General features: G+C 37.0%; 1 protein-coding gene across 1 annotated transcript; it reads right to left on the bottom strand.

Moving 5' to 3' along the window:
- Nucleotides 1–40,843: 40,843 nt before the first annotated feature.
- Nucleotides 40,844–116,572, bottom strand: CDH12 (cadherin 12). The gene is made up of 11 exons (XM_053466514.1): nt 116,286–116,572; nt 88,860–89,154; nt 59,299–59,418; nt 58,789–58,956; nt 54,837–55,024; nt 53,330–53,583; nt 52,611–52,747; nt 48,245–48,366; nt 47,282–47,399; nt 43,499–43,750; nt 40,844–42,077 (listed from the first exon to the last, which is right to left on the bottom strand). The coding sequence occupies exons 1-11, from the start codon at nt 116,520–116,522 to the stop codon at nt 41,581–41,583; spliced, it is 2,388 nt and encodes a 795-aa protein (XP_053322489.1). The 5' UTR covers nt 116,523–116,572; the 3' UTR covers nt 40,844–41,580.
- Nucleotides 116,573–144,179: the final 27,607 nt, after the last annotated feature.

The raw sequence follows: 144,179 nt of genomic DNA, 5'->3' as shown, positions 1-144,179 counted from the left end.
CTAGTTTGTTAAAAGGCACATTAACGGACGTAAAGATAAATGATGACACATAATAGCATGTCCCTCAGTTAATCAGCACATTGTGATGATTTCCTGTTGCATCATTAACGAGAAAACATCTCAGTACAAAACACTGTGTAAGAAATAGACAAAGTGAGCATAATTAAAATGAGAAAAAGAACAATTTAACATTCAGGCAGCCATTTATTGTGGTACAGTAGGTAAGACAAATCATTGATTTAGCAATATATGCATTAAATTCAATCCTCAGCTGAATAATGAGAGTTATTTTATTGGGCTTCTCCCAGGGGAAGATTCATTAGGGCCTGTTAAGTCATTGAAAGTAAAGTGTTTTTGGTCGAAGCAATATTGGCTGTTGTCGTTTCTGACATAACACTGATAAACCGCCTAATCATATTGAAAAATAAAATATATTTTTTTCTGTAGACAATAATACATAACACTTAACTAATCTGGTTTCAGCAGTATAAAGCAATGCCTAAATGAAATCATGGGCAGTACAAGTTAGAATAAATCATATTTAATTACAGATATTTATTTAAATTTAGAAAGGCAAATTAAATTCCATGCATATAAAATGCATACTACAAAAAAGACTAACTTTGCTAATGTTCTATAAGAGATTAACCTTTGAGTGCCAGTGGTCTGGCCACATTTTTTCTCCCCTGGGAAAGCCAGGACATTTTCACCAATTTCTGCATCCATTCATTTAACCTCGATTCCCCTGAAAGGTTTTTGCTTTACCCATGGAACGCTATATATTCAGTTCCGCTTTTTTCATTGGTAGCTGACTTGAGGTGAATTTTGCATTATGGGACATGATATGAAGCCAAAAATATACATATTTTCACATTATATCACCTTATAAAACAATCCATATGCCTGATACAATCAATATGCCAATATGCCTATTTTGTAGAACCGAGTATTTGGACAGTTGTATAAGCAAACAACAACATCATTCTTACTACTACTGGAAGGCCGGAATATGACAGGAAGGAATTATTTAATAAGGCCCATAGTCCCTTTCTCTTGTATCAGAGTCTAATAGATGACTTTACAGCTAACTTGTAAGAAAACAGACAATAATTTCAAAGGAATGTCTGTTTGTTTATTTGTGCCATCAATATATGTGACTGATCTCCCCAATAACAAAGACCAACAGGGAATGTGGGGCATACAATTGTGTGAACCAAGCAAAGCAGGCCCATATTGGCCATCTGGCACACCCACGAAATGCCCAGTGGGCCTCTGGCCAACAGTGCTACACACTCACCCGAAGAGCCACTCGGGTGCTGCAGCATGCAGCCAGCAGCTGAAGCATAAAAACATAGTTTGCAGCTCCATGTGTCCAGCTTCCGGGTGCACTAAGGTCATCAGGTGGCCACTTGCCTTAAAATGCCAGGGCTACCCTATCATTGGCAGTCTGGCCCTGAAGCAAAAGGCTTTTATAGGTTTAGAGTATATAAATATAATATAAAAATTATATTTATATGTTTGTAGCACTGCCTACAAAATGACAGGAAATAAATGTAGAAATTGTCAGTTTCAAAGATGTTAAAACAAGATGCAAAACATTGTACAGAAGCAAATACTACACAGACTTTATAAAAAAACAAAAAACAAAACTATACTATACTGGGAGTGCCAAAAAGTAATAAAATACCAATTTCACTGTGTTGATTGTTGAGATCAAAGTTTAAGACAATATATAAGTACAATAATCAGTAGGTGGCGGCAAATGACACACAACAAAAGGCACAATAGAAAATTGGGTTATTCATATCTTATCAATAAAATAAACTATATAGAAAATTCATTCTGTGTTCACAGCAACCCAGGAAAAAATATCTGAACCAACACACAATAATTCAGAAGAAATAGAGAATGGCAGGGGTTTATATAAGGAAAACCTGTAAAGTGATTGCACACTGGGAATATCTGTGCTAGTACTCATAAAACACAAAGAACTTAAATGGCCTTAAAGGTGGCTTTTCTGAAGTTAAAAATACCTAGTTCAGGGTTACAGATTATGCAGTGTCCACATTTTTGTTTTGGAGTCCGTTAGTTGTGTTAACACTCATTACAGTACACAAAAAAGCAACAGACTTAACTTAAAAATCTTAATCAATATTAACATACCTGGGAACTTCTGGAAGAGTGTCTTCACTAGGGGCCAAGCTAGCCCCCAAACAGACTTTAAGTGGGAGCAGAATGGGAGAAAATAGAAATGCAGTTCCACTTATATTATAATTATAATATACAGTGGGGAAAAAAAGTATTTAGTCAGCCACCAATTGTGCAAGTTCTTCCACTTACAAAGATGAGAGAGGCCTGTAATTTTCACCATAGGTACACTTCAACTATGAGAGACAACAAAGTCCATAAATCACATTGTCTGATTTTGAAAGAATTTATTTGCAAATTATGGTGGAAATTAAGTATTTGGTCAATAACAAAAGTTCATATCAATACTTTGTTATATACCCTTTGTTGGCAATGACAGAGGTCAAACGTTTTCTGTAAGTCTTCACAAGGTTTTCACACACTGTTGCTGGTATTTTGGACCATTCCTCCATGCAGATCTCCTCTAGAGCAGTGATGTTTTGGGGCTGTCGCTGGGCAACACGGACTTTCAACTCCCTCTAAAGGTTTTCTATGGGGTTGAGATCTGGAGACTGGCTAGGCCACTCCATGACCTTGAAATGCTTCTTACAAAGCCACTCCTTCGTTGCCCGGGTGGTGTGTTTGGGATCATTGTCATGCTGAAAGACCGAGCCACGTTTCATCTTCAATGCACTTGCTGATGGAAAGAGGTTTTCACTCAAAATCTCACGATACATGGCCCCATTCATTCTTTCCTTTACACGGATCAGTTGTCCTGGTCCCTTTGCAGAAAAACAGCCCCAAAGCATGATGTTTCCACCCCCATGCTTCACCGTAGGTATGGTGTTCTTTCGATGCAACTCAGCATTCTTTCTCCTCCAAACACGACAAGTTGAGTTTCTACCAAAAAGTCCTACCTTGGTTTCATCTGACCATATAACATTCGCCCAATCCTCTTCTGGATCATCCAAATGCTCTCTAGCAAACTTCAGACGGGCCCGGACATGTACTGGCTTAAGCAGGGGGACACATCTGGCACTGCATGATTTGAGTCCCTGGCAGCGTAGTGTGTTACTGATGGTAGCCTTTGTTACTTTGGTCCCAGCTCTCTGCAGGTCATTCACTAGGTCCCCCCGTGTGGTTCTGGGATTTTTGCTCACCGTTCTTGTGATCATTTTGACACCACGGGTGAGATCTTGCGTGGAGCCCCAGATCGAGGGAGATTATCAGTGGTCCTGTATGTCTTCCATTTTCGAATAATTGCTCCCACAGCTGATTCCTTCACACCAAGCTGCTTGTCTATTGCAGATTCAGTCTTCCCAGCCTGGTGCAGGTCTACAATTTTGTTCCTGGTGTCCTTCGACAGCTCTTTGGTCTTGGCCATAGTGGGGTTTGGAGTGTGACTGTTTGAGGTTGTGGACAGGTGTCTTTTATACTGATAAGTTCAAACAGGTGCCATTAATACAGGTAACGAGTGGAGGACAGAGGAGACTCTTTAAGAAGATGTTACAGGTCTGTGACAGCCAGATATCATGCTTGTTTGTAGGTGACCAAATACTTATTTTACCGAGGAATTTACCAATGAATTCATTAGAAATCCTACAATGTGATTTCCTGTATTCTTTCCCTCCATTCTGTCTCTCATAGTTGAAGTGGGAGAACTTGCACAATTGGTGGCTGACTAAATACTTTTTTTTAAGTAAATGTCCTCCTGGTCTGGCGAATTGAAGGGCCAGTCTCAAAGAATTTATTTGTAAGGTTCAGTTTTTTGGTTTTTATTTCCTTTGCTCTGACAGGTTTTACTGAGATGTTATTCCAAGGTGTACCACCCTTCTTATAAATAATATTGTCATGAAATACTCAGGAGAGCGACACAAACAGATCAGGGAATATTTCCTGCATAGGGATTTCCTACTTTGGGACAAAACATGATATTAGCAATTAATCCTAGAGCCCGTTAAAAGGTATTTAACATCACGGAAATAAATCCATGCATGTTTGACATTGTTAGAACTTGCCGCTATGTTCCATACATACGAAGAGCCCTTTGGAAGTTTAATGGAACTCACTATAAACGATAATGTTACAGGAATACATATAGTTTTTTTTCTCCATGTTATTTTCTTTAAGATGAATTTTGATATATGAATGTTTAGAATGTATGACGGTTGCTTATTAGAGTAAACATATTAAAAAAAAACAAGAAAACATAGTAGTCCGAATATGTGTATCAATACTGATCTTTACTTTAATATAGACGCTTGTGATTTATGACTATTGCTTTATGGCGAATGTCAGGATTTGGCTTAAATAATTTGCCTAGAAGAGTCCTCGACTTCCATATAAAGGCCATACCCCCTAAAACATGGACCATAATGCATTAATAAAATAATACATAAAATAAGAGGACATTTCCTTTTTAGGTTGTGCGCTCCCCCTCTGTATATTGATTTTTACTATGCAAGATGGCCAGACCAACGATTAGCAGAGCAGAAATTAGCATTCTAATAGTTCACATCATTAACTCTCTAATTCATTGTTGGACACACACAGTATATATAAGCTCCAACTCCCCTTTCTCCGCCTCATTAATACTACAACACCCTTTTATCCAACCTCTTTCTTCTTTTAGAGAAGAACACTAAACAATTGTTAAAATGGCATGCATGAAGCACAGTTGAAATGGCTCACAGAGCACACAATTTCAGCTTCCCTTGAAATCAGGAAATTATACAAAAGACTGAACAATGAACATGTTATCTACACTTACAAATTACTGACCAAATGCAAGGATGTGCTGTTCCACCAATAAATGTCATATGATAGATGCTGTGGCATGTTACGGAAATAAAGAATGATTTTTCCTGAACAAGCCCTTTCCGATGTAAAATATTAATTAGAACTAATTATTTTGTTGTTTATAACCAGTATTGATTTAAAGGTAAGACAAAGCTCACTAGAATATTAAGTAGATATGACGGAATGTTTGATAGACATATAGAAACATTTTCTACATAGAATTTTAGAATTTGACGGCACATAAGAACCATGCAACCCATCTAGTCTGCCCATTTTTCCAGACGTAGAGACTGAAGCCTTAATCGGTTCTTGGTCTAGTCTTCGATTTCTAACACAGCAATGAAATCTGCTATACAACAGGCAAGATTTACACAGCGATCTGAGACAGGTATATGGCCACAGATAAAAAGCTTTATTATTCCCAGGTAAAAGAACAGCATATACCAGATTCAAAGGTGTTATTACTATTTGAATGTTATATGGGTGCATGGATCAGACACAAAAAACAGTATTATATTTATGAAAAGGTTATCTGATTGGTCTCGTGACAGGGTGAGTTGCAGAGGGGCTCATGGACCAGGGATTTGGGATTTTTACATTCCTTTGGATTAATTCTGGGGTTTTGTAGCCATTTAATTGAGAATAAATCCCATTGGTTAGTGGTGTTACAGGGAGCCTGACTGTCCCCCTGGACCTGCTGCCTTAGGCCTGGACCTAGTCGGCCTAGTATACACTAGTATATATACACTAGTATATATATATATATATATATATATATATATATATATATATATACACACACACACACACTCACTGGCCACTTTATTAGGTACACCTGTTCAATTGTTTGTTAACTCAAATAGCTAAGGGAAAAACTTAGTCTGGTCTGATGAGTCTCGATTCCAACTGCGACATTCAGATGGCAGGGTCAGACTTTGGTGTAAACAACATGAAAGCATGGATCCGGCCTGCCTTGTATCAATGGTTCAGGCTGGTGGTGGTGTAATGGTGTGGGGGACATTTTCTTGGCACACTTTGGGCCCCTTAGTACCAATTGAGCATCCTTTAAACGCGACAGCCTACCTGGGTATTGTTGCTGAATATGTCCATCCCTTTAAGACCACAGTGTACCCATCTTCTGATGGCTACTTCCAGCAGGATAATGCACCATGTCACAAAGCTCTCATCATCTCAAACTTGTTTCTTGAACATGACAATAAGTTCACTGTACTCCGATGGCCTCCAAACTCACCAGAACTCAATCCAATAGAGCACCTTTGGGATGTGGTGGAACGGGAGATGTGCAGCCAACAAATCTGCAGCAACTGCGTGATGCCATCATGTCCATATGGACCCAAATCTCTGAGGAATGTTTCCAGCACCTTGTAGAAAGTATGCCCCAAAGAATGAAGGCAGTTCTGAAGGCAAAAGGGGGTCCAACCCGGTACTAGCAAGGTGTGCCTGATAAAGTGGCCAGTGTATGTATGTGTGTATATATATATATATATATATTACAGTATTATGTTTACAAATACTTTGACATACTGTCCCTCTTTCTTGCTCAATGGTTGCAAGTGGATGTATCTATATTCTGCCAGATTTTTTTTTAAGAATTTCAAATTTCGTTATTAATGGTACATGATAGACCTTGTGGCAAACAACTTATTTTCACCTATAAACCTATTCTCTTTGCCTGTACTGTTCATTTTTAAACTAGCATGTGCGCATATTGGTTATCATTAATCTGGACATATTTAATATTTTAAGATTTTTATCTGGAAATTGATCCCAGTCAGTAGTTGCCAGAAAAGTTATTCAGCACAAAAAAACGCAAAGGTTTAAAATGCAGATAGTTATCTTGACTTATGTTAAAGTACATTGACATACAAGTAGAACATGTCCAATAAATTGGGTTTATAATACCTAATCCATCTATAAAGAGTAATCTACTACTCCTGGGTTGAGTATATTTCCCACTGATGTCGTTTCTAACCTAATTCATTTTTCAGCACAATCTTTAAATAACTGCATACTTCAAACCTGATAGAATGGTACACTATCTTCTTTATGATACCCAGAAATCAAGCCTTACGAATTACAGAGGAGTTCATATGAAGGTCACTGGCAATGCCATTTTAAGCTCTCCTCCACATACTAAATAAAATGTGTTTCACCTGCATCTGAAGAGCATAATTAAAGGCAATTTTTGTGAGTAGAAATGCACATCTAATGGCAATGAAGGGTATATGAATTAAATTTGCCTGATGAGCTGAAAAACGCAGTGACAGAATCTTCCGTCAGCATCTTAAGTTTACTGCCCTGTTTTTAATTTAAACATGTTATGCACGGTCAGAAAAAAACAACTATAATTTCCCTTTTGCAAGATTTATAGCTTATAAATCGTTTTGGGGGATTAAACTAGGTGATTTAAAAGAGTTGAAAAATTAGCAGCTCTGTGCGTTTTTATCAAATCCTTTCAAATACTAACATCAAACATCATGTTTTTAATTCAGTCTGCTGAGAAAGTGTTCAAATAAGAAAATCAGCATAACTCAACATTCACAGGCATGGTATGATTTATTATGTAAACTAGAGATTTTGTTGTAGGTTCACTAGTATATCATTTTAAACAAAACCCAGCCCACACAATAAGATGATACAAACTACCTGCCTTCTGACTGATGGACCTACAAACGCCATCACAACAAGGTAATTTAATGGGCATTTAGCTTGCAAGATATTCATCAATATTTCCCGGCACACAAACATGGACAGTAAGTGAGGACCACAAACAACAGAACATGAGGGAGCTGTCAGCTGGGTGTATGTGACTGTGTGTTTGTGTGTGTGCGCGCAAGAGTGTGCGTGTTTGTGAATATGACTATATGTATGTGACTGTGTGTATGTATCAGTGTGTGCATTTACGTGACTGTGTGTATATGACTGTGTGTATTGATTACAATAAATTAATTGCTCTTGTCATTATCATTGTTTGGCTAATATATATATATATATATATATATATATATATATGTATATATATATAAGGCGATTAATGGATGAAGATCCTTTATTATTATTATATTCTGAATCTGGCTGATTATTTAAAAAAATAATTGTTTTGAAGTGTTGTTATAGCTCCAATAGACCAGGGCAGTATACGCGCTATATTAATTTTCAATTCAAAACATGTAAACATCTTACATATTACAAAGCAACAGATCACACCCTGCAAATACTATTTAAAAGTATTCAAGAGGATTGGCTATGTATGCCTCTGTTGCTTATATTGTTGCTATCTTCATGTTGCCATGGTTACCACGATCATATGATATTACATACCGTATTTGCTCGATTATAAGACGACCCCGATTATAAGACGACCCCCCAAAATCAAAATATTAATTTAGGAAAAAAACAAAAAGCCTGAATATAAGACGACCCTATAGGAAAAAAAGTTTTACCAGTAAATATTAATTCATGTAAATATATTTTTTAAATTTCCTTTTATTTGCCAACCTGCCCCCCCCCAGTTATGCCACTCTGCCCCCAGAAATGCTTTATACCCCCCCTATTTGCCACTCTGCCCCATGATATGCCTTATACCCCTATATGCCACTCTGGCATATAGGGGGTTAAAAGGCATATCATGGGGCTGAGTGGCATATAGGGGGTTAAAATGCATTTCTGGAGGTATATATGCATATCATGGGGCTGAGTGGCATATAGGGGGTTAAATGCATTTCTGGAGGTCCAGAAATGCATTTTAACCCCCTATATGCCACTCAGCCCCATGATATGCCTTTTAACCCAGCATGTACTGGCTGCCTTGGCTTGATAGGAGTGTGATTGCTGCTAACAGCAATCACACTCCTATCAAGCCAAGGCAGCCAGTACATGCTGGAACCTGGGGATGATAGTAGTGGGATTACAGCCTCCCTATGCCATGCTACAACCCCCACCCCCCTTACACATCCATGCTATCACACACAAACACACATTCACAAACATTTAAATACTCATTCATTCCATTAATCACACATACTTCACACATTAATCACACATACTTACCCAAAAACCCTCCCCCACCCCCTTACCTGAACTGCAGATCTCTCACTCGAAGACTTCTGCAGGGGACCGGCTGTACCAGCAACTTCTCTGGCCCCGCCCCCAGAGGAGGGAGGGGGAGATAGAGTTCTGTGAGGAAGCTACAAGCTTCCTGTCCTCCTGCTTCTAACAGAAGAGACGCTGCTCGCGACCGGTAAGCAGCATGGCCCCAGCCATTTTTTTGGGGTCTGATTAGAAGACGACCCCGATTATAAGACGAGGGGTATTTTTCAGAGCATTTGCTCTGGAAAAAACCTCGTCTTATAATCGAGCAAATACGGTATTTCTTGCTTTTTTGAATTGTTGCAACTTGTACATGGTTGATATTTAAGTCTGGAGTGTTTTTGCTATATTTTGCATATGTTTATATGTGTTTTTGATACACTTTGGGCTCTAACCCTGCCACACACATAGGGCTCTTCTCCATAGCACTGTGACGTCATGACATATGACTGTTTGGTTGCAAATATGGCACTGGCAAGCTGTTTGAGGCAAATACGGAATAGACAAGCTGTTTGGCGGCTAACATGGCACAGCCCAGCTGTTTGTTGGCTAGGTTTAACGGTAGGCTGCTTCCCCTGGGGCCTGGCCATCTAATTGGGGGCCACTTGACAATTTTCACAGTCCCTACTCCCTAGTTACACCACTGTGTTAAATTTTACAAATTAATGAAAATTATTGTTGAACAGTTCATGGATATGAAGGAGGGCATGCTAAGGGAAGGGTATTAAGATGATGGGTTGATAAAGGTTGCTCATAGAGATAACGAGAAGTTGTGTTAAGGAGCATGAAAAAGGTGGGGGTTATAAGAGTTGATAATGGTAGGGGATGAAAATAATGGTGGGCACAAATATGATTATTGAGTATGAATATGGTGCTTGGGGGATAATGATTGTGGTTGGGTATTGGAATTAATTAGGATATTGGGGGTATCATGATGGTCAGGGACAGCTGAACACTACCACGTACATACAGCCATACACTTAAACATCTGTACACACACATTGACTCTTACTGATAATCCACAAAGCTCACGCACGTGCCCCCCCAGCCTTCCTCTTATATTTTCAGCTCTAAATTTGTAGGAGAGCTACAAATTTATTTGCAATGTTTATTACCTACTGTGAAAGTAATATCTCTGTTTTAAAAAAGTTTGTTTTCAGTTATCTATTTAAATACATCTGAAAACAGTTCATTTCATACTTTAGATATTTGTTTCGCTATATACCGTATTTGCTCGATTATAAGACGACCCTGATTATAAGACGACCCCCCAAAATCTGAATATTAACTTAGGAAAAAAAGAAAAATCCTGAATATAAGACGACCCTAAAGGAAAAAAGTTTTACCAGTAAATGTTAATTCATGTAAACTATTTTTTTTAATAAAAGCTATGATTGAGAAAATATTTTTTTTTTGTTTTTATTTCTTGTATTTTCCAACCTGTCCCCCAGTTACGCACATCTGCCCCCAGGCTTGCCACACCAATATGGCACTGTGGCCCATGATATGCCTTTTAACCCTCTATATGCCACTGTGCCCCATGGTATGCCTTTTGACCCCCTATGTGCCACTCTGCCTCCAGAAATGCCTTATACCCCTATATCCCATTCTGGCATTTAGGGGGTTAAAATGCATATTATGGGGCAGAGTGGCATATAGGGAGGTATAAGGCATTCCAGGAGGCAGAGTGGCATTAAGGGAGTTAAAAGGCATTATATAGAGCACTCTGCCTCCAGAAATGCCTTATACCCCTATATGCCACTCTGGCATTTAGGGGGTTAAAAGGCATATTATGGGGCAGAGTGGCATATAGGGAGGTATAAGGCATTTCAGGAGGCAGAGTGCACTATTAAATGCCCCCTTAACGCCACTCTGCCTCCTGAAATGCCTTATACCTCCCTATATGCCACTCTGCCCCATAATATGCCTTTTAACCCCCTAAGTGCCAGAGTGGCATATAGGGGTGTAAGGCATTCCAGAAATGCCCTACACACACACACACACACACACACACACACTTACTTACTTACTTACCGGTGCTTCCAATTTCCTGCTGTATTGCCGGGGCAGCGGGTTGACGTCTCATTCCGCGGCAGCCGGAAGGAGGTGGAGTTGGCAGCGGGGGTTTGTATGCGTCCGTCGCAAATACCTTCCCCGGCTGTCAGAGATCAGGAACTCTGGAACTCTGACAGTCGGGGAAGGTATTTGCGACGGACGCATACAAACCCCCGCTGCCAACTTCACCTCCGGAAGCACCGGTAAGTGTGTGTGTGTGTGGGGGGGGGGCGACGATAGGAGGATCCAGGTCCCCTGCAGCGGTGCGGGGGATCTGGATCTTAGTCTCCTAATCAGACCTCTATTTGAGGTCTGATTAGAAGACGACCCCGATTATAAGACGAGGGGTATTTTTCAGAGCATTTGCTCTGAAAAAAACCTCGTCTTATAATCGAGCAAATACGGTACTTATTATACCAGGGCTCTTTCAGTTGGTCCCAGCCCATTACATGAGGTCATGGTCCACATTAATATTAGGAAGTATGTGTTTTGATATGTATTTAATTTAAGACTAAATTAAATGTGTTTTTCAAATATACATTAAAATGCAGGGTTTGGTCCTATTCTTAACAAAAAATATTGGGGCAATAAGCCCAAATGTGCAGTGTGCCCAAAAGTAGCACCATGAAATATGGTGCTTGAATATAATTTTTTGCATGTCATAAGTTACTTTTAAAATGGAATATTAACTCAAGGCAGATTTCTAAATACTATATAATGATGTTATATGGCACCTCCAGAAGTCATATATTCAAAACTGCCTTGATATGTTTTAAACAAATTGGTTCTATCTTCTAATTGCCAAGTTTATGAAGTTACCAAAGAAAGATATTAGCACTAGTAATTAATTTTACTAAAGATAAATTAAGTATTGTTATGTTTATAAAATGGATAGTGCCTTCTTACTGAAGCAGCATATTGAAAACAAAAGACCACAAGTTTCTTTCTCTTTTCACCACCAGTTTTCCTTCTTTTAACTTTGATCTCCACTGCAGATGATCACAGACTGATCAGCAAGCAAGACCCCTTTGCCCTACTTTGCTAACCTCAGTATCTGTGATCAGCTTGCAGAGGGAGGCTCTTCAGAAGTCCAATGAGGGTCTGGATAGACCATATCTATGAACTCTTTTTCTTACATAATTGTTGCCGGCAGTAGTCTATCAGGTGCAGTTGCTCTTGTTGAAATCAGTGGGAGGACTTTCTGTTCATGCGCTAAACTGATTGGCACTAAGTATATAATGTGTCAGGAGATGTGTTCAGCCAAACATCTTTTACATGCCAAATATATTTGAAACAAGTAGCAGTCATTTCTACGTAAAACTAGTTCGCATATTTAACTATGATATGGAAATATTACTGGAAGGTTTATATAGTACTGAATGGGCTCATTAAAGAGGACACAGTTAATATGAGTGCAGTAAACAAAACTTGTTAATATGCGAGACCCTAGATTAGTTTCTACCCCTTGTTATGTAATATTTTGAAGTAAACTATAACAATTTAGCACAATTTCATTTAAGGTTTGGCTTAGTTTGCCTTTTGAGTTTTGACGGTTATAGCAACGTTGAAATAAAATTAATTAGGATAACCATCTGGTTGCCCCATGCTTGTTTAAATCCCCTTACTGAGTTCCTCTACCACTTCTGCTGGGAGACAGAGACTTATCTGACACCTTCTAAGTAAAGCAAAACTTTCTTACATTACATCTAAGCCTCTAATGTTTTAGTTTTACATCATTATATCTTGTTCTAACATTTCTCCTCCTTTCAAAAAAATGTCAATATGCATGCTCACATGCACTTATACATAGACATTCATGCTCACATACACTTATACATAGACATCCATGCTCCCATGCACTTCTACATACGCATTCATGCTCCCATGCACTTCTACATACGCATTCATGCTCCCATGCACTTCTACATACGCGTTCATGCTCCCATGCACTTCTACATACGCGTTCATGCTCCCATGCACTTCTACATACGCATTCATGCTCACATGCACTTTTACATACACATTCATGATTACATACACATTAATGCTCACATGCATACATACAAACACACATACCCCCCTCCCTCCTGCAACTCCTTACCTCTCCTGTGTGAGCAGCGTAGGTTTCACTGCATGTTCACGTGATGTAACGTAACGTGACCCTGCTGTGTTCTTTTCTCCTTGTGCCAGTTCAAAATTGTTGCAACCCCTGCGCAGTTTGGGCCGGTTTGAGGGAGATCCATGATCTCCCACTAACCAACCCTGCTCCTGCAGACTCCCGACCCTGGCAGGACCTCAGTCCATGCCCGATGGGTCAGTCCACCCCTGAGTGGTACTATAACTTTCAATATGACGGAACTATTTCTGTCAATAGAGACTGGTTAGTGTATGCTAATGGTTTTATCTGTTGTTGCTTTAGACAGTTCAAGTAGAAAGTTTTACTCTCTAAACACAGATGGACCAAAGTCCTTATTTAGTCAGCTAGAGCTGTATTCTCATTAACAGTATCTCCATTTATTTGTCATTATTCTAATTATTCATTGTTTAAATCTGTTCACACACACACACACACATATATATAAATATACATATATATACATATATATACACACACACACACAACAATGTATCGCCTCTTTTATTACCTGGGCAATGTTTTCTTTTGTGCGTGTTTAGTGATATATTTTGCATCCATAAGCTTGGCTTTGTATTTGCTTTTTCTTCAGTCTGAGTCTGCTTAGAGTTCCTAAATACTACCTTTATCTTCTACTATATGCACCACTTCTGTAGAGTACCACCGTGGTTTTCATTTTCTTTTAGTCTAACTATTAGGTTTGATGCAATGTTCTGCTGCCTTTATTAGAACATCTTGTCCCCTTACAAACCATCATGGATCTAGCTGCTGGACTTATAATACTTTGCTCCCATTGCTTTTCTAACACTTCTTCCCTCAATCTGTCAATCTCTTTACTGGCTGACTCTACACTTTAGGATGTCCTGACTATTACTTCCAAAGCTCTTCATAGCAGTTCCTCTACTTACATCACTTACCTAATCCAATTACACTGTTACCTGATCTCTTCTCTCATCGTCTGTCGTCTGCTCTTACTTCCAATTCTCATGTATGCCTACAAGGTTTCTCAAGAACTGCCCAAATCCTTTGAAATACCCTCTCTAAGTTATCCAGCTCTCTCTGTGCATTTGGTCCTTCTAAAAAATCGATCAAGACCCACTACTTTAAGAAATGACAGGTTAACTCCCTTCCTCCCAACTACCTCAACCTTCCTAATCCTTTTTCCACAATTGGACTGTATTTATGTCCAGCATATACTTTCTGTGTTACATACCCTACTCATTCTAGATCATCATCTTATTTGAGCAGGTCCCTCATTACCTTGTGTTTCTGTAACTATTTGTCATGTCTTGTTTACCCATTGTACAGTGCTGTGAAATATGAGGGCACATTATAAATCAATAAATATTAATAATAGTTCAATTTCTACTAGACTCCATCTAAAAAAGTCAAGACCATCACTCACCTTCACGAGAATCTTGTCATTTGAGAAAAAATTGCTAATTTCTAAAATCTAAAACGCTGAGTGTGGTACAACTCAATTTCTGTCCATATATTAAGCCACTTTGATTGATAATCACGGGAACCAAACACTCCCCTAACTGTGACATCCAAAATCAAGTTTAGTGAAAACTAAATCTAATTAAACATTTTTGTTGGTTTCTCTACCAAACACTTAATCTAAATAAACACCACTTTTTTGTTGGTTTCTCTACCATTTGACATAATCCCTATAATTAATTTAGGATGTCTCTACTTCTGGCTGACCCAGCTACTTGAAGCAGCCAATTAGCGGCAAAAATCAATGGGAGCCCTAACTACTCATTAAAACAGAAGAAAGAAGAACAAAAAGAGGCAAGACAAGAAGCAAAGTTGCAGAAAAGGAGACAGAACACGGAAGCAGTTGACAGAGAAGGTAGGGGGCATTGAGAGGAACCATGAAAGAGTGTGAAAGAGTGCGTGTGAGTCAGATGCAAATAAAAATTTGGTGCTCTATGCTTCATTTTCATTAGTTTTATTGGGGCTCTTCTCATTTTCAGACATCCGTATAAATTATGAAACTGGCAATTTTTTAAAAAATTAAAATTGGTATGAATCTGAATGCACAAGTCTACTATACACATATCCTGTAAGCCAAATGGCTGGGAGGGTAGAGAAGGAGGCAAATGCATATGGGAAATTCTGTACAATCTCCATGAATTTGCACTAGGGAAATTAAAATGAAAAGGTACCCCTTAGCATAAAAGTGCAAAGTATCCCTTTAAACAAACTGAACCGAGACATTGATATGTATCTAGTGAAATATGATTGCACTGAATAAATATTTTGTGTTATATGAATTAGCTATGGCTTTTGAGCATTAAAGGCTTTTACACGTGGGATGAAAATTCATCTTGCAAACAATTGATTTATTGAATGGTTAGTCTTTGAATTTCATGAGGCATTTTATTTATGAAGAAGAAAGATTAAAACAAATTAATAAGGCTATATATTCTTTAAAAGGTCAAATTACTGAGGGAATTTAAGGGGTTGAGCCTAATAAAATTAATGACATGAATATAAATTAAATACATTTAAGACCTAGGGAAATCAAAGTAATTTAGATTTGATTTTTATTATATTTATTTTACAGATAAGAAAATGACCACTAAATCAAAATAAAATTACTAGGTAAGGTAAATCATTTGGACAAAAATAACTTGACTCAATTATAAGTAAAAAAAAAATATTATGGTTCTGAAAATAGAAAACTAGGCAAATGTCAGGGAATGTCTAATTCTAATCCGGAGATTATGTTTGAGTTTACAACTAATCAACATATTTCCTGCTTCAGAAAGATTGAAATCATGATTTCAATTTCCAATATGTAAATCCAAATTTGTATAAATAGATTTCAAATTTCAAATAGAGGCGGGATGGATAATGATCATAATCATTTGGTCATTATTTAGCTAAGAACAAAAAAGTAAACCTGATTTTATTTTTATAGTGCCAACAAATTAAGCAACACTTCTTAAAAACTGATAAATTAGGTAGAGAGGGACCCACTCACAAGCTTGGAATCTAGAGCAGAAACATAAGGTATGGAGGAGTTAAATTAGTGGCAGGTAAGTTATAGTTAATGAGATGGCATGCTTTGAAGAAGTGGGTTTTGAGATTTTTCATAAATGTTGGGGGGGTTGAAAGGTGGAGATTTGGTGGAAGTAGGTTCCAGATGTACAGGGCATCACAAGTGAAGTTGGTACGGGGCATCACAAGTAAAGTCTTGTAGATGGGAAAAGGAAGAGTGTGCCTTTGCCCATGGGAAGAACGTAGAGGTCTACTAGGGGAGTATTTAGTTATGAGGGGAGAAATGTATGGAGGAGCAATATTATGGAGGGCCTTATATGTTAGTACAAGGATTTTAAATTTAATTCTTTAGGTAATATGGAGCCAGTGGAGGGCTTCATAGTGGGGAAGCAAGAAGAAGAGTGTTCTGTAAGGAAGATAAGCTTAGCAGCACCATTTTGGATATATTCCAGAGGAGAGAGTCGAGACAAAGGAGTGTTGCAGTAGTCAAAATGAGAAATGATAAAGGAATGAACCAGAGTTTTTTTTTTTTTCAGCAGGCAAGCAATACGGGACATGAGAGAAGGAGGGAGATCAGGAGAAGACATGTAGATTTCAGTATCATCTGCATATAGATGATACTTGAAGCCACACTTGAAGCCTCTGTGTACCACACAGAGGAAGCAGAAAAGCAGCAGGGTCACATTACGTAACAATTTAGGTCACTTGACCCTGGTGCATTCCTGCTTCCCCTGGGCTGAAAATCTGCAGGTGAGGAGCGAGTGAGAGTATGAATGAGTATGTCAGAATAAGTGAGTGAATATGTATGTGTGAATGAGGTAATAAATGAGTATGTGTGAATGAGTACAATATGTGTAGATATTAGACTTGTGCATTCGTATTCGGGTGATTCGCAGCATCACAGGGGTTAACGGAAGCGGGAATCTGTAGGTTCGCCGTCGGGGGTGAAAAGGCCTTTTTAACTCCTGGCGGTGAACCTACGGATTTCCACTCCCGTTAACCCCTGCGATGCTGCGTAGATAACGGGAGCGGGAATTCGTAGGTTCACCATCAGGAGTTAAACTTGGAGCGGGGAGACAGGCTATGTTCCCCGTCAGGAGTTAAAGGGCAGTGCAAGTCGCCTGCAGGGCAATTGGTTGATGCCAGAGGAGGCCCCTGCAGGCGACCAATAGGCTCACTCACACGGTACTTTTTAACTCCTGGCGGTGCAACTTGGCCTGGGGAGACCATGGTCTCCCTGCTGCAACAGTTAAAAGTCTGTGCAAGCGACTTTATTGGTCGTTCGTACGGACTTGGAGCGGGGAGTAGTCTCTCCCGGCCAAGTTACGGCATCAGGATTTTAAAAGTCTGTACGAGCAACTCTATTGGTCACCAGCAGGGGGCTCGTCTGCCATCAACCAATGAAGTACAGGTGTACTTTATTGGTTGATGGCAGAGGAGGCCCCTGCAGATGACCAATCGAGTTGCTCGTACGGACATTTAAAACCCTGGCGCCAAAGCTGCTGCGTAGTCCGTACCGCGTTTACCCCGTATTAACACCTTCTAAAAACAACGGTCAAAAAATAAAGAAAAAAACAAACATGAAGAATGTACACGAATATTCGCCCAAACCGAACACAGGAACGGGCGAATATTCATGGAATACAAAGGTCCCCCAACCTTCACAGTAAGATACTTATAAAACATTTAGTATATAACATACTAATATGCATACTCAGTAATACCTCTGTAAAGCCATGAGCAATATTTGACTTTAACATTGGAGTTAAAGTAAATATAATGTTAGAATGTATTACATTACATTATACCATCCTAACATAGTAATTTAGGTTGAAGAAAAAGACAGCAGTGAACACACAAGACGGTGGTTTCCAAAGCGGGGGCGGACAGATGGAGCCTTGCAGGATTTTAGGTCATAAGACATTTAGTTATAGGACATATGATCATAACACATTTTCTCATAATACATATGATCATAGGACATATGGTCATAAGACTTTTGGTTTAGGACATTTGATCATAGGACAACTGGGTGACTTTTTTCATCATAAGAGGAGCACTGCCAAGACCAAATGTGCCATGACTAATAATCCTAGAATCCTTTTCTGAACAATGTCACACCCTCATTGTGACACTCCCTCTGATTTCCCATTAACATACTTTGGTGGGGAGAGAAATAGTAACCAACAACCTGAAGCTTGTAGAGCCAACTAAAACAGTAACTGAACTCTCTACAGTTTGGTTCTGCCAAGCATGTATGCTTAAAATAATAGTCCTACAAATAAGACAAATAAGCAATTGCTTGAAAGTATGTGAGCACATCTATTTGATTGTATGTTGCAACAGCTCTGATCTCTCGGTATGCAATAACATTTTTGAGCAGGTTGTTCAAGTGCAGAGACACCTTGAAGATACGCAGTTTTCTGCTTGATGCAGTCTTTTCTCAACCCATCTAGAAATCTCACATAGTTGGGTGACTACATTGAAACAAAGCTTGTGAACCATGATGCCAGCCTTCTACTAAATGTGTTGTGCATGCTAGCCTTTCTGCCACAGATTCACATTGATTCCAGATGTTAATATGAAGTAGTAGTGGACCATATTGGTTGTCTCTACCTTGTATGTAGGTGTGCTCATTATAGCTCAATAGTTCATCCATGTGTTCAACAGCAGGCTTGCTCTCTGCCAGAGTTTCAAAAGCAATTTGATCATAATTTACTAACCAATTGCAAATGGTAGCAAAAATATGTTAGCACTTAGAATGCACTTAGTGCAGTATGTAAACTTTCCTGCATTGAAAATGTATTTGACATTTATTTACAATATCTACTATCTATATTTAGAAGTGAAGTATTAACTATATTTACCTTTTTACATGTGTCAGAATGTTTTGTTATTTCTAGATGCAATAGAAGAATATGACATTTGTCAACCAAATTTCTCTTTACTGATTTGCTGCTACTGTTACACACAAGTTTTAGTCCTTCTAGTTCACAATAGAAAATCTGCCCCCTCTGCTAAAAATGAAAAATACTCAACTCTTCTCCCAGCTAGTTGGCTGCTGGTTATGTTACTTTTGCTCACCTGGGAATTATATGAGTTAGAGTAAATTTCAGTATTACACACACCAGGTTAGCAAGCTTTAACATTGTTCAGGTTAAATTTTCAACTCAAATTTTTTCAATTTTCAGAAACTGGGTCCATACAGATGACTGTAAGGACCCAGAGCGCCCAATGATGGTGATTTCAGGAGTCACTGTGCAAGAGTGGAGTTGGTCAGGGCCTGGTTCAGGGCAACTGCACTCTCCAGGGTGTTGAGCACCTAGCGTTGTGCGGCCACACACCAGGGCCCTGACACAGCAGCGGATGTTGTCCAGAACAAAACAAAGTGATATCCTGCAGGCACCCTGAAGCAGGCACAAGACATAGCTCTACAGAGAAATGTGCAGGATGCTGCAGGCTGGGAGTAGGGAAGATAAGCGGAGTAACAACAGAACATAGCAAGCAAGATGGACAGAACAAGGAACAGAGAGACCGAGCAAGAAACATAGCCAGACGAGACATACCTGGTACAGGGCACAACAAAGGACAGGGGACAAGGCAAGGAAAACAGGGGATGGAGTGAGAAGCCGAGATCCTCAGATGCTTCTCCTTTAAGCAAGGATAGGATATCTTAACTGGGACATGGAGAGAGGAAAGTGGAACCGAAATCCTCAGATGATTCAGGGAAAAGAGGGCAAAGGCACATAAAAGACAGACACACAAAAATACAGGACTAGCCTAGGACTATATGATAAGAATTGGAGATTTAGTCACATCGTATGGCCATAGTATGCTTAGCCCACCACTACACCAAAGTACTCCAATATTCGGTAGTTCCCAAAGCTAAACCCTGCCTACTGAATCAATAATAAGCTGAAACTAAACATTAAATCTATACACAGAACAGAGAAGAACATACCTTTAGACTGCAGACTGAGACAAACATTACAAACAGGTGGGGCACACCCTATAAACGAAACAGGAGCTGAAGCTAAGAGCAGGACTGGAATCAAAGAATCAGAAGTACAGGACAGAGCATAAGGAAATCCAGGAATGGATTACAGCAAAGGGGGAAAAGTAGTGAGACAGGGGAACAGTAGCCAGACAGGAGAACTGTAGCGAGACAGGGGAACCTAGAGACAAGCAGCTTCGCAGCGTGAATGGGGTATGACATCCACAGACTTATTTTGGTCATTCAGCAAAATGCAAAGTGAGTCAACAGAAGAAAAATCTAAATCAAATCTATTTCGTATGACGACCCTTTGCCATCAAAGCAGCATTCCTTCTTAGGCCAGAAAATGTGTAGACATATAGGGTATGAAATCAAAACCATTATTGGTTAGTGATCCTTTTATCCTTGAGTAGATTTCAGTTAACCAAATTACCGTTGATTCCAGAAAGATGGCCCATAACTCTTATGGAAGAGATTTTCACTGTGGCATTTAAAAATGCTGAATTTCAAATGTTTATTTTGGCTTTATATTCTCAGAGTGAAAAGGCTTTCTTGCAAGACCATCACCAATGTTTTATGACATTTTAAAGACACAGAATGGGGTTCAGTATTGACATCACTTGGTGGAACTCATAGAAGTGATTTTTTTAAGCCTGGTCTTTTTTTATTTTTATTGCTTTCATCTGCTTGGAGAATGCCTTGCTTACTTTTTTTTTTTTTGATTATACCATCAGTGGAAGCAGAAGTTGAATGCATTAAAGTCCTCCTAGTGCTGTAGTTGATGATGTGAAATGCAGTATTTATACCTAAGAAATATATAGGGTGTATTTTTTTATTATTTCAATTTTTATTTTTTGGAGAAATTAAAATTTTCAAAGAAATTATAAAAAAAATTGAAATTTAGGCACACATCTAGTATACATTTTTACTGATCACTTTTTGTCAAATATTAAACAGCACTGGCAGCACCGCTCTGTGAGTGTGCGTAGTCTTCCATTTTGTGGCTGAGCTGTTGTTGCTTCTAGATGCTTCCACCTTACAAAAATAGAACTTACAACGGACTGGGGAAGACCTAAACACAGTAATTAGGAGGGGTGTCCAAATACTTTTGGTCATATAGTGCATATGCAGTATAATTGTTTTATGTGATATAACAGTGACACCTAGCTGCCAAAGTATGTTTTGATTTTGATAATTTGTTAACTTTGATATAAAAACTGGAGCAGAAATGTAATTTGTCCCATAGAATACAAAATGCACATTAAAATAATTTTAAAAATTAAAATATATATAAGAAAGTTTATTGAAGTGAAACTATATAATGTGTTTTAGGGACACAAGTCGACTATATTTGAAAAATACATTCTTCTAACGTACATAGACTGGCAGCATTTCAAGCTAAGAAAAGCCCACTCCCTCGGGTATATTATATTATTTGGCATCGTAAGCAGAAAGAAAGAGGGTCTAGTTGGTATGAATGACTGGGCTGTTACATTTCCACAAAACTGGTTATGTGAGTATGTACCTAGTCAAGATTATAGCATATCCCGTCGTAATTATGGTGCAATCAATTTTCTGTTGTGCCTGTAAATAAATGTCTCAATGGTTTGTGAAACTGGGGTTTCCAACAGTAAACAAAGTTATACTTAGGTGTTTCTTTACTTGTTTTATGTAGTCTTTCGTCCGCTTCATGAGACAGTTGTTAAATTATTGGGCAGAGATGTGCACACCCCTGGAAATGGGATATACATGGATAAAAGTCACAGCTGAACAGCTTGCTTAAACTGAGAAATGCAAACAGAGCTTCTATTAGGCTAAGCTAATGAGCTAATCACTATGCTATCAGACCCTCACACTAAACATTATTGAACTGGATTCCCTTCTAATTACAGATGTAATGTGAAAACGGGCACGTGCTATAAGGAAAACTAGGCTTTGAGCAGCTGTAATATGAAAACGACTTTGTCAGACTTAACATAGCATAGAGACTGAACGTGAACATGAAGCATAAAAAATACAGATGTCCCACTTTCCTTACTGTTGCAAGTGATTTGGTGCCGGGCTAAATACCAGTTCTCTATTGGCGGGCATATACATATATATTTATATATACATAAACCTATTTAGCACAGCTATTACTTTATTATTAATATTATCTTTTATTGTTACCTCTCCTATAGAAGGGCCAGAATTCTCCTTGGAACCAATGATTTTTTATACCCTTAATACCATAGCTTTTCTGCCATATTTAACTATATGTTAGTTCAACCATGATTCCCCCTGTCCGTTCGTGATTTCCTCACCCAATTATTCATCATTTTTTTCAGGTCATTTAGAGCCTTCTTTTGAAACCATAGAAACACATAAAAGTAATAACTATGATTGCTATACTTTCTTTTGCAATTGTGCTTAGGATTTCTTCTACAGAGTAAATGCCACTGCAGAACTATAAATTAATTTATGTTCAGCAATATTCCCTAATTACAGCAAAATCCCACATGCTTGTTTCTTTCTTCAACCTCTGATCTTCCTATGATTTCCATAGCCCAGCATTGTTGATCAGAAAGCCGGGAGGGGGGTGGGGGGCAATAAGAGATAACATCATGGTCTTACGTCTTTCATTGCTCCCCTTAGGTCTCATCATCCCTCACAAGTCCTATTGGGGTGGGTGTCAGGATCGACATTTAGGATTCACACAATAACGGTTTAGCATTATTCCTGAACTGATAGCAGGAAACCAGCAATGGTTATTTCTGCTGAGAGCCCATGCTGTTTAATAAAGACTAGACTTATTATTTCCCCCTAAGTGACATCCTGTCACCTTTTTTGTGGACATACCAGTACATTTATAGAAACGGCAATGGGCTAAATTTATATCTTTTAGTATTGTTTTTATGACTCTTTTTTATGGTTATTTAGAAAAGCTAATGTGCTACACCCAGGTCTATTCACTAAACTGCTATTGCTGGCAACTTGCATGAGTTGGACAAAAGTTCAACTCACAAATTTTCTAAAGCTAACTCTCATTATCACTCAAATCTCAAATTAGCTGGTATTTCGTGCCACCGGACAGCCCCTCCGTGCCGCACAACACCGACCAGAAATACTTCAACGTGGCCCTCTGGAACTCTGAGTATGCCTGCAAAAACAGAGTCTTCTGCTGTATGGAAGTGTAGAAGTTCCATACAGTAATTTCTTAAAGGGACAGGCATCCCAGAAGTGCAGTTTTTGGATTGGCATTTTTTTTACCTTACTTTGGCTTGCTGCTGACCTCGTCTGACCATCTCCAGTTCTGACCTCAGCTTTCTTCTGACCTTGTCTGACTGTCTGCATTTCTATTCTCACACTGGGCCTTGTCGGTTCATCTCCACTCTGTTAGCAGAAGACCAATTCCCTCCATGCCTCTTGTTATCTGCACTTCACCCCCCTTCTGTGCCACTGCTAGTTTTCCTTTAGTAGTCTCTTGGACTTCACGTTCTATCTGTCTTGTTTTCTTTGCTTCCTCCGGATTCCAAAGAATAGTAGAGACTAATCTCCTTTTGTAGACCCTTACTGGCCTTACACTTCTGACTGCTACTATTCTTCTGACCAGGCCCTGCACTGTCCCTGCATTACATCACACACTGGAATATATATTTACCTACAGGATGAGCGTAACAACTACATTCCTAGTAACGAAAAACCTCAAAGGATTGTAGGAGATTTGCAAGCACCTCCCCTTCCCCAACTATGGTTGGAAAACAGATTTTGTTTTAAATGGGGCTGATTTAACTCAATGGGGAGATGCAATGCATTTTTGTCTTTACCTCACCTCCATCCCATATAGTAAGGATGAATGGAGCATGGGGAATTGGAATGGGATGCATTCTCCTCCAAAGGGTTTTGTAGACTTGTTAAGCCCCTCAGTGCGAGGAGAAGTGGGGAAAGGATGCTCCTCGTTCCATTTGGAATTGGATGAGGGTGAGGCATGGGTTAGGGTCTCCAATATCGTAATTTCATAATTTTCAACCCTCCATCCATTCAAGCAGGCGATAGTTGGGGGAGAGAGAGGGGTTACTTAGGGACTTTAGTCCTCCCATATTGATTTAATTACCCCATCCCCATAGCAAACATGGTGGGGAAAGATGGGAGAAATTGTTGCCTCCTAAAATTCACATTGTTTGTGTATTGGGTGGGAGGGTTACAAAAATTCTGAAAGTTTCAGACAAAAACATGCACATTCCCATTGAACGTGCTTGCTCTTGCAAGCAACTTACGTTTTAGCGGATCTACAAGTTGTTTTGCAAACGTAAGCATGCAAGGCATATAACTTCAGTTGAGTCTAGTCACTCCAGTTAACCATAGGATACAAGTTCTGTACATCTGAATCTAGACAAGAAAAGGGGGGGTTTTCTGACCACTTTGCTGGCCAAAAGTAAAACATGTTTCAGAATTTGGTACTAGCTTATTATCCAACTCCAAATATGAATATTTTTTAAGCAGGAATGTATGGCTTTACATTCCTATTACTTAATCATATAAGTTCTAAAAGTCTTTAAAAAAAAGAATAAATGAGTTACTGAAGCAATTGGTTATAGACATTATACATACTCTCTAATCACATTAATTATTCAAGCCACTTGAGATAAAAAAACATATTATGCCACTGATATTATAATTATAAGCTTGTTCTCTAATACAGGGCATTGAATTCTCCACAGGCTTAAATTTTGATAACACTTTTTTTTTTTATAAGCTCTGTCATGATTAAATCTAAAATTCAGATGTGCGTAATATTTTATTATAATTACATAAATAATTTAAATACAACTGATACCAAAATACGTTAATTATTCATGCATACTACTGCAAGGTGTCTAAAACATTTTAATTTAATTTACCTTAAAACCTTAGCTCAGCTGAGGTAATATCTACAAGAGTAATTACACACAGGAATACAATGCGGGAAACATTTTATGATAACCATACAATGTTCTCATTCTGAAATATACTAGTTTTATTTTGGGATGCCTTGTGGATGTTCAACTCGTGACGTGGGATCCATAATATCATATCCATAAATTAAAAGCTATGCAACTTGTGTATATGCATTCCATAGAAAATTAGCTGTTGGCAATACATCTTTCTAATTACAAATGTTATTCCCTATGACGGGAAACATAATATGCAGGGGTTTAAAAGTATTTAAAAGTGTTTAATTTTTATAAGCTTTTTTTTTTGTGTGTTTGGTACATGTATCTATGAATTGAACCTCAAGTCTTTAGTTAACGCACTTTTCAGGTCTAAGACAAAACCATATTGAATCCAACATGGAAAGCCACTTTTTATTTTTAGATAATGTCCCATTTCCAAATTTTAATAATGAAACATTCACCAACAACATGGTGAATTTCATATTTTGATATATATTTTTTTTTTTTTTATAATACCAACAATTTATCCAGCACCTCTTCCAATACATATATTCAAGACAAACTGTTACATTAAGAAAAGAGGACCCTGGTCACAATCTCACACGTCCCATAATGCATTAATGATGCCAGTCTCAAACTTGAATTGTTAGCTCAAGATGCAAGTTAAAACATGTTTCATGGTCTTTTTATGGATTCTTTAAGAAGACTGCATAGAGAGCTCTAGTGTTAGAGATTGTTTATTGAGATACAGATGCTCAGTGAAGATGTGATCACAAATATCTTAGAGTGAGGTAGTTACTTAAATCATGTGATGCAGAGGAAAGATGGCTCCCAAAACAAGTAGCACAACAGAATTATTTTTTAGATTAAAAGTTCACCCACAAAACGGATTATATATTTACCTATGAATGTTTTTGCAACTGATATCTATGGTATAAGTAGATATGGATTGGCAGCCAAGGCAAATTATCAGAATGATTATTTTTCCACAATCCTAAGGTAAAATGCTAAACCTAGCCAACCAAGAAGCATATTACTTATTTTTTGTTGGTCTGTAAATGAAACTACTAAAAAAAATGAAATCCCATATTGTACATAGAGAATCTACAGTATGGCTACCTCCAATGAGGCAATTTTACACTTATTGACAAGATACTTCAATATTTTTTTTAACATATTTGCTTCTAGTCACTAAGGAGTCAAGTGGTCGTTAAGGGTTAACTCGACTGACCAGACTCTACCACAGTCACATCCCCTTGCATGTTACCACCGGGGAAACAACTTGCAGCTTCACTGAGGTGTGAGTTGTTTGTGAGGACATGCAACCTTACTTTCTAAGAATTACAGGCGAAGGTGTGCAAGGAAAACATGAACTCCCATGTCCTTATGTGAAATTCACAAAATATGGGGTCTTATAAAGGTCACACATCATGGCAAGACTGAGCGCTGCACTAAGACACAATGTAGTGCAGCAGCAAGGTCTAACCCAGGCAGAAATTTCAAGGCAGACATGAGTTTCCAGATGTTCTGCCCATGCTGTTTTGAAGAAGAACAAATAAACGGGCAATTCTGAGGACCTTAGACACAGTCAGCCAAGGAAATTTAGTGAAGCAGATGAAAGACACATCATGCTTACTTTGCAATCGGAAGATGTCAGCTTTCGGCTGGCAAGAGGCACGCATTGCCTACCTGAATCAGAGTAGTATGAACCTCCAGGCAGCATGGAACACCAGGCCAGGAACAACAACCTGGGAGCTGTAGAGCAGGCGAATCAGGAACCAGATACGTAGTCTCAGAACAAGCCGGGGTCAGTAAGAGACAGAGGCGTGGTCGTAGCGCAAGCTGAGGTCAGCAACGGGTAAATGGGTTCTGGAAACTGAGACGTGGTCGTAGTACAAGCCAAGGTCAGCAACGGGTTAACGGGTTCTGGAGACTGAGACATGGTCATAGTACAAGCCGAGAACAGCAACAGGTTACTGGTACAGGAATGGGAACTGTTGCAGGACTCAGGGTAGGGAAAGGAGGAGCAGGAACAAACACACTTAGTTGCAGAGACAAGCTCTAAAGACAAGTAACCCAACTATTCATAAAACACAATAACTGGGATGCAGAAAAATGGAAGCAGGTGCTCTGGTCTGATGAGTCAAAATTTGAAATATTTGGCTATAGCAGAATGCAGTATGTTTGCCAAAGGACTGGAAGGCATTACCAGATTGAATGCTTGCAGGATGGTATAGGTTCCTTGCATGTTTGGGGCTGCATTTCTGCAAATTGTGTTGGAGACTTGATTAGAATAAATGGTCTCCTCAATGCTGAGAAGTACAGGCAGATACGTATCCATCTAGCAGTACCTCAGAGAGAGGCATCTAATTGGCCCCAAATGTAATCTGCAGCTTGACAATGACCGCAAACATACAACCAAAATCATTAAGAACGTTCTTCAGCGTAAATAAAAACGAGGAGTCTTGGAAGTGATGGTATAGCCCCCACAGAGCCCTCGTCTCAACATCAAGTCTGGAAATCTCTCGATTATGAAGGGAAGTAAGCATGATGTGTCTTTCATCTGCTGCACAAAGTTTTCATTGACCAACCACTGCGTCTACTGTCCTCAGCATTACCCGTTTCTTTGTGCTTCTTCAAAGGAGCTTGTACAGAACTTTTGGAAACTCCTGTCTGCCTTGATATTTGCTGGGACAGACCTTGCTGATGCAGTGTAACTACCGTGTGTCATGTTGCTGTGCTCAGATTTGTCATTGTGTATGACTTTTCACATTAAACTATCTTCAGCAACCTCACCTTATTAGTGATTTTGGCTGTTCCTCACCCATTTTTATTCCTCTTACATTTCTGTTTTTGTTTCAGTTAATGATTGTATTCTAACCTACATATTAATGTGATGATCATTAACACCTGTTTGGTATAACTGTTTAATCATCCACCTAAATATATGCCTACAAAATCCCTGACTTTGCACAAGTGCACCTTGAAGAACTTTTATATATATATTATTTTAAATATATATATATATATATATATATATATATATATATATATATATATATTGCGACAGGCCTCCCTTTTCCTTGGGATTTTTGTCAAGGATCTCGGTTGTTACCACAGTCTTCTAGGGTAAATGAAGCCCAGGATACATCCAGCTCAGTATCAATGTTTATTTTACAGGAAGAAACAGCAGCAGTTATAAGCAGCACAGGATTACAGTCTTTGCTTGAGCACTGACTTAGTATAAAAGAGCTTCAAACATTCACCTTCCAACAAGTCACAAGTTTCCATCAAAATGGCTTTTCAGAGAGAAACCACACTCCTCAGTTCCTCAGCTCTCCCAGCTGGAATAACAATGGCTTCTTCCTGAATCAGGCTCAGTTCCTTTTACCCTCTGCCTGCTAATTAATCAACCACAGGTGAGCTGCTACTTAGTCCACACCTGTGGAGCTCCTGTCCAGAATGCAGACTCTGGATTGGATCAATACAGCAATTAGTGCTGTTGGAGCACTGGCCCACCCTGCTCTTCCAGATGCTCCGCCCCAGGGACCCTTACCATGTTTTGCAAACTGCCAGTAATGCAGTTTGTAGTCAAACAACATCTTTCCCTGGGACTTCAATTTTACACATAAGGACACACAAAGTTAGCCAGAGTAGGGCGTATATACCGCCCATCCACTATTGTACCGGCCTTTCTGTCACATATCCTCCCCCCCAGCTCATTCCTACAGGGGTGAGCGACCATGGATATCAAGGAGTGTACCCTGGAGAGCCCGTCCGCATTTCCTTGTTTAAGACCTGCTCTGTGTTCCACAGTAAAATTGAAGGGTTGTAAACTGAGGAACCACCTGGTTACCCTTGCATTTGTTTCTTTATTTTGAGACATCCATGTTAGAGGAGCATGGTCGGTAATTAATCTAAATTTCCTCCCCAGAAGATAGTACCTAAGAGCCTCTAAAGCCCACTTAATCGCCAGACACTCCTTCTCTACTATGGAGTAATTCTTTTCTTGTGGGTTTAGTTTTCTGCTCAAATAAAAAACAGGATGTTCTTCACCTTGGTACTCTTGGGAAAGGACAGCCCCCAAGCCAACATCAGAAGCATCAGTTTGTACCATAAATTCTCTAGAAAAGTCTGGAGTTACCAAGACCGGCTGAGCACAGAGAGCTCCTTTTAAAGTATGAAAAGCTTGATCAGCTTCTGGAGACCACTTAACAGAAACCGGGGATCTTGCTTTTGTAAGGTCAGTTAAAGGGCCTGCAATAGTAGCAAAATCACGAATGAACCTTCTATAATAACTAGTTAACCCTAAAAATGCCCTCACTTGCTTTTTTGTGAGTGGTCGAGGCCAGTTTTGTATAGATTCCACTTTTGCCAACTGAGGCTTAACCAACCCTCTCCCTATCGAATAGCCCAAGTACTTTGCCTCTTCAAGGCCAATAGTGCACTTGGCAGGATTGGCAGTTAAGCCAGCAGAGCGAATAGAATTAAGTACAGCTTGAACTTTAGGGAGATGAGATTCCCAGTCTGTACTATGGATAACAACATCATCGAGGTATGCTGCAGCATAACGGACGTGAGGCCTTAGAATCTTATCCATCATCCTCTGAAAAGTGGCAGGGGCCCCATGTAACCCAAATGGTAATACAGTATATTGAAAAAGACCATTTGGTGTTGAAAAAGCAGTTTTTTCCTTTGCCTGTTCAGTGAGTGGGACCTGCCAGTATCCTTTTGTTAAATCTAGGGTCGTCAGGTAACGAGCCTTCCCCAGCCTTTCTATCAATTCATCAACGCGAGGCATCGGATATGTGTCAAATTTTGAAATGCAATTTAACTTACGATAATCATTACAGAATCTTATAGTGCCGTCAGGTTTTGGAACCAGCACAATAGGACTGTTCCATTCACTATGGGATTCTTCAATTACCCCCAGCTTTAACATTTTTTCCACCTCCAAGGTTATAGCTTTCCTCCGAGCTTCGGGAATTCTGTATGGTTTTAAGTTTACCTTTTTCCCGGGTTCTGTTATTACATTATGTTTGATGATACTAGTCCTTCCTGGGACTGCAGAGAAAATGTCCTTGTTTCTCCTGACAAAATCTCTGACTTCTTGTTTCTGATGCCCTGAGAGTGTTTCTGGAATATTTACCTCAGGATCAGGGATGGGAGGCTCTGGGGGCTTCAAAGCGGTTAAGACTTCCCTATCTTTCCAAGGTTTTAACAAATTGATATGATAGAGCTGCTCAGGTTTTCTCCTACCTGGCTGCCTTACTTTATAGTTAACCTCTCCCACCTTTTCAATGATCTCATAGGGGCCATGCCAAGTTGCAAGAAACTTATTCTCCACTGTAGGAACCAACACTAGTACTCTGTCCCCAGGTTGGAATACCCTGATCCTAGAATTACGATTATAGCAATTTTTCTGTGCTTCCTGAGCTTTCTGCATATGTTCTCTGACTACAGGCATGACGGCTGCCATTCGGTCCTGCATCTGTGCTATATGCTCAATCACACTTCGGTAAGGTGTGGTTTCCTGCTCCCATGTCTCTTTAGCTATGTCTAACAATCCACGAGGATGTCTCCCATATAATAACTCAAAGGGTGAGAAGCCAGTGGAGGATTGGGGAACTTCCCTAATGGAGAACATTAGGTATGGTAACAAAAAGTCCCAATTTTTGCCATCAGTGTCTACCACTTTCCGTAACATACTTTTTAGAGTTTTATTAAACCTCTCGACTAAACCGTCAGTCTGGGGATGGTAAACTGAGGTCCTAATATGCTTCACTTGAAGGAATTTGCACAACTCTTTCATGACTTTGGACATAAACGGGGTTCCTTGATCCATTAGTATCTCTTTAGGAATACCCACTCTACTAAACATTAACATGAGCTCTTTTGCTATATACTTTGCAGACATATTACGTAGGGGAACTGCTTCCGGATAACGAGTTGCATAGTCCATAACAACCAAAATATATTGGTGTCCCCTAGCTGATTTTACCAATGGCCCCACTAAGTCCATAGCAATCCTTTCAAAGGGTATGTCGATTATAGGTAGAGGTATCAGTGGGCTACGAAAAGCCTTGAAAGGGGCTCTGAGTTGGCACTCAGGACAAGAGGAACAATAGTTTGTTACTGCAGCAAATACCCCAGGCCAGTAAAATCGTCTAAGAATTCTCTCTCGTGTTTTTTCTACTCCCAGGTGTCCACCCAAAATGTGGCTATGTCCAAGACTAAGTACGATTTTTCAGAAAGCCTGGGGAACCAATAACTGTTTAGTGGTATCTACACCCTTTCTTTCTACTCTATATATCAGATCATTGATTACTTCAAAGTAGGGATTGGGCAATCTGTTTTCTGGCTGATTAACAACTCCATTTGTGACTTGAATATTATTTCTAGCAGCAACTAATGTAGGATCTTCCCATTGAGCACATTTAAAATTACCCGGACTGACCCCTAACTCTGGGAAATCATCCTCCTTCTCTGTGCTAGTACCAGCCTCCTCTCTGTTTCCAACAGTATTATCCCCTACTAACACAGGTAAAGGGTGGAAAGCTTTACATTTATTTTGTCTCATGTCATCCAGAGCGTCTTCCAAATCAACATCAGAAAAGGGAAACACAGACCCTTCACCAGTTTGACTGCTTCCTAATGAGGTATGGCCTGAGTTTTCTGTGGATCCCCACAGCTGGAGAAAGTTGGGGAAGTCTCGTCCAATCACCACATCATGTGCTAAACTGGGCATTACACCTACTCTATATTTTATATTACCATACTCAGTTTCAATTTGTACCTCAGCAGTGGGATATTCTCGCTTGTCACCGTGTACACAGATAATTCCCATTTTATGTACATGATCTGTTTCTACCTCAGGTATTATCGACTTGGCTACTAAAGTCACCATGCTCCCTGAATCTAGCAGTGCTCTAGACATTTTCCCATTTACATTCACATAACACCAATGAGAATTATCATTATTAGCAGAACCAACACATTGATAAAGAGAACATGGATTTTCCCCCATATTGCATTCCATACGTTCGTCGTTGAGTGGGCAGTCCTTGGCTGTATGACCAACCTCGTTACATTTATAACATTTGATAACATAGTCATATCCCCAATTAGTTCTTTTCCCAGGTTTGTTATGTCTGAACGCGGCTCGGACTCCTGGAATAACATCTCTGGTGTCTTGTGCATATACCTGCCGTTCTTCAGTACCCCTTAAATCATGAACAGTCTTACCAGCTTTCCCAGGATCTTGGATCTTCTGATTGCGGGATTGCTCAGTTGAAACAGGACGTGCAAGTTCTCCTGCAGCTACATACCTCTCCACCAAAGCAATTAATTGGTCTGCTGTCTGAGGGTCACTTTGACTAACCCATCTACGCAGAGTGGGAGGCAAGCCCCGCAAAAAACGGTCCATTACTAAGAGTTCCACAATGTGACTAGCTGAGTTGACCTCCGGCTGTAACCACTTCCTGGCCAGATGTATTAGGTCAAACATTTGGGATCTTGCAGCTTTGTCAGAGGAATATGACCATGAATGGAACCTTTGTGCACGTACTGCTGAGGTTACTCCAAGCCTTGCCAGGATTTCATCCTTCAACTTGCTGTAGTTACTGGCCTGTGCTGGCTCCAAGTCATAGTAGGCCTTCTGGGGTTCTCCACTCAGGAACGGTGCCAGTATGCTTGCCCACTCAGCTGCCGGCCATCCTTCTCTCGCTGCTGTGCGTTCAAAAGCCAGAAGATATGCCTCAGTGTCATCTACTGCAGTCATCTTTTGAAGATAGTGACTTGCCCGAATCACCTTGGGTCCTTGATAGGTCCCTTCAGAGTCCCAGTTCAGCTTTTCAGACAAAGCGTGAATCTCCTGCTGTAGCGCATGGGTAGCGGTTTGCTGTTCCTCACGGGTCACTCTGAATGCCTCAGCTTGTGTCATAACAATCTGCTGTACCAAGGTCTCAGTGCTTTCCTTCTGTGTTTTGGCCATTATCATAGCATTCTCTGCTTGAGCCAGCACCAGCTGCTGTAGGGCTGCACTATTTTCTGCAGCTCTCCTATTAGCTTCCTGCTGTGCAGAAGTAGACTGGATCAGTGCTTTAATAACTTCCTCCATGGTGAGCTGTAAATGGCTTCTACCCACAGACTTACGTGGATGCCCGCATTCTCCACCATATGCGACAGGCCTCCCTTTTCCTTGGGATTTTTGTCAAGGATCTCGGTTGTTACCACAGTCTTCTAGGGTAAATGAAGCCCAGGATACATCCAGCTCAGTATCAATGTTTATTTTACAGGAAGAAACAGCAGCAGTTATAAGCAGCACAGGATTACAGTCTTTGCTTGAGCACTGACTTAGTATAAAAGAGCTTCAAACATTCACCTGCCAACAAGTCACAAGTTTCCATCAAAATGGCTTTTCAGAGAGAAACCACACTCCTCAGTTCCTCAGCTCTCCCAGCTGGAATAACAATGGCTTCTTCCTGAATCAGGCTCAGTTCCTTTTACCCTCTGCCTGCTAATTAATCAACCACAGGTGAGCTGCTACTTAGTCCACACCTGTGGAGCTCCTGTCCAGAATGCAGACTCTGGATTGGATCAATACAGCAATTAGTGCTGTTGGAGCACTGGCCCACCCTGCTCTTCCAGATGCTCCGCCCCAGGGACCCTTACCATGTTTTGCAAACTGCCAGTAATGCAGTTTGTAGTCAAACAACATCTTTCCCTGGGACTTCAATTTTACACATAAGGACACAGAAAGTTAGCCAGAGTAGGGCGTATATACCGCCCATCCACTATTGTACCGGCCTTTCTGTCACAATATATATATATATATATATATATATATATATATATATATATATATATATATATATATATAATATATATATATTAACATGATGGTGGTATCCAGATCCTCAATGTTTCAGTCCATTTTAATAAAGAAAACCTTACCATAAACAAATGTGCACATTCATACCAACAGAACCACAAATAGAAAAGTGTTCCACCGATTGTGGAATATAGAATAGTCCAAATAGCTCCTTCCAAATGTGTTTCGCCGACTTGGCTTCTTCAGCACATAGCACGTGATTTTAGGTTCATTCACGTTTCTTTAAATAATAAAAAATAACCTATGGGAGACACTCACCCCTATCCCATTCCAGTAGCATGGAGGAGGTTAACATTAAAAAATTAAATACACTTAGGGGCCAACTTTGAGCAATCGTGTCTTTCATATATAAGTCCCCTAAATGCTTGCAGTAAAAAATGTTTAAAAGGAAATGTGTGTGGGGATATTGGTGGATGTAGAGTAATTGCCCACTTGGTTGTTTCTGTTCAGAGAGTACCAGTGCAATGAGATTACTAGGCTAATGCCTACATACAATTGTATATGTCTCTACTTCTTCATATTCCAAAAGACTAAACGATGTCATATAGCCATAGTATTTAATTGTCTGGAATGTAAATGCCATATTCAACTATTTTTCTAATTATTCCAATTTTATGCTTGTTCCATATAATTTTCCCCACAATAAGAAATAAATTCAAGAAGAGTATGTTAATCAGCCTCTTTTAATTAAACTTGAGACATAATGCAGACTAAAATTGAGCAGCAGAAATGGTGTGAAATTATAAAGCTCGTTAGAGTGATTACGAGGCTGTACTTGGTTAAAAATAAAATGTAAAAAAATGTTACTAATGCATTTGTGCTATTTTGCATTTAAAGAATTATCATTTATTAAAATCCTAAATAATAGTTGTCTTAAATACCACTGATGTGCAATCTACATATTGATGAAAAAGTCAAAATTAGTTTTTTAGTTCAGTAAAAAATAATATGAAAAATATTAGCAAGGCAAATACTGAAAAATAGGTATCTATAGCCTAGTAAGATGTATAATATATTTTTAGTCTTCTTTAATAGCTAAGATCTTCCAATCCCCTTATTCATTTTGAGGCCTTCGTTTGCACCTTTTCTAGTTCCATAATGTCAGTTTTAAGGACTGCAGGAGGCAAGATGCTATTCTACTCCTATAAATTAGTACGCTTTTATACATGCCAACATTCTATTGGCCTTTGCTTCTGTTGACTAGCATTGCACACTGTTGTAGTCTGTCATCTACAATTATTGATGTATTGTTATTAGCTTCCCCATAATGCATAACTTTACATTTATATGAATTGAACCTCACTCATCAAAATCATCCTGCAGAGAAGCAACATCAAGGTTAGACTGTATTATACTACCTAATTTTGTGTCATCTGCAAACATTGAGACATGATTCTCAATGCAATATGGGAGAGCATTAATAGACAAATGAAAAAGAAGATGACCCAGCACAGACCCTTGAGGTACTGACCTTAGCCAATTTCCAAACCAAATACATTTGCCCCTAAGCCTATTCCTGCCAATATGTATAGTAACCTTTTTTGTGAACCAGTATCAAATAGATCACATCTACTGCCACTCCAAGATCTACATTTTTACTAACTTCATAGAATGCAGTAGCTAACACTACATGCAAGCTGGGGTCCGGGCAAGTGTGTGTGTATTTGTACATGCGGGCCTGGGGGGCATGTGCTGAGGTCATGCCAACTGTCCCCTGATATTATTCCAATGTTCATCATTCCCTATACCAATTTTTGCAGTAGCTTTAGATTCATGATGCATTTAAGGCATAGGAAACGAAAAATTGAACTGCCAAAAAGTTGGCAAAAAACTGAAGAGACACAACCAATGGCGATTGGCGTCATGACGATACGGAATCACGCACAGGAAGAAGCAGGACATGGAATCACGTACAGGAAGAAGGAGGACCAATACACATATAAAAAGGGAATGGAAAAAACAACAAAGTACTTTTTTTAGCTCCTGAGGAAGCCAACAGAGGCGAAACGTGTCGAGGAAGGACTTTTATTATTTTTCTAGATGTTTTTAAATGTTTTAATATTATTATATTAGATAATTTTAGGGGCTAGTTCCCCCAATAAATTTGGTCTGTATCCATTGGGTTCTATTGGAGGAAGCTGCAGTACATCCTTGGAAACGCCATATCAGGAAGACAACTTCTGGACACAGAAGGGTTCCTATATCCCCTCCCTGAGCATCTTTTGCACATATATGGATGTGCATGGAATCTTGTGAGTACAATCCTTTTTATTCCATCTTATAAGTTCTTGATCAACAATATTACACCATTGGTTGTGTCTCTTCTGTTTTTAGCTACACAACACTTTAAGAAGCGCAAGAATATTTTCGGCACTATTGTGAGTGCAACTGACACCATATAGTTATTTTTTGTTTTTTGTAAACACGCTACACTATTATTGTCTGTTTTTTTTCCCCTTATCTTACATAAGCACTCCTAAAAGGAATCGTATTCGCATAAAATGACAGCATATTAAATTGTCACCATGTTTGTGTCAGAGACAGTTTCCCTCTCAAAGTGTTTTGGTGTACAGCCAGTTAATGTATATGGCGCTGTGGTTAATATTAACAATTACAATCAAGCGAAGATATTAACGTAAAGTTACAATCTACTCTATGTGTGAGTAGATAACCAGGGACAAGACTAGTGGCGTCAGAATGAGTGCAAACATAATGGAATTTGAAAAGGTCATAGAGTATCACAGTTGTTTGCAGTTGAATATATCGACATATAAGCTGTCGTCTAATATTGGTACGATGAGGTCTAATGTGGTATCTCCAAGCATTGAAAAATGTTGGACAACTTGTGTTCCTTTATCTGTGCTGGATATCCAGGTGCAGTCCCAGGCCAAATGGCACCACAGTTGTATGTTTTTACACAATTTAAGTTATAAACACATTTCTGCTTTGTCTTTTATCAAAATATTATAGTAGATTTTGGGCTGTACAGCACTATGATATCCCCATACACACCAAACACTTGCGTAAGGAGATGTTCCCCCAGTAAAGTGTCCCAGGGGCTGCCACCCCTGCTACACTCCTGACAGTGGCTGATTTTTTCCATCAGCCTCTTTGTTTAGATTGTCTCCTCAAATTGAATTGTTTTCTTCTTTATTAAAATGTAAATTTATTGAGTTTATCAGAGGACATGAGGTAGGATATTCTTTTATTAGTAATGTCCCAAACAACAAGATGTCATTTGGATGTAAGTAGTAGTTGAAAGGGACTCTTGGTAGGAATATATTAGACTTTGAGAGTTGATCAGCTACAGCATTATCTAGTAACTTAAAAGGAAAAAAAATAATAATTGAAGGTTATACTTAATTCGGCTTAACATTGTCTTTTAGATGAGAGCCGTATATAAGCGTATATTCATTTGTGTGTGTTGTAATATTATTTATAACAACAACATTTAATTTTCACTGTCGATGTGAACATCAAAGTTTACAGAATTTAATTCATCTGAATTTATTTCCCTTGACATTTGAGATAGCATGAACAAGTTCAGCTTGACAAATGTACTTTATAAAAACAATTTACAATGACTGTTGTATTTCTGTTTATGATCTGAATGTTAATAATCTACTTTAAGAGAAATACATTGATTTTTTTCCATTCCAACAAACATGTAAATGACACTTTTTCCAAGCCTTCAAACCAATGCAATTAGGATATAATGAGGCATATAATGTAATCAGACAAAGAGTTTGAAATAATACTTTCTATTTTGAGATGTTCCCAAATGAATTGCAAAATTCAATATAAAAACTACCAGAGCATGAAAATGGTTAGTATACTTTGTGAGCTCCATAATAGCTTTCCTACAGCTCCTCAAACCTGTGCATTGGGTATTACTTGGCCCCCTAGGACAATGATCTCACCAGCGATATCTTCATAACTGAAGTCTGTCTCTCGAGTCCCTAAATTATTGTCACATTAGGCCCTCTTACATCTCTGATGTGTTTGATGTCATAATTTAGATCAGGACTGCAAAATTATATTCCTGATGGGGTGCAAACAGGCCACACTTTTAGAAGACCCTAGCTTGAGCACAGGCATATTAATTAAAAACTAAAGTACTTGTTTTTAGGCAGGAATATCCATCATTCCTGACTTGTTAGCAACCCTCAAGGACAAGATTCTGTAACCCTATCTTAGATCATGGTCAAAGCTAAAGTATGTCGGATGACTCCATCTCTAAGTTCGTATAAACTAAGTTACTTAACATATGTTCTCATCCATGCTGCTGGTCATATCCCATTCTGCCGTATCTCCCAACTTCTTGCTAAAAAATGTAACAAAAAGTTCCCCTTGAAGTAAAGCTGACCAAAACTCGGATTGGACATGGATTGTGCAAATGTCTTATTTTATTTGCACATCTGTGTATATCTCTAGCTTCCTGGAACAAAACTTGAGAACTTATATAGTATTTATGTGATGCCTTTTATTAAGCCAACACAGAAACATGTGTAAAATTACACATGCTTTAGGGACCTCAGTAGTCTATTCTACATATTGGATTCCATCTTTTTTAACTATATCTTTTCTGGGCTAAAATGGCTATTTCCCTTTTTCTGTACATATCTCTATAGAATATATACAAAATCATAAATTACGGTACTTAGCTAATCAACCATACAAGTGACACTTGAATATTGTATTAGAGATATTCAAACTTAAACCAGACAGCCTGTGCGTGAGGAAATCTGATCTATTTCCAATGATAAAGTAGCCATTTTCTCAGAAACCAGCTATTAATCTTCAGTATTTTCAAATTCATGATGCATAAAACATAACATGCTACATTATTTCTTTACGGTTTGCTTACACTTTGCAAGTTTCCAAAGGCAATTTAGAAAATAGATTTTTTTTTTCTTCATGAAATATAAGGTGCTTCAGATGCAGTCATGTTTGTAGGATACCTTTCAAACGTCCTTCAAAAGGAATATATTTTTTTTGAAGGATGTCCTTTGGAAACCTACAGGTATGCATTCGATGATTGCATTTGCACACCTATTAGAAAACAACGATTTAAACTTAATTATATCTGGAAGGTGCCCCGCCACTTATTCACTTATCCACTTATTCATGACCTTAACTTTTCTGGGATGAAACAAACCTCACCAATGTGTAATTGCACTAAATAAAAACACCTTGGTAATAAGGTGGAAAATAATGGATAAGATACACGATGAGCGTGCATGCATTGCTAAAGTTTATTATTCGCCACGTCTTCATGCCATGTAGTAGTTTAGAGAAGAGATTGGTTATATTCAGTTGCAATAACCCTGTAAGACGAGTGCTTTTCCTTTATGTGATGTGTAATTCAAGAGTTAATATCGGTTGTCCCAGGTTGTTGTAGTAGGCAACACTTGTAGAACTTGCAATAATCTCACTCCATATAAAAAGATATACAATTCACTACAGGCTTGACGTTTCATTAAGCATTTTAACAAAAAACGAGATGCGTGTGACTTTAAAATTGATTACAACATTTAGCTTTTTAAACCACTTTCATTAATAAGTCTATTCACCCTCTAGCAATCAAATATGTTTAAATTACGGAGCACACAGCTCTCAAACATGAGTGGATCACTCACTAAAGTACCCTTACATTTTAAGAGAAATTTGTGTTTGCGTGTAACGTAGGAGAGATTTGTGTGCTAATTAGAAGTAAAAAAAAAACCTCAAAAGAAACCAGGGGGACCTATAAACTGTTAGTGGATTAAAACTCCAATATATATATATATATATATATATATATATATATATATATATATATATATATGTGTGTGTTTTCTCTGTGACCTGAGTTTAGAAGACATGTGATAATCCAACACAGATACTGTACATAACTTGTTAGTATAATAAAAATCATTCAGAGGACAATAACGTGCGCACCAAACATCTGGTTGAAATGTTTTATTTCCTGTAACATAAACAATGTGCTGTTAGTAAAATATTGTAAAACCGAAACGTCACCTGAAATCACCAAAGTATTGCAGCCAAGTGTTCGATTTCGTGGTCATGTTCGCATGCACATCCCCGCCAGTGCTTGAATCTCAGAATTACATAACCAACCTTTAATGTAGTTGTACTTAATGTCGAATACCCTGTCAGGTTAATTAACCCCATAAGTTCCAATGCAGTAATGGCATAACTGCCTTCTAAAAATGCCAAGGTAATGTCAAAATTCCATACTATGTAAATTCAGAGAGCTGCTTATGCCTTTGATATGTTATTGATGTGAAAACAACCATAAATAACCTAAACAAACAGCAGATAGAAATTATATATGAAGAGAGTATATCAGAGTATCCTATTTTCATTTTTTAGAGTTTCTTTTATATTCATAATTAAAAAAAGTTTATTAATACCATAATAAACCAATGTATATTTTGATTATAAAGTATAAATGAAATATAGTATAGTAACTTCTATGTATAGAAATTGTAATTACTCAGAGTTTTTTTTGTTTTTTGATCTTGAAATCACCAAAAGCACTTTTAATAAAGTGTGAATGATTAATCATATAGGACTCAACTGAAAAACGAACTTTTCAGAAAATTTTCCAATTTGGATGTTAATATATATTGTGAATAACAATAACATGTTTCAAAACATTTCTATGTTATTCCAGATTTGGATACTCAAAAATAGAGATAGCATTATGGTCATTTTGTGCTGTAATATCATTCCTAATGTTTCTGTTGAGTAACCGAATTATTTTTTTTTATTTTTTTTTTTACATACAATAAGGTTGTATGCTATTGTTAATATTGTTTTCAAGATGTTTATTGCTGTTTATTATTTAAAACAAAAATCCTTTTCAAAGATAACCGTTATTTTGCAGTAAAATAAACAAAGAAAATGCTCCAGTGCCTGTTTATTTTTAAGCATAAAATGTTGAATTTAAATCTAATCTAATTTGAGTTTCTAACAATTCCTTAATCGAAAGGGAAAAAAAATTGTGAACAAAATTATTTTTTTTAATTAAATAAATCAGTGAAAAATTAAATAGAACAAATTGAACATAAAACACAACACAAATTATTTATATTTATGTATAAATATTTTAAATAAAATCAGCTTAAGTTGTTTTTTGACATCACATTTGTAATTTTCATTGTACTCTACTCTTTACTGCTGCATAATTATTTACTACATTAATAGACGTCCAGTGCTCTCTCAGATAAAAGTTTCTATAGGCACTTTAGTGGAATTAAGAAAATCAACCTCTCTCCACCATGATGCCACTAAATGCCACTAAACACAAAAGTGTCATGACAGCAATTTTTACATTACAGACCTGAGTTTTTCTCAGCTTGAATTAAAAATAGCAGAAACAATTCCTTAAATATCATGACAGGATCAATTCGTCTTTTGGGAAACAAAAAAAACCCAACATGATAAATATTGAAGTTTTCTTTTTTTAATATAAAATTGTTTGTTTTTTTTTACATAGCGTTGAATAAAGCTTTTTTTTTTTTTCCTTTTCTTCAGTAAGTTAAGTGATTTTGTCTGGGTTGTAATTTTCTTCACCAAACATTTCAGCCAAAGTTTTAAAACGCGGTCCCCAGTCACTTAAGAAACCATAATCATAATCTGCCTCCGCACTTACTGATTCTATTGTACTTAGAGAATCAGCTAGAGATCCAGTGCCTTCATATGCATAAGTTGCTAGTGAGTCATATGGTGGTGCACTGGGATCCACATCATGCTCTTGCAGCCTTTGATTAATAAAATCTCTGATGTCACTGTTATATTCTGCTGGTGGCTTTTGACGAGGCAAACAAAGAGGTTCTGGCTTTATGTCTCTGCGGGCTTTATTGTCTTCAATTACCTTTGGATTTCGCAGGGCACCAATGTCAAATGCCTGAGTGTCCTCCTCCCCACCGCCTTCATCATCATAATGGATAACGTTGTCCCTTATGTCTTCTTTTGAGGTCATTAGAGCATCTTTCTTTTTCTGTCTTCTTAATGCTACATAGAGTACCACTATAACTAAATTAGACAAGACAATGTCAGTGAGGATGCAGTAACTTGCGTTGCATTTTAAGATCAGCTTCTACATACCAAAGAGTTTCAATAACTAAACAGTTTGAATGACTTTCTTTTGACATATATATATATATATATAATTTATATATTATATATATACAATTAATATTTATGTAATTTGTTAAGAAATATTGAAATATTTTGATTAAAAAAATAAGTTAATAAGAAAACATTAATCATTTTATTGAATAGAAGTAACGCTGCATAAAGCCAAAATTGTGAAAGCTTGCAGACCAGCCTGGTGCATCTACATACATTGATCAAACAATCAGGTGAAACAACTAGGAAACAATAGGTTAATCTCCTACATGATGTCGATACACTGCGGCAATGAAACTATTTTCATGTGTTTGCTTTTAATTACACTTTGAACACTTTGGTGGCATAAATCCTACAAATCAATTAAGTGAATAGGGTTTTTATAATATCCTATGCAATATTCCTGTCAAATGGGTCTTTGGACCCATGTGTAAGTGCGTTTAAATAGTTCAGACCCACCTACAAATTTCGAAACCTACTTTTTTTTTTTTTTTTTTTTTTTAATTGTGCATTATGTGAAGTTTTTTTGGTTTTTCTTTTTTATCTCTGTTTAGCCTTTTTTTACCACTTGCAGTCTTCATTTAACAAGTGTTATTCCAAGTTTAGACATCAAATAGCTAGCCATTAATTTTTCATTCTTTAAATTAAATTAGCACTGAGATGGCTCATTGAATTGAGCCCAATAACTGGATAATTTAAGAAAGTATTTTCTAGCTGAATTAATTTTTACATGCGTTAACATTTTTTTAGTGGTAAACCAGACACATATTCATGTATATGTAAATTCAATGATGCAGAATATTTACACCATGACCCAACTTACATAATTGAGTATATTCATTAAGAAACCAAGCCTCAATGTGAGTTGTTTGTAAGGCACAGGAGAGAATGAAACTTTACATGTTGTGTGTTTCATGTGTGAGTATGCATGGAGTAAAAACTTAAATGTTCTCACATGAAACTCAAAAACACTTACTAACCCTGAATAGATATACATTTTAAATAAGTAACAGTGTTAAAGAAACAAAACAGGGGCCCTATGATCCCCTAATAACCATGAGGTGATGATCACACCCTCTTTCCCCACCCTATGCACGATGGGACTTAGACTATACTCGTCAGGTTGATTTAATTATCCCCAACTCACAGTGGACAAAGGGGGGATAAAGTGGGGAGATTTGTAACTCACAGGATAATGAGGATAACGGGAAAATCTTCCTATATTCAATCTTTATAATTTTTCCTACGTATGTGTTCATAGTAAGCTTTATAGTAGCTGAAAGGGGAACACTGGCGGCATATATTGCAACATGCTTTTGACTTACCTAAAAGTATAACGATGCACAATAATATCGCTATCAAAGCACCTGTACTTAATCCAACAGGTAAGAAGATTGCCTCTGCATTGCATGATAAAACGACCCCTTTGGAATCACATCTGCATACTTGAATGGTCAATGTGCTTGTGCTACTTTGGATAGGATAGCTGCTGTCTTCTACCACCACTGGGAGCAGGTAAAACTCCTGCTGCCTGCGACTGTATCCATGCCTTTGTGCTTGTATACCAGCTGTGTTGTCTACAAAATTAAAAATACAAATTAATACTAAAACATTATGGTTAATATAATTAAATTATTGATTGTGGGTAACTCATTTATTTGCTTGTGGGGAGAGGCTACAGCTCCCCCTCCTCACAAAAGGTCCCTACATGTTGTGTGCTATAAATTATGTGTAGATGTTTTCTGAGACACACTTTGTGTAGGTAATGTAATGGACAGGGTAGGAGAACAAATCACCTCCTAAGAACTGAGTGCTCACTAAATATACACATTGTACCTGGATATATAAAGAAGCATTTTCTTTGTATTCATTCAAAAACAAGTATGTAGAAATAATAATGTATCAATAAGAATATATTCTTAATTGCATAATGAAATTGTTCCTGGCTCAAAAAAAATCAGAGGCAGGAAGGATATCTTGTTCATCTGTTCAAGTTTCAGTACTAAGAAATATGGATACTTCACAATCATCTAATAATAATATCTAGATATAATTTTAAACAAGAGCAAGTTTAAATAAACAATTTCATTTTTGTTGTTCTTATTGTATGATCTGTATTGTATGAGCCGAGAATGTTATTTACAACACAACATAGTTTACTACTAATAAAATTCAAAAAAATAACGAATCGTTAAGTTAGCAAAATTCTGTATATTTTTAAAAGCATGTCACATAGCATTTTCCACTGAGAGTTTCAATTATTTGTATATACACTCTAATTAAAGATAAAGTATAAGTGTAATGAAGGATTATTTTGTTCTTCATTAGATAGTTTCAAAAAGAAATATGCCATTTGATGAAGCACTGTGAGAATGCATTAAAAAAGCCTTAAAGTCTTCAACCTGAAGTGATTGTTAAAAAGCAAGTTGCAATTTAAGTGGTTATGCAGAATATTTAGAAGTATCCCCATACTTTGGATTTTATAACATAATAATTCCAGAAGGTAGAAAGTTCAAGAATATTTTAGTTCCTCCCTGAATGTTTTTCAGCATTTACAAAGCCATGTATGTTATCAGACGATTTGGAGATTCCAAATAAAGGGAATTTTTCCCACATAGCAACAGAAAAAGGTTTGAGTAAATTATATTAACAACTGGTAGTAAAAGCCCATGGATATGTATGCCACTGAATATGAGTGAGTCTCAGAAACTATACACATTGGACTTGCCATGTTCCATGTCCACATCTCATGTCCTGTTCTCATGTCTGAACGGGAAAAAAAACTAATTTACAAATTGCTTCAAAATGTATTACTAGTAAAAAATTAATAGTACAAAAAAATGTATGTTTTAACCCTTAAGAAACAATTAAACTTTTCACACAATGTAACTTTTTTAGACAGTGCATATTTACCATGTGTATGTATTCTAGGCCTGACAAACACAGAGACTCCTTGTCATCTCCAATATCCGCCATACAATTCCATATCATGGTTCCAATATCCCCCATACAATTCCATATCATGGTTCCAATATCCCCCATACAATTCCATATCATGGTTCCAATATCCCCCATACAATTCCATATCATGGTTCCAATATCCGCCATACAATTCCATATCATGGTTCCAATTAGGGCTGCAACTAACGATTATTTTAATAATCGATTAGTTGGCTGATTATTTTTTCGATTAATCGATTAATCGGATAAAAAAAATGAATGTAAATTTTTCATTTATTTAAAATAATTTACTAAACAAATGATGTTAAATACAAACAGCAGAATAAAAAAACTTTGATAATACATTTCTTGTCTTTATTTCCCAACCAGCCCCTCAATATATGCACATTTGAGCCCAGGCTTGCTACGCTGCCTCCCAGACATGCCATGCTGCCCCCCCACATATGCCACGCTGCCTACCACAGCACTCCACGCTGCCTCCCACATATACCACACCACGCTGCCTCCCACATATGCCACTCCACGCTGCCTCCCACATCTGCCACGCCACGCTGCCTCCCACATCTGCCACGCCACGCTGCCTCCCACATCTGCCACGCCACGCTGCCTCCCACATCTGCCACTCCACTCTACCCCCCACATGCCACTGTGCCTGATACGCCTTATACCCCCTGAAACACCACTCCATCCTCCCCAGACATGCCACTCCCCACATATGCCCTGCCCTCCCCACATATGCCACGCCATGCTGCCTCCCACATATGCCATGCTGCCTCCCACATATGCCACGCTGCCTCCCACATCTGCCACTCCACGCTGCCTCCCACATCTGCCACTGTGCCTGATACGCCTTATATCCCCTGATACCCCACTCCATCCTCCCCAGACATGCCACCCTGCCTCCCAGACATGCCACTTCTCTACCCCCAGATATGCCACTCTACCCCCAGATATGCCTTATACAACCTGATACACCACTCCGTCCTCCCCAGACATGCCACACTGCCTTCCCCACATATGCCTTATATACTGTATATACCTTATACCCCCAGATATGTCACTTCACTGCCCCCAGGATTTAGATTCCCCTAAATTAACCCTAAACTCCCCATTAACCATAACTGCCCCTAAATTAACCCTTAACACCGCCTTAACCACAGCATCCCCTAAATTAACCCTAAACACACCATTAACCACAATTGCTCCTAAATTAACCCTAAACACCCTATTAACATAACTGCCCCTAAATTAACCCTAAACACCCAATTAACCATAACTGCCCCTAAATTAACCCTAAACACCCCACTAACCATAACTGCCCTTAAATTAACCCCCACCTCCCCTAACTTTCAGTAGCCCAAATATATATATATATATATACACACATACATATATATATATATATATATATATACACATACACATATACTTACAGTTAGATGAGTGTCACAGCCATGTGGTTCTGGCCTGGAGAAGGAAGGGGCGGGGCCAGTTGTCACAGTGATTACAGGGAGGGGGAGTAAGTAGGAGCTGCTGCTGTGAGACAGTGAGTCAGACTAAACTATTATATAATGAGGGGGATTTTTCAGAGCGTTTGCTCTGAAAAAACCCTCATTTTATAATCGATAATAATCGATTCAACTAATCGATAATGAAATTCGTTGCCAACAAATTTCATTATCGATTATTATCGATTTTATCGATTAGTTGTTGCAGCCCTAGTTCCAATATCCCCCATACAATTCCATATCATGGTTCCAATATCCCCCATACAATTCCATATCATGGTTCCAATATCCTCCATACAATTCCATATCATGGTTCCAATATCCGCCATACAATTCCATATCATGGTTCCAATATCCGCCATACAATTCCATATCATGGTATATTAGTTGACTTTGAGTGTAAACTAAGAAAATCTTAAAAAACTACTAAATACCTAACCTGGATTCATAACTTATGTGTTTTGTCCTAAGGTTATCGGAAATAGAATTCTATCTCCAAAGTCCAAAGAATATGCTGTGGAATAAACAACATATTTTAGTGGGGAGAAACATACATCAAATCCATTTGATTGTTCCATGAATCATTATTGTGTAGTGCTATTTCCGCACAGCAAAAATGTATATAATCAGAATACTTACTTTTGTAGTCATGGATGGTAAAATTGGGGTTTGTAGAAGCATCGGGTGGTAGCCTGAATGAGAAAGTCTGCCCTGCAGGTGACATATCTTTGTCAGTGGCACCAATAATCTGGATGATCTGAACAAAACCACATAGAGAGCATTTTACTTTTCATGTAAACACTACTTATGGTAGGCTTCTTCAAAAGCTAGAATAATATCGGTTCTGGGATAGGTTAGGCTTTTAGCATGAAAAATGACAGGAACAAAGCAGCAGGAAGAAAGCTGTTTACAATTTAAAGAACATTTCCAGCTATAACTGACAGAGCTATCCTTAAAGATAATTTAAAGTATGAACTGGAGATGCTGCAGTTATTTTTCTTTAGCTGTCCTGCTTATACTTCCAATTCGATTAAAGGCATTATCGAGCAGATTTCAAAGCAACGTGCTATACCAGTGCTTATATATTTAATGGGGTCTATGCGCTAAAAGATGGGTGGTGAGTCGAGTTGAGTCGCTTTTTGTTTATTAATATATAAGTTATTTGCAAATGTTGCAATTATAGTCAAGTTCATGTCAGTGATAACACATTTGCATAAACTACAATGTAATCTAAAAAAAAAACCTGGATACCACTCCTACCCCTTAGATGGGGGGCAAGGTTCATCCAAAGCTGCGCTGTCGATGCACCCCCTCCAGCAATCTTTTACAACTATCTAGCAACTTCAGGGTAAATGCATCCCTGAGTTTCTGCTGTGTTTTTTTCAACATTGAGAATTTCCTACTGCATATATGATGATTTACTTTAATATAACTCATCCATAGGGTTAGGTTGAATAATTTAAATATTTTTTTCTCTTGGCCTTTGAGTGAGAGCATGTATTAATACCTCAGCTGCTGGAATCCATCTCATAAAATATATAACATGTACGTTATACCGCCATCTTACATCATCACCCATAATTCTGAACATTGACATCATACCTGTCCAGCTTTTGCAGTTTCACATACTGACACCTCATATGGTACAGCAACTTCTGGGGGGAACTCATTTACATCCAACACATTAATTACAATTCGGACAGAGCTTGTTAACTGTCGATTACCTGAAAAAGTAATACCAGGTTATACAGGATAAAACAAATGTTAACAAAATGGCTTAAAGGAAGTTATTTGTGGAAACACACAATCTAAAAAAACTGACCAAAATAGTTTAGATAAGAAGGTGTATAAGAGTCCAAACTAAGTGTACATCATGATACAAATTGCCTAGCAACCACAAGATGGTGCCACAACCTAATAACAAAAGTGGCATCCTAAAAATTCATGCTGTAACATATAAACAGCCCCAACATTACAGTAAAGAACGCTGATCTCAAAGTGCAGGAATCAATGCGTAATTGTGACGCGCTTGTTTTAATACATGTATTAACAGTACCCAACATCGACATGGCAGAAAACCATCACACAACTTTACCATCATAGCTCATGCGTTTCCTCAAAATGAAAGTTAAACAAGTCCAATAAAACAACAAAAAGTATTTAAAAGCAACACCATAAGTACAAAGACAAGTACTGATGTAATGAAAAAAAATAAACAAGGGCCAGGTAAGTATAAACGTATATAATGGAATGTCTCTGCACAAAGAATATCATATTCCAACACTGGGGACGTTCTTAACATGAACAGTATTCCCCATGAAGAGGACATTGAAGCTATATTATCTATTTTTTTTTTTATCTACTCTTTATCAAAGAGGCCTCTATGTATCTCAAGGACCGTGTGACCGTTGTAATACTTTTGCTTTGAGGGTACGTTTTATCTTTAAATTCAGGACACTACCATCTTTACCCTCTTGTATTCAGTATTTCACATGGGCTGTACCCCTTCTCTAGGGTAGAGGGCCATCGGAATGATCAACAACATCTACAGATCATCATTGGTTCAATCAACTCATTCCTATCCAAGAAGTCCTGTTTCACTGTTTTACTTACCGCTCAACCACTGACTAGATTGTAAGCTCGTAAGAGCAGAGCCCTCTTTTCCTTTTATGTGTTAAAGTGTGTTATTTAAAACCATTTATTTTCACTGCCTCTTATTGTTACAAACCCTACAGAATCTGTTGGCGCTATGTAAATAAATGTAATACACCATGAGGTTCAATGTGGCACCATGTTCTAATCTTTTTATGGTGGAACATTTGTTTATAATGTGTCATCCTGGCAGACTTATATCAACAGCATTTTCTTTTTTTTTGTTCTGAGCCTCTAGAAGTATTACAATCCTACAAAATATATTTGGATACCAAGATGTAGACGATTGTTTTCACTTTACAATATACTCGTATATCTCATTTTTAGACGTTCTTCTGGAAGTAAATACATAATTAGATGACAAATGGATAAACATTATTAATAGATTATGAGTTTTGCATGCAATTTATCCAGACACTCTTAAGAAACCCTAGTTTGAAATCAGACACCTTTACTTTGATATGTGATTCGATATAACACCACTTTGAGGGAATTATGCCTTATGGCAGACCAATGAGTATTTATCTACGTGATACATGAACTCTTTATTGATTCAGGATCTTTGGGAGTATCACCCTGGTGGATTTGATGCAGAATATTAATGCTTTGGATATTGTGCATGGACTTACATGTAAGGATCAGTATTGTGGACATTACAGATGCATTTTGTTTTACAGATCTTCTCAATATTTAAATCTAAGGTATCCATTATTTGGTGATTCTCATATGTTCATGTATAGTTTGTTTAATTTTTTATTCTATCAGAATTGATCCTTTTTGTCTCAACCAAGTGTTTACATGTTTTATTGTTACTTTGTTTTACTTTTTTCTGTACATGCCTGCATGTACTGTGCTCACCGTTGGCAGCCACTTTAATGATGCTTGACTGTGTTTATACAATTTAACAAGCTCTCCACAGGTATGGATTGAGAATGGCATCATTTAGCGTAAAGGTTACTGCGTGTGCCATGCCTTCTTGCATACTGCCTTATTGTTCTTTCGTATGCTGTGGTATTTATTCTTATGATGCCACTTTTGTTATGAGGTTGCAATTAAATACTGGAAAGATAGTGTATATAAAAAAAATAATATAGAAATAATAATAAAAAAAATATAGAAATATATATATATATATATATATATATATATATATATCATCGTATCGCTAGTGTGCAACTCACATGATTATTTATAACAAAATAGGTTCTACCTACATATATATATATATATATATATATATATATATATATATATATATATATAATTTATTTTTATAACATCTGATTTTCAATTAAAATATGTGTCTTAAGCAACTAATGGGGATTCCAATGTATGGACTGATTCCACTATCTAAGGTAAGTTTGGTAAAGTGACTGTGGTGTGATCAACTATTATGAAAGATGTATTGCTTCATACATTAGATGTACCCTATTCTACTTTCATTTACAAGCATTTTCTTTTTCAGAAACATCATGCAAATATGAGACTGCTAAAAAAATAACTTAGCAGACAGCTAGTGTTACAAAAAAGAATAGATCCCATCTGTCATTATCATGAATATTTTACGTCTGGTAAAATAGGTTTTGGTCTGTAGCTGTCAAGTGCAGTTTGCGAATAAAAAGTATGTCAGTAAAACACTTGGCAACGCTGCGGCAAAACTTCTGACATATAATAATATCTTCATCTGGAGGCAAAACTCACATTAATATTTAGTGCAAAGCGTTGCTTCGTGATTTGCCTTTCAGCTGTATTTTCTAGAAGAAATGTGTTCCTTTGTCGAGTAACATTTTTATCAAGCCTTACTTAAAATGTAACAACATACTTATAAGTAAAACAAGTTCTAAAGTTCACTGAAAACTGCATCGCTAGTTGTACAAAATAAATGTGTTGAAATCGCATTTAACATCAATGCAGAATGCCTTGCAGCGATACACACTGTATAGGTTGCACGGGTCTGCAAACATTAGTCAAGCCCCGACACATTTGTTAGATGTTCGAAACAGAGTACTGTTTTATATTGGATCTCAGTAGGGGTTTTCTCTCAAATGTCTCGTGTTTATCTTGCTTAATAGTTTGTTGTCCGCATCTTAACCCCTTAAGGACAATGGGCGGTCCCTAAACCCGTTGAAAACAATGCATTTTGAGCCCGTATATGTACGGGCTTTGTCATTAAGGGGTTAAGATATCATTTTATCTGAATTCAATATCTGGGAGAGAGCAAGGCACTTTGTGTGTAATAATTCTTTAATAACTGATAACAGCCTTTAAGGTACTTCTACCTAGTCTGCTGAATGTAACACTTTTGCAACTAAACACAGCATTGGAAGCATCATTCTTAGTACTAAGTATTGAAGCCTTTTCCAGATGTAGTTCTTTAATCGTGTGAAATATTTCCTCATTGCCTCATTTAAAATATCAACTGGAACGCTTACTTGTTTTAAAAGAATCTTAAAAATGGAAGGAGACATGGAAGTGGTTGTTGGAGAAGCTAGTGAGACATTGGGTGTGAGATAATGTGAGAGTGAGTGTGAGAAAGAATTTGAATTAATGTAAAAAGCCCCCCCCTCCACATTTCATCCATACTGAAAAGGCATTAAAATACATTTGTTGTCCAAAAACAAAACAAAAAAGTCTACATTTTACTTCTGTGAGGGTGGTACATAAATGGAATATCCTTCAGATGTTCCTTCAGAAAAGAAATGGTAGATAGTAAATCAGTAATGGAATTTAAACATGCATGGGATAGACATAATGCCACCTTGAAATTAGGGATATGTTTTTCATTTACATTTTTTCCATGCATATTATTTTAGGTACCCTCAAAAGCTTGCAATCTATTATTCTTCAGTTAGCATTCAAGGTGTCATATGTATCAATTTTAACTTTTTATTTGGTTCTATCCTATTCCAATAATAATAATAATAATAATAATAACAAGGAATTGCTTGTGTTTTGTGCTAAAACACAGGGTTTATAATAAAACAATCTTTATTAAAAATACCTTGAAGTTTGGTTAGTATAGCATACTGTTTTTGATGTGTCGGATTTAAAAATAAGGGGCATTTTAGCATTAAGGAAGCTGAGGTCTGAGGGAAACATACTCCAGATATCTTTCTGGTTCACCAAACCTATTCACATCCTGAGAACAAGAAGTTATGATAGCTACTCCCAAATGGAAAGTCATATATATATATATATATATATATATATATATATATATATATATATATATATATATATATATATATACACATAATAGTTATCTAAAATGTTACTATTGTTATATTCACATACTTATAGCAGCAGTTATACTTACTATCTTTACTTGCAATTATAGATATATTAAACTGTGCATTTGTTTCTCTGTCCAGTATCTCATTGGTCGCAACAGTCCCCTCATTTGCATCAACTACAAAGTTGTTGTCAATATCAGTCTTCTTATCAACAGAGTATCTGTTGGATACAAATGAAGGGAGAAGATATACATATCACTGTAAGCATTGTCTAAAAAGACTATTAAAATGAGTAGTAATGTACTGGAGGTGAACTGATTTTCTCACTGCAACAGTAGGAAGACATGTTCCAGGGATTGAGCAATAAGAGAAGCCGCTGAAGCTCTTTGATTACATGCAGTTACAGAAACACATCTCCCTGCATATTATATCTTTACCTGCAGTCAGCTCCAGCATTGGCTCAGGGAATGATGTAAGCAGCGGCTTGATAAAACGCCCCCAATGTGCCTTAGTGGAAAGTGCTCCCATTGATTTCAACAGGAGTGCTTTCCTGCTACAGATTAGTTTCTTGAATTTTTTTTTAAGAATGCATATTAAAATACTCACACAATACTTTAATATTCATTCTTTTTTCACTGGGGCTGTCAGGAGCATTACACTGTCTCCTTAAGTACTAAAACTGAGAATTGTTAAAGCCCTTCTCAAGGTAATTGTATTTCTGGGGAGTTTGGACAATCCAAACAGCTGCACAACGAATACAATATTAAACGCCGGTTGCAGCGTGTTGTCATGTGTTACAGACCTTACAGAGCTGGATCCGATATCAAGGTCTTGTGCTGTAACAGCTCCAATGATTGTCCCAATGGGGGTGTCCTCATAGACTTCCATTGTGTAGAAAGGTTTGCTGAACACGGGAGGCTCATCCACATCCAAGACATTAATTTTCACAGTAGCAGTGTCTTTAAAAGGTCCCACAGAGTTAAAATGATGATCCAGATGTGCATTGGAAGCTTCAACTTTAAATGTGTATGCTTTTTTTGTTTCAAAATCCAGTGGCTAAAGATATAAAAAGATTCTGTTTTTACCTGAGTACATAGACATTGGTTCATTTGCTCATATTAATAATCTCCACTTGAAAAATATTAAGATCTTAAAAGATCTTGCAGTAATGTCCAATAATGACAATGGTTTTGTTTTATGGTGTTATTTCAAATATGTTTGGTATTTCTGAGTATCTTTCCATGTGTAGGTTGTGCTGTTAGATGAAAAATAATTACAGCACAAATGTTTTTCACCAGAGCTCAAAAAATAAGACAACTATCTGGATATTTTTTTGTCCAGCACTGCCATCTAGTGGCTTAATATGAAAATGTCACTACGAGCCTTACTCTTTTAAATTGCTTGCAAAGAAAGTACCGGTAAATAGAAATGTGAGATCTTACAGTATCATCTGTATTATTCCATTGCATGTTATAGTTAATAGAGTGTTAGTATTTGTGTTATTAGTCTAAAAAAAATATTTCTTTTGTTAAATCGCAATACCACATGTACCCTCACTTTCTGCTAACTGAAAAATATGAAATAAAAGAATAAAACTGTCCGGGACTGGCTATCTGGCAAACTGGGCTTCACGGGCTGATCAGGTGCTGCAGAGTGGCACCTGCAGCACAGATGTATATACCCAGCCACATGCTATGTCAGTATAAAAACAAAGACTTAAAGAGCCATTGCCATTAGTATAACATACTAAGTATTGCGGTCCACTAAAAATAATAATTAATTCAAGGATATATATTTGTTATCTAAAATATAATACTAATGCACAACGAAGTCAACTGAAATTAGTGAGCTGTCATTTACTTTGCAAGCAATACCAAATTTTGATCGTTCCACCCTAAACTAAATATCTCTCTTGTTCCGCTTCTTAACAATTATTGATTCCCTTTGACATAGACTTTTTTACTCACAAAACATTTGCGCACAGCCCAATCAACAATCTGTTCCCCAATCTCTGTCAGTCTACAATTTGTATGCTCCTGTACTACTTGTTCCTGTTCTAAAATCAGTGAAAATAACAATGTTTCCGTAAAAACGGCAAGTATATTTTTTTCTGACCGGTAATGAACATATATATAGCATTTGTTTACAATATAATTGAAAGATCATATTATAATATCCACATGCATAATGCATTTTAATAAGATCAATATATTTACAGCATTTGGAGATACTAAATTATTTAATGACCACTAATGGCCAATATCTTTTCATAATATATGAAAATTGTATACTTGTGTGGTTAAAGTTACCCTTTTAAGAAATAATATTCCTTCTTGCGTGTCGTTATCAGTTTTGATGTCAAAAAGGTTTCCACCATCTCCAGGAACAATATTATATTCAATTTCTGCGTTTCGCCCAAAGTCAGGATCAACAGCTCGTATCCTACCAATCGGTAACCCAACCGGAGAACTCTCTGGTACTTTTAAATGAAATATACCTGATGAGTGAAGACGTTATAGTTTAGCATCTGTGGCAACATTCTGTAGTCATTTTATTTAACATTTGCAGCAAAAGCTATTGGCAATACACCATATAAGCAGACTTTGGTCTCAGGAAAGACATTTGGCTCACATATCCTACCCTTATTAAATTCTATTATTATGACTATTTCACACATGTTTAAATGCACACATAATGGTTTAAAAACAGTAACATAGTCATTTAAACTACAGACTCATTTTAATTATTCCATACAATTGATTTAAATGTTCAAAAACGGCTTATAATTGCCTTTACAGAAAACATACCGATCCACCAAAACAGGCTATGATGATAACATTCAAACCTTTGGGAAAATATGTTTAACTTTGATATCACAAAGAGAAGTCAAATGATTGGTTTATGGATAGACATTAAAGAATGTAGAAAGAACAGAGCTGTTTTTATATTTTTTGTACCCTTTCTGACAATGGAACATTTCTGCGGTGTTCAGGCTTAGCTATAATTTCTGTCTCTCTCATTTACTGAACACACACAAGTTACATACAGTATTGTTTGTTTATAGGACAAAAAGTGCTTTCTTTAAATACTAGTATTTTAATCATATCATCTACTATAAAAATAGAAAAAAAGCTTCTTACTTTTGTTTGAATTTTTTTTTACTCATCTACAAATGCCTTCATGTTTATTTGCTTTTTTTGCAGGTTACAGGGCAATACGTCCCAGTAGCATATTGCTATTTCAAAACGATTTTTTCAAAACCGGTCATTCAGTCCCCATGTGCCATTTGGGACAGCTTTGAAGTTCACTTTACCCACATCAAACCCCAGGGCGTTTCAAATGGTGGTATTGGAACTCTTTTCAAGCCAGGATTTTTGGGAAGATACAGCACCAATTTTATTTTTTTACATTTTTTGGACATATTTTCTTTGAACTGGATGATTCCACTTACGATGTCATGGTGACAGTACTGGGATATTTTTTATTTTAAAATTGTATTACATTACATTTTCAATATATTTTTTAAATTTTATTTAACTGTTCACTGAGCTCAATTGACTTGCACTGGCTCATGGTTATCAGGAGGGTCTGGAGAGCACCACCATCTTGCAGCAACACCAGCTTTCTACACTCGTGTAATTGCTTGATTGCTTTCTATACTCGTGTAACCCCATAATGCCAGTTGTCATCAAGGGATTAATAGCCCTCAGAGTAACATGCAATAATAAGCTTTAAAAGAAAAGGAGGTCACATATGAACATAACTGTGGCATTCAACCTTTACCCAAAATAATGTTCTAATTCTTACCAGCACTGCATGTTTTAAAGCTTCTTCTGCATGGGTGGCTGGGTGCACATAAGTCAAAATTTGACATACTCAGAGTGCTGAGTGCTGAAGTGGCGCATAAAAAATGCCTGTCCTCTGTAACATTACTCACTACAGAGTTAAAAATTGCCTCTGGAACCAACATGGGCACAAGAGCTGTGTGTCGGGAGCTTCATGAAATGGGTTTCCATGGCCGAGCAGCTGCACACATGCCAAACATCAATATGCACAATGCCAAGTATCAGCTGGAGTGCTCTAAAATACACTGCCACTGGATTCTGTAGCAGTGTAAACATGATCTCTGGAGTTCCCAGCGTGACATAAGGACATAAGGAATGCTGATTCCGAACTACGCCTTCTCATCCAACATTGTTGTCTGACCAAACAAATTGGCACAAATTCCCACAGACACACTCAAAAATCTGTTGGAAAGTCTTCTCAGAATAGTAGAGGCTGTTAAACCCTCAAAAGCGGAGGGGCTACATATTTATGTCCATTGTTTTAGAATGGGAAGTCCAACAAGTTCACATAGGTGTGTTGGTCAAATGTCCATATATTTTTGGTTATATAGTGCATGTACCTTGTAATGACATCATCAGTGAATACCCTTTAGTTACTAGACATATCCCTGGAGTTTACAAAGACTACAACAGGATCTGAACTCTGGTATGAAAAAATAAGGAACTTAGCAAAAAAGTGAACAGTTTACAAAAAACACCACCTTCCAGTATAACATAACAAAATTTACTATATACCAACCCAAACATATTAAGACATTAGAAAGAGAAAAAAATGGTTTGTGTGTAACTGAGAATTTTGTCCTTGGGAAACCTACAAACTTGTAGGGTATTACTGTAGTTCAATAGTGTTGATGAACATAAACTGTTTTTGCTTCAGCTAAGACACCTATTCTGTGGAAGTCAATATTAAGCTAATTTGTGAAAATGTTTTCTTTTCCAATGTTCATACTTTTCATATATTAGTTCTAATAAATGTTATGGTTTCACAGAAAAATAATTAAAAACATTACTATATACTTTGTATGGGTATACTTAATAGGAAACAGTGAAGTTATGGTTTAAGGAAGACATCGCAAAATCAAGAAAGTCCATCTCTGTGTTGTAAAATAGCCATGGTGCTTAATATACACATGCATGCAATTTATATGTATATATATCTATATATATATATAGATCTATATATATATCTATATATATATATATATAGATATATATATAGATATATATATATATATAGATATATATATATATATACTGTGTATTACAATATTATTTATAGATGTAAAACAAATACCGGTAAATCAACATTCCAAGAATTCTCACATATTTATTTTGGCCTAAAAGTATTAAAATAAAGAAGGCAGATAAAATACAGGAGAAATAAACACTGAGCAAACATTATAAATTTAGTGTTAGAATGAGTAGTCCAGTATAAATTGCCTTCATTTTTCATCCCCTGATTTATATCACAGTGTATTGATCTATACGTGATACATATCCATAATCCACTTGAAGAGGCAGGACAGTAAGCTTATGGAGTCCCTATTAATTCACCTTGAGTTTATTGCAAACTCATATTTCATAAGCTGACCTTCAGCCTTCATGTTTGGTTCTATTTAATTTCTTGGTTGAGTTATATGGAAATGTAGACTAATTTGTCTTTCCACAGAAGAAAGCAAAATACATGCAATAAAAACAAAACACACTTGTGAAATAGCATTTTTTATTACACTCCAGCCATTTATACTTTAACACATATGATAGCTGCTTGGTCTCTTTAAATTTCCGGGCGTCCAATTTGCAAACACATGGGGGATAACGCAGAATCCCTCCATATGCATATGTCCCATTGACCTATCCCCCCATAGTCACCTCCAGCCATGGATTTGCATATGCGGCATGTGTGACAAGTGTTCCTATTGATGTTGACCCAAGGAAAAATAGGGCAGCTGCTGTACCAGGGCTAGAACGTCTTATGTTTTTCATTTGGTTTGTTAGAATGTATATTAAAGTACACACAGAGTACTTTAACATGCATTCTTCTTTAGAAGGGGGAATCAGGGGCATTAAGCTGTCCCTTTAATTGCTATTGTCGTCTTGTTTCTTATGAGTGTACACACTGCTGCATGTAGACTTGTAGATGTGTTATCTGGCCTAACTGGAGTGGTAAGAGCTAGTAATTACAGATGTCTACCCATATTCACTGACATGAACTGCATATTAAGGAAGCCAGATGGACAGAAGTCACACTTCTGCAGTCCAACAAAATTAGTAAAATATTTAACTTGCATAGTAAGCCATTTCCTTTCTGTTGTTTGCGCTGTATGGTATATTTGAATAGAACCTACTTCATATATTTAAACTAAGGCTAGATATGGCAACATATATGCTGGATTTTAAGAAACGCATAACTTACTCTTCGGAAATCTGGGTGGATTATCATTGACGTCTGTAAGCGTGATATTGATAGTAGTAGTTCCCGCTAGTCCACCCAGTTGTCCTCCCATGTCCTTAGCCTGGATAAGGACTTGATATTGTTCCTTCACTTCCCTGTCCATGTTTGGTAAAGCTGTTCTGATGACACCTACAGAAAAAAGGGAATAGCATTTTGGGATATTTTAAAAGATTTATAAGATTTTATACTGGTAATTTACATAGGAAAATAAGCGAGGAACAGAGTGAATACAATTATGAAGGTATTAAATAGGTAACCATAAGCAAAATTAAACGGGTTATCAATGTTAAAACTACTTAACTTAAAATAGTATTATTAAGATTTGCTGTTAATGTGACCAAATACCTGTGAATTTAGAGAAACGTGTAAAAAAAAAAAAAAAAATCACATGGCGATTAACCAATAATGTTAAAATTTCACAGACTATGGTTTATTTATTTAGGTGCACATTAAAAATTTGAATCATAATACCTGTCTTAGGATCAATAGAAAAATAAGGCTGCCCCTGAAGAATACTGTAAACCACCCTGGCGCTGTTTCCGTATGTAGGATCATCTGCATCAGTAGCTTTGACCTGAAGCACATAGGCACCTAAGAACAATAAAATAATATTAATCACACTCGTTTATTTCTACACTTGTCTGTAAAGACTGCAAACTGAGACGTGTTACCTTAATGAGCTGATCCATACGTCTTTACTGAGAATATATTAACGTTTAATGAAAATAACATGTTAAGGTGCTGTTCATGGTTCAATTCAATGTATTAATTGTTCTGGTATTTAAATGCACCACAAAACATCAATAACATTTAAAAGAGGTTCATTCAGACACAATCGATAAAACTTGACAGAAAATGCAGGCTGAGACTAAAGTAAATTAACACTTAACATCTACCGCAAAACATACCATGATTTGGAAGGTATACCATTTAGGGTCTACTGAAGGAAAGAAAAGTACAGTTAAGTGTGGTGTGTCTTCTTACCTTACATTAATAATAGTTGTGATGAAAATGTTAGATATTTTTTTTGTCTAATCATCTAAATGTCTATGTGACCAAAGTTAAGACGAAATCACAGCTTCTATGAATTCTAGATTGTATTTTATGGACAAAGTACCATACATACAGCACTAAGTAATGACAGGTAATCGTAACAGGACAATGGAGCTTGGGTGCTGTATGCTCTAGGTTGTTGACATGAGGAAGAGGAGAAAGAGACCTCACCCTTGTAAACATGAGTTTTTATACCTCTTTACGATATCACTTAGAGTATAATGTTGAAGGTATATGGGCAATATTTGAATATTCCTAATTCTATTGGATCATTCATGTAACGGGCTAGGATTCCAGAAAGACCTAACAGTTATGTCACATTATGAGAAACAAATGTTCCTAGCACTCATGTTTCACTCATGCCTCATGTGAATATATGGGAAAAGAGAAAACATGGTTTTCTTACAGACTACCCTAGAAGAATTCACTCACTGTTGTTGTACCACATGACACTGCTGAGGGACACAGCGATCCTGGGGGTGGGGGGTCGGGTTCTAATCCCCAAAACCAATGTATCCCAAATTGGAAAAAACAATGCTACATTTCTTACAGTAAGAAATTAAAAAGCTTAATAAAACATATTTTCTGACAAACAAAACATGCTCAGTGTAGAGCAGTGTTTTTAAAAATGGAGCCAACAGCTTATGACAACTCTGATCATAGTGGCCACAAGGCTGCCTGCAGAATAAATTAAAGAAAGCTTTGCGATCAATGGCATGACTGGCAACATTCTAAAGCAAGGATATGGAAGACAGATTGCATCTCTCCAACAATATCCTGTAGATGGGCACTGTGGTAGTAGCACTCAGTGCTCCTATTGAATGAGTGCACCTTGAGACAGACTAATAAGCTGATCATGTGAGTGTGTGGTATGTGTGGCTGAGATTGCTTTGTGTGGTCGGGAAGCATGATGTGTATGTTTGAGTTGAAGCTACTAACTTTACCTAACATAAACTTTATAAAAAACAATGCTCATCAAAACACAGGAAAACATTTTGCCATCAAGGTCTTTTTCCCCCCACCTTTGATGAATTAGGTCCTTGTCTTCTGAGCAAGAAGACATATAACTCATACTATGCTTTATCAGATGCATAGCATACAGCGCTTTGTTTTGGATGTGCTTGTTTTCTACGGTTTGATTTTATTTAGAATAATGAAAGTAGTTGTATAAGTCAGCGTGCCATATCATTAGTTTTCAAGTTCAGCAAAGGGAGGCCTTGCTCAGAATCCATTGCCTTAAAAATGTCAATGGCAATTTCATCTTTTGTTTAGTGCGCTGTGTATGTGTTTATGCATCTATAACTTAAGATTTTGACATTGCCCTTGTGTGCTTTAACTTAAAAAATGAACTACGAAAAAATAACAGTAATGTAGGCTGACAGAGTACTGCTAGCATGTGCATGAATAACAAGAATGAAATATTTCATAGAAGGGTAGTACTTAAAATTGAGCCTCACAACACAAACATGAGTCATAATATATGATTAACCAACAACAACATATATTATATTTTCATTGACTGCTCTAAAATTTAAATGGCTTGGGTTTTATGCTTGTAAACTGCAATCCATCTCCACAAATACAGCTTAGTGAAAGTGTTTCTAGTAGATTTTGATGATTATTAATGAAAAAGTGTGTAATATTTTCTGCTAGTATCATAATGTGCAAATAAATTACATATTTACTGTTAGATTGATGTTAACAACATTTTTTCTCTATAAGGCACATTCTGTCTAAGATAGCAAAGTATCCAAAAATCTACATTTTCTGTATGACGACATCCCTTTTGTGAGGACTAAAACTGGCTTTGACTCCCAGGGGAAGAAAGCCTCAAGAGTCTGAATTGGGGCTCATGGCTTTTGCATACAGTAGAAATATACTTAACACAGTATACATCCCAGGAGAAAAGTTAACCAGACCAAAAAAATACAAATTATTTTCCTGACTGAGTAGAAGGTATAAGAATGTGCCAGGTTCAGTTCGATTTTGAGAAATAAGAAACAATTCACTTGATAATTAAAAAAAAAGCCAAGAGAATAGAAGTAGAGATCCACCATGGGGTAGATGGGGAAAGAGGTGTTAATGCCACTTTGTACTGAGTTGACTGGACCTAATTCAGTGCATTTTCAGAAAAGTACAAAACATCTAGAAAGATTGCAGGGAAGGCATATAAAAATGTTTTGTCTTTTTACAAAAGGAAAATATCAAGAATCTCAAAATGTATAGCATGGAGGAAAATCAAAAGAGTGGGTATTTCAGAATGACTGACAGACACAAATATATATATATAAAAAAACTACAGGATGGATTTATATTGTAAAAGAGGGAGAACTCTGGGTTAATTCAGTAAAGGAATTTACACATTCATGACATAAGAATGTCTACAAAGAAGCTAGAATGTAAGGCTAAGGGCAAAACATACAGAATCATGGACTATTCTGGCAATCTAGGAAAACTAGATGGGCTAAATATTTCTTATGCACAGTGAAAGTGAAGGCATTTTTTTGTGTGTCTGTCTTTTTGTGTATTGTGCATCTCTATAGTTATATTTTCCAATTTCTCCCTCAATATTTTCCCTCTCTGTGTGTATGAAAAATAAACAGAAAAGCAGTAAAAAAAATGTTGACTATTTGTAGATATTTTAGAATGCTAATTTCTTGTTTAACTCTAGGTGGCACCAGTCCTCTTTACACACTGCATATAACATTTATCTTAAATTTATTTTAAATGGTAATGTTTCGACAATTATCTATTAGACACCTTTAATATATAGAAATGTTTATCATCTAGTTTATCATGATAAGAAAAAATGTATTATGTAAGCAAAATTATCTGTTTTTCAATATTTAAAATCATAAGTTAACACAATGCATTGTTTTGTTTAATGTCCCTATTATTTCACTGTATATGCCAAACTGAATAGGAGGAACTATGACTAGATCATTTTCTTAACAGCCACCATCCTGATTAGCAGGTTTTTCTTCACCTCACAGAACCTGAGTGTTTAAAGGTAAACCCATCTACACAGAGAAAATATTTATCTTTAAGCAACTGCTTTCTAGAGAATGGTGTGTGTGGCTACATATGAGATAAAGGTATTATGAGAACTCAGTGCCCAGTGAAACACACCAGCAGCTACAAAGAGCAGTATGCAATTCTGTACAACACAAACTATCTATATGGGCTTAGTGTATCAAAGTGTGAAAAATAGATAATAACCTGATTGCAGGGGCGTTGCTAGGGGAGGCTACTAGGACTGAAGCCCAGAATCTCAACTTCATAGCCCCAAACAGAGACTCTGGGGCTAAAGTATGCTTTATCCAGGACTATGGGAACTGGCCCCAAACTAATGCCGCCAGCACCAGAGGCATACATAGAGCACTCAGCTGCAGGGGCCGGTCCAAACTCGTCTAATCTGGCCCAGGTCTGACCAGCCCATTGTGAACAATTTTAGACTGGCCTAGGGAGGCAAAAACAGCTCGTGGTGATATAACGTGAGGTCACATGACCCTGCTGCAGCAGCAAAGAAAAATGTACAGCTAAGCTATGGGGTGTGTGATGTAAGGAGGGAAAGTGTGCCAAATAGAATAATAAATAAGATGAGAAATAGGGAGAAAACCGAGAGATAATGAGACAAAGGGGAGATATGAGAATAAGTAGGATGGTGAGAAGGGGGCGTGATAATGAGAAGTGGGGAAGACAGGGAGAAGAGAGAGTGAAATCTGAGGAGGGATAAAGAGAAATTGAAGATATGCGGTAAATAAAAAAGAGGAGATATAAAGAAAAAGAGGAATCGAAGAAAAGGGGGAAAGATAAAAGAGGAAAGAAAGGTAGGAAGAAGAAAGGAGAGAGACCAAAGTAGTGTTAAGGAGGAAAAGAGTAATGGGAGAAAAGGGAGAGATAAAGAGAAAGTGGAGAGAAAGAGAATGAGAGATAAATGGAAAGATAAAGAGAACAAAGAGATAAAAACCAAAAGGGAGGCAACAGAATGGAGAAATAAAGTGAAAAAAAGAGAAGAGATCCAGAGCAAAGGGATTGCTGAGATAAAGAGAACTGGAAGAGATAATGAGAAAGGGGAGCATCAAGAGGAGACCACTGTAGGTCACTGTCAAGGCATGGACTCCACTAGACCTCTGGCACCAAGACGTTAGCAGGAGATCCTTTAAGTCCTGTAAGTTGCAAGATGGGGCCTCCATGGATCAGACTTGCTTGTTCAGCACAGATGAGATCTGGGGAATTTGGAGGTCATGCTGTTGTCTTCCTCAAATCATTCCTGAACCATTTTTGCTTTGTGACAGGGCGGATCCTGCTCAAAGAGGCCAATTCCATCAGGGAATACCGTGTCCATAAAAGGTTGTACAATGTCTGCAACATGCATAGGTATTTGGTACATGTTAAAGTAACATCCACATGAACGGCAGGACCCCAGGTTTCCCAAACACTGCCCAAAGCATCACACTGCTTCTGCCTGCTTGCCTTCTTCCCATAGTGCATCCTGATGCCATTGCTCCATGGTCCAGTTCTTATGCTCAAGTGCCCATTGTGGCGGTTTCAGCAGTGAACAGGGGTCAGCATGGGCACCATGACTAATCTGTGGCTTCGAAGTCCCATACCCAACAACTGTGATGCACTGTGTTTTCTGACACCGTCATATCATCACCAGACATCTACAAAGCAGAGATCTTTGTCGCAAAAGTTTGTTTTAGTGACTTTTTTCATGTACACAGAGCTTTGATTTTTTTTGAAAAATCATGTAAATAATCTGACATTATAGGAAAATCAACAAAATGCAAAACCAGTCCTGAACATTTTCATTTCTAAAATACTAACAGGATCAAAGGGGTCTTGTTGAAGCCTAAATTTCTGTATGCTATCAATCCAAACAACCACCACTACCCGAGGACCTGCAGAGGGTATAAGATTATAAACACTACTTGGTATAGAGGCAAATCTATCAGAAGTAATTGAAGAGCAGTTTTTCCATAGATGGCAAATGAACAAAACGAGATAAAAACAGTAATGCATTAATAAATCTCATATATTTACATAAATTGTATTCAGTTTTCTGATTGCAGGACTGCTATTCTAATACATATGATGAATTTAAATCTCAAAATTTAATCTGGCCCACTACCTTTTTTTTCCAGTTTTATGTTACTTTCCCCATTTAGGGCTCCTGGTTTATTCACACAGTCTACCTATGGGTAGACAGATGATAATGGGAGATAACATGGCATAAAAAGTGTGAAATGCTATACAACTTGTAACAAATTCTCTCTTTTCATACCTTCATAAATTGAAGGCTGAGATTTACAAACTCTCCAACTCCAATCAGCGGGTGCTATTTCCTCGGAGACTTCCTAGAAATGGCAGATGGACTACAGTTGGTTCTGGACAGTAGTAGATAAGAAGTATGTCCCACAGTCTATCACATTTCTGCTATCAAATTAATTTGCTGCCCTTTCAGAATATTGCCCTGAGACATGTCCCAACAGTGCTATAGAGGTTTCTGACACCTCGTACCCAGCTACATAAGGAGATAAGACTGCATCTACTCATGAAAATATAAGAAGTGTAAACCCCTTTGAGAAAAGTTTGTTGTGGGGACTCTATACTGAGAGGTGTTATTCTGGAGGGAGGCCATGATGGTAGAAACCATGACTGGTATATTTCTGGAGCTACAGCTCACAGAGATAGAATAAGCATTTTTATTTTTTTATTTCTTTTTAAAAGGCAAGACAGGAAGGAGAGTTTGATAAAGGGACTAATTTGTCATGTAATGAGGTCAGTGTGGTAACAGACATATTCAGTAAACTAGGTAAGGATCCGTAGCACAGGTTTTACCTGTGTATGGGAGACAGTATGTTAGATTCTGCAATTTTAATTTATGGCTAAAGAAATGTTCCAAAAACAGGGATTTGGTTTTATTTCCCACACTGGGCATATTTGGTTTAATAAGAAACTAAGTGCTTCAGCGGTTTTATTAATAGGAATTAATAACTAGGCAAAGGGAGCAATGGGATGCTACAAGGTAATACTTCTTGCCCCCTATGACATATAGGTTGTAAAACAGCATTTTTAGAGTGATGTATACAAATGCCTACAGTTTAGATAATTAGATTTTGGGAGTAATTAATTTCTGATATATGGCCCCTTAATGTATTGTGTACAGGTCTAGAGACCTCATGTCCTTTTAACATTTTGAAGTTCAGAGGAGGGCTACTAAAATGGTAAATGGTTTGCACGCTAAACATTACTATGAAAGACTAAGGGATCTCAATATAAACATTTAAATTTAAAGGATAATTTACCAAGGTACAGGATGGAAGTTTATTACAAAGGAGGAGAGTGTAAGAACACGAGGTCATCATCTACAACTAGAGAGTGAGAGGCTTAGATGTGATGTAAGGACATTTTACTTACCTCCCAGCAAAAGTGATAGAGGCTAATAAAGTGAGGGAATTTAAACATGCTTGGAATAGGCACAAAGCTATCCTGAATCTTTATATTATCAAAAAAGGGAATAACTAGATTGGCCAAATGGTTCTTTTTGCCATCAAATTCTGTCTTTGTTTACTATTATTTATAATCAAGTATATATATATACATATATATATATATACACATATATATATATATATATATATATATATATATATATATATATATATATATTATAAATCAAATTCCAATGAGGACAAGAATCTAGATAAAAAAGTGGCTTGACATATTTAGTTTGTATCATTAGACAACATAGTGTGTGTGATAATGAATGCTGTTTCTATAGAGAAACACAGATGAAGTGCCGGCTACTATTCATTTTAACATAATACAAAAGAGGTTTGGCGTAACTCGTTTTTCTATTAATGACCAAAAATGAATGGTTGTCAGTTGACGCAGCATACAAATTGTAGTATGCCTTTCTAGAACACGCTACCACTAATGAATCAACTCAAGGGCAACCTTCTGTTGAACCATCTTGCTGTTAAGAAAGCATACCCAACACAACAGAATTACCAACATTTGGTGGTTTTATTTTCACGATAAAACGCTACAAAATTCAAGGTGAGATTTGTTTTCGGCAGGAATCCCTGTATGTGTTTTGAATAAAATATAAACTTTGATTTTCGGTGCTTACACTCTGCCAGTTCTGCTCTTTCAACTGAAAAAAAGCATGTGTTTCTAAATATGAAATTCTGCTGAATCTGTAACTGCTTTTGGCGAGACGCTGAAGAAATATAATAATAAATGCATTTGTGTATATATTCAAAAGCTTTCTATTATGAACTGTCAGTTTGTTCGTCTTTGGCAATAGGTGCTGTGCAGAATGTTAAGTGCCTGGTTTGCAACAGCATAAAGTCAGAGATCAATAGGTTTACAAAATCTATACTAAAATGTAAAGTGGAGATTAAAATGAGAACATTTTATTTAACCCCCCTTTTTTCTATTTCACATGTAAGAATAAAAAAAATGGAATAATGTCAAAATTAAATACCGTATTTAATACTGTACATTTAGATTTTCTTTTATTTGTTGTTTAGGTTAACAGTAAGTAATGCAATGCATTACATTTCTGTGCTATTCACTGTCAATTTTTCATAATATATAGATAGTAGACATGGTTTGGAACCTAATTATAATTCTAAAATAAAACTTTTAAAAAGAGACAAAATAAGAAAAGCAGCCTTGCAGCATATACAACTATGAATGATCCCGATGGTACCCTGGAAGTTCATAATGCTGCTATGCACTATTGTACTACAATGGGTCATATGACCTGTTAACAACATGGAATATTGCTGTCAGCCGCCTTTAACAACATAGTACGCTATTATCTTCTGCTATTGACTGGTGTATAAGTAGGGGGAAAGGGGACATTAGGGCAAGAGAAGAGGCAATAGGAAATGAGGAGAGGTGTAATGGACACGAGAAGAAGGAGAATGGCAGCTCAAATATGTTAATATGTCTCTTGATATATTGTTTACATTTGTCTACTAAATGTATACCTCAGACTGATTATTTTGCGTGTGATAGCAATACTAAGAGACACAATATCCATAGAATGTAAATGTAAAATTGACATCACTTTCCTAATTTGGCATCATTCTCGCCCTTTCCTGTTGTATGTTCTGGAGAAGTGTTTCCTTATTTTACAGCTGGCCAAGTAGTGTGCTGAGGTGTTCGTTACAGCTGTAGGCCTAAGCAGTCAGGAAACCAAGAATTAGAAACCAAGAAGTACACATACGTACCATTCTAAATGCACATCCCAAAGAAATCCCCCTGCTTGGACCAGTAGGGATTGTCATTGAGACATGATAACAATGTGTTATAAATGTTTTCAATGGTTATGCAAGAACGAACATCAAAAAAAAACATCCAGAGTTAGGCAATGAGGTAGAATTCCCCTTCTTGTAAAAAATTAACAATGAATAATGACCATGGCTGTTTGTGCTAAAGGATTTTAAATATTTAAACTGTAATTCATATTTGATGTTTGGTTTCTAATACATTGTGCACACATCATTATAGTGGCTTTTAAAAAAAAAAATCTTATTGGCATAGTTATCTGGAGGAGGATTTAGTGGGAGCAATGCCTTTGGACCTAATGCTTATGGACATCTGTTATGATTTCTCTATATCTATATTTTACATCAGGGTCAGGCACACATGATCACATTTAGGACAAGCTTTTACCATAAAAAATGTTTTTTTGTAGAACATGGAAATTGGGTTGATTTGCCCTGTTTTCAGCTCTCAATTGAGGAAAAATGATTCATCACAATTCATGATCTTCAGGCACTTGTTATATTCTTTAAATTGAAATCCTGACACACTTGATGGGCCTTATGGTAACCTCTGCAAACTCTACGTGCATATGCCAGTTTCTTTAAGAATGAAGAATCCATTGACGTCTTGTTATAAATAGCACTATAACCATAGTTTAATGGGGAAATTCAGCAGTCTTTTAAGCTGTTTGAACTTCTGGCAATATAAGTCTGCCCTGAATAATGTAACTCAAATATGTCAAGCAACTGAAAAGGACACCATTGTATAGAAGTTGTTACACTTAATGACATTTCAGTTGTATCGGGGGGGGGGGGAATTATGAGCCCTTTCTGAAGTAATAATGGCTTCATAAAAGCTATTTACACATGAGCAACTGATGCCATGCACAACACTGTTTGCTTTATACCAAAGGAAATCCGTGTGCTTCAAATTCAAGCCCATTAAGAACAGGAAAAATATGCCATTGTGGGATCTGATTAACATATACTGTATAGTTGTAGGAATGTCAGTAATGTAGTAATTTAGTAGTTAAAGCAGTAGAGCTTAGCCTAGGTCAACTTAGAACAGGGGCCACATACTAAATTTAAAAAAAAAAAACATGGGGCAAATTACCTTGTAGGCAATCAGCCCCCGCTCCCAGTGCAACCATTGCTCAATTGGCCAGTTACAATCGGGATGTCTGATCTCCCCAACCATTCCATTTATCCTATATAGGACTTCAGAGTCTCCATAGGACGCAGTAACAGCCTTCATGACATCAGCGAAGATGACAGCCATGGAGGGGGCAGCTGTACCACTTACAAAACGATACTACTTACAACTTGATAAGTAGCTTCAAAATGTTTCTATCCATTTTGAGCAGTCATAGCGTATCATTTAACACATTTTCATAGGACCTTGTAGACCAAGCTTATAGAAGTGAGGGCTTGAGGGCAGAAGGTAGCATACTTCAACCTCTCAGAAAACATCAATTACATTGTAATGTATGGCATATTTTCTTTGGTAGTGTTTGGCTTCACAGTGTAACCTTTCTATATGCTATACTGTCTTTACCATAAACAAGTTGGATTGCAAGTGACTTTTGTAGTATTGTTGGTTTTCTCCTTCTGCAGCAGCAGCAAACTGTTAATGTACATCAGAGTCACAACTCCTGACTCTGCTGATGCAGGTGTTATGGCTCACAGAGCAGGAATTCCCAGCTTGGACTGAATTAAATCGTTCTCAATACTGTACTTCTAGAAGCAGAAGCATCACTCTAAGAAACAAATAAATTCCGCAAGTGGCTTGTTTTAAAATTTACAACATAACTATCTGCATGACAATGTCTTAAGACAGACAACATTCTACTGCTGAATGGGAAGCCGGAAATAGTCTTCAATGTAAATCTTACAAATAAAACATATTGACCCCACCGCATAAAGCAGGAGAAGCATCTCATACATTGCATTTCCAGCTGGGATTGCAGCTGCTTTTGCTTTACCATCTGGGAGTGTCTAATTAGAAACCACCTAGTGTCGATTCTCACACAAGCTATTAGCAAACATGTTCAACATCAGACGCGGCACTAACTCCCTAAAGACGTACAGATACAGAGCTATAAAATAACAAAATTCACTGAACAACGGGACTATTATGTTACATTTAATGCTTTTTTCGTAAACAAATATTCTTTGGAAGGAAATAAATATCATCAGTGGCTGTTGTGAAATTTTAGTAAGATTATTTTTGTATCATGCAGTATAATTTGATACGACGCAAAATGTTGCAACACAAATGTATGCGCACATGCTACTTTATCCAAACGTATGCTGTTTGAGCAATCTGGTAGCATTCTGGATCTGCTCCCCATAGGGGAGTTTGGGGGGGCAGACATTATATATCCAGGGGCCTGGTCTCTTCTTGTAATGCAACTGGTTTTCCTGGCGACATTTGATGTGGCATCCCATTATTTTGGCTACAAAATTGTGCAGCCCCGCTATATAGATTTTATGCAATTAAAAGCAACTTAATGTTCTGTAATTGAAACACAGAGAGTATAGCAGTATTTTTTGCTGTGCTAGCACATCATGCAACATTATCTGTACATAAAATTTATCACGTACTATAAATTCCTGCCTTTTAATAGCATACATTTTCACTTGAGATAGCTAAGTCAATGTCACAGCTCGTTGATCGTATGTCAGCAACTCCTTTAACAAAACTTTTAGAAAAATGTCAGATGTAGGAATAATGTAATAAGTGCAGACACATGATTCTTGTTGCTGGTTGGGGAGATCCTGTGATCTCCCAGCATTGTCCCAGGGAAAACATTGCAGCTTTCACGTGGCCACCTCTCAACCTTAGTATCACAAGGCGACAGTTGGGTAAGGCAGGCAGCCATGCCTTCCCATATATCTTGTGTCTCCATTTACCACAGAGAAACCAGGCAATATCAGCCATGTTTTTTAGCACACATATACATGTAACATGTTAAGTGCTACCATAAAATATGCAGGCCATACGAACTTGAATGAATCAATTACTCAGGAATATCTCTGGGTAACACTTTAGATATGATGGTAGGCATTATATGAAATGTAGATGTGTCTTTGACACAATGGCTCTCATGGCCACCCTTCGTGAAACTCAAATTGATGTCCCAGTTAACATCCAGTTAATGACATACACGACTATCAATTACGGCGAGCCATATATGCCTATAGCATATATCGAATAGCCTACAGTGGACTTCCTCTATCATTTCTACACACTACTTTAACACATCTAAAACAGTAACCTGTCCTGACATGTCTAGGTTAGGTTCAGCTATTTGAAAAGATATATTCCGAATATAGTACTGCATAAAGAAAAAACAATAAAAGACAAATAGCCGTCAGGTGCTTTCTTCACAAAGCTAGGGGGGGAACCAACTCCCTCGCCAAAAAAACATCCTCCATCAACATCCACCATGTTTTTAACAGAAAGGAAGAGAAGACAAAGATTACCCAAAGCTAATTTTATTCTCTTGCAGTATATCTTTTTTATAATTGTACACAGTAAAGGGCGAGATCTGGTTAACCTACATTGGGTGGAGTTCACTTGCTCAGATGACCTTTAATTGCGGACAACGCAGGCACATAGGGTTCTAATATATCATACAGACTTTAACTCTTTATGCCCAGTAGACATTATAAAGGCATTTTTTCAAACCTTTCTGGCCTCTCTAGCACTCAAAGTGTTCATACAAGCTGTACTTCAAATCAATAGTCCAACAGTTTCAGATTAATTCATATCTTTTTTTTTCAGTAACCTTAGCGTTACTTTTCACGAAAATGTCAAATACTGACTTCAAAATTAAGTTTGTTTTATGTGAACAGTTTGTTGACAACAGAAGTTTAGAGCATCAACACCACAGGCAGACATAAACCCACTAATACATTTTTACATTTCTACTTTATCGTTGCATACTGATGAGCCTGAACACAGATACAACACGATGAAAAAGTTAATAGGCTTGACATACTGGTGGCTTTGTTAGCGAGACTGGTGTTTTATTATGGATGAAACTTGTTTATACTGAACTTCTACAAAGCAAACCTAACATGATTAAGAGCAAAGCTATTCTAATAAGAATACATTTCCTTAGATCCTTTGTGTGTGTAGACAGATTAATAATAAAATTCATTATTATACATTAGTGTTTGACCTTCTCCTTGCTTATTATTATCACTGTAAAGAACAAACCTGGCTTTGGCATAAATGTCATCTATAAAATGAACTTCTTTTTCCTGAAAGATATATGCTTTCATAGGAAACATATAATTGATATATCAACAAAATAAAATGACTTGCTCATTGTTTATCTAGTGGCGAATTAATGTCAAAACACATCATGTCGCTACATTCACACAGAATTTGGGCTTGAATAAAAAAATAGAAAATTAGTTTTCTCGACTAGTGGGTTATTCCTTAAAATGTGACGCTAGTCATACAGTCCAATGTCGTGGTCTTTTAAAGACAAACACATTATTCCATGGAGTCCATTGGCTTGATAACAATCAAATTCAACTCCCAGGGCATAAATAATAAATTAATAAAAAAAACAACCGGTTACTGCACTTATACATTCAATGATACCTAAACCACTGTGTTGCTTATAAGCTAAAAGGAAACTTTCTTATTGGAATTGGCACAAGTTGCTGCCACAGCTGAAGCTCATTTCAGCCAAGTGTAATGAGCAGCCAATCAGTGGCAGGATTTGTCATGCAACAGAGTAGGAGGGAATCTGTAACTGCAGGGCTGCAGTTTCTACCTCAGGTAGGTGTTTTTTTTCTTCTTCTTTCATTTCTGAAGAATGCATGCTTTTTTGTAATACAAACATTTAGTTTATTTGTAAAATATTAGGATGAAAGTGAGGATCCCCTCAGAGGGGATATGATAGCATTATATAAATATATTCGGGGCCAATACAAACCATTGTGTGGAAATCCGTTCATAAACAGGACTATGCATAGGACACGTGGTCATGCATTTAGACTGGAAGAAAGCAGATTTAGTTTAAGACAGAGGAAAGGGTTTTTTAGAGTAAGGACAATAAGGATGTGGAATTCTCTGCCTGCAGAGGCAGTTTTATCGGAACTGCAACTCGATGGATACTTGGAAAACATAATATTCGGGGATATAATCTGTAATTTCATTAAAGACAGGAGGCTCATATTATGCTTTGCTTTCTTTACTACTCCCAATAGCAGCAAAAATGGAGTAAACTTTTTTAAAACATATAAAAAGAGAAAAAACATATACATGTGCATAACATAACCTAGATAACTGATAACCAATCATAGTGTAGCACAGGCTATAAAAGGTAAAGTCACAGAGTGTAGTTCCTCTTTCTTTGCTGCTCCAGCACAGAGATAAGTACAATTTTGTGTTTCTCTCAAGACAAAAAAAATTCTGGTGCTAGCCTAATTTCCTTCATATTTCTGTGATATATTATTATATTTATCATATTTACAACCTTTATTTTGAATCTCTGTACCTTTTATTTTATACATTTAGTCCCTGTATATTTGTATCGCCTCCTAATTTGGGCGGGAAAACAGGTCTTATGAATATTTCTAACTGGGCAGGCTCCATTCCCAGCTAATACAGCGTTTTTCCTGTCAGAAATATCAGTTTAGCCTGTCAGCTTGCCTTTTCTTACCCCTTAGTGTGGGAAGTTAATTTTTCTATTAGTTTTCATTGGCCTTTAGTTCCCTGTGGTCTTTTACCCTCAGTTATTAGTATAGTATATATATATATATATATATATATATATATATATATATATATATATATATATATATATATATATATATATATAAGTATATTGTGGCAAAAATATTTCCCCTCAGATTATTATCCTTTATATCTGTCATGACCTCTAAAGGATCTGTACTTTCCTCTCAAGAGAACTTATCTAACATAGTTGATAACATGCCTGAGGAGCAAATTAAAGCCCTTTTGGATGCCTCTGTCCAGAAGTCTGTTCAGGATGCTGTTAATGCAGCAATGATTAATATGCAAAAGACCCTAACCAAATCTGTTGCAGCTGCTGTGGCAATGTCTAAAGCTATGCCTCAGAGTAAGAAAACTAGTTTATCTCCTGCTGAAACCTTTTGGTCTGTAGCTGATGTTAATAGTGATTCAGATGAACACTATACCCCTCGCAAAAAACTCGAGAAGAGGAAACACATTGACGGTCCCACTACTTACTCTTCTAAAAAGAGTAACTTGGACTCCGGGAGGAGGAAAAAAGCAGAGGTAAACCTTCTCGACGAGCGAAACCAGTCTCGTTTGAAACTAGTGATAGCGAGGTGGATGATGATAAATTAGAGCCTGATCATAATTCTGACTCTGAATGGGAGGATGCCGACAATACTGGTGATCCTTCAGAAAAGGTTGGATCAGATTCAGATTCTGGCTTAGTAGATTCCTTAGGGAATCCCTTTTTTAATCCTGAGAAGATCAGGCATCCTAGATCAGCCGAATGGACTCCAAATTCCACTGTAGCTAAATTTGTAGAGCATTGGGTCCGGAAACCTTTAACCAAGGCCTCTAGGAATAAAATGCGGGCTGAATGCCCCCGTCCAACGTTGGCTAATAAGGCTTGTTGGACGCCAGAACTTGATCCGAAAATTGTCCAATATCTGAAAAAATCTGGCAAAGATCCCAAAAAAGGGATGGATAGACCATTTAGAAATTGCCAAGACAGGCTTTTGGATTTGGTTGGACCTGTCACTAAAATGCTTGATCTAACCAAGGAGTCCCTTAACACAGAGACTCCTGTCGATGTCCATGTTATACGTGGATGGTTGCAACGATTAATGTGCCTATTAGGGAACGCTAATGTGTCACTATCCTCTGAAAGACGTAGGTCTATCTTAAAAAAAATTGACCCTCAATTGGCCCATATGGCCACTGAGGAGCCAGGACCATCTGCTGATGGCTTATTATTCGGGGATGAGTTTCTAAAGAATATTAGGAAATTTGTAGGCATCTTCTCATCTCTGGACAAGGCCCAGACATCTCTAAAAAAGGTTTTTCAGCCCCAAATTTTTGGCCAGGCTGGAAGAGGCCGCTCTTCCGGCCACGGGGATTCATTCCAACAGGGTTACAGAGGCCTTTCCTCCTCAAACAGAGGCAGAAGCTATTCCGGTTATCAACCCGGGTATCAGTCCATTTACCAATCTGGGAACCAATCCTACCCATTCTTTCCGTCACGGGGAAGACCATGGCGTGCTCGGGGTCAGGGAGGTTTCCTCAGAACACCTTCCTCAGGTAAGACATTTTCCTTTGAATTCTTCTCATGTTCTGTTGGGTGGCAGACTCGCCCATTTTTTCCAGACCTGGCCAGAACTCAGTTCACGATCAAAGGATACAGAATAGAGTTTTATGCATGGCCGCAACAGGTAAGTCTTCTGTCTCCCTTCCTTTTCTCCAAGGAAGAAAGCAGACTTGTAGACAACGAAATACAAGAATTGATCACCAAAGGTGCTGTCCAACAAGTACCTTTTCATGCTCCAGGGTTCCTCAGCAACATCTTCTTAGTGAAGAAGAAAGAACAAGGCATGAGACCAGTCATCAACCTGAGAACTCTCAATCATTGGGTGAAGTACAATCATTTCAAGATGGAAGGAATCCACTGTCTAAGGGACCTCCTGAAGCCCAACAATCTAATGGTGAAGATAGATTTAAAAGATGCATATCTTACAGTACCTGTTCACCCGGAATCCAGACCATTCCTTCAATTCATATGGAAACGGACGAAATGGCAATTCACATGCCTTCCCTTCGGTCTATCTTCAGCGCCTTGGTGTTTCACCGAGTTGATGAAACCAGTGGTGGCAAACCTCAGGAGCAGAGGGATACGTCTCATCATTTATTTGGACGATATCCTCATCATGGCCCAGGATTGGAAAACTATCCACATTCATACCTCTTGGACGCTCACTTTGCTTCAGCAACTAGGTTTCTGCATCAACTAGGACATGTCGAATCTCCGACCATCTCCCCATATGGAATTCCTGGGGTTTACGATAGATTCTATTCATCAAACTCTCAGTCTACCGTCAACAAAACTAAATATGATTCGCAAGGAAATCAAAGCAGTTCTTCGCAAGGAGAAGTAATCCCTTTGTCTGCTGGCACGAATAGTGGGCCTGTTATCATCTTCAATCCAAGCTGTATTTCCAGCTCCGCTTCATTATCGTGCGCTTCAAAGGTTGAAGGCTCGACACCTTCGTCAAGGCTTAGCATATTCCGACAAAATTTCTCTGACCATCAAAGCCAGGGAGGAACTCCTTTGATGGCTCAAACATATAACTGCATGGAATGGAAAAGCCATTTTCAACTCTCTTCCAGACTTTATCATAGAATCGGATGTCAGCCTCATAGGATGGGGAGCTCGAGCAGGCCAGACCTCTACATGCAGGAAATGGTCCATGGAGGAAGCGGATCTTCATATAAATTGTCTGGAATTATTGGCAGGGTCCTTTGCTTTGAAAAGTCTAGCCAAAGACAACGTCAATTGCTGTATCCTCCTTCGCATGGACAATATCTCAGCAGTTCAATACATCAACAAGCTAGGAGGCACATGATCGAAGGAACTGGCAGAGTTGTCAAAAGACTTTTGGCATTTTTGCTTGGATCGCGGGATCACTCTGAAAGCAGAATATCTGCCGGGTTTATCCAATGTGATAGCAGATTGGAACTCGAGATACATAACGGATCACAGCGATTGGAAACTACACAAATCAATATTCAATCAGCTTTATCATCTCTGGGGTCCTCTCGACGTCGATCTGTTCGCGTCTCGTTTAAATCGCAATTACCGGAGTTTTTCAGTTGGCGCCCAGACCCAGAAGCGTCAGGATTGGACGCCTTCTTTCAAGATTGGTCCATCGGCACAAATTATGCCTTTCCACCGTTCGCCATGATCCCGAGGGTTCTGTCTCAAGTCGAAAATCAACAGGCAACTTTAGTCCTAATCACCCCATTCTGGACGTTTTCCCCATCTTCTAGAATTGACCATGGACACACCTTGTCTACTTCCAAGGTGGCAGAATATTTTGACAAACTCCAAAGGGGATCATCACCCACTGATTCTACAGAACAACCTTTCTCTCATGGCGTGACTGATCTCCGGGAATCCGGTTTCCACGAGCACTTTTCAACATCTACTCATGAACTCTTATCAGAGGCATGGGTACCAGGTACCAGAAGTACTTACCGATCAGCCTGGAAAATTTGGGTTAGCTGGTGCGTGGAACGAAACTTGGATCCTGTATGTGCACCTAATCCATGAATAATGAATTTCTTGTCATCCATTTACGACCAAGGCAAAGCATATCGAACCATCAATGTATATCGTTCTGCTATTTCTGCTCAACATATGTTTGTGGACCAGGTGCCGATCGGAAAACATCCATTAGTCTGTCGACTGATGAAAGGTATCCGTTTGAAGAGACCTCCTGTTCCTAAATATCAAGACACTTGGGATGTAAACTTAATCCTTAACATGTTTCTATCTTGGGAAGATAATGATAGATTGTCTATTAAAGATTTGACTTTAAAATTATCCACCTTGTTATGTTTGATTTCTTTTAAAAGAGTCTCTGATGTTAAGGCCTTAGATGTCTCAAATAGAATCTTTAGTCCTGATGGTGTACGTTTTAATGTCGTTAGACGCACTAAGACTAATTTAGCTGAGGTCTTTTACCCTGCTTTCCCACATAATCCAAAATTATGTGTTGTGCAATGTTTACAAATATATGAATCGCTGACTAAACCCTTGCGATCACACTCATGTACTCAATTACTCATTTCTTTTCGAAAGCCCTTTTTGCCAGTTTCCACTGCTACTATAGCTAGGTGGATCAGGTTAATTATGGCTAGGGCAGGGATTGATACTACTAAATTTGGAGCGCACTCTTCACGCGCCGCAATGACCTCCAAGACTTACATTGCAGGCGGTAGCTTACATGACATTATTAAAGCAGCCAGTTGGTCTGCAGAGTCTACCTTTAAAACATTTTATTTTAAACCCATTCAACATGTTTCTAGTCACGTATTTGTATAGTTTTATTTTATGTCAGTGTTAGCTTTAAACTAGCATAATATGAGCCTCTCTTCTTTAATGAAATTCCAGATTTTATCGAACGAATAGTGACATAAAGTCACAATTTTATTAAAGACAGGAGGCGAGTATTATCCCTCCACTTACTATATGTCTAATGACTATATTTAGTAGTCCCACCGCAGGTTGTTATATATTTCTTAGTCCGGTTTACATTTGTTAACAGCATGTGTTTTATCCTTTCAGCTTGATTATTTTTTCCATGCCCTTCGGATTCAAGATTCATCTCTTGGATTGTCCCTCCGTTTTCTTCAAATTCCGGCTCTAGTACTCTTCTTATGCTGAGTTTCAAGGAAGAGATTATTGTTTTCTTCATGTTACCTGTTGTTTCATTATATACGGTCACAGAAAGAAAGAGGAACTACAGTCTGTGACTTTACCTTTTATAGCCTGTGCTGCACTATGATTGGTTATCAGTTATCTAGGTTATGTTATGCACATGTATATGTACTTGATAAGTTTTTTCTCTTTATATATGTTTTAAAAAAGTTTACTCCATTTTTGCTGCTATTGAGAGTAGTAAAGTAAGTAAAGCATAATACTCGCCTCCTGTCTTTAATAAAATTGTGACTTTATGTCACTATTCGTTCGAAAAATCTGGAATTATGGGGAAACAGCTTATTGATCCAAGGAGAAATCTGACTGCCATTTTGGGGTCAAGAAGGAATTTTTTCCCCTGGTTAGTGCAAAATTGAAAGACCCAAACTGGGGGGGTTTGCCTTCTTTTGGATCAAAAGCAACAAATTAACAGATATAGGAAAGGCTGAACTTGATGGACACATGTCGTTTTTCAGCCTATATAACTATAACTATGTAACTATGTAACTATGTAATTTCTTGAATTCTTAAATACTGTCGTATACTGCATTTTTTCTTTCCTATTTCACTTCTGCAAAGTTTTTATTCCAACTTCCTACTGTATGTAATTATTTTTAGACGTGCCATGTGGATTCTGGACAATATTGTATTATGGTTAAAGTATATGTGTATAATGTATCCATCCAAGTATTGCTAATCCTGTATGTTTTTTTTTCTTACAGATTATTGTCCGCAAGCACTGACTCGGGATTAATGTTACCATCACAGTTTAGAAAGGTTATTGAATCAAGCCACGTATTTCTTAATAAAACATTTTTGAAGTTCAAACTACAGTTTGCTCATTGAATTCCCTTGAATTAAAATTATATTTGACCTATTTTGCACTGTTTTCTGGAAAGAATGTTCACACATGTCCTGGATTTGTGGGGATGCAACAGTAGCAAGTCTATTAGCCTACACTGTTTGTCCAAGCCAATACAGCAGATGTAATGCCTAATGTGTTAAATGTATTTTTTTCTAACCGGCTAATGTAATGAAGTAACCTTTGGGTTATAAAATTTGCGGCGTTATTTAAAAGATAATAGGGGCTATTTAAGTTAGACAAAGCCAAACTTAGGTCTTATTAAATTCTTTTTACTACTACGTGCAGTGCTTCTTATCATAGACCAGGTCTCACCCCTCATTACAGTAATGCACCCAAGAAGCACGTATTCTAGTCAATTAAGGGATATTTTAAAAATATTACTGTAACAATGTAAAATATGTATTTTGTTTGTCCCTTACAGAAGCTTTCTTTTGTTTGTCACTAATTCTTTAATTGCTTAGAAATATCTGCCTCAAAGTTTACCTTACTTTACTTCGTAATATAATTCAAAATTATGAACCCTGAAGCATAATTGAACGTAATATCAAACTGCAATTTCAACTTGAAAGATTTTCATTTTAGAGCTAGCCAAAAGAAATATTTTGGCTAATTTAGGATCATTATAATCAGTCCGTTGTGGGCCAACAGATAACGTATTTGATATGCATTTATTAAATCATTGTGCCATTCATAATTCTAAAATATTGTAACAGTATTAAACATTTTGAGATTGTATGATTCACGACACATCAGGAGCGCAAGGATCAGGTGCGGCAAATGTAGTCTTTTAAGTGGTTGGTAATCTATTGTGGGATTAGTTTGCCAGAATCCAGGAAAAATATCTGATGCTGCTAAACTCTACAAATCAGTAATTGCAATAAAATGGATGCCTTGTTCATTACAAATAAATAAATAAATAAAATAAAAACAGGCACACAAATGTTTTCATTATTTTTAATTGTTTTACTTTTAAGTAAATTTAAGTAAAAATTGGCTTAGGAGCTTTTGTGGGCTACAGCTTTGATACAGTCACCAAGAAAGACCCTTATGATGTTGTAGCCCTCAAAAACAGGTGTACTAGAGGTGCAAAAAGAGTATTATATTTGTAGGGTTTTACCCTATACTTATGGCGTTTAACCCCTGACATATGTTGTGGGTGCAAGCCACAACTATGTACAACCATATGGGGGGTTAAGGAAGGACTGTCATAGGGAGGGCAGAAGAGGCAACAGCTGTCCTGGGCTACGCTAAGACTTTTGGTGCATTTTACTCTACTTGGAATAAAAACCAGCCCTGAAAAGAATTGAATAACAGCTCCATATTTTATTTTGATATTATTATGCACACAGAACAGACGTCTTAGTCTGCACCTCCAATATTTTTTGTTTAAAATAGGGGCCAAAAATGCATGAAATTGAAAGCATGTAGTCTGTAATACCAGAGTAACTCAGTAGCCTATTATACTTTTGGTAAACATATGTACTGAAGATCTTGAGATTTATTTAGAAAACAAAATGTAGTTTGTTTGATTGTGCTTTTTGTTCTTGTGAGAGGTATGGATTTCAGTATGATAGCAATAAATTATGTATTAGACTGATCCTAGCAGTACTGTTTTTTACATTTTTGATTTAGATCCCAACAATTATATATCTAGTACCTTTATATTCTTCTGATTCTCTAGTCTTTCATAACAGAGCAGGACAACAACAGATTCTAAATACCCATTTATTAACGGGTAAGCACTACTTCAGTCAAGTATCCAGCTAAACAGATGAGCAGCTCTGATATATCTAGGGATTCCAGGTCCCCTGTACACATGTATTTATATTACTTATTTAACTCTTGGCTGTTTGCATATTGCCCTAACAGTACCATGGTTATCCACTCCTTACTCATGTCTACCTTTAGTGTTGCCTCTTCCTTATGCACAAGCTGACCCTCGGCCAGGGGCATCCCTGTTCCTTATGAAGCGCCAACACTAGCAAGTTTTTTCCAGCAACAAGGGGTGAGCTGGCACCACCAGTTAGTTACTTTTACCGTTTCCATTGCTTTATAAAGGGAGAATAATGCATGTATGTTTACCATTATATGATGTGATGGAAGTGTCTATGAATAGCTTAACATATCCTGAAAAAAAAATACATTTATTTCCTTAGCTAAATCCCCCTATAGCTAAACTGGAGAAATTGGCTTATAAAAAAATGGGTTCTGACACCTGGCACTCAAAAGATGTTGTCAAAAAAGATCTTATTTGATGGTCACATGTCAAGGTCGTAATAAATTATGACACCAGTTTAGCATTATACCCAATAACGGTGGCCAACACTGCTGAGAAGCATCCAAACTACAGAACAAGCTGAATCGATGACAGTATTGCTGTCCATTAATCAACTTCTGAGGTCCAGGAGTTTTTTTATAGATCCAGCAACTGCTCTGACTTATTCATGGGAATTGTATGAGATCACACTTCCAGTTTTGGTATTCATTCTGCCTTTTGGGCAATGCACATTGAATACCAATATAATTCAGTTTATATTGAAGTTTAACTCATAATCTGTTTGGTATGGTGCCTTTATGTTGCCTTTGTGTTTTTTTTCAAATTAATATGAATACATTTGTGTCTTTTATTGACTAATGACTGGATTACAGGCAGGACTGGGCATCCTTATCTACTTCCACGCACTAGGCACATACAGTACCTTACAACATTGTGCTCAAAATAATTTCAGTAATATACAAAAAGCGCTGCAGGCTATCAAGATTGACATTTCATAGGTTTCAATCGCTACCCGAGATTGAGCAATGTTTTCAAATGTAGCGCCTGGTAATTTAATATCTGTCATTCTATTGAATTTTATCCAGAACTGTCAGTATCTATATACAGAATATTAAAAAAAAACTGACTTTCTATCTATTCATCCATCTATTGCATAATGTCATTTACCTTTGTATTATAGTTATTGCAGATAAATGCCACATCATTAACTGAATGATTCCGTTTATTAACAACTTAAAACAAATAGTAAATAACAGTAAATTATGGTATTGTAATCTGCAGATTAATGTGACAACAAGATACAATGTTGGTTGGCCACTATAATGTAGATGGAGTTTTATACGAGCTGAACAATCTGGCGTTTCTTAATATAAGCTTAGGCGAGCAAGGCTCAGTATGTGTTAATGTGTGTTATGTCATTTTAAACTGTCATTTTTTTCACTACCTCTTTTTGTAACAGTGCTATGGAATCTGTTGGCGCTATAAATTAATAAATAAATTAAACTTTAATTTAAAAAAGGTATGTTTTTATGGCAGACAGCCAAAAATAGCTCACAGGCTGTTGCCTCTTTATGGATTGAGCCAGCCTTCACAAAGCACTCTGCAAAATGGCAAGGCAGTATGTACAGGGGTTGTATTGTATGTTTGTTTGTTTGTTTGTTTTTGGCCAGCAATGTGGGAAGGAAGGAACTTAAGAAGTTCAACTGAAAATCTAAACATTTCTATAAATCTTCTTGAACTTGTCAGGATTATGGTCTATTCCAGAATACAATGCATTCCCCGAGATGCTTCATCTGAGTAACATTCTGATTCAGCATAGTTCTTAGCCAGGGCAGAACAAAACGCTGAAACTGGAGACTGACAAAGTTGACTAAAACATAGTGACCCTTAGGATGTCAAATGAAATTAAATTTGATTTAATTACAAATTACAAGCGTAAACATGACTCATAAAACATCCCCTATGAAATAAGGAAAAAAGTTGTTAATGAGGTCCTAGTAGAATTGTAGGTCGACATAACTAAGCTAAAAGTTTTTCAGTAAGAATTCTACAATTTACAGTAATCTGTTAATTGCGGTCCTGTCTAAATAAAGCCTTCACATTACAAAAAAGATAATTAGCCTGGAAGTTTCACGTAGAATAGTTTGTGAACTTTTCAGTTCATCATATCATCTGAAAAGATTTGTAATATTCATAGACAGCCTACAATGAAAATATGTAATTAATAAATGGATATTTCCCATGTGCGGTATAAAAGGGATAAATAAAGTTCTTTAAAATGTCCATATCATATATCAAAGGTTAGTGTTCAATACAATTGGAATCATATAATAATCCATCTCATTGTGAATCAAACTCTTAATACATACAATATTTAATAATACACGTATTCATATACTCTTTGCTACATTTTACTGCTACAGGCCAGTGAACTAAGTATATTAAGATAAGCAATCTATATGTCTACAATAAGTACCATGCCACCGTTCAGCTAGCATACATGAGACTGGCTGCTTCTGCTCCCATTTACTCCAATAGAAATGGACTCTAATAAGCAGGTTACTAAATTACATGAATAAAGTGGTCCATTGCCATATGATACTCATCCAAATATCCTGATGATCGGGGATGGAGGGGGTAACCAAAGTTAAATTCTTGAAGAAGAAATACCTCATCCACATTGCAATGATTGAATAAGAAGATAATGGATAATGCTGAGTAACCCTATCAGCCAAGACTTGACTCACATACAAAATTTATGGATAAACTTCAAGATTGACATATATCGATGACCCTCAGTAAACTCATCAGAGCTGAAGCAGCTTTCCTGTGATAAATGGGTAATCATTCCATCATCCAGTAGTATGGTCATATCCAAAAAAAAAGTTCATAGTGGTGATCACAAGACAAACAAATCACTTCAACCATGCAATGACTTTGTGAACTTTTGCAATCAAAATACTTTGTGTGTGTAATAAAGAAATATTATTGGGAAGAGGTAAAAATGTTAAGAACGTTATAGGAACATATTAATCAAGAAAAATGAATTCTAAAATTACACATTATGAACAAATCTTTGCTTAGAAAAGCACCTTTTCATTCAGGATATTTTTATAGGTTTTTTTTCTGATGTAGTGTGCTTAATTGTTCACACGCTAATTTGTTTTTATCTATAAAAAAAACATTTTAATTAAGTCAAAATGAGAACAAATGCTTACTTACTGTATTTGCTCGATTATAAGATGAGTTTTTTTTAGACCAAATGCTCTAAAAAAATACCCCTTGTCATATAATCGAGGTCGTCTTATAATCAGACCTCAAAGAGGTCTGTCTATGAGACTAAGATCTAGATCCCCCGCTGCGCTGCAGGGGACCTGGATCCTCCTGTCTGGTAACCTCCGCTGCTGCCAGCAATTCCACCGGCGTCTATACCCGAGTGCCGACAGAAGTGCCGGTAGCAGCGGAGGTTGTCTACCCTCCCTGGCTGCCAGAGGAGAATTCCTTGCAGCGCTGCAGGGAATTCTCCTCTCTGGCAGTCGGGGAAGGTCTGCGCGATGCGTGTAGACAACCCCCACTGCCTCTTGGAAGTACCATCAGGGATTCTATGGTTTTACATATAACAATTACGCTGTGTCATGATTTATTCACCAAAAATAAAGCCAAAATGGAGAAGCCATATGTGAAAAACTAAGTACACAATATGATTCAATAGCTGGTAGAACCACCTTTAGCAGCAATAAGTTTAAGTAATCAATCTCTCACATCGTTGTGGAGGAATTTTGTCCCACTCTTCTTCACAACGTTGCTTTAGTTCATTGAGGTTTGCGGCAATTTGCTTATCTACAGCTCTCTTACAAAGTTAAATTCACAACATCTTAATTGGCTTGAGGTCTGGACTTTGACTGGGTCATTGCAACAAATTGATTCTTTTCTTTTTCAGCCATTCTGTTGTAGATTTGCTGGTGTGCTTTGGATCATTGTCCTGTGGCATGACCCAATTTTGGCCAAGCTTCAGCTGTCAGACAGGTGGCCTCACATTTAACTCCGGAAAACTTTGGTATAAAAAGGAGTTCATGGTCGGCTCAATAACTGCAAGCTTCGCAGGTCCTGTGGCTGCAAAATAAGCCCAAATCAGCATGCCTCAATCACTGTGCTTGAGAGTTGGGATGAGGTGTTTGTGCTGATATGTTGTGTTTGGTTTTCACTAAACATGACGCTGTGCATTATGGCCAAACATCTCCATCTGTCCAAAGGACATTGTTCCAGAAGTCTTGTGGTTTGTTCAGATCCAACTTTGCAAACCTACTAGTAATCCTTCCAAACAAACCATACTTGTTTAGTTTTTTTTTTTGTACTGTCATATACTAACATTTAACAGAGGCCTGTAGAGTCTGAGGTATAACTTTTGGTTTTTTTACAACTTCTTTTGCACGGTCTGACCTTGGGGTGAATTTGCTGGGATGTGTCTTGGATGTTTTCCACTTTTGAATAATCTCTCACTGTAGAGTGATGGAGTTAACATGGTTTGGAAATGGCCATATAACCATTCCATATAACCAACAGTCACTCATTAATTCACACTTTCATTCACATTTCTCACTCATTTACACAAATCATTTACACATATTCAGTAATGCATTCTCACAAATTAATTAATTCATACTCTCACTCATTCACACAATTCATCCACACATTAATTCATACTCTCACTCATTCACAAAATTCATCCACATTCTTTCATTCTTTCACCCATTCACACAATTTATCCACACATTCATTCTTTCACTTATTCATAAAATTCATCCACACATTCATTCTTTCATTCTCACTCATTCTCACTCTTTATTTCAATATTCTTACTACCTCTTTTCTCGCTATCTACCCCCTCTTCCCCCTTCTCACTATCTACCCCCTCTTCCCTCTTCTCAGAATCTTACAGAAGTCCTGCAGTGGGAGCGCGAGGCCTCTGTCTCTCTGCTCTGAGTTTCTAAATGTGTGTGTTTAGTTGTGTTGGTATGAGTGTATGGATGTGTGCGTTAGTGAGAGTGTCTGGGTGTGTGTTAGTGTGAGTGCCCCTCCTAAGGTCAGGCTTTGGTTCCACCCTTCCTCTCTGATGACACTTAACAAAATGTTGCCAATATTTGGTTCAGTACTTAGTTCAGTACAGCATACGGCATTTTATGACACATATAAACAAAATACTGTTTTTTTTCGTAATCAAAAACATATAGCCTTATATATATATGCTTAGTAAGTTTTACCTATGTTAGTAATGCAATGAGCCAATGGCTACCTAGTAAATGGATTCATCCAATATCCAGGTTAAAAACAAAACTTGTGTAACTATTATATTCAAATCCAGAAACTCCTTGCACCAGTAATGCATTTACCTTTGGGGCTGCCCTAGGCCTGACCCAGCGTAGTGTCCCAGTGCACTTTTTCTCCATGTCCAGTCTCCAAGTTACAATAAGAAGTGATATGATGCCATATCTGCGCTGTGTCTTAGGGGCGCTCAGCCCCTTTTAATAAAGTCTATGGAGGCCAGGATTCATCACTGCCTTGCACAGCTCATTGCTGTGACCACAGGAGAATGTTTGACTGTAAAAGCAGGCAAATTATGGTGGCCAAATTGTCCAAACATTTGAGGACACATCATTTTATATATTGCTAACCCCCACACTGGGCTGTCTTCCAGTGTCTAAGATGTATAGCTGAGAAACTGGTTTCCTTCTATGAGTTTTTACATTCTACATATCGCAGGGGACAGCACTTTACATGTGCTGGTCAGCAATGTGTGAAAATTAGGTGCCCTCAAAACATAGAATTTAGAATCTAGTCTGCCCATTTTTCCTGATGTATGGGGTTTAAACCCCTGTCGGTGTATGGACAGGCCCTATAGTGAAAATGGCTTTATGTCTAACCCATGCCTGTTTCAATTCCCTCACTGTATTAGTCTCAGAGGCGTATCTAGTGAAAATAGTGCCTATGGCAAGCACTGAAATTGCGCCCCTGTCCAAACTTTGACACATTAATTCACACTCTTTACTACCCCCTCTCCCTCCCTTGTCACTTTCTAACCCCTTTCCCTACTACCCTCTTCCTCTCCCCCTTTGTAGTTCTCTCACCTTGAGGTCCATCGACGGGAGTCTTCTGTCTTCCTGCACTGCTGCGGTGCCCGCTGCTTCACTGCTGAGCGCCGTAATATGACGTCATATTTCGGCACTCAGCAGTGACGCAGCAGGCACCAGCGAGCACTGTCTTTTTTTTTTTGATGCGGGGGAGAACAAGGGGCGCCGAGCCGTTGCTAGGCGTCCCTCTCTCTCCTCTGCATCAAAAAAGCCGCTCGCTGGTGCCCGCTGCTTCACTGTTGAGCGCCGAAATATAACGTCATATTACGGTGCTCAGCATCAAATGCCGGCACCGGGACGGAGGTAGAGGGCTCGTGGAGGAGAATGAGGGGCGCCGAGCCGTTGCTAGGCACCCCTCTCTCTCCTCCGCATCAAAAAAAAAAAGACGGCGTTTAAAAGCCGCTCACTGGCGCCCCCTTTCAAATGGCGCCTATGGCACGAGCCATAGCTGCCAAACCCTAGATACGCCTCTGATTAGTCTCCACCACTTCTGCTGAGGGACTTCCTTACTTTACATCTAAGCCCCTGACCCTTTAGTTTTAGACCATGACCCCTTGTTCTAACATTGATCCTCCTTTCAAATAAGCTTGCCTCCTGTACTTTGTTAATCCTTTTGTAAGTGTTTCTATTGCATCCCCCCTCAAGCTAAAGATGGCAGGATCCTGTTAATATCAGAAATACTTAATCCTAAATCCTTCTCTTCTGTTGTCATTGACAGAACAGTTGCCCCAATGCTTTATTCTGGTTTGGGATTTTTATGTCCCAAGTGCATGCTTTACATTTATCAACATTAAACTTCAGCCACCCTCACTTTCTCACCATTCTTCTAATTTACTTAAATAAATCTACACTGTTGCAGACCTTTGTATCATCTGCAAAAAGGACATACTGTACCATATTTGTAAGACCTTCTGTAATATTACTAATGAAAATAATAAAATGTATGGGTCCCAAACATGGTCAATGTGGTCACCCTAGGATAAGTATAGCTCTACCATCTTGTAGTTATATTTCCTATGATATGGTTGACAACAAGACTGACAAGCACAGGCTATATATTCTTATGAACATCTCATTACATATGTTGATGTAAAGCAATGTATTTAATACCAAAAGTTGCCAATATACCAAAATATCATTACACAATAGTCCCCTATGTTTTGAGAAGGGTGTAGCAAGATTCCATGCTACTGTACATAAATGTAACAACATTATCTTTTTTCTAATCAGAAAATATTAAGTTGAAAGTCGTGTTAATATTTTACTATGGGCTTTTAAAAATGAACCTTCTTACAGAGATAACATTTTAGCATCTTGCTCATTTTTCTACTACAGGACGTTGTGTGGATTGTTTCATGCCTCAGTCTTCTGGTTCCATTTATTTGTTAATTAAATATATGTCAAGATCTTAATACTGACAAAATAATAAAAGTTAAATGCCCAACTTACCAACTGGAGACATTTCTGGAACACTGGCAACATAAGGACCATCCAAAAACTTTGGCTCATTATCATTAATGTCCTGCACTTTGATAATGAATTCTGACTCCGGCTCCACTGGTTTTCCTGTAACTATATCCACTGCTTGTGCACGTAGCGTATAGAAAGGCTTTTCTTCTCTGTCCAGACTTTTAATTGCATGGATGTCACCCGTTGTGTCATCAATTGTAAAAATTGTTCCTGCTCCATCGCCAAGAAGGGTATACTTTACAGACCCAATACCCTTATCCAAGTCTGAATGAAGCTGCAAAAGAGAGAGAGATACCTTTAAATATGTGAGCAATGCATTGATTTTGTCCATTGCACTTGAAACATTTAATAGATAACTATCCGAGTGGTTTCTTATTGAAATAGATATTGTAAACAAGATGGAACATGTTGGTTTGGCTAAATGCTAACTCTATCAATGGTACAGATAGATTTACTCATTTACCACCTGCAAGTTTACTCTTCATGTTTTTCAGGTATGAGGTAGCATCTGAAGTACCTCTGTGCTTCATGCCTCTTATAAGGTTATTGATAATTTTTTAATCCCCCCATACCATCAAGCATGGATGGTAAGTTTTATATGTAGGTTTTAAATACAGGGATTTATCTCATTACCTCCCTGCAACCCACATCAAACAGGGTGAAGGAAACGAGATACAGTTGTCATGCATGTGATAGGCACAGGGTTAACCTTAATGTAATACCATCAAGGATTGGTAAATATTTTATAGCAGAAATAATGTATGGGCATGGTATACAAGGAATGTTATGAACACTTTTTTGAAAAACAAGAATTTTATGGCACAAAGTCTAAATCACAAAGTATCGTTTAATGTTAATACCAATAATGTCCTTCTGTCACTTTATAAATTATATTGTCACTAAAACAACTTTAAATTCCCACTAGCTTTTATCTTTATAACCATGTTGAGGCGTCATAAGGTCTTTTAGATCAACAATACTGAAGGCAGGAAAGACTGTTACAGTATATAATGGCAGGTATCCTTTTGTTAGACACAATATCCATTTAATCTTAAAATACAATAAGATACAATATACAATAGTACGCTAATAAAACTAATAAAATAAAATATTGATCACCTGTTCACTTCCCAACTACATTTGCAAATATATACAGCATTTAAAATACTAGAATATATCTAAGACATTTTCTTCAAGCAGAAATTTTATTTTGGATTTATGTGCAGGTTTATATTGAAAAGTTATAGTGTTGTGGGTAGAAAATAATTTATCATGCTAAAGTGACTGACAAGCAGTAAATTCAATTTGAATACAGAACCGATAGGTGATAAATGCTGGGATATGTGAAAAATTGCTTCATCATTCTAGAGGAAAATCTTGGAAACAATCACTTTCTCTGTCACTGTGATCAGCAATACACAGTTGGTTAGGATGCATCATGTCAACTGTAGTGTCTACATAACATTATATATACAATGCTGCAAAAACGTATTTTGCTGCTTCCCGATATCTTCTATTATTGCTTATTTGTCACATTTCAATGTTTCAGATCATCCAACTAATTGTATTATAAGACAAAGACAATGCAAGTAAACAAAAAATGCAACTTTTAAATTATTATTTCATTTATTGAAAGTACAGAGGTCATGCCATATCATCTCAGAGGGATTCAAATTAGGACTTTGACTAGGCCACTCCAAAACCTTCATTTTCTTTCTTTATAGCCATTCAGGTGGACATGCTTGTGTGTTTCAGATCATTTCCTGCATAACCCAACAGCACTTGAGCTTTAGGACACAAATTGATGGCCGGCCATTCTCCTTCAGGAATCTCTGGTAGAGACCAAAATTATGGCAAGCCGTCCCCAGGTCCTGAAGCAGCAAAGCGGCCACAGACTATCGCAGTGTTTGGTGGTACGATGTAATGAGGCTCTTCTACACAAAATGATTTTCTGAAAGTCTAGAGAAGATCAAGATGTTTTTGTGAGACCAGCCTTTGTGTTCTTCTTGGTCAACAGTGGTTTTCGCCTTGCAACTCTCCCGTGGATGACTTTTTTTGTTTGCACAGTCTCTTCCTCATTGGAGTTGTCAACACTCCCAGAGGGTTCACCAGTCTTCCAAAAATTTTAAATAGTAAATAAATAGAATACATATAAATCTTTGGACACTGATTTTCAGATGTTATAAGAGTTTGTAATCAACAGCTAATAATAACTTTCCAAAAACATTACCTTTTCACTGTAAGGATTACAAATTCACAAAGACCTATTTCATTTTCAAAACTGAATCTATCCTTGCTTTATATGGCAAACAGTACATACTATTTATCCATGCTTTTGTTTCTATTTCCTATACCTTCAGTTTCATTTGCTTAAATAAATTTACATTAAGATCTTGCCTTTCTGAGTATGCCACTCCATACTTTATCTTGGTTTTTCCTTAATATTGCATTAAATGGGCAAAGTATGTTAAGTACAGTAACATAAAACATTCGTGTAACAACCTCCTCTTGTTTGTTAGGTTTCAGAACTGAATCCTGCCACTATGGGAGAAAATGCTAGAAATGCATGTAAGTGGACTAATCTGGCAGTGCTACATGACAGCTCCTACTTCTACATTATAAGCTTGTTGATTTGACATTGCAAACCTTCAACTATTAAATTGCATAAACTGGAGATACCTAAAATCTCCAATCTAAGCAAAGAGGAGAGAGGGGGAGAGATAGCAGAGGAGAGAGAGAGAGAGAGAGAGAGAGAGAGATATTTTACTTAAATCATTGTAAATGCAAAAATACTTATTTATACATATTTATGTATCTGTTGAACCAGAGTCAGCTTAGTAAAAACATACTATACAAACACAGGTGTGAGATAGTCTATGTTATTGAATCCTGGAATATAAACTCTACATATGACTTATATTTTTTTCTTGTCATTGACAATAAAAGGCACTGATGCCTCCTGAGTCATGATTATGGGATGCTAGAACATCTGTTACCCTACCGAGATATAGGCCATCAACATGTTATGTGATGGTAAACAGACAAATAAACATTTTCACATTTTGTTTAACCTACTGCAGTACACCCCACTGATACAACAAATAAATATATTTTGTTAAAAGCATACTCAGTATTTTATATTTAAGCAATGAAACTATTATGTACCATGGAAACACTGCAATCTGTTCCCAAAGGCTCAGTAAGAAGATAAATGATTAAGGGTATTGTAACTGTATTTTTTAAAAAAAATTATCTTGCTGTAAACAGAGAGCATATTTGGAGAAAAATAAGGGTTATTGTGCTTTCAATGAATTATTTGTTATAGCCTCGACATGCTGTTTAGATCATAGTGCTGCACAATATTTATATATTGCATTAGACAGTCTTGAATATCTTCATAGACAATGTAACAGGTTCACCAAGAGAGCTGTGGTAACTCCCAGAGATCACCCAGATGCATCCTCCTGTTGTCCCCAAAATCACTTCCAGCACCAGTCAGCATGCGCACCTTGGAACCCTGCTATGTGTACCCAGTAAGTAGACACAACTACCTTCAATTGAGTACAGCAGGAATGCACATTTTATTGTTGTAAAACATAGCCTCATATATCCACAGGACTCCATTAACATAGATAAACAGATACATGTATACAAACCAACCTTTAATTCTCCTGGCAGCAATCCTATCGATGGGATTAGTTAATCAATGGAGTTCCTACCTGTGCTATCTTTTTTTGACAGCCAGGCTGGAGCCATCTGGATGGCCCTGTATGGAAGGTTATTCTGTTACAGACAATATTAAGGGACAAAATATTTATATCACTTAAGAAAAAAGTTGGCATATACTCTAATCTCCTCTGACCGACCCTAGGAGCTTCCATGTTGTCACTCAACTGAGTGGCACGAGGAGGCTTCTCAGATAAGGTGGGTGAATTACCATCCCAGCCTTTAGTCCTGTCCCTCCCTGCCTCTAACCACACCCCCAGCTCCTTATTTGGGCACCTAAACTATTGGGGGTGTTATCAGTTCATTTATAACAGAGAAAGAAGCAAAGGATGCAAGAGCATTTTAAGACTTAATTTTCAAATATATTTTAATCTGACTGTAGGGACTTGTGAACACACATTTACAACATAATAGATTAAACCTGTAAATTTGTTAAAGGGCTGCCAGACTAATTTTTTTTACTCATCTCTCCACTAATTTATCCAAATTTCAGCCTGCCTTCAGTCCTTCAAAAAAATCCATAAAGACAGTTCTTTAGGGATGCCAACTGATACGTTAACTCCTTTCCTCTCCAGAATATGATGCCATATCCTGGCATTTGGGTTAACTACCTCATAAGGGATAAACTTATCCCACTCACTTTCCTCTAGCCTGTCCTTAAGCAAAGGTGGTCCAGATTGGACACCTGAAGTTTGATGGGGGATGCGCCTATTGGTGCAAGAAAAAAAAAAACATAAAAAGAAATATATACACTTTTCCCCCCAAAATCCTTATAGCTGGTCTCAGTTTACAGTCTCTGGTTCACTGGACAAAGCTTAAGTTCTGTGTGATAACATAAGATATCCTTAAGTTTAAGGAAGGAGTAAGGTCAACACATAACATATGTTATTTGTGAGTTACTTTCGTTTAATATACTTCTAGCAACATCCATCCCTAATAAACAGTTCCATGAGTCACATACGTCTAAAAAAAATGCCATATTATGCTTCATTACTCAGCTACCCCCAGGCACAAATTGAGAAATAAGTCATATTGTTGGGGGGGGCAGTGAATACTTCAAACCTAATTACTCATTATGAAACCAAATAAGCAAATATTAAACTCTTCACATTTTAATGGTATTCTCTTTAACTGTATTAACCAATACCACTCAACTTTTCCATGATGTCTTTTTTCATATCGTAAAAATAAACAAGCATGTCATAGTTATATGAAGAATGACTTTGTTCCCCCATGAAGTTTATTAAATCTTGTAATACACTGAAAGTTTCTATAATATCCTCCTCTCTCACCTCCAAGGCATTTATATTAATGATTGCTCATTTTTAAAACTAGCATAATCCAATAAAAAAAATAGAAGCTGCTATTTATAGATAGACATGTCACCATTTTGCTTCTCACTAATTCATCAAGAAAGTTTATAGTTTAACAAAACATTTGATTAATGTGTCTTATCTTTGCAAAGTCGGTTTGGAATGACATATTCTAGCAGCTAATTACATATAAAAAGAAGTTATATTCCCCACTGAGATGAAACACACACCCTACAGCTTTTGTTTGAAGTAATGTTACTTCCAAGCATGATCAATATTTCTCATAATGTACAAGTGAATGTAAAACTAGAATTTTATAGTAAAAAAGGGATTTCAGCTTTAGACCTTGTGGGCATCAAAACGTATTTTCCCATTGCCCTCTGAATTACAATTTCCATAGATTTATAACACGATCACCCTTGAGACACCTTTGCAGTTAGGTTCCATTTTAAAAAGAAAAGGTTAAAAATGAGGCACAATTTGGCTGAGAGGTTTCAGGAAAAAGGTTTTCAAACTGCATTATTTATTAAAAAATAAAAAAAAAAAAAAAAAAAATGAGTAATCCCCTGGGGTAAGTGTTAATATTTATTTTTTAATAAAAAAAATGAGTCTATTTGTTTTTACATAAAAAATTATATTATGAAGAAAAAGACCCTGCGTTATCCACATGCAGAAAATTTAGAGCCATGGGCTGAATGTGTTCTGCGTTTGAGGAATCGATTCATAAACACAGTTCTGCCTGACTGACATATTTTTCTTGTTTTCTGTTCTTGTCACAGTCAGAGAAGTGTAATTTACAAGGTCAGATTTCAAATTTGATTTGAAAAAAAAAAGCAGTTTACTTATAATAAGGAAACCCAAGCAAATATATTGTTTTGGAAGTAACATAACAAAAGTTATCAGTAAACTTTAGAGCAATATACTTCTCATTTTTAGATTTCATGCTTACTTTAACATATTTATATGTCACGCACAGCAAGGTTAGAGACACTGTTCCAGGTAGGACACAAGGAGCAGACGGGTGCAAGATCAAAGTCAAGCTGAGGTCAGGGTGCCAGAGGTCAGGAAATACTATAAAACGAGCCAAGGTCAGGAATCCGGAGGTCAGAGTAAACAGAAACAAGCCAAGGTCAAACACTGAAGACAAAACTAGAACGCGCACTTAGGAGTAGCACTATAAAACCATCAGAGGGCAAAGTCTTGATGACCACTAAGGGTTTTTAAAGGATGGGAAGTGACTACGCACCAATTAGAGGTATTGGCGCCAAAATATGAAAAGTCTGATGTCACTTCCCATTTGGTGGATTCCGGCGGCCATCTTGAGTGTGGCAAGACCGTAATCTATAAGTATAGGTGTCTGCAGTTCTTGATCTTACCAACATTAACAGCTGCTGCGGCTGTTGGCTGACAGAGGGGGTTCTCCCTCTCCTCTGTAATAGCTGCTGTGGCTGTTGGCTAATAGAGGGGTTCTCCCTCTCCTCTGTGGCGACGGCTGCTGGCTGACGGAGGGGTGTCTCCCTCTCCTCCTTGGCCGCGGCTGTTGGTTGATGGAGGGGGGTCTCCCTCTCCTCCGGGGTCTCTCTCTCCTTCATACCGGCAGCTGAGGCTGCTGGTTTATGGAGGGGGGTCTCCCTCCGTACCGGCGGCTGGCGATTCAGGTAGGTGGTCAATATAAATATATGTGTCCTGAGGTAGACCAATTGGAGAGCCTGAGGGGCCAATGCGCCATTCTTCCTGCCGTTAAAACATCTTAGAAGTGATAGATGTGTTAGAAGCAGGAAAAATGGGCAAGCATAAGGATCTGAGAGACTTTGACAAGGGCCAAATTGTAACAACGAGGTTAGAGGATCTCCAAAACTGCAGCTCATGTTCCCAGTCTTCATTGGTCAATACCTATAGAAAGTGGTCCAAGGAAGCGAAAGCGGTGAACCGGCGACAGGGTCATGGGTGGCCAAGGCTCATTGATGCATGTGTGTGGGGGGTGTTAAAATCCAACAGATGAGCTACTGTAGCTCACATTGCTGAAAAAGTAATGCTGGTTCTGAAATAAAGTTATCAGAATACACAGTGCATTGGAGATTGTTGAGTATGGGACTGTGTAGCCGCAGACCACTCAGGGTGCCCATGTTGACCCCTGGCCACTGCCGAAAGTACCTACAATGGCATGTGAGCAAACAAACTGGACCATTGAGCAACGGAAGAAGGTGGTCTGATCTGATAAATCATGTTTATCTTTACATCACGTGGATACCTGGAGAACACATGGCACCAGAATGCATCCACGGAGGCCGCGCCCCGCAACTTTCAGGACTTGAAGGAAAGGATCTGCTGCTAACATTCAGGTGCCAGATACCACAGCACAACTTTCAGAGGTCTAGTGGATTAGGTCAGGGCTGTTTTGGTAGTAAAAGGGGGACCTACACAATATTAGGCAGGTGGTCATAATGTTATGGCTCATCGGTGTAAAAAAAAAAAGAAAAAAAAAAAAATATATATATATATATATATATATATATATATATGTATGTATTCATTCAGAATCCTTCAGACAGGAAGGATTTGATACTTCATGACTTTTAATGCATAACCTAACCAGCAATGCAGTGATTGTATTTCTAATTGTTCATGTACATATTTTATTACAGGTGAATGAATCCTGCATCCTAAATTTGCCAGCGTTCATATGATTATTGTAACTCACTTTATAAATTCATCATGGAAAGAGCATAACACAAAATTATGCCCTATATTTTTACATTCTGATCAGATGACTAGTATAAAACACCACTATGTTCCTGTTACTTGAATTTATTATAAATTATATGATAATTATAAAAAATAATTAAAATAATTTTCTTAAATACCCAACATTTTCAGAGAACATGTGTTTGGAAATGGGTGGCCAGTCCCAGAAATGGTTAGGGTGCGAGACATGGCCTTGCTTACTTGAATAGCTATGTGGCAACACTAACGTTGTGGGTAGGCAAAGTGGCAGCTTGCATTGCTTTTGCACCTCCCTACATCAGATGATCTCCCCAATCAGTCCATGCTCCCCACGGTCTCCAAAAACAGGGCAGTGGGGCAGCTACCCAGGAAAGTGTCCGTAAATCAGGAGGGACCTACAAAAACCATACTGCTGAGAGGTATTGATTTGTGTTTTTACTCAGAAAAAACCCTCAGCATCTAAAATAACCACATAGATGGGTTATTATGTTCGGTAAGAAAGAGACAAACTGGTGATAGTAGTGGGCTAAGAGACTGGAATTAAATGGATATAAAATTCAGTTTTAATATAATATCTAAGTAAAACAATAAATATACTAAAGTATTGATATCCATTAGAAATACAGGAAATAAGGAAATAAAAAGTGCTCGTTTTGCATCCAAACCACCTGACGCGTGTTGCTGACAGGCTTCTTTAGAAGTGGAGGATGTGGTAATTTATAAATTATCTCGGGATGTTTTGTTCCCATTAATATTTTTTGCTTAGGAGGATCCCTGGAAGAAAGGCTTTGAATGGGGCAGGATGCCTGGACAAATTGTCTATTCGTGCTGAGCATGCAAGAGTTGCAGTACAAATTCTGTGCATCCAGCTAGTAGAATTGCCAAACTTGTTTACCTGGGTTGCACTTATCAACTATGCCAATCATTTTAAAATTATGTAATAATTTAAAATGAGTTTTTCAATGACAGCTTTCATAGTGGTGGAAGAGTCGAATAATTTCAAGAAATCGAAGTTCTCTTGCACATTCACCTATAGTTATATGAAGTGTATTAAATCTTTTAATACACTAAAAGTTTCTTTGATATCCTGCCTAGATGGCAACCATTTAAACAAATTGGCCTGCTGTACTTCCAACGTTACTAATGGGTATCACCATCTAGAGGGATAACATAATCACTTACATGGCCCAGGGGCATGACCTTGCTTAAGAATATAGGTCAGTGTTGTATTCAGTCATTTCACAACCAATATCTAATACATTCAGTTCCCTGGGGACAAGCATTGTTTTGCAGATGGTGGATTTAAAAACTCCGCTGGGCTTGGTGGACTGGAAACTGAGGCATTGATTATAAACACTGTACAGTCATAGCATGCTATGAAATATAAGCATAAAAATCATATTTCCTGCCTTTAATGACAGGGTGGTATTGCTAATGTTTTCTTTCTCCGGGGCGAGGATCAGACATATACAAGCCATTATCATTTATGCATGTTCAATAGGATACAGGCGAGACTATTGTACAAATACAAGTGCACTAACTTTAACTGTGTGCAGACCAGAGTAAAAGAACAGCCGTGGCATTAAAAATTGATGCAGGGGCTGGATGATGGTGCATATAACGGTCATTGAATATAGGTAGTGAGTTGCAGTGTAATAGGCATTACGTTTAGCTTACAGGTCAGACTTCAATAAAAGTGTATCGTACACAGTAGAGTAAACAGCATAGGGCACAGTTAGGGTTTGTTGGCTTATAACAGACCAGCAAGCAGCATTGAAGGGGCTGCCTCGTTGTATCGTAACAAGATTTCTGGGTATTTTGATTAACAACACAAGAGCATTAATAGGGCTGCTTGAGTGGATTTAATTGGGATACAGAATCATAGGGGGTCTAGATTTTAGGTCACAGAGCATGAGTCATGAGAGATTGGAAAAGATCACTTTGGATAAATCTGCTGCAAGGATTTGTTTCCCTCTCTTCCAATTTGTATTGTTTTGTGTGAGAATCAGTGCTGACATAAAGATTGCATCCATTAGCAAGTTAAAGTCAACATGTTTTATCATTTGATTCATGTGATTATAACAATAAATTGTTGCAGTGTTCAGTACTCTTTGGTTGTTAGCGCTGAGCATCTGTATTACCTTATTTCCCCGTGTATACGACGCTCCTATGTATAAGATGCACCTTATTTACACTTCTATCATGCCCAGGTTCCAGGATGAGTGTGATGTTAGCTGTGCTGGAATCTGGGTATGCCTGGGCATGATAGGAGTGTGATTGCTGTTAGCCCTGCCCCTCTACTTACACATCCATGCTATCACACACACATATTCATTAATTCCCCCCATTCATGCAGACTCATACACCCTCCCCCACCCTTACCTGAACTGCAGATCTTCTGGTGCCACTTGCAGACTTTGTTTCCCTCTGCGTTGCTCGAACTCTGAGTGAACTTCTCATGTCCAGCCCAGGGGAGCAGGAACGGAGCAGAGTCATGTGATGTGATGTACATTCACGTGACTCCACCGGATTCCTGTGTCTCCTCGACAGAACAAGAGACGCTGCTGAGCAACACAGAGGTAAGCAGGAAAAAATAATGTACAACCACTGTATAAGATGCACCCTGTTTTTACATCCCAAATTTAATTAATGGCCAAATGTGCATTACAGCAGTGGTTTGTTTTGGGTAAACCAGTAACATTTTCACCTATATGTAATGCCTTTAAACACAACTGAAAAAGCAAAATTAGTCAATCATAAATTACAGAAGTATACCCACAATGTAAAACTTTCATGAACCTAAGTAAACTTAAAGTATTAAGAGTATTCACAAAGTATTTTAATATGCATTTGTTTGTGGCAAGGCTGTCTGGAACATTAAACTGTCCCTTTAATAACTCTAATTTAAATGTGCATTAATTTAGGGGTGCCGGACGTAGGAGAAAAGTAAAGAATGATTTGACATAGAAAAATGTTAATTTTGTTTTAGCGAGGTTCATAAGTAAGCTTCAAAACATGTGCCAACAGCATCAGTTTGGGTAGAGATTAACATTTTACTTAACACTGACATTTTAAGGATAATTTCTGCTTGATTGAAATTTTACCTGCGAGCATACTAGCCATATCACATTACACCAAATAATCCAATAATATTTGCCTGTATTTAGATATCGTGGCTATGTTTTGAGCTATGTAAGGTACTAATCTCTCATTCTCACCTGCACAGGCTATCATTCTCCGTCCTTTGGTTCTTTCTCATATCATTCTTATTTTACATTGACAAAATTGGACTTTAATGAATATGCCCCAATGACATTTAAATTGCTAGTTTAGTTCATTACCATGGGAATAAATTAGTCACTAACAGCTGCAAGCTGTGAGTAGAATGCAAAATGTTAGGTTTCAGTTTAAAAGTCAAGAATTCCATGATGGGGGAAAAAAACACAAAAAGAACAGCGCAATGTTGTATTTAAATATGTATAATATATAGAATATACATTAATAGGTATATAGATTAATGGTTATCTCTCATATTTAAGCCTCCAAAATTATTTTCACTGGTTTAAAAAAAAAAAAGTCAACTTAAGTAAGAATCATTATCTATGGTAATGCAGAATTCTGTAGTTATAAATGATATCATGTAGTGGAACCTGACTAACGTGAGCCATCTAGAGATTTTTCAGACATTGCTCTTTGTAAAAATAATAATAACACATAAGTAAAAGGTTAATAGGCCCTTAGCCATCTCAGTCAAATACATATGTAATACATGATTAAGTTAAAGTGACAGCATGCTGCCAGCTGATCTATTGTGGCCAGCATGCAGGGGAAAAAAACAGATTTCTGCTAACATGCAGACTTTTTGTAAATTCCAACAGAGTATTTCATTCTTTTAGGAAATTCCCACAAGCTGTTTCATTCTTTATTTCTGACCTGTTTTCTACCTGTCTTTTTCAATCCTTTTATTTTTGCATTGTATATTGTATACGCAGTGTTCATATGACCACTTGGATTAGCATAAAATGTAACTAGTTATGCTCCAATACCTTTTGGGGTAGTATGTTCCCACTTTTCTTTTTTGTTTCTAGGAAGCAATTATAGTATAGATGTGCTTTTCTATTATTCACGTATAATCAAGAGGGTTACCTAAGACTCCATAAAAAGTTTAACTATAAGCAGGAAGGGGCAGCAATTTTCATTTGGGCGAGATGTGAATGCACTCTAATGGAAAGCCTGGGTATTGACCCTTTTCTCTAACAGCCCCATCACAGGTTGGCTTGAAGACTGGCTACCATAACAGCTGTCCCTGTGTTTTCAAAGCCTATACTTTATGAACCAAGACTATGAACTTTATTTGATATTATATGATTGAGAATAAATTAAATTAAATTAATAAATTAATTGTTCAGCTAGTATTCATTTATTTGGAAAGTAATGAAAAGGGAAATTTGAAAGAATCTTCGCCTTCAGATTTACACCAAAGGACTCACATGGAATATATTTATTCACTTCCTTCAAAACAAGGAAAGCAATTCCCTTATATCATAGTTATCACTTTAACGGAATAATCCAAATCCCTGGCACTTCTGGGACAGCACGTCAAGAAGGTACAGTGGAACGTGTTCTCACTGAAAGGGTTAATGTAAATGCTTTAGCAATAGAACTGTACATTTGTATTGTTTGTCAAAGATGTAAATCTAGAATAGATGCATTTGAAATAGAACTGCAAACTAAACCTTTTGAAAATATATTTGACAGTACATTTCTGTTGGCAGCGGAAATGTAACATAACCCTCTGGTCTTTTATTTTAGCACTGAGTTCTTTGTTTGGTTTCAAAATTGTTTATGAGGGAAGTGTATATTTTTGTTCAGAGGAATCTTTAATGTTTGTAGCTATGTTTTTCCTCTCCGAGTGAAACATTGGAGATAACAGAAGCCGAGAAAACACTGGATAAATAGTGTTGGTAAGACTTCAGGTACTGACACCTAAGTAATATAAATGAAGACATGAGTAAGGCAGTAGGTTGTAACAAGAGCTTAAAGTGGTCTATCAAAAGTCACTTGTTCCAGTGGAAATGGTATTTTCTTTTTATGTAATACAAAAAACAGGAAACCTTTCTTGATGACAAGTAGGCAAGTAGGGGAGGAAGGTCATGTGCTCGTGTGTCTTATTTTCAGAAAGCATAAGGAACGCGATGTATAAGTACGGTATGATATAGATAGCAATTTAAGTAGCAAACCAATGTATCACTTGGCATTTTTAAGAAAAACACAACTCTGTATAACATTTAATTACAGATCACTAGGGAATTGTGATGGTCAAGTCTGCAAGCTTACAGCCTCGAGGAGAAGACTGGAAATCAAAACACAAGGATCAGAGGGAGCCATACTAGTTGTAGATGACAATGAAAAGTGCTTTATTAGTGGAAGATAGGGCTGAAGGTCATTTAAAATAACTGGGATCGTTTGCAGATTTATTTTTTTTATAATGTTCACTTGGGTGGCAACAAAAATGTGTCATTAGGCTAACATATGTCTCTGCCCAGTTCCTCAATAGGGGGAATTTTAGCCTGAACCATGCTGGCTACAACCCAGCATCTCTTTCAGTGTTTGGGCCAACAAGCATGTCCTTGACATTCCATATTTAGTGGTCTAGTCCAACTCAAGGACCAAGGATGTTTTTTTAACAGATGTGAACCAAAGCATTGTTAGCACTTTTGCTAATGTCTTTGTATTGCTTTTTCCTTACGTTACTGTTTGCACGTCAACTTTGTTTGCACTGCTTTCACCAGAGAGCAATGTAACATGACTTGAAATTCTCTTGGGATGTTTTGAGAAGACAGCTCTTTTGTAATTAGCAGGCACACCTTAAGATGTCACATTGACATCACATTACTATTATTATATTTTCATTATTGTTTTATTTTTTGTCTTATGATATGCTTATCATACAGTGATCATAAAGCTGGAAGGGTCATTGAAGACTCATGCAAAGTCATTCAGATCCAGCAGGGTCTCTTTTGCTGTGTCTGATGTCAGCTTCGACACTGCAGGAAACAAATGTCTGAACATCTGTTTTGGCATTTAAACACTATTAGTGTAACTGCACTCACACCTCTACAATCACTGTACAAGAGTACTAGAATAGAGGGCATTCTATGCAATCATTGGTCAAAGAACATCCTTTATCTCAGAGCAGTTAAGCTCATTTGTGTCTTCCTTACTTACTTATGATCTTTATCATTCCAGGCCATATAACCATTGTGTGCCCAACCTTCCATCGATATTCCCTTTAAAATGAAGGTGTGAAGAGAGCTTTAGCACCGCTGTGTACATTAAAAAGGTGACAAATATGCTTAAGGTCAAACTGGCAATTTTTCTATTTAAAAGAAAAAAACGTAGTGATCAGGGCCAATATACATTACGTTTTAACTTCATTTTTTCATTATAGGCTACATGGGGATTCCTGTTATATTACAGTTGCAATTAAAATATATATTATTGCTCCAGTGAATGTCACATGTAGCTGTTTTATTCATGTTAAATTATTTTGATTAAAGGTTTTTGAACAGAAGCAGATTCTAGTGAAAATGCTACCATTTAGCAGAAGAAGTAACCTTTGTCTTTAAAGACTGGTGCAGTGACATATAGTACATATGAACTAGATATGGTCATCCGTCATTCCAGCATGTAATCGGGGGCTTTGCCCAGGGTTACATGAGAATTACTTGATTACTTTCCTTACAAACTTTTATATAAGAGATTATTGCATGGCCTACACAGTTCTCTATAGTTGCCCCTTTAACAGGATGATTGGGTTAGATGTTTTCCTCCTGCCTGCAATGTGTTTTAACCGATTCAACCTGGAATCTAATCTTGTGGGAATAATCACTCTTGTAAAAATGAGTTAAAAACTACTCTATGACTACAACAGGGATGGTCAAGGTTTTTAAGTAAAAACGGCGTTAAAGGTGCTGCCGTTAAAAAATCGGGTGTTCCATGTCATCCAGAAAAAAACTGGGTTAAATATTTATATAGCTGATAAAAAAAACAATACCAAAAGTAACAAAAAATAAGGAAATAGGACAGAAGTGAAAACAATGCCATTATCACTTTTACTGATTAATACCAATAAAAGAGCAACACTCATGTTTTTAGACAGTCCCCATAGTTGTGTTGTATCCATGCTCCCCAGGAATTATATTTCCCATGCATGTCATTAGCTATTGATGTTATTCTAACATTCGAGTTAATAAAATGTATTTTCTGAGTGACTGAAAATGCAAATCTGTTCTTTTCCAGCTAGCAGCTATGTGCAGCCATGTAAAAACGGTAGTTATTTGTTCTGATTTTTATTTTAGCCTATAATAACCCTGCAATAAGTGTAGCATAGTGATGTACTGGTTTTAATGTTTGTTTTCTTTTTAGCAAAATAGGTGTTTTTTTTTTAGTTCCTTCTGATTGTTTGAAGCTATGGAATGTTCGATAATAAGGAAATAATTATATTATTTTTAATTAAAATTATAAATAAATATTTCATATTATTATACTATACTGTATTATATATAAATATATATTTTGATAACTTCACATTAATGGGCAGCAATTATCTGAAGCCTCAACATGTGCAATACAATAAACCGAATAATTTAATCCAACAAATAAATGGATACTAAAAATATCAATCCCTTTAGTGCTCGAGATATAAAAATTGTAAATGTGTGCATTTTGTAAAAAGTATTTTTTTTTTTTTTTAAAGAGCATGTGTGGCAGAATACCAAAGCTCCAACAGGTCTATTTCGGCAAGAAGCTATTTAGAATAGTAAAAATAGCTTTATAGGACTGCACATTTCATAAGTATCAAATTATACAACCAATAATTTGCTGTGTTTTGCACCAATGTTAATGTTTGCTTTAAAGGCAAAGACAGCAAGGCATGGAAAATGGGTAAAAAGCACAAACACGCATGATTGTTAAAAAGAATATATCAAACAAATGAAACAGTTCTTTGTCTTGATTACATTTTATTACTATTATTTCTATAATGCTGACAGCTTATGCTTCTTACAAGACATACCGTATTTGCTCGATTATAAGACGAGGTTTTTTCCAGAGCAAATGCTCTGAAAAATACCCCTCGTCTTATAATCGGGGTCGTCTTCTAATCAGACCCCAAAAAAATGGCTGGGGCCATGCTGCTTACCGGTCGCGAGCAGCATCTCTTCCGTTAGAAGCAGGAGGACAGGAAGCTTGTAGCTTCCTCACAGAACTCTATCTCCCCCTCCCTCCTCTGGGGGCGGGGCCAGAGAAGTTGCTGGTAAAGCCGGTCCCCTGCAGAAGTCTTCGAGTGAGAGATCTGCAGTTCAGGTAAGGGGGTGGGGGAGGGTTTTTGGGTAAGTATGTGTGATTAATGTGTGAAGTATGTGTGATTAATGGAATGAATGAGTATTTAAATGTTTGTGAATGTGTGTTTGTGTGTGATAGCATGGATGTGTAAGGGGGGTGGGGGTTGTAGCATGGCATAGGGAGGCTGTAATCCCACTACTATCATCCCCAGGTTCCAGCATGTACTGGCTGCCTTGGCTTGATAGGAGTGTGATTGCTGTTAGCAGCAATCACACTCCTATCAAGCCAAGGCAGCCAGTACATGCTGGGTTAAAAGGCATATCATGGGGCTGAGTGGCATATAGGGGGTTAAAATGCATTTCTGGACCTCCAGAAATGCATTTTAACCCCCTATATGCCACTCAGCCCCATGATATGCATATATACCTCCAGAAATGCATTTTAACCCCCTATATGCCACTCAGCCCCATGATATGCCTTTTAACCCCCTATATGCCAGAGTGGCATATAGGGGTATAAGGCATATCATGGGGCAGAGTGGCAAATAGGGGGGGTATAAAGCATTTCTGGGGGCAGAGTGGCATAACTGGGGGGCAGGTTGGCAAATAAAAGGAAATTTAAAAAATATATTTACATGAATTAATATTTACTGGTAAAACTTTTTTTCCTATAGGGTCGTCTTATATTCAGGCTTTTTGTTTTTTTCCTAAATTAATATTTTGATTTTGGGGGGTCGTCTTATAATCGGGGTCGTCTTATAATCGAGCAAATACGGTATATTCAAAACTAGAATTCACAGACAAACAGATACATTAGGTAGAGAGATCCCTGCTCACTAGCTTACAATTTATTTAATCAAATGTTCATTGTTTTATGATGGTCAAACATACTTCAAACTGCAGTGATGTGTTGTGGCCAGATATCACATCAAAAGCCTTATATTTATATATTGTATTAATAATATATATTGTATTGGTCTTGCTGGTGAGGTGGGTGGGGTCAGGGAAAGTAAAGATTAGAAAAAATAACACAGAAACATTTTGTTTGACGGCAGATATTCCACCCACCTAGTCTGCTCATTTTTCCCAGTGTAAAGTCTCAAACCTTAATCAGCCCTTGGTCTCATCTTAGATTTAGGATAGCTTTATGCCTACCCCATGCACGTTATATTTCCCCCACTGTATTAACCTTTAAGACTTCTGCTGGAAGGCTGATCCACTTATCTTATAAACTAATAACCATACCTGCAAAATCTCTGTGTTTGACCTGGAGTCTCCAGGCAAAATGCTGCTTCCCCGGATCTTCTCCCCTTCTCTCTCTCTGTTGTTCCTCACCCACTTAAGGCTGCCCACGCACAGCTAACCAAATCTCCTTATGAAGCCACTTCCCCAACATACTTTGGAAACGTCCCAGGTATGATCACAGCCAAATATCTCCCCTATCATATTATGAGGGTTATGGGTTGATTTCATGTACTATGTAGCAGCCATCATAGGTCTTTTTAATCCCTACATTGTGCTCTGCATAGGCCCAAACACCATTTACATATTCATGACTTTCTTCAGATATCTGTATTTAAATGGCAGTACAATGTCTTTTAAGACCTATAGCATAACTCTAGCTTTAGGTTTATAGTTTAGAACACTGAAAATATTTAGGTAAATATGGTGATTGTGATCTAGAACGAGTATTGCAAATACAAAGAAAAATGAGATAGAGGTTAGAGGTGTAAATCTACAAAATAAAAAAAAATAGACTTTAGTAAGACAATTATATGATTGAATATGAATAATAGGTAGAAAGCAAGGCTCACAGAATAAGTAAAGGCCATCTTGTGCCAATGCAAGATTCTACAAAAGATGTTAAATCTATTTCACCAATATATGTGTAAATTTAATTTAAAAACTACCATCAGTTATATTTTTGTCAGAAATAAATGAATTGTGCTGAAAAATTCTGAGAGACTTGGATCAATAATGCTTTTTATTTTCAATGAGCCATATTTTTTAAAACTAACGCTAAGTATGTTTATTGCGTCTATTTGCTTTTGTTGTATCTATTTGCTCGATAGAGGTTCACAGATTTATGTTTAATTAATATTTTGTCATTTTGTTTTAATTAAATACATTGTCTTTGCAACGTAACAACTTCTTAGGAAAACTGTAAATGCTCAAAGTGAGACATGTTCTGGCCACAAATAAGTAGATTTTTTTTCCTTCTAATGACGTAAGAGCAGTCCATTTTTAGGGAGCTAATATTCACAGACTCTTCACAGATTCACTTTTAAAACTCCTTTTACACATTATTAAAAATAACCATTTCATTAGCATGTCTAACATGCCTTTAATATACTGTACATGTAAACGTTCAAGTGAAATTTAGTTAAACAAGTGACATAATGTAAATTATTTTGCATAGTTAACTCCTAATTTTGCTCAAAGTGATATTTTTAGACTTCGATTTTGTTCCACTTCATGTCTTGAAAGTCAATTGTGCAAGTTTAAAATAATGCGCACGTTCATCACAATTACAATGTTCCAATATATTTTCATTCAGCTCCTAATAATCGTAAAACGGCTCTCAAATTAACTTAGGATGAATGGGCATTTATTTCTTGCCATCGTTATACTGTGCTAATAATTAGTAATTATTTCAATTTGCATAATGGACTTCTATTTTGTACGCATTCATAATTATCCTATTATATTTGACAGTAAAAATATTATAGCGACCGACATAATAATACTGTGGATTTTCACGCAACATATTATACTGAAAGATGCAGTGATAATATTGTTGTTGATGAGAGGATTTCAAAAAGGCTAATCATTTGCACTATTCCTTCATCAAGTTGTAAATTACAGTTGGTATAGCTTCAGGAAAATGACTTGGTGATTTGTTTTTAGAATTTTTGTCTGTTTTGTGACCTAATTAATTAAATTGAGTCTTTTACAAGGTAGCCAGAATAATGTTTTGCCTGTATAATTCATTGACAGTACTTTGATTAAATCAAGATAGAGTCAAATATATTTTGCAGCACTACGTCTTAATCACATATACAAATTGACTAAAGTAATTGAATCGGAAAAGATTAAAAAAATTGATCTGATCTGATCTGATAAGACATGGATCTTGCACACGTTACACCAATTAGCTTTCATAATTTTGTTTTAAATGGAGTAACAAAATTGCTGAGAAGAGATACAAAAATGTGACAGTATTTATAAGTTCTGCTTCTTTGCCACTCAATGTTAGAGTTGCCTTAAAGCTCACTGTTTTAACCCCTTCAATCCCTGGGGTTTTTGGTACCTCAAGTCCCAGAGCAATTTTGCCATTTTTGCGGTATGTCAGTTCAGCGATTATACTCTTTTCCTATGTATAGTGTACCCATGTAAACTATATATTGTTTTTTCAAGGAGAGATAGAGATTTCTTTTGATACCATAGTTGGATGATTAGCTGAAAATTTAGAATTAGAAATTTAGTAAAAACTAACAAAAAATTGAAAAAAAATTTTTTTAAATTTTTCCCTCTGAATCCTCACAAAATTAGGTAAAGTGACAGAAAATTCCATCCAAATGTATCAATTACGTTGTCCTGATTTCAGAAATACCTAATTGGACCAGGGAGCATACTATACATTTTTTGTATCATTTTTATGCCTATGGCTTAACGGGTTTGGGGGTTGTGAACGGGGGCAGGAGGGTTATACTGGCTAGATGTTATGCTAGGGCAATGGAATGTAAGGTTTTTTCATTTTTTATGATTTTTTTTTATGTATATTTTTGTAATTTTATTTTATTTTTTTTTTAAATAAATTTGTATTTTTATATATGTTTTTTTTACACAAAAATGGTTAGAGGTCCTCTTAGGGACCTCCTGAACATGACAATGATGTCACAATGACATCACTTAGCTCACATTATTATTTTTTTATTATTATTTATATTATTATTTTAATGATTTTTTTATTATTATTTTTAAATGAATAACCGTTTTATTTTCCCCATCCTTTTCTGTTTCAGGACGGGAGGGGGGGTGAGAGACATGGTTTCTCACTCCCCTCCCCGCAATCCCCCTGCACCGATCACACTGTGATCTCTATGCAGGTCCTCACAGACGTGCATAGAGATCGCAGCGTCTGTGCCTCCTCGGAGGACAGGATATCCCCATTCTAATTCATCCCAAATGTGTTTGATGGAGTTGGGAGTCAGGGCCGGTCAAGTTCTTCCACACCAAACTCATGCAATGATGTCTTTATGGGTCTTGCTTAGTGCACTGGGGCACAGTCATGCTTGAATAGAGAAGGGACTTCCGCAAACTGTTGCCACAAAGTTGGAAGCATAGCATAATACTGAAGCATAACTTTACAGTTGTCACGTTGCAGTCAGGCACGTAAAATCTCCTGGCATCCACCAAACCCAGACTCACACATCAGACTGCCAAATAGAGAATCATGTTTCGTCACTCCACAGAATGCGTTTCCACTGCGGCATGTGGCTTTGCACCACTTGAGCCAACACTTGGCATTGTACTTGCGGATGGGAGACTTCCATACAGCTGCTCGGCCATGAAAACCCATTCCATGAAGCTTTCGCTGCACAGTTTTTGTGCTGATATTAATGCCAGTGGAAGTTTGGAACTCTTGATCTATGGAGTCAGCAGAGGGTTGCCGACTTTCACGTACCATGTGCTTTGGCACTTGGTGACCCAGATCTGTGACATTAAAACACCTTAATTCAATAATTAAGAGAGCTGTGTTCCAATATATATATATATATATATGTATATATATATTTAAACCCACATCATATGAACACCATTGAGACAAGTATTAAATTCCTGGTCTCAGGATCTGCATGGATTTTACTTCTCATTTCTTCTTCTCTGGTAATAGTGGGTAAGGAGAAAGGAAAGAACAAAAAAACAAAACATTTGTCACCAAATGCTGACTCTGGCCCTTGTAGCCACTAACCTTAAACTACATATCTATTAAGCAATTAAGGCGATTAAGAAACTAAAAATCAGAACCTATAAGTAGTTTTAATAAATACATGGTTTTATGCTTGAAGCTGCGACAGCAACAACTTTCCATTTATCTTCATGTGTTGGTTTGTTTAAGTATCGACAATATATCAAGTATTCTAGAAAGTACATAATGTATAAGAAATACCCTAAACACTTCATAAAAATACTGGATACTGTTGGAATATGAGCAACTGCTAACAATAATTATTTAGCACCTAATAACGGGACACTGCAGCATAATTTGCCCTTTAATGCATATAATAGCTCATGGATCCCTTAATATTTATAAAGTTTCCCTTTTGCAAAATGCATGCAGTGGATTCTGCAGAACACATCTGCTGACGCGTGATATACTTACCGCCAGTCAGCCCCAGCTCTGGTTCATGCTATATCGAGGGGCAGATATGTGCATGTGTGGAAAGTGCTGGCTTTGATTTCAATGGGAGCTCTTTCCTACCACTGCAGCAAAAAGTGTTCAACTATGAAGAAGGGAGGGAACTTATTTTTTGAAAAGAAAAAAAAAACGTTTTGAAAGAATGTATATTAACATACTCAGTAATCTACCCCTTCAATATGTTGTCTGTAGTATTTATAACTGAAGCCATGTATAGAGATATATATACATAGCTTAAAAATATTTTAACTATAAAAGGTACTAACATGAGATATCAATCTGCAGATGCCATGGTTTGCTCTGCAATTACCTTATTTTAATTTGATCTGAATGCGTAGATTTAGTTACGCTTGTTATATTTCATTTTGTCAGCCTGTTTTAATTTGACAACAGAATTCAATTTCAGAATTCATGGAAAAAAAAGCATTTAAATGTATTAACTTTCCAGCGCTGCAAGTGTTGCCGCGCTCTTCGACAATATTTCTAAGGAACAGCCTTAATACAGGCTTTTCAATTCTCTGTTACTCTCCGCCAAATAACGTTATAAAAACTCAATTCTGACTCAATATGATATTACCCAGGTTTATAAAACAAAGTCATTTTTTCTGCAAAGTATTATAAAATATATGAAAAGTTGTGCAATCTGGAATATATTTATTACCAATTACAGTGTGTATGTGGTTTTTTTTAACCAAAACTTCAAATACATCTTTTTTATTGATGGCAATAAAAAAAAAATTGTTGGTTTATGTCAGCTCCAGATATATACTTGTAACCCTTTATATGTAAAACACGGACAATCCTGGATATTTGATAATAAAAGGAAAAAAATAACTTTTCAGAAGGAGTACTTTTGTTTCAGCAAAACATTACTATGCTTCAAGCGACCACCAAAAATGATCAAACGACTACTTGGTTCCAAATCGCCGTTTTTTTCACGCATGAAATACTACCTAGCCTTCAAAACCGTAGTTGCAAATTCACTGGCAATACAAGTTGTCACTTTTCTTTCCTTGTACACTTTTTGATTCCTTATATTTTTTCAAAATGTCTACTGCTTTGCCAGTGACTGACCTTCCAACCAGACATTTAAATGCGGCTGTCAATTTCTTCAAACAATATTATTGTAATATGAAATACCTGAACCTTATGTCATGCTCTGTGACTGCAAATTCAGCATCTCAAACCAACCCTGCTATGGGAGATCAGAAACCTGTTTTAACTCTTACGTGCATTCTTACTTATATCTTGTTAGCACTTAATACTTTGGTATCCCTACAAGTACACTGGACAAGAATCCTTTCCAACACTCAAAAAGGAGACGCTGGGCTTATCTTGATGTTCTCTGACCTGTGTTTCCATAAAAACAGAGAACGTGGGGCTTCATGGATTTTTTTTTCACCGAGATGACATTTAATTGTCCATTTTCACTCATTATTTCCTGGCCCTCTGTTTGCCTTTTATTATCTTCTAAAAACAAGTGAGGTGAGACATAAATGACAATGAACCCAAACCAGGTTAGTTTGGGCAGAAGTGGTGCACAAAGGCTGACCTCTGCCACGTAGGTCTGAAAAAGCCAATGACCAGTTATTATTCTTCTGAAATGTGCTTCTTGTAAAGTGCAATCTGTGTCCTTAGAGATAAAAGACAAAATGTATGAGCATTATCATTCCGTAATATTCTTTGTATAAATCTCTGGCATGCTGTTGTATGAAATAAACAAATGGAGGAATTGCTAATGTCCTCATTATCATATCCATAAGAAACATATCCGATTACGGTCTCATTCCTCATGTCTCATTTCCACGGAATGCTGAAAATATAGCTGCCAAACCTGTGGATTACTGTTTTTCTTTCCTAGTGTTTAAAACCAGTGGGTATTAATATTAAGATGATGCTTTTCATTACCAGCTTACAATAAAATACACTCTAAAGAAATTTAGTTTATACATGGTATCATAGGCTTGTTCTTTTATTTTTCATGATCTTGTTGATGTCAATAAACTGTACCCAATTGCCTGTAACCAACCCCAGAGATTTACTACACAAAGTTTTCTTATTTCTTATGTCATAATTTACCGGCACACTTTTTTTTCCCATTATATGTTGTGACATAACTTGCAGAAGATAAAAAAAAAAGTTGAAGGTATTTGAAAGACCAAGAATGATAAAGGAAGTACAGTGACATGGTGAATTATGGCACCAGGGCTAAAATGAAAGAGAAATGCCCAGAAAAGGTAATAAATTGGAATGAATTGAAAGAGACTGGTGACGGTAAAAGGAAGACAGAGAGATCTAAAAAAAAAAAAAAAAAACGCATGAGCTCTTACGCTCAGTAATGTGTTATTTTACCTTCTATTTTTGCTGGTTCTTAGGGTATTAATCAAATATGGCATTATAATATATATATATATATATATATATATATATATATATATAGATATAGATATATATATATATATATATATATATATATATATATATATATATATATCTATATCTATATATATATATCTATATATATACAGTATATTTATATATATATATATATATATATATATATATATATATATATATATATATATATACAGTATATTTATATATATATATATACACACATACATACACAGTGTCAAGTTTATAAATCCATATCTTGCAACTTTAAACCAATGTCTAAGGAGCACATCAATGGTTTCTGCTGAGAAAAAGGAGACAATATATCACACATTGTGGGTATCACCAAGGGTAAGTTTCCATTGTCATACCCACAATGTGTGAATATATTGTCTCCTATTTCCAGTAGAAATCCTTGGTTTGCCCTTTTACTTTCATATATATATATATATATATATATATATATATATATATATATATATATATATATTGCTCATCAGTATGTAATATATCTTATAAAGAGCATTACTTTGGCTGATTGGCAGCAGGTACTGGATTTTGCTAAACCTCAAAATCTCCTATGCCTGTTTCCTAATGTGTGATTAGTTTTAGCATTCTTATATTCCTTTACCACATAATTTACAATCACTGCAATATGCTGTCACATTTATTGACTGCTTGGATGCTGTGTTACTTACTTTGTTTTCCTTTATGCAGTGCAAAGCTAATTGATGTCTGCTTTTTTTCTTAGCTGACTGTGAAAAAAGTATAGCTTTCTCTCTTTTTTCTCTCTCTCTTGTTGTTGTCTGTTTTCTGCTGAATCCCACCATTTGCATTTGCCCCTTTTCCCACCCCCCAGCTTTAGCCCATGCAGGTGGTTTGTTCAGCCAAACACATTTACCTATATGTGATACATACCTCCATGCGGAAACAATTATTTAATATTATTCATGGGTGCACAGCATTCACTGTGATTTGGTACCCACAAACTTAAAGGGTTGGAAGACAGACACACACATTAACCCCTAAAACACATTTAAGAGGTTAAGGCTACACAGTCAGTCTCTTGGGCTGATCAGGCAGTAGGGAGGGTCATGGGTGGTCCCTACACTGGTGTAGGGACTGAAGTAACCTCTGCCTCAGGGTGCCTGTGGCAGCTGGGATCCAATCAATGTGGAAAAGAGGTTAATCTTCACAATAACACTATATTGTCAAAAAAATCTTTATTAATCCATAGGCAAGGGCAGTAGAAAAGTCAAACAAAAATGCAACAACTAATGCATTTTGTGCTAATAGTGCCTAATGATGTACCTGATTGACTTTTCTGCTGTACTTGCTGATGCATTAATAAATGACTTTTGACAATATGGTATTCTGCTGACAATAACATTACTGCTGGAGTTCTGGTGCCACTTCTTTCCCTTTTAATATTAGAGGAGTTGGTTCTTCTGCGTACTTTTTTGTTGTGTCCTAATTTGAACTATGTCACTCTTTTGGAGTTGAAAAACAGGCCAAGACTCATTGGCCCACCAGCTTTTGATGGTGCACCCTTTGGCATATGCAAGTCTGTATGAAACATGACTAGGAGAGGTAACATATATTTTAGGAAGTAAGGAGAATAAACTTGGTTAGGAAGGTTAGATATTTTATATCTTCAGGAGTATAGATGGGAACGTAGACCCCCAAGGCTTCTTGGTGCAAAATTGGGTTATTTTAAGGTGCTAATAATGCGTTCTAATGAATTCTATAGTTATTTATGAGCACACATTGTATACATAGAACCAATGATAGTTAGGCAAGCTAAAGCTTTGAGCAGAGGAGAAAGCCCAGCCAGTGGGAGGAAAACATTCTTTAGGTATAATGGAGAAAGAGGAACAACAAAAAGCTGCATTGTTAGACTTAGAATTGTAGTGGAATTAGGTGCTTTTGAGACAGGGGTCAGTGTATTGCAGGCTGTCTAAATAACTATTTCTGCTCTGATTTTAAAGCTAGTTGTGGAAAGAACACACCCCAGTTGCATACCTACCGCACACAATTCTGAGAATGAAATTGGGACCACTGGGTCTTGAAAAGCAAGACAGAGGTACAGCTTGGCAGGACAGAATAGCAAAATCGGAATTGCCCTGTGCAAAGTGGGACAGTTGGGAGACATGCTGTTGAGACAGTGACAGATCATACATGTCTCCTTTTACAGAAAATAATGTTTTAAAGGTTTTGTCAGATTCAAAGTTGTGGGTTCAGATGAGTTACATCCAAAGGTATTTCACAAAATTGAGGTCCATGCATGCAGCACCACTCACTTAACTATTCAATCATTGCCTTAATGTGTAGTTCCTAATGACTGAAAAATTGCTCATGCAGTAAAAAATAATAACTCTGGGAACTAGAGGGCTGTATGTCTTACAATAGCAGTGTGAACATTGATGGAAACCCTACTCATAGATAAGATGAGGTTTTATTGCAAATAGATTATGCCGAAACAATCTTATTGAGTTCTCCGGCACCATAACTAAAATAAAAAATAATGGTTAATAAATGGATGTAGCATATCTTGATTTAAGTAAAGCATTTGATCCTGCCCTACACCGTAAGTGACTTCATAAAATGCATATGTTGGGATTGGACTTAAAAGTAGTTGGTTGAAAAGATCCCGGCTAAATAATAGGAAACAGAGGTTTGTAGTAAATAAAGTACATTCAAGGGAAGGAAGGGATACTAGTATAGTTCCAGGTCAGTCACAGGTTCTATTTTATTTAATATAGTCCTTAATTATATTACTTCAAAGGAAGGTATGCCTTTTTCCAAACGACACAAAAATGTGTGAAAGGGTTAACATCACAGGCTGGTACAAATCAAATGTAACTTTATAAAAAAAAAAAAAAAAAAAGTAGACAAATGGACTAATGTTTAGAATGTAAAATATAATGCGGTCAAGTATAAAATAATGCATTTACGACACGAAAATCCAAGGGCTCCAACATCTACATCAGAAGAAAGGGTGATATAAAGGCTAGCAGGGAATATAGTAAAATTTCAGGAAGAGCCAGTAGGATAATAGGTTTACTAGAAAGCGGTATCAGTATCATAGCTGCCAACGTTTGGAAAAAAATCGAGAGACTCTTTACAGCACAGATATCAATTACTCACTTACAAACGCACTCTCCACTTTCTTAATACATTTATATAGCGCCAGTATGTTCTATAGCGCTGTTACAATCAGTGGAATCACTTAAAAGCACACACAATGACAAAGTGGAACAAACGTAGAAGTGGGCCCAGCTCTTGCAAGATTACAATCTAATCGGTGGTTGAGGAGGAAGTGAATCAATAGGAAAGGACTGCTTGGATGGGGATGAGAGGATGAACGAGGCTGCTGGGAGGTATGAACCATTGTAGGACTATGACAGCTAAGAAGACATTGGTCAACTGTTTGTTTTTACTTTAACCATACCTAGATAAAATAAAAGGGAGAATACCATACCTTCCCCACATACTGTGGTTCAGAGCCCATGTATTCCTCAAGTACAAAGAACTGATTCCACACCCAGCCTCGTTTAACTCTCTGAGCAGCTGATCTCCTTCCCGACATGGTGATAATAACATTTTCTTTCTGCTTGGATGCTGAAGTCTGTGGTGGCTGCTGTGACTGCAGTGGCGTTAACAGACCTCCATCAAAAAGGAACCAAAGAAGCAGCGACAAGCAGTTCCTTGTAAGCATTGGAAAAGACTTCCTTACAGCCAGGTAGTTAAAACTCCAACACTTATTGCAAAAGTGTGGGATCCAGTTTTGAGGTGTATGTTTCTTCCCTTTTTACCTTGGGCTGTTACTGTGTTAAAGCATGTACAAAACTTATGTTCTCTCCAAATAACAGCTTTGGCATCCTATTAATATTAATCAATGAATACCTGGAATTAAACAAAGACAAACAATATATTAAACATGTTTGGCAATTTTTAACTATATCTATATATAAATATATATATATATATATATATATAAATATATATATATATATATATATATATATATATATATATATATATATATAAATGAATTCCTAATATACTATATTGGCACTAAACAGTTAATTGTTTTCTGGATGCAGTGATATGAAAAAATGTGTTGCAGCTAGATGATTGCCACATTTCAAATAACTGGCAGCCGCTTCATCTAGTCTTATATATCAATTTCCTGAATGCAATTTTGTAGAAAATATGTAACAGTTTTAGAAAATTTCCAGTTTAATCTGCATCACACTCTGATAAGGCTTTATGAGGCTTTTATGCATAAACCATATCAAATGCATGCAATTTTGAGGGAAATTGCAACAGGGACAATTTTGCTCGTTTGCGCTACCATTATTCAACTGTTAATGACGCAATTCATTTAAAGTGGAGGCATATAATCATGTAAGGATGAACAACAGCTGAGTAATGCAAAATGAGAGGAAAGGCGTTAGCAGACGCCACATGAAAATAAAAGTAGTTTATTGTGTATGAAATAAAACATATGATATTACATTTAAATATGCACAACATGAAAAACAAAACTATAAAGATTTTATGAACCAAATCATGACAACTCAATAAGATCCCAATTACACAAAAAATGCACACCATAAAAAGACTGAATAATCTGGTATTAATGTTTATTCCAAAATATTACTTTGTCAGCAGCAGGCTACTCTAAACAATATTTTAGAGACTGGGACTTAGCGAAGCTTATTTTCTCTTTATACTTTTTTTGGACAGTTAATCCACTAAAAATAAATGTACTATTAAATCATGATTCAGACTATGTTTAGTCCTGTAGATTTATTTATAAAGTTGGATATACTTATTCCAGCATAACAGGTCTATGTTATAAAGTGAAGTGTATGTGGAAACTTTGTTACTTCTTATATATTAAGCTTAGAAAATGATTCAGCAAATCAACAATTTACAGGTTTTTGGTAGCTCACTTTTATTTTGAGCCTCCTGGTTAAAGACAGGCAATTTCCCCCCCAAATCCAAAACGCATGGAAGTAGTATGTTCTGTATTATGTATTCTGGCCTAGGCGTACTAGGGGGAGGCAGTCCCTCTGCCACATAACAAAGAGTCAAACATGTGCCCTGAAGAGGCATTGCTCAATGGGCCAATTAAAAGTGAGACCACTAATCTTCTGTGCCTACCAATTACAGTAGCCTACAGTGCAGCTACTGTTACTGTATGTGTCAGCACATTATCCTTTAGAGCACCAGGCCCCACAGAGATCAGAGGCCCCAGGCATGTACCTAGCACCCCTAATAGAGTTTCTGTATAGGGCAGTTTCTGTACAATATGATGTCAATGATGAAGATGATGGTGCTTACATAGATGACATGTGCGATTATAAAGAATTAGTGTGAGTCACTTGTGTCTCACTGCTTCTGAGCTGTGTCTGCCTCTATACTCAAAACATTATGTAATCATCATTCATGCCCACATGAAAGTAGACATTTTATGAAGTACAACCTGTGAGACGAAAACAAAAAATGTACGTACTGTCGCTATAGCCACTGTCCAATTGTTATCATTGGGACTTCATCCTAATTGTCCTATTGTCTGGCGCAGCCCTTTGTAAACAATTTTGGAACTCCCAAGTACGTCACTGCTCCTGCCTTTTTGCCAAAGTGACCAGTAAAGTGGCCTTAGATCTAATCAGCCTAGGCCAAGATACAGCCCTGCCAGAAGGTCACCTTTTATCAGATGATTTGTCAGTGATATGGCACCTGATTCAAATAAAAGTTTTGGAAACGGAGTGTGACATAGAAAAATTAGCAAGCAGGTTTATATATAAAGTGGACCCAGAAGACTAACTTTTGTTATCTGAGGTACCTTGTATGGAATTACTTTTAAAACTTTAAAGCTTTTCTGCTATTAATGGGGAAGAATATGAGATTTGGCACATTTTCAAACAAATTCATTGACAAATTTTACAGTTAAACTGACTAAAATATTACAAGTATCAATCACCAAAGTCAAGCCAAGAGTATGTGCAAAGATTTTGTTTCTGGTAAATCATAATTCAGTAATTTTCCAAAACATACCAAATCCCAGTACTATCAATACGTCATTTGACAAATAACTTATTTTTTTCAGAATTATTATTTTCGTTATTCTTTAAAAATAAATGCTTTATTTCCTAAACAAAACTATGGTTCGATAACCATACTTTAAATCGATTAAATATAAGTAATTTTGCATTTTATTCTAAAGATATCTAGCATTTAGAACAATTCTCCAAGAACAATCTACCTGCCGAGCTCCTTTTGCAAGTATACCTAGAAGAATTGATGCTGTTTTGAAAGGTGGTCACTCTAAATTCTTAATTTGATTTAGAGTTTCCTTCTGTTCCCTCACTTTGCATTTTATTTAATGATAAAAATAAACAATTAGCATGCCTAAAACCTTTGCACCGTACTGTATATCAGTATATTTCGCTATACAATGAATAACTTACAGTGTTTGCATTGCACATTAAGTAAACCACTAAAAAGATTTAAAACAGTATGAATAAGCGTGAAATTCCAACCATATCTAGGTAAAATGACAATACAGTACACTACACTAATTACATATGTGAAATGGTAACACAAAAACATAACATAGGAAATACAGATAGGTACATGCAATATTAGGCCTATGTGTGCCTTATGACAGCAATGTGGTAAAAGTGGTTATTTAACACCTTTATCCATATTTGGTCTTATATTTGTAATCTCTTGGCAACTTTTCACTAACAACAGAAACACATTAAAAAAGTAACAGATTAGACTAAAATATCAAATATAAATGCGTAATTGGGTTAATCAATAAGATCAGTAAAAATCAGATCAATAAACCACATTTGTAATATGCCACTTAATAGTGGATAACACAAAGCTGCCGACAAGCCCCAGTGTTTATTTAACAATGACTTTTTCCCACATGAAACTTGATATATGACAGCCGTGAGGGTTTCATGACTAGGAACCATACCAATTGGTTCTAGGTGAAATGGCAAGAGCTCCATGTTTGTCAGTGAAAGCCAACACTGGCAGGATTCAACTAAGACCAGATGCAGTGGAATCCTGACATATCCAGATGGCATTTCAGGCCAAGCTGAATCTTAATATCTACTGAATGTGGAATGCATATAACAACACCGATGATTTTGGTTTTAATGTATTACTCTGTCGTGTTGACTATTACATTAAAGAAAACATAGTATTCATATTATATTTCTTATGTCATCAAGGGGTTAAAAATCATCTACAATGTAAAGTCACTTACATCATTACAAATAAAACAGACGAGGTGCTCTCTTTTCCAGGGAACAGGCTGCTTTTAAACAACACACTGTCCTTTTCCAGGCCAAGGGCACATCCAAATTCTGATAAGAGAAAGAGATGCCTACATCAATTAAGTCATATAATATTGGGTGAAAAAATAACATTATACAGAGGTTATAATACATTTTTATTTTAGAGCTCCAATAATTAACATTAATGAGTTCAAAATTATTTTTCAATCCATAGTTAATGTCTTAATTTTTTATGGGTCCTAACTAGAGAACAGATGGAGCTGTTAATGAATATAGTTAGAAATCAAAGTTAAGTTATATTTTATAAACTCTTGTCATATACTAAATAAGCATGACAGCAGGAATGAAGTAAGCTGCAAGGTAAGAGCAAGAAATTACCTTCAAAATTGTGTTATTTTAGGAAGAAACTAGCTAGTAAAAGGCATATAAATTGTATTTTTTGAATTATTTTTTAATTAAATAGCAAGGCTATAAAACCTTGAGATGGAACCAAGCATACTTTCAATGGGTCATGATAATTGTCAAGACCTTTACATATCAGTTTGGGTTTTTACACATTAGCAGGGCAAGACATTTACAGGAAGTAACTTCACATAATGGAATTCTGAAAAGTAAAAACTCACATTATAGTTGCACTTTCAATCCACTTAATGAAATAATGAGCAATTTCCAGCAAATCACAAGGAGCTAGTTTGAAAAGTTCAAATTAGAACGTGATGTCTGCACAAAGGAAACCTGTATACAAGCAGTATGTAGGTAAAATATATACCGTATTTCCCCATGTATAAGAAGCACCTTTTTTCAAAGAATTTGGGGTGTAAAAACTGGGTATGTCTTATACAGTGGTGGTAGCAATCGGTGGATGGTATTTTTTTAACCTCTGTGTTGCTCCGCAGCGTCTCTTGTTCGGTCGAGGGGACACAGGAATCCAGTGGAGTCCCGTCAATGTACATCACATGACTCTGCTGCGTTCCTGCTCCCCTGGGCAGGACAATAGAAGTTCACTTGGAGTTCAAGCAATGCAGAGGGAAACGAAGTCTGCGAGCAGCACCGGAAGATCTGCAGTTCATGTAAGGGTGGGGGAGGATGTATGAGTCTGCATGAATGAGGGAATCAATGAATATGTGTGTGTGATAGCATGGATGTGTATGTAGGTGGGCAGGGCACAGGGAGGCTGAAAGTGATGTGCATGTGTTTGCTGCTTGTGCATGATAGGAGTGTGATTGCTATATTAAATATACATGATTGCTAACAGCAATAACACTCCTGTCATGCCCAGGCATACCCAGATTCCAGCACAGCTAACATCACACTCATCCTTGAACCTGGGCATGATAGAAGTGTAATTTTCAGTGTAATTTACATGGGGACATATGGTAGATGTGTTTCTACTTACTGTATCTATTTATCAGTACGTCTATCATCTGTTTTTCTATACTCAGGGCTAAACTATGCAGTTAATGCACAGGGGGCAAGGCCAGCCTAACGGCCCAATGGAAAGTAGCTAAAAATACATCTGAAAGAACTTTGAAAACATCTGCAAACTTTGGCTAAATTGGAGCACCTTGGTTCAAATATATTGATTTTTTGGGCAGACAGTAACGCTATAGGTGTCACCAGCCCTGCCTCAGGACTATAACAATGTACTTCTGACCATCATTATGATCCCTCAATAAGATTTTGTTGAAAGCAGAAATAAATGTGAATTATTGAAATATTTAAGCAGTTGGTGAAAAGCATCCCTCCCCTGTTACATGGCATATTTTCTCTGTGTTATAAATCAATATTCAATTTATTCGTGAAATCACTCATTTTAAAATGAATATATGAGAAAAGATATTATTTCACCATCAAAATGAGTAAATTAATAAAAAAAAATCTCATGTACAATTAAAGAGATACAATGAGTTTTACTTAGAGGGGACCGTGCAATGAGGAATGGGGATATTGTACAAAGGATGATACAATTTAGGAGATGTAAATTGTTCAAATTCCATTACAAAACCCAAAATATTAGATACAACTTAATGGCACTGACATTCTAGTGGACAACGCTGCTTAGTGTTCAGTTTTAATGTTAAAAGACACAATTAATTAAAAAACACATATGAACTGTACTATAGCCGCAGTAGGGAAATTAATCGAAAATACTGATCCATGAATTGCATTGAAATATCTATTCATGGGCAACACTGGCTCTGTATAAATAGCCCAAGGAGGATTTAAAATCCATAATTATTTATCATTTAATCACATTTCTGTATGCAATACATTGTTTTGCCTGTAGGTCATTTAATTCAGTTTCAGCCACATTATTGATAACAATACAATTTAGACATTTTTCTCTTTCTCCTTAAGCCTATAAGAAGAAGAATAGCGTGACAGCTAGTTTCTTCATTTAGGAAAACCTATTTCCCTGAAGTACTTTGGTAAATGCATTTTTTAATTCATACTCATACCATAGAGGAATAAAGCATCATATTTCAATTTAAGCTCCTAAAGATGTAGAAACATAAATCATAATTTAATAAGAATATGTATCAAAAATGTCTGTCTCAATTGAAACCATTCATCCCGTGATTCCCCTAAATAAGAAATAATTTTAGATTCCTTACAGGATATCCTATAAATAAATACAGTTTACATTTTTGTCAAGTAAACTGTGACTTAGACGACAGACTAGAAAATAATGATCATGAAAAATATATAAAAATGTGATATTCTACAATCTATTATGTTTTGATTATAGTTTATTATACATTTTGAAGCGTCAATACAAATCTTAACCACTGGAAAAAAATAATTATATGTATTAAATTGGGCAACATCAATTTTATTGAGAAAGTAGCACAAAAATGGATTTTTGAAAGTTAGCTAAGATATGGTATGTTTTTAAGCACTCCAAGTGATAAAATAGTTCAAAACAGTGCAGAGTTGTCATTTTTGCTTAGAGAAGTAATTATTTTCACATTTTCTCACCTTTTTCTGTTTAAGAGAGTTCCTTTTGGAATACAGAATGGATTATCCACTAAAAGATAGACCTGGAGAGCCCCATCATAGCTGACAGATCCAATGAGACCAAGGTCCGTGCTTGTGAAGCATTTATGCTTTCAGAAATTCCTCAACAGATAATGCATTTCACAGCTCAATTTGACATAAGGATTCCAAGTAAAAAGGCATCTTTTTTCAGAAAATGGTATTCTGGACTGTTATTAGAAACACAAGACGTATATATGCCCTGGGGGGAAAAAAAAATAGTATTGAAAATATACATAGTCTAATGTTATGTAATGGTATATAATATGTATATTTATAATTGAATACATATACACCTAGAACAAGGATTTGATAACAATGTTGTTGTAAAGTGGTAAAAGTGGAGAAATCAGCATAAGTATCTTGCGAGCTGCTTTGGCATGTGCTCCACTTTTACCATTTTACAGCAAAATTGCTCTTTATACATAACCCCAGTATATAATAACATGAAATCTAAATTGTGTGCAATCGGAGAGATTTCCGTTTGTGTAAAGGAACTGGTAAAAGTCCTTTTAAACAATATGCTGACAATAAATAAAAAAAGAATAAAAAACAAAACAAAAACATCCGAATATATTTCAGTTATGACATGTATTAAGCAGTTAAACAGTACACTACAGAATAGTAGCCATTTCAGGATGGGGTACTTGACCCTACTCACACAATACCAAATTTTCTTGTATACATCTGTACTGACTTTGGAATGGTCCAAAATTGTAAGCAAACTCAGTTCTCTTATACGACAAGCTTTAAATAAATGATGATTGTTGCAGGATCTCTGTTGAAAAATGTATGGGCACTGGTCCACTTCATCATTTCTGTTTCTTATGCCTGTGCCTCAGTGTTTGTTTGTTTTTTTGGGGAATATTGCATTTTTCTTAAATCTTCTTTTTAATGAATATTCTTATGTTATTAAAAATAATAATGTCCTCCAAAACTTTGGAATGGGTTTTGCATTATTTATCCCATTTAAAGATAACTTTAGTTCATAAAAACTGATGAGATAATGCTGGCAAGGCCACCCGAGACACATAGGCCGTATGGGATGACGTGCCACAAGTAGTGCATATGAGCAGCAAAATGACTTGAGGACACTTCGTACGTCCCCAATATTTGAAAAGACCAAAGAAGTACACTTTGGTTTGAGCTAAGAAGATAATGTATACAAGAATTTAATATATAAATATGTTTTCTGCTAGAAACATACATATGTGAGGTTTATGGCTGTGAAACACTTTGAAGCAGTCATAGTGGTTGACAACAGTAAAACTAATGTCCTTATTTAATAATACTTCTACTGTCTAAATGTTGAAAGCATGTATTATACGACTCGATCTTTTAAAAGTAAGGATTGCGTCATATTGCAGAATTGCATCAAAACATGTGCTTTCTCCACAACAAAGGAAATGTTATTAAGCAAGTGGCAGTCTCTCCTATAAACTGAGACCATAGGAACTCTGGCACTGTCACACACATCAATGACACCAGCATATGTTTCATTCATAGAGTGGGAACACCGTCATCATCTAGGTTGGCCATATTCATAGCACGTTAGTAACTTTGAACTAAAACAGTGACTGTAGCTCTTGGTGACCATGTCATTCTTCTGCCATTCTTGAAAATATTGGGACATTTCAAATGCTCAATAAAGGAAATGGAGGCAATCAACAGATTTATTGTGCTGTAATGTGCATAGATAATACTAAACCAAAAGCCACCACATTCTAATTAAATGCTGTGATGCTATGGTCAGTTTTCTAATGAGAGGTTTAGACAGATTAGACGGCGAACACAATATTTCCCTTACTGACACAGCCTTAACCCCTGCTTATGAAATGAATAATTGGTTAAGGTGGATATTGAGTTTATATATTAAGCATGCCGTTCACTTTTGATTAAAATCATCGGGTTTCATTCATTTTGCAAAGTTTTGAATTTAAGAAGAATCATCTATTCCATGGAGCACTGCACACAGAAATATATTATTCTTACATTAATATTAATGGAAACCTCAAAATACAGTTTGCAGTAGACTGTTGGTAAATGTGCTTGTCTTCTGCTACAAATGCCTCCGGAAGATGCTTACAGCTCATTGGTTAAGAAAGAAAAAAAATGTAAACAACGTGTAACTTGTAAAGTGTAAACAAATACAGTGAACTTTGAAAAGGGTTGTGCATGTATGGAATAGCCTCTTAGCAGAGGTACTACAGGTTAATACAGTAAGGGAGTTTAAACATGCATACGGTAGGAATATGGCTATCCTGAGTCTTAGACGAGACCAAAACCAATTCAGGTTTAAGTCTATGCACCAAGAAAAATGTCGGATTAGATTTGGCCGAATGGCTTCTATAAGCCATCAAGGTCAACTAGTATTTGTCTACTGCAGTTTAAACTTCTATATGTGTTTTTGCCATTTATTCTTTAGCTTTCATTTAGAAAACGTAAATTGCAATGCATGCAGCTGTCTGATAGACTGCAATCCAGTAAATTGTTATGTTACATTTTGCAGATCATGTACATTGGCCTTTGACGAACTGAAAGATGTGTGAGTGATCACTTGTCACGTGGAAGCATTTATGTATTTACAAAGGCAATAGTGTTTTTTGAAGCAGTTCATTTTGAAAGCAGCCTGGTGGGATACTCATAAAAATCTGTCAGCTTTATAAATACAGCTATGGACTGCCACAAAATCCCCATCACCTGAGAGGTTCGGGCTGTGTCTGCCAACATTCAACTGCTTGACCAGCTCTATCGTACATGGCACTCTGTTCAGGTTTCAAATAGCTTTGTTTACAGAGCAGAATACGGTCACTGATAGAGATAAAACATTTTTCATCTACACTATTCCTTATCTGACAAAGATATATTGAAAGGGATATTGAAAAGTCTCACCTTTTGTCAAATGGCAAAAATGTTAATAGCCTGTACGATTACCATTTTACTCATTCTTTAAGATCCTTCCATCGCTGCCAACGCGTACAATAGACTTGAATGTCACCCCCTTGGTGGTTATGCTAGCGCAATATTTGTTGAAGCATATGGCTCAGTGGTTGCATGGGATTCATCTGATTTGTGGCTGCAAGGTAATCCCTAAACTCTAAGCTAAGAATTCATTTACAACTCAACCTCAAGTGATAATGCGAGTTTAAAATTAAATATCTCACATTAAAAGCTGTAAGATTCTAATTTATGTTCCGCTAGCTTATTAAAAGATAATTATGAATAAAATTGATACTGAAGAGCAGGGGTTTAAAATAAATAAGTGCTGCACTGGCCACAATTTTGTTGGATGTTGCCGACACTGGAATTTTTTTTTCTGCTTCTGTGTGCAGTTTGTGAATTATTTGCAAATCAAATGTTCAAAGTAGTTCAAATTTATGAGATTGCAGTAGTCTAGCCAATGTTACAGTAGAAGAAGTGCATAAAGTGAAGCACGTATAGCACAGAAAGCATGAAATAAGACTGACTGCTACACTTTACTGTGAAAAGATCCAGCAGAGAAATTTATTATTAGAGAAATAAACACATTCGGTATTTCGTTCACGTTTTTATACTTAAAGAGGAAATTCCATGGAAAACAAAATATTTTTTCTACTTGAGCATAAAATACAGTGCTATATAATATGATAATGGTTTTTATCTCATTTTGTCCCAATAAACGTCCTTTTGGAGACACGGAGGCTGCCATTGTTGTACTACAGTTTGGTAGTAGATTGGGCTAAGATAAAAGAGCTAGAACACAAATAGCTAACGTGCAGCTGCAAAATAACATATTATATAAGAAATAGAATGGAATTACCTCTGTTTAAAAAATATCATCAAAAATCCCCCCATACACTTTATCCCTAAAATTGCCATTCTCTACTTAAAACCAACTACTCCTAAGAATGATTAAGAGTATCAAAAACAGTTGTTTTTGCAAAAATGTAAACAGGACTAGTTAGGCAGATTAAATCTCCATAATAAGCCATTATATTTTGATGGGTTTTTATATAACAATTAATTACATAAAGGCTTTTGACTTCTTGAATTAGATTACTTGGTTGCAAAAGCACTTCTCATATGGATTTCAATGCAAATGTATCTGTTGGGCGCAGAAATGCCTAAAAAAAAGTCTGTTGAAAGCTGTGTTATAAGAGAAGCCAGAGATTCATTAATCTGGACACATTACACTTTACATGGTATGAAGGGTTACGAATTTTCGCTCTCCAGGTTTGACCTAGAGTCTCTGGTGGAAGCCATGCTTTCCAGGGTCACCGGGTCATTTCTTCTTTTTCTAGGCCAGGGAGCAATGTTTAGCCTTTCCTATGTTCCACCCACTAAAGGCTGTTTGGCCCTTCCCTTTTGCATGCTAGCCCCAAACCTTCAAAAATCCAACCCCACAGAAGAGGGTAAGCTTTAAGTCGGCTACCTTGGGTTCCCAGGCATGGTCATAGGTGTGTCACAATGGCAGCTGCACCGAGGCAAACTGTGTCATTCACAAAAAAACACATTTCAAGGGATACAGTGGTAAAAATATTGTAATTATTAAAGGTCTAACATTCTAGTTAATATGTTTTTAATATTATTCCCAGGGTTTTTAGCCCAGAAATTTTGATTAGTACCATTTTCATGGAGATGTGAAAATACATATTTGCATAATGAAATTCATTTCTTGTAGGGCTAACAAATAAAACGTTATTTCGGACCAACATACGTGACGACGAGCAGCGGTTTCTCTACATTTTGTCTTTTTTTTTTTTAATATAATCTGTTAAATTACTGAGTAGCTGGTATAACAAATGAGATGCTAGAAATATGAAAGAATGTGCAAGTTATTTCCCGTTTCCCAATTGATATTCATTCAAAACTGAGAATTCTGTATGTGTGCAGCATATAATGTAATCAGTGGCCCGGTATTTTCGAGAATCTATTATTTCATTTCTGCCCTTTAGTTACGCTGTGAATGAAGATGTATGCAATCAATTTTTTGCTCCTGGAATTTTCTGTTTAGGTACATTAAGTAAAATATAACAAAAATTCAGCATAGTATCTTCCTGCTATAAAGATGGCATATTACAGATTAACAAGCTGCAGAGGTGCTTCGATCCTTTCTGTATTACGTGCTACATAAGAATTGATAAATTAATTATCTGTGATCTCAAATCCTCAGGGTACCAACCTATCAGTATAATCGGAAAACTGTGAATATTCTGTGCATAATCAAAAGTTCAGTAACTTTCACAAATCCTACATTCACTAAGACTGCTTACAGGCATGGGCAAGCAGCAATATTTTTTTGTAAAACAACACAAGTGACTTCCCCAAGCTTTGTCACGGACACAGTGGTATGGACACTTCACCTACCTCTGCCCTCAGCCATATGAGCCATTAATATAGCAGCATAAAAAGGACAAAACCCCTGTTGTAAGGTAGCCAGTCCTGCCCAACACACATTCCTCTGCCTAGGTATGTCAGGGTATAAATTCAGACTACTGTAAAGTCCTAGTGGGTATATACAAATCTGCAAGAAAAACACATAAAACAGTTGTATGTTTACCACCAGCTAACTCCAGCACTGGTGTGCATGGGAAATCCAAGGAGTCTACGAGAAAGTACTCCTGTTGATTTACCATCAAATTTTTTTGATGGTATATTTTTCATCATTGGTGAGTAGCAGGGCCGGCCTTAGGGGTGTGCGACCTGTGCGGCCGCACAGGGCACCATGGCAACAGGGGCGCCTGCCCGGGACTTAAATTAAAACATCGTTTTTTTGTTTTGTTTTGGTTTTTTTTACTTTATTTAACATCCTCCATGTTAAATAAAGTTTTTTTTTTTTAACTTTATTTAACATGGAGGATGTTAAATAAAGTTAAAACAAAAAAGTCCCGGGCAGGGGCGCTGAGTTTTCAGCAACCGCTCGGCGCCCCTCACTCTCCGTGACTCCGTCGCGGTGCTGGTGTTTTATGCTGAGCGCCGGCATTATTCCGGCGCTCAGCTGTGAAGCGCTCACCGGCAGCAAGGTAAGTAAGGATAGGGAGAGGGGTAGATAGTGAGAAGGGGCAGGGGGGAGGCAGTGAGAAGGAGCAGGGGGGGGCAGTGAGAAGGGGCAGAGTGGGGGGGGCGCCCGAGGAGTAGTTCGCACAGGGCGCCAGAACATTTAAGACCAGCTCTGGTGAGTAGATTGTCCTTAAAATATTTTGACTTGGCAGCTGTCTTTCCAAGTTTAAACTCATTTAGTTTATAATTAGCAATTGTATCACTCCGAAATAAACAATACAGCTGATTTTTTTAAACCTACACATGGACCAATGACTATTGTTGACATCTATGATCTCTCTGTGCTAATTGGTTATGCAGAATAAAAAAGGGACTGGGAACAAAGTAATGTATTGGCACAGACCTGCCTGTGCGGTGCTCTCTCACAGTGAGATCTATTGAATAAACTAAGACTTGGTTAAATGCAGATTTGCAACTGCAGATCTGCACAAGTTGGAGAAAAGTGCAACTTACAAAAGCGCAAAAAATGACTCACAAGGAATAAACATTCCTCACCTCATTCCCTGATAAGGATTAAAATGTATAAAAAAAATACCCACTGGGAGAAGCAGACCCCCCCCCCCCAATGTTAGTTTCATTCAAACAAGACACCTGAGAGATACAACTTCAGAATGGTACAGTGACCAAATGTCCCGCATTGCAGTAAATCTGTCCTACACCTCTTTGGCAAACCTGTTTTCAGGACAACAAAAGGTTGTCTAAGGCAGACTGGCGCTTGTGCAGCACGGTTTATGTGAGAGTGCAGCTTAACCAGAAGCATAGTTTCTCAAAATTACTCAATCACAAAACTAGGTACAACACATACACAACTTGAGCTCGACTTATACTAGACTTACTTAAACGTAATCAGTGAAATTGCATTATATTTTTATAAGTACTTGGGAAAACTGAGGCTACAATTCACAAAGGCTCACCAAAATTGGACAATGGAAACTGGAAGAAAGATTCCAGCTGTGCCCTGTATCAACGGTTCAGGCTGGTGGTGGTGGTGTGGGGGACACTTTAGGCCCCTTAGTACCAATTGAGCATTGTTTAAACGCGAAAGCCTACCTGAGTAAATATAGATAAACTTATTTTTCATTTCCCATCTGAGACATTAAATTGATTACATGCGAATTTGTTTCTGTGTTGCCCATCGTTTACTTACTCTTGTGTTGTAATAGAGTTTGTGCAGCTATATCTCTGTAGGTACAATAATCCCAGGGACTTTCTAATTACTTTTTATTAACAGGTATAGCAGGCAATGTCAAGCCTCCTTATTATGTAATATATGAACTGATTTTGAGTACCTTTTAGATACACAATGTGATTCAATTGGCAACCTTCTTGGTTCTGTGTCTACCTTGTAGTGGGCATAATGTTGTTATAGCAAACAACATGCATTGGAAACTGGTGGAGTCTTCTTAATTTCCCTTCCTATGGTATATGCAAAATGGACACATAACGATAACATCTGGAAGGAACTGCTGGGATCACTTTCCCTTAAAACAAAACATTGTCCCAAAACTGTGAAAATCAGCTATTAGACCAGGACGTAGAAAGGTTCATATTTGGTGAACCTAATTAATTAAACCTTGATAATAAAGATAGCAAACCAAGGAAAGTAGAGAGTGAATGGAAAAGAACTGAAATACAATAAAGAAAAAGGAGACACCATCACAAATGCAGGTTACATGTAACACACGTTAACATCATCAAAAGAGTAATGATATTTATCATATTGAAATCAATGCAATATCAGCATCTTTTTGTATACTATTAAGGAAAAACGGAGTGATATGTAACCATATTCCAAGTACAAATTTTGATCTATATTCATGATTTTCTAACACATAAAAGGAGAAATTGGAAAACTATGAATAGAATCCCTGGCACCAGGCTGCAATTATTAGGACATTTCATTCTACGTCAACCACCTTTCCTTTTTCTGCTAGAGCAGCTCTATTCATAATACATCAACCAGGACTAGATCATGTGGAACAAATTATTTTACCATTACTTTCTCAGCTTTAAAAGCACCGTCAGTCCATTATGCTGGCCTACTTCTTATCTTCCCTCTCTGTCCCTTGACAAGCTAAGACTTGTAATTTGTCTCATTGTGCAGCCCCTACACTCCCCATTAGTTCATGCACCAAATGCGGAAGATGCCTTATACGCTGTTTAATCTGAGATAGTTGAATGATTCTAACAGAAATGAAACATATCTTAGACAGATTATTCTGGAACCATCGGTAATGCGTGTCCGCAAAACTGTGTTCATAGCTAATTTTCATGGCTGTTATTAAATATGATTGAGCTTCATGCAATAAAACCAAAATGAAACCCACCTCCTACCTTTTAGTAAAAATCATATTGAACTCATATTAAAATCTTACCACAGAATCCTTATTAATACATTTATATGCACACCTGATCCCTTAATTTTATATTTAATAATATACTATTAGTCTTAAATAAGATTAGTAGTAACGTTAATAATGATATGTTGTATTTAGCATTGGCAGAAAACAAGGGCACAAATGTTCCATTCGGGCCCTAGCTTTTTATATTTTCATTTATTATCCTGACCTAGGCCCCTGGGAATTAGCGTAGCTGAATGTACAGGGAGCATGTATGAGTGTGGGTGAGTGCTATGTGATTGGTGTATGTAAATTTGGGGGGTGGGGGGTCCCTGAGGGGATAAAAGGTTACCCTTCTGTGACCCTGGTCATTGCCACTTTTTGAGACGGCCAGCAATCCCACCCTCCCCTTTTTATTTGTTGTTTGTTTTTCGGGGGGGGGGGGGAGTAGATTATGAGACGGCAGGGAGAGGGGGTAGATTATGAAAAGAGAGGGGGAGGGGGTAGATTATGAAAAGGCAGAGAGAGGGGGGTAGATTATGAAAAGGGAGGGAGAGGGGGTAGATAGTGAGAGAGGGGGGGTAGATAGTGAGGAAGGGGGAGAGGGGGTAGATAGTGAGAAACTGGGTTGTAAGAATATTGAAATAAATAAAGAGTGAGATTGAGTGAGAGAATAAATGAATTAGTGTGTGGATAAATTCTGTGAAAGAGGGAGAGAATGGATGAATTAATGTGTGGATGAATTGCAAGAATGAGGGAGTATGAATTAATCTGTGGATGAATTGTCTAAATGAGGGAGAAAATAAATGATTATGTGAATGAAATGTTAATGTGAATTAGTGAGTGACTGTAAAAGTATTTGTGTGTATCATAGATGTATAATTGATGTGTGGAAAGGCAAAGATGGCACAAGCAGGGTGGGGGAGAGATAGCATCCTGCAATGGCTTAAAGAAAGTGTTTTTCTGTGTATAAAAGTAAAGCATGCAGTGTGCAATTTTTATACACGATATATAGTAAGGCTAAGGGGTCAAAGTTGTACAAAATATGATTATTATCATACTTTACATAATTAACATATCTTGGGGATACCAGGATAACCCCACATAGGATATGTGGTAATTTAGATTAAACCTATATTGCAGGATTAGGTAAACCTAGACCAGAGGTCATATGTAGGAGTCTTTAAAGGCATTGTAGGGATGAAGGAATTTGCTATGTATAAGGGGAAGCTACGCACAATATGATCTGACAGCATAGAGAGTTAAATGTAAAATGTTATTGATTTCATGAGACTCATGGTGAGAAGGTAATAGCGTGCAACATGGGTAACAAGTACAACATTTTCAAGTGAAAAGACCAGCTAAGACTCATGCCTTCCAGCAATAGGTTCTTGCATTTCTGATACAGAGACCCAAGTACGGATTACACTAACTGCTGTTCAGCTTCAACAGAAAATGCTATCTGAATTGCTAAGCAACAGACACAAGAGTGAATGTATACTTTATGTAATGTATGTAGGGAAATACTAAATGCCAGTGGGGAAAATCACAAAAATACATGGGTCCCATCCAAGTTGGCCAAAACTCAACTACAAAGGTTTCATTGCATTTCAGGAAATTAATACAATAGCATGTGTGAAAGAAATATTTTAGGTAAAGTTTGTAACATGTGAATCTATCTTGTATTTTGCTTTAATGTTGATTTGTTTTCCCTGTTTTATTTATTTCCATCATCTTTTACTATAACCTATATAAACAAATAATATACATAGTCGTATTTAGACATATTTAATCCCTGTCCTAGGCTTTACCAGGGCATTGTCTAAAATAGCCCGTAAACTCACGTCTGCGATTTAAGTCTTCATGTAATTTGCCCTATGATATTAGCATAATGTGGAGCTAGGCATAGTCCTAACCTAACATACAGGTAGTAAAAGAACGACTCACTAGATAGACTTGCTAGCAGCTGTATATGGCGAGATAGTTAATCACTGGATGTTGAATGTTTCATAGGGACATTTGCGTTTTTTCAGCATCTAAAGTCAATAAACAACAATGGAGTACTGTGGAGAAAAACTCTCATCAGCAGTTTCCGTCTGTTCTAGTTGCCAACTTTCTTTCGTGAAATATTTAAGCCCTGTTTCACTCCTGTTCACCTATATTAATTCCTATTGAAAAAAATAAATAAGATTTGCAGGATAATGTAACAATTATAATTCCACCTAAACTGTAAGTATCTCTCATAATGGTTTTTACTGCAGATTAAAATGTTAAATTTAGCTTTGCATAGCACTCTAAAATGTAACAACAGAAAAATAAAGGCAGCTTTCACCAAGGGCAGAGTAAATAACAGAATCAATCTTTTTAATGAAGCAGAGTCTAGCTGTGCATTAAATAAAATAAGTTAGCGCCGTATGGAACGCTTCCCAGATTCGAGATACCAGGTAACCATGAATGACTACTCTACCTCTTTTCACTACAGATCTTGTGAATGTGAGCTGGCAGACCAAAATGTCCAACTCATCTATTTACTCCTGCCAACTTGCATTTACACTCCGAGTTGCTTGTGAGTAGGAACTCTCATGTAACCCCCAATTATGAACAACACATGCACATAACTCTGGAACTTACTCCCACCGAACCTCTACCTTTAGTCGTCCCTCCCATCATAATCTCAAAACCTACTTCTTCAGAGAAGCGTACAATCTTAGTTGCTAGAACTTTCCTGTCACCAGTACCACCCCCCACACACTACCTCTCTGCTTTCTCCATACCTTATGTTTCTCCTCACCCCATTTCCTCTAGAGTCTAGAGCTTGTGAGCAGGGCCCTCTCTACCTAATGTTTTGGTTTATTCTAGTCTACCCCTTGATTATATGTATTGTAGGAAGCGCTGCATATATTGTTGGTGATATATAAATAAAATATAATAATAATAATAATAAAAATGCACATATGGCATACCATATTGAATAAAACTACAATCATTTTTTTAAGATCATACATTCTTGGAGCAGCCACATTCCATGGCCATTCTTCCGCAATTTCTTTTTATAAACAATCATGATTTAACAAACATATCTGTTTTCTTCTTAAGCTTTCCCCAGTAGATACATTTAATGACCTAATATACATAAAGTAATTTTGTTTTTTTTAACATGTTCATAATTGGATAAGTGTATTTTATTTTATATGCTAAAACATTCAAATCTTTATATAGCTCAACCATATTTTGACCAATGTTACCATGTCTATGCAGCACAGGGTAGACACGCATGCTACATAATCCAGACCCTGGTCACATGGACCAACTTTGGCAACAAACGTTGGTTTTCTTTATTCTAAGGATGTCATTTTATGCCACTAACTGCTGTACTATTGAGTAAGTAGATCACCGATGCAATCAACGACTGGAAATCATATCAACAACATTGTAGCTCATGCCATATAACAGGATGCCACACTTGAGTTAATAGAAAAAAATGTTATGCAGCACTTGTTTTTAAATTATTCGATATAATAAGATTCAGGGAACTGAATCTCTAGATCCAGGAGTCATCCACTATTTTATTAAATCTGAACTTTCTATAGTTTATATATTATGATGTTAAGTTCTTGAAATAGCATACCTGAAGTTCCATTATTTCTGTTCCATTGTATGAGCCTCACTGTAGAAATGTCTTATTAAAAGTTCTTCTAAACTTTGTTAGTGCTGTTTAAGATTCTGTTCCACTTAAAATATTAACTGTGCTCCCTATTATGTTAGACAAATAAATCATAGTAAATTTGGCATTGTATTATTTGATCTGATGGTCTAATCACAATAAAGGAAGACAGGCAATTTACAACACTTTTCCAGTTTCTATCGCAATAACCAATCAGTTTCTGCTTTTCTGTCAAGAGACAATTAAACGTTAACTGAGAAATTATGAACAAGGCAAAATTTACATGATAAGCACATGTCTGGGATTTACAATACTAGGAACGCTGTTACTAATGCTCCAGCAGTGTAGGGTCAGGTTAGATGCAATAGCTCCTCAAATTGTTTGTAGAATTGTATAGACTTTACTTAGTTGTTACAGATGTTATTGGGGGTATGTTTAAGTAATACCCCATGCATTGGTAAATAAATTCATCTCATCTCACGTCCCATCATCTCGATCTATTCCTAACCGGTTGAAAGTAAAAAAAATAAATACCCCCACCCTCCAAAAACCTACTTACCCCCCTCACCTCTAAGTCCTTCTGGTGGGGGATAAGGGATGTCCAATGTACAAAATTTAGTCACAGCCCTCACAGACAACTAGCATTTTAGTGACCCTACCCTTAACGTCACTGACCACTCGACTTCTTCTGTAACATGATGAAAGATCCCCTTGAGAATGATGCTTACTCTCCCTGACAGAGGCTTGGTATGATCGTCACTGGTCCTATATAGCCAGCGTTTAACTTATACCTAGTATGTCACCAGTGTGGAAAGCGTTAAAAATATGTGCTTTAGAAAAACAAAGCTACAAAAACAGATTTTTTCCCCCCTTTTTTTTTTACATAGCTTGCTTTTCACAGTTAGCAAGGTGTCACAAGCTTTCAGAGGTTTCAGGTTCAACCTATTTTAGTAATTAAACAGGTGCCGGGCCAGATGTTTTCTAGATTTGCTGAACATATTTTGGCAAGAATAGCTTTCTCCTGAATAAAACATGCTACATTATAAAATGAGCATTTAGATATGGCAGACAAGGTTACAAAATTAAATAAATTATTTAAAGGACATTTTTATTAAAAGAAAGAAATGAGTGCCCAAGCTGTATATTATCGGGTATATACTGCACATTATCAACTTTCTTAAAGGTGCCTCAAAGCTAACAGATACCACTAAGGTCATTGTTAGCTACTAAGGTGTTTTGTTTCTCTTAAGAGCAGTACATTCTGATCCTTTGCCACCTATTCTGTTTGCTACAAGTGATTACAATATTAACCACTTAATGTCAAAGCCCGTACATGTGCGGGCTCAAAATGCATTGTTTTCAATGGGTTTAGAGACCGCCCATTGTCCTTAAGGGGTTAAAAGTGTCCCCATATAACACAGTCAATCCTTTTAGGACGCAAATCCCTCCTGTCTCTAGTTTCTCCTCTGATAGTCCTCTATTCTAAACAGCAGGCAATGTGTTTATAAATTAAAATGTACATATACAATGCTGTTAACGGGTCACAAAGGCATATCAAAAATAATTGAGTATGCCCTAGCACCTTGCTACAGTTCTAACTAATACTCCGACAGCAAAGTTGCAGCTCAAAAATGTTAATTGATTGTTTGCAAGTGCTGACTGGGACCAAAAAACTGACCCAGGACTTTGAAGCCCTGTGCGCAATTTAAAAATAAGTCCGTTGGCCATTTTCCCAGTTTGCCATATGGTCAAAGTATGATTTCTAGTATGAATCACTTCAACAGTGTATTGGTCTGCAACGTAATATAAATCAAGTGAATAAGAAATAAATACATAATAAAATATTGAAAAAAATTTAAAATATGGATACAATAAGCATCTATTAAATATATTATTTCTATTCTATGTAACCTATTTGTTTTGAGGCTAGCGCATACACCAGAATTTATAGATTTAGTATGAATCACTTGGCTTGGGTTATGATAATGGTTACTTTACCATTATCCAATTTTTGGCAAACTGAACAAGCCCATATAATGGTGACCGTCTCTTGTCTGTTATTCCTCCACATATTTCCAGAAAAAAACGTTTGTCTACTACCATAATTATCTACTCAATACTTTCCTTTTCATTTTGCTAGTCATACATTTTTCCCCTAAGAGGAACTGTCACCATCACAATTTTATAATACAACTAAATGAATTCATAATGGTAAGAACATTCTGGTTTCTAGAGGCCTATAATTACCACAGATAATTTTAACTAGGTATTCTCTGGCTAAATGAATATTTGCTTACATGGTCCAGTTAGGTATTGTACCATATGATGTGTTCACAGACTTTACTTTGTTTCTGTCAAATGTTGTGTGTAGTTTGTTAGTTAGTCTACTTATTTATTGTAATTAATTCAAACTATAGTTACCAAAGTTACTTTATTCTAATTTTAAATTACTTATAAAATAAGTAATATTTTATGTATGAAATTTGTAAGCAATGCCAAAAAGTGGTGGAGTGAGCATGTGATTGTGATTACTTTTTAAGGCTATTATTGTGTAATTTCTCTACCTACAACCAATGTGGGTATGTGTATATATGGTACTTTTTTTACATTGTAAGGTCATAACAAAAAAGTGATCAGCACAAAAAATGTTCTGATCAGTGTTGGTCAGGTTCCTAACGCTCGCTAATATTAACAGACCATGAATATTGTTGCGAATGCTGCTTGCAGATAATTGAGGATTGTATTCTTGATTGCCCTGTGCTGCTCGAGCAGCTGTGCTAACATTTGCAAGATGGCTCATAACTAAAATGACATTTCCAGATTAGGCAGTTGATACTTTCCTGTAATGTCCAAATGCAGCTCTTCTAAGCGCCTAAAAACGGTGTGAATCAAAACGTGCCTGCTTCAGCATTAGTTTCACCTTTATGCTTAGAAGTTAATCAACACATTTGCAATGGAATTTAACATTTGTTTTAATTGATGGCCACAAAACCTGCTTCTGTGTCTTTGTTGGCTTTACTGCTACAAGCTTTACAATGTCCTTGAATCTGGTTTATTTCTTTTTTTAGATTTGTTATGTAAGATACCTTATGTGCAGTGACAGTTATATAGCTTGCATTGTGAAAAATGATCTAGATATCGATGACCAATGGCCCTTTTCAAATGGATTATACCCAACACTGACTTTATAGGGATAATATAAGTCTGTCAGTGTCACAGCAATATTTTGTACTTGCGTCCTGATATATGTTACTAAAAAGATAACATAATCATCTTGCAGTTATGGTTTACATATTTTTTTTTATAGTTTAGAAGTGCAGCCACAATAAATTTAGTTATGTGTCTATTTTTTATAGCAATTGAGTCATTAAAGGCCCTGTCCTACCAGAGCTGGGCCTTACATGGGTACCCCCTAACCCGAGAAAGCCAACAGCATGCTTCACATACCAAGTGCTACTGCAGAAAGCAGGATTTCAACCGCGCCGCACCCCTCCTGTGGAATTCCCTTCCCCGTTCCGTTCAGACTTTCTGCCTCATATGCAACTTTCAAAACCTCTTTGAAACCCCAGCTGTTCAGGGAAGCGTACAACATTCCTTCCCAGTACTCCCAACCATCATAATCAAGCCATCTGAACAATCAACAGCTTCAACACATCATTGGAACTAGATCAACTCATCTTCATCCAAGCAGTCCTCTCCTATTGTCTCACTTCCCCCTCAACCACCAAATAGATTGTAAGCTCGCAAGAGCGGGGCCCTCTTCTCTTTTGCACCAGTTTGTTATTGTATGTGTTTTTGTATGTGAAATTGTTCTACTGATTGTAAGAGCACTGTGGAATCTCCCAGGGCTTTATAAATAAATGTAATGTTCACTTATATGTTTATGCGACTAGTTTTAAGAAGGAGGTAGGGTTGAGCAGAGTCACATAATGTCACATTGCGTGACTCGGCAGGAGTAGTGCTGCAGCAAGGTGCAATGCAGGCAAGCTGAAGAATGGGTGAAGTATTTACAGTAGGAGTCTAACAGTTGCTGCCCTGGAGGCAACTCAGCGCCTACAGCGCTACGTCAATGGGTTGGTCAAAAGAACCACCAGACAGCACATCAATTGGTTGGCTTCATTGAGAGATATGTAGCTGTAAGAGCCCACCCTGTTCTTCTGGATACTCCACCCCAGGGACCCTAAATACCCAGAATAAAAGATGGCAAATACTATACTCCCCGGTGGGGCTGTACTTTTGCAGTATACAGGGCAGGAACTGTAACACTCTGGGTCCTAAATACATACAGTTTAAGCCCAGACCTTTCACGCTGGGTAAGTATGTCTCTTTTGTGTGTGTGTGGATATGTTAGCATGTGTGTCTGGGCTTGTGTGTGTCTAGATTTGGGCGTGGTTAGGTGCGGGCCGCATTTAATCCTTGGACCCAGGAAGCACAATATCCTACCTGCTGCTGGAATCAACATCTTTATAACGAAAAATTCAAGAGTAGAAACATAATTCTTACTACTGGTTAATTCATAGATCCTTCTTCAAAAATTAGTATACAATCTTAAATATTGCCTCATTGATGAATTTACCTGGGCTTGCTTTTCTACTTTGAGAAAGAAAAGTCAAATTAACAAGGTTAGATTTAAAAAAGGATTCAATATAAAGCATTTAATATGTATTACTTATATAGTTAATACTGTATTAAATAAAAAAAAAACATTAGACAGAGTAGTTGGATTCCCTCTTAACTGTCACGTTGACAATTGACCTGATAGTATGTTGTCACAAACTGCAAATACCTTTTCTTCGTTATGTTAATAAAAATGATACATTTGCAATTATTATTATTATTTGCTGAGCATGCCAGATAGCTCAAATAACATTCTAAGTGGCACAGCACCTTTAAATGAACTCTGGCCTTCCAGCTCAGATATATATACGTTACAAAACTGGAAGAGTGACAAGTTGTCACACATGCAGTGAAACAAGAAATTACGGCAGACACTGCGTACTAGATAGAGCTCACAGATCCCTAACTTCCGTTGAGATGTTAAGAAAAAATGCTAAATTGATGTTGACATATTTTAGGACACAGCTTGCATCCGAGAACTGTCATATACAGCTTCAATTTAACATTCACTTTCATTACTCTACTAATACCCACTTCAGGTCTTTGTCTTCTATTTAATTATCCACTGTGATCACTTGTGATGTTCCTATTTTATCATCTTACTTAGTTTTCACACATAAAAATGAACATATTGCAGATTTGTTAATTTTGGGTATGTTTTGACACATGCTGAAAAGACAGAAGCATTACAGCACTTCTCTACTAGGCTAAAAGCACTCTCAATTAGTTTAAGTTATATTATGAAAGTTTATGCATTAAAACGTTCATGCCTACCACAATACCAGAAAGCTGCCCTTTCTAGGAAAGTATAACCCAATATCCGTTCAAAAATAATACATTGCTTTACTTGCTATTCCTTTTAATAATATGCGCTACATGCCTGAAATAATTGCAAAAATCTAATTTCAAAGTGGGTATATGTATATATGGTGCTTGAAGTGTTGCTCTCATTTCCAAGTTCTCTATTTTCCAGGAAATGGTAGGAATTTTCCAGGGATTGGTAGGCAGGTTCTCCATAGGGTCATGTTAAAATGGAAACGTTGAATTATTTGTGCTCTCAAGTTTGGGATTGTCTTATTATACTAATGGCAAATTTTTGCCGTTCTGTAGGTGACGTATTAGGTTTCTGGTAAATGGTAGACTCTTTGGGTAATTATTTCTTAAAGTATGTAACATATGTAATTTACTCAATATGTTACTAATTGTCATGGTTGCCTCACAGTGCTAAAATACTTCTACTTGTAGTTTTTTTCTGACTTAAGATATTTTAAGTATTCTTTTGCTGATAAAATGGCATTTTGATAAGCAGCCTGGTATGAAAGTGATCAAGCAGATATGATTACTATTTAAGGCTTTTAATGAAACTTAGATTTGTGAGCACAAGGGCCATTAAACACCCACCTGGAAAATGGAAGAGAAATGAAGAAGACATTTGACACCTATTACCATCTGTGGAATATCGAAAGTCAAGGAGCTTCCCTTAAGCTGAGCAAGAAAGGTATAGCCAAACGTAAAATATCTTACGGGCCTTTTCTGAGGTACACACTATTTACATTTGAAATTGAAAATGACAAAAAAAGGCATAAAATGTTAATAGCAATGCAGGAGTATGGTTATAATCCATCTGTTCAGTGTCACAAGTGAATGGCATTATGTTGATGCCACATCAGCAAAGTTGACAATGCAGAAAGGCTTAGCCTTATGCATGATTTACGCAAATCAAAGCAATTGAGAATGTGACAAGTGATTTAATTCTAAAATAGCTAAATGTATACAATTAGAAGCAGCGGTAAAGCATATACCTATATTTTGATGTCAAAAAAGCCATGAAATATAATTTCATCTTTATAAACTTGACTGTATTGCTGATGGCAATGGATCATGTTTTGTTATATCACCAGCCAATGGAAAGTTTTTAACGATTGCACAAGTTGTTCAACAAAACTTTACCCATAATTCCAACTTAAAACTTGAGGACAGTGATGTATGGCTGGGTGTGAATAGTCTATAGTGATCACGGCTCAGGTAAATTGGATAATTCATAATCCCACTTCACAGGACTAAATGTAGATAATACCTAAACAGGGTAGTTTATGTGTTAATTTAAAAAGTTTTTTTTTTTACTTAAAGTCTGTGGTTATTCTGTTGAGCTTTACTTTTAAATAGATAAAGAGACTCAACAGAATGTCATAGGAGATTCCATGGGAATTGGCTCTAACCTCTCATTTCTTAGCCGACGAACCACTTTGTCTTAGAAAAACAGGTAAAAGCCAATCCTATCAAATGTCACATGGAAATGAATGAGGTCAGACGAATAGCATGTGGTAAGGGAAAAGACAAACCTATGATTGGCATAGTAAGGTCCAGTTTCTGAACATGATATGTTGACGGAGTTTGTTATTAGAATGAAAAGTTAAATAATAATTTACAAATCTTTGGATTAGTCGTGGGAGTATATTTAACCCTGTTAAGGTCAAATTCTGTTGGTTATGAACCAGGAGAGAACACAATCCCACAAAGGAAGCTTTACAAAAACAGCCTCGCAAAGCTCACATTGTGAGAGTACTGATGCATGCTACGCAGCAGGGAAAAACTCTTTAGTGGCAAACTGACACACTGCCTAAAGTGGACCGAAATAATTCCCAAAGGTTTCTGAGAGGTTGGGAGCTCGATTAGCGTGCCCCTATGGAGCAGTTATGAAAACTACAATTTGTGTTTAATTAGAGTCTTGAAAATGATAAAACATTCATTTTGCATTTATTGTTTTGTTTGTTTTGCAAAAGAGCTGCCAGTAAAAATGACTTTAATTTGTGTATTTTAATTCTGTAGCTGGAGCCCAATTAATCCCCCCCTCCTATTGGTAATGAATCCCATCCGCTCATTGCTGCTTGCATATAGTGGATGAATTTAAAAATAGTGAAGAAACAGGTTGAGAAAAGGATATTATATATGAATTTAGTACACATATTTTAAGATGTGCGTTTGTGGATAATATAGTATAATACAGCAAAGCAGAAACTGAAATGTGGACTAATAGAAGATGATGATAGGGCTACCTTTTCTACAGAGTCAAGGGACAAATGCTTGGAGCCCAACCACCCTCAGGAGCCCACATTTGCTAAGAAACTATGTATTATTAATAGCTATGGATAAATACAGAAAGGCATACGTTTGTTGCAATAGTGGAGGTATAGGGTGGTTATTATATTAACGTTCACTTACTGATTACACTAGAGGTAAAGAGTTGCACTGTGTTTATGCCATGGAAAGAAAAGGAATTTGATGATTTATTGGCTTGCGTTAGACTGCAAGCTCTCAAGACTAAATAAATCTCTTTGTATGCATTTTATGCTTCTAGTGATTATCCTTGGTATAAAGTGGCTGAACAAAAGAGCAGTAGTAGTTTTGAAAGCATGCATTCTAATGCAACTCATTTAGTATTTATCAAAGTTGATTACTGATTACATGGAAATCATTATTTATACATTAATATATAGTACATCATTAATGTAAATATTTTGGGATAATCATCCTCAGAATCAATTCTCCTATGATTTGCTTGAAAAGCACAGTGTGTACAATCCTATTAAGGGGCATTTCTTGCATCGCATAGTCACAAATATGGGAAGATAGGACATGACTATGTTCACCATTTCAGTAGGTCCATGTGTCTAATGTTGCCATTTCCATGTCTGTACTTTCTCCACTGCTCTATGGGCTTAGAGGAGAGTTAAGGTAAATTGTATTATTTCAACTCACCAAATTTACTATATATCATGATCAGACTTGGGGACTTTCTGGGTTTGACCTGGAGCCTCCAGACAAAGTACTGCTTCCGGCAGTGTCTCCAGATCACTTCTCTATATCTTTTGGGTAGAAGAGCAGTGTTTAGCCACACCTACTTCCTAGCCTCTTTCCCTTCTGATTCAAGACTGTCTGGGGTAGCACACCCCTATGTGATTTTAGCCCCCCCAACACAGGGTTAGTTCCACCCAACACAGGGTTAGCTCCACCTATACCCCTAGATCCCTCATGAAGCCACTCTCAAAGAAGTAGAAGAGCTCATGGTAGCCTGAGAGGTTCACTGGTATGACCATAAATGGCCAAATCTAGAGAGAATGTTGACCCAGAATTATATATAGTTAAACACTGACATTTCTTGAATGCTATTTTTATTTCACTATGCATTGTGCCATGCCAACTCACACTCACATGTAGGAGAGACTTGCTGTCCTTTCATAATGTACAACTCTCCTTCAAACATAGGTTTGGTGAATAAACCACAGAATGGAAAGTAGATACACAAAATTACACTTTTATGTGTAAGAGGAAAACAAATATAGACAGGGCACAAG

Source organism: Spea bombifrons, chromosome 5 (assembly GCF_027358695.1).
Source record: "Spea bombifrons isolate aSpeBom1 chromosome 5, aSpeBom1.2.pri, whole genome shotgun sequence".
NCBI lineage: Eukaryota > Metazoa > Chordata > Amphibia > Anura > Pelobatidae > Spea > Spea bombifrons.
This window is presented reverse-complemented; position numbering and strand designations above follow the sequence as displayed.

Bases quoted from the DNA above. Each gene is read 5' to 3' on its own strand.
- CDH12 (XM_053466514.1), bottom strand. From the start codon at position 116,522: ATGCTTACAAGGAACTGCTTGTCGCTGCTTCTTTGGTTCCTTTTTGAT. The intron at 58,957-59,298 runs GTATTATGATTC...TTTTTTCTGTAG, and splicing joins TTCTATTGATCCTAAGACAG to GTGTCATCAGAACAGCTTTA. The intron at 43,751-47,281 runs GTAAGTATTCTG...TTAATTTTGTAG, and splicing joins TACCATCCATGACTACAAAA to ACAACACAGCTGGTATACAA.